This window comes from Tursiops truncatus, chromosome 2 (genome assembly GCF_011762595.2).
Source record: "Tursiops truncatus isolate mTurTru1 chromosome 2, mTurTru1.mat.Y, whole genome shotgun sequence".
Classification (NCBI taxonomy): domain Eukaryota; kingdom Metazoa; phylum Chordata; class Mammalia; order Artiodactyla; family Delphinidae; genus Tursiops; species Tursiops truncatus.
In genome coordinates, this window is record NC_047035.1 from 83,618,210 (window position 1) to 83,751,012 (window position 132,803).

Here is a 132,803-nt window from a genome sequence, read left to right on the forward strand (position 1 = left end):
CAAACTAAAACAAAGAAATATCGTATTCAATAAGCAATTTATTCAAAGGTTACCCCCAATGGAAAGGTGGGTCTGGCGAAATCTGTATACATTGATATCACTGGCTAAAATATAAATCAGCTGAGCCCTTTTACAAAACGTATGTCAATTCCTGCAGCCATAAAAATATTAATGTCTTTTGACCTGGTAATCCCGCTCCTCAGAATTTGTCCCGAGGAAGTTTTTCCAAGGAAGAGAAAAATCTCAGTGTAGAAAGATCTTCATTGCAGCTCTATTCATCAAAGTGAAAAAGTGATGGGCTAGAAAGAGCATTGGCTTGGGCATCAGGTGTCGGGTTTGAGGGCTTGATTTGGGGATGGGCCACTTGGTATCTGTGTGGTCTTGGATAAATGACCTGAGTCTGCATCTACCAGGGTGGAAGGAGGGAAATCAGGCTGTGAAAGTTGGGTGGAACCAGATTATGGAGCATCTTGACTGCTAAGCTAAGGTCTCCAGGCTCTACGCAGTCAGCAAGAGGAAACATTGCAAGTATTCGATCAGAGCTCTGCATCAGAAAAATTACCCCAGCAGTGGCATATAAGGTGAATGGAAAGAGCAAAAAGGTGGAGGTGGGGAGGCCACTTAGAAGTCTTCTGCAGTAGTCTCTATGAGAGGTAACGACTAATTAAATGAAACAGCCTAAATTGTGTGAGTACCTTGTGGGTGATGAGCCATTATCATAAACCTCCAGCCTCCCCGTAGAATCTGGTTAACAGTCTGCGCTGAGCAGAAATACTTCATAATAACACCTTATACTTCTAAAACCCTTTACAGTTAAAAAAAGTGCTTCCATGTGTATTATCTCATTCGATCTTCTAGGGTGTTTACAAGTGAATATTTGTAAAGTTTTCCCATGTATTGGACCCAGGTCTATGGGTTTATAACTTCCAGGGTCCACCCCTCCTCTCCTCCTTCCTTCAGCTTCCCTTTTTTGTTCAGTATTCAGGCACTCCATAGTTCTTTATTTCATTTTACTGCAAAAAAAAAGTGGCTGAACAATGCACCAGCCTCCTCACTTAAGTTCCTCCGAAGGCAGGTAAGTCATCAGTGGGCTGGATTTGAGTGCATTTGGTTTATTTAATCATTTGTTGTCTTTCTCTGATTGCATTGGCGTATCACATGTTCCACCATATGCTGTCCCCCGATGCTCTGCACACACAAGTGAGAGCCCACGAGGGGGCCTAACCTTCCCTCCTCTCCCTCCAGTTCCAACCCTTCCCCCATCCCAGCGAGGGGCATCTCCCACTGGAGGCCCCAAAAGGGAGCCTAAGTCAGACAGACCCAGTCCACGAGAAGTGGGTCTAGCGATCACCCAGGAAATCTGGGGCCCGGGACGGCACTGTGACAGAGACTTCCTAACTCCGGACTTCTCTGGCTTGCAGAGGCGCTAATGAGCAGGGCTGAGCGGTAATTAAGTCTGTGCTCAGCTCCACATCACGCAGCACAGCTGCAGCCAGCCAGGAGGAGGGAGAGGAAGACGGGAAGGAGGCCCCCAACCCTCTCTTCCCACTCCGAGCCCGCTCTCCAGGGCTCTATTTAGTGCAGCAAGAGGAATCCATAAAGCCACAGGATGAGGGAACACCTATAGGAGACAGCTGCTCAGGGCTGGGGGAAAGCACCCAGATGCCAGCCAGGTGTTGCTGCTCCAGCCCATGGGCCGCCAATGGGCCAAGCTGTAATTTTGTCAGAGGTGAAGATTACCCTGTCTTGCAACCAGCCTGGCACTACAGGACCTGCAGCAGGGTGGGGCTGAGGTCTGGCAGGAAAGGAGAGGCATGACACCTACTACCCACTACTCATTGCCATGCAGGTACGCCATTGTCTCTGGGGAGTCTGGGACCTTCTTCAGCTCACACCCCAGACCAAGGGTCTGCTCTGGATGAGGACCAACATCAATATGAATTATTCAGTGAGCAATCCTCTGGAAATCCACAAATCTATAGGACCCAGTCCATGCCCTCCAGTGGGAAGGCAGACGTGAAAACAGAGACGTGCCTTTTATTTTGAGTGTCTTTCTTTGAACTTTTGCATTTTCTATTTCTATTTTTGCAAGGATCATTTGGCATTTTTTAATGTTAGCATATTTTCCTTGGAGCAATAAAGGCGTTTGCAGTATGGAAAAAGTGACATTTGATCTGAAGGAGTCCGGAGGGGATCTTTGAGTGTGGGGAACTGACCTTTTGTAACCACCCACCCAGAGCACGGGCTGCAAAGTGTGAACTGAGCCTCCAGGAATGATGTCTGGTGCCCTCCACAGGTCAAGTCACAATAGGAGCCTTGGTGACAGCCGTGGGAGCATGTGTGTGCCTGTGCTCCCGTGCCTCTCTCCTGCGGTTTCTCTAGATGGCTGTGGCTACCCTTCTGTCCTTCCTCTCACTCTGTCATCAGCTGTCCCAGTTCTCCGTCTCTCTCTCTCTCCTTTCAGCCCAGCCCGGAAGCCCAAGGGCTGGGCCAGAGGGAAGCAGTTGTTGCTGTTTTTCCCCAGCTCCCGCTCAAACCTGACACCCACAGAAAGGTCAGGCCCACGTGGTTCAGCACATCCCGGCCTGGCCCGCCCTGGCTGTTACCATGACGACTGCTGGTCTGGAAATGTCCTTAGCCACCTCTACTCAGCATGTTGGGTAGCTGTCCCAGGCTCCATTCTCAGAAAAGCCATTCCTGCCTGGCATTCCAGAGTTATAGGGCTTCTGAGAACATGGACGGACAGACAGAGACACAGAAAAACAGACCAAGTCAGAGGCACACACACAGACTGAGACAAAGAGAAACAAGCAGACTTAGGGACCCAGAGGCTATGAAGATGCTAGAGAGATGGTGACAGAGACTTGGCAACGCAGGACAGAGGGATAAATAAAGCAAAACAGAGTCGGAGATGGAAATAAGAAAAAGAGACAAAGAGAGGCACAGAGGACCATGATGGCCTAAGGAGAGAGAACCCCAGACTAAAAGGATAAAGGAGGGGGCCCGAGGGAGGGAGGGAAGGGGAAGAAGGCAGAGGTGTGAGAGAAATTGGCTTTCACACCCCCTCGCTCCCATCCCAGTAAATTACCTTGTTAGGCGCAGGGCTTGGATCCAATATTTCTCTTTGTCTCGTCCTCTCTGAGGTCTCAGGTGGGGTCTGAGATGATTTGCTGGCCAGGCTTTTCCTCTGGCTGGATAACATTTGCCGCCTTAGAAGAGGGATCTTGTCCTAAGCTAATAATGGTAAACTTGAACTCCACTCCACTCCACCCCAGAGCACGCACACACACACACACACACACACACACACACACACACACACACACACACCCCTCTCCTTACCCTAGGGAGGCCCTTGGTTCCATCTCACCCCAAATTCATCATAAATACCTACTCTCAGCCTTACTTATCCCAAGTAGTAAAATGGGTATCAGAACAACTGAATAGGGATGATAAGAAATGAGGCAAAATTAGGGAGTAATGAATGTGAACATCAGAGATGATGAAGCCCCAGGAGGTAACTAATATGAAAGAGGAGAGAAGAGATGCGCTGGAAAGAGTGAGTACCAGACAGGAGTGTGGGGGTAAGAGGGTAAGAGGAACCAGGGGAGGAGGAGAGAGACAGGTTCAGAGCTCTGATCAAGGCAGCCCAGAGGAGTTACAGGAGTGGTGGGCCAGCTTGGATCGATCCTCCAGGTCTGGCCGGGTACCCTGCCTCCACCATTAGTGCTATGATCTCCCATCTTCGAAGTATCTCCGAGGCTTTGAGCGAGGTCTCTCGGGGTCTTTGGGTTCTCGGCCGTTCTTAGCCTTTTCCTTTTAAGAAATAGTGAGGAGGCTTCCCTGGTGGCGCAGTGGTTAAGAATCCGCCTGCCAGTGCAGGGGACACGGGTTCGAGACCTGGTCTGGGAAGATCCCACATGCCACAGGGCAACTAAGCCCGTGCGCCACAGCTACTGAGCTTGCGCTCTAGAGCCCACGAGCCACAACTAATGAGCTTGCGTGCTGCAGGTACTGAAGCCCGTGCGCCTAGAGCCCGTGCTCCGCAACGAAGAGTAGCCCCCGCTCGCCATAACTAGAGAAAGTCCACACAGCAACGATGACCCAACACAGCCAAAAAGATAAAAATAAAATAAATAATGAGACCATTAGCACCATTAGCAGAGAGGAAACCTGGAGCTTATCCATCCTTCGACCTGTCCTGACCTGGAGCACAGTGTAGAAGGGACAATGGAGCCAGTGTCCCTAATGTCACCAAGTTCCCAGCTCACTTGTGGATGGAGAACAGGTGCCAGCTTAGAGGGCCCAGCCCGGTGCCCTCTGCCCAGAGAGCCCAGTGAGGGAGCGGGGCCCAGAAGGGAGACCTGAGTCCAAGAGAGGTGTGTGTGGACATTCAGATAGGGCTGTGCTGAATTAGCCAACCTGGAGGGCACGCCACACCACAGTGGCTGGAATGTGCAAATCAAAGGTACCACACTGCCCTGGAAGGTGGGTCCGGGACTGGGCGTGAAAGGGGCTGTGGCCAATGTTGTTGGTGCCCCACATCCCTTCAGCCCCCTTTTGTGTCCAGCTGCAGCTGTGGTGGACGGTCCTGACACATCCTCTTCTCTGCCAGAGGCTCTTGTCAGTCCCTGCCGGGCAGCCTGGAAGTCCCAGGAGCTTAGCTCTCCCAAAGGGCAAACCGTAACCAATGAGGGATGGCACTGGTGGAATTACTTCATCACTCAGTGGGGAATTCTGATCTGCGATCTTTATGGCTCCTCAGAGTGATCCCAGGAAGACTGAGCTATAAGTACCCACAGGGGACCCCTCAATGCAGCTTCCCTGTCTCATTGCTCCCTTGCTCCTGTTCAGCCCCTAAAATGCCTGCATCCAAGTCCTTGTCTCATGATATGTATTCAGAGAGCATAAATAGCACAAGGGCTGTCTTTCTGTGACCTTCAGAGCCAGAGTGTGTCCCATAGGGCTGAGCTAAGATAAGCAGTATTGGAGGGCTCTGCCTCTGACTGCTTGTTGGTAGGGGATCAGGTGTTTGTTGGAAGGGGTCATTATCATCTAGGGAAGGAAAAGAGCTCACCAGCTCTACCTCCCAGATGTTGGGGAAGCCAGGGCTGACTTATTAGCAGCAAGCCTACATAGGTCTCCAACAGACAGCCGTGGACTGTCATAACTGGAGAGGACCTCAGGGGTTACCTGATCCAACTTTCTATGCAATTTGGGAATCTCCTTCACAACCTCTCTGACACCTGCTTAAACACCTCTAGTGACAGGGAACTCACTACCCTTTACAAGACAGTCCTGTCCATTCTTGGACAGCTATTAGAAAGTTCTCCTTATACTAGATGGTAATTGGTCTCCTTGAGACTTCCCTGCCCTAGACCTAGTTTGTCCTTTGTACTTCAATGTCTCATCTGTCTATCCAAGACTGCTCCAAATATTCTAAAGCCAACTGTGTCTACTACATCTTCTCTTCTCTAGGCCAAAAATCTTATTGCCTTGATGATTCTTCAAATGACTCAATCTTCTGAGTCTCCTCATCCTGGACCCCTCCTCCAGGGAGCACTATGGTTTATCAATGTTACCCTTTCAGTGTGGTGCCCAGATGATGCCTCAGAGTAGTATGACCAGTGCAGAATGTAGTTTTCACTACTATGGCCCTAAGTACATTTCCACTATTAATTTCTAGAATTATAACTTTTTTGGCAGGTTCACAACACTGAACTGTACTCAGCTGAACTGTGAAGACAATGTCTGTGCTTTTGGCTTCTCAGCATCCCTTTTGCTTTTTTTCAGCTAACAGTAACTCTCCCCCATTTCCCATTCTCAAATGGGTCTGGTGGGATTGCCAACCCCAAAGCCCTGTACCCCTTGGCATAGGTTTGGACCCATGACCTAGGCTCAGCCAATAACAGAGTATCCTTTCCCCGGTCACAGTAATTGTTTCAATGAGGAGCATGTGACCCAAGCCAGGCCAGTCAGATTCCTTCCCTGGGGTTTATTATATGGAGCTGGAAGGGAGACCTCTACCTTTGGACGTGCTTAGCTGGGATGATGTGCAGAACTCTCTGTGCTATACCAACACACCAATCAGAGTTAATAGTGAAAGAAAGATGAGACTGAAGATACTGTTTGAGTGCTTGGATCTAGCCGGCCTTGAGGCCGGCTCCACTTCTGTCCTTCCCAGTCAGTGTCCCTGTATGGCTTGATCTAGGCTGAGTCTACCTTCTGTCACTAGAACAAAGTAGCTAATTCGCAGTTCTTTGTCCTCTAATGTGTAGTTAATTTTTTTGATCCTAGATAAAGATCATCACATTTATTCCTAGTAGGTTTCATACTTTGTCTCATCATTCCAGTCTATAGAAAAATTTTTGAATTCTGATTCTGTGATTCAATCAATTACCTATCCCTCTCACTTTTGATTAGGATGCCTCCTACGCACTCATGCAAATCATTGATAAAAATGTTGAGCTAGGCAGAGTAAAAAAAAAAAAAAACCAACATCATGTCAATTTATCAAACAACTGAGTGTAATTTTCAGATGGTTGTTCAAACAACCATGAATCTACTCAACTGTACTCTTATCCAGCCCTGACCGTCCATCCTGTCTCTGAGATCTCGTTACTTGATCAGGCACCATGCCAACGACCGTGCTGCACCTCGGCATTCTGCCGAGCTACCACTTGATGATGTCATCCAAAAAGGACATAAGATTAAAAAACCAAAACTGGTCCTAGGCTTTAAAATGCTCAGAAACTCTCAGTAGCCCATCTCCCTTATGTGCACACATGCACACACATAGACACAATCCCTCCCCCGCCTCTGCCTCTGCCTCCTCCTGCCTTACTTGTCTGCAAAAGAACCAATTTTTTTTTTTAAGTGGATTAGGTCAGCATGAAGCGAAAAGAGAGTCCGTCCATTTGGGAAGAGGCAACCTTTACTTCAGAACGATCTGTGACAGGTAGCACTTGGGAAATGGAGGTGGGGGGAAGGGAAGCAGATGAGTATCTCTTAGCCACTCTTAACTCATGGAGGCAGCACAGGGACAACTTTAGTAAAGCCTGGAGCTGGAGGGTGGGGATATGAAGGAGCAGAGGCCCACTGTTGCTCCAAGTCTGGCCTGTTCGAGGCAGTACAGTGCAGCAACAGAGAGCACAGGCTCTGAAGAGAGCTAGGCCCCGGTTCTCAGTCCTGGGAGTATCACTTGCTAACCACCCACCACTACCTTGTGCCACACCCGGGTGCCATGCTTCACTCTTCCCACTCTCTCACGCTTCGTTCCACTCGGTTACCAAGTTCCCGCGGTTCTTCCCCCTAAAGGCTTCTCACATCCACTTCTCTCTAGCCTCACTGCCGCATCCTCGTTCACGTAACCGTCATCTCTTCAAATATTTCTTCTGCCACTTTCTCTCTCTCTTCTTCTTCTGGGACTCAACTTATATGTGTATTAGACTGTTTGATGTTGTCTCACAGCTCTTGGAAGCTTGGCTTTGCTTTTTCTTCCCCCACCCCACTCTATTCTCTCCTTGTGTTTCAGTTTGGATAATTCCTATTAACCTTCCTTAAGTTCACGGATTTTTTCCTCAGCTGTGCCTACCTACTGAAAAGCCCATTGAAGGAATTCATCTTTGATATCATGTGTTTTTTTATTTCTAGCATTTCCATTTGGCTTTCATACAGTTTCCATGTTTCTGCCAAAATCCCCCATTCGTTCACGCAAGTTGCCCACCTCTTTCCAATAGACCCTTTAACATACTAAGTCATTTTTATTTTAAAGTCCCTGTCTGATGGTTCCAACATCTGTGTCATCTGTGAGTCTGGTTGTGTTGATTTCTTTACCTTTTGACAATGGATTGGGTTTTTTTCTTTGTGGGCTTTTTGTGTGTTTTGTAAATTTTTATTGAGTGCCTATCATTTGTAGAACAGCAGAGACTGAGGTAAATGGTATTTATGCCTGGAAATGAGCATGCACCTTCTGTCAGCCTGTTGGTGTGGGGGGAGGGGGGAGGACGGGAGTCCATCTATTGATAATTAGGAGTCAGGCAGGGTTTGAATTTTGTTGTTGCTGTCATTATCTCAGTGCATCACAGATTTAAATTCATCTAGTTGTGGGCTGCTGAGAGAGGAGACTGGGTGTCAGAGGGTTTTTCTGTGTTCCTGCTCCACGCTCCCCTTTTCGGCCATCCCAGCACGGCTGCCCCTCCACCCAGAGGAGACTGCCTTCCCTTGCTATTAGGTGCTAGTTTGGGGGCGGGGTCTCTGACATCCTGGTTCAGCTTCAGTCTTAGGCAGGTCCTCTGTGAGTTTCAGGAATGGGGCTTTCTCGTATTTCTGCTTCTGCTCCCAATGACAGCCAAACTCTGTCTCCTACCTGTGGTTGGTTTTGGGTGGCCAAATCTTCTTGTCCTCTCCCCCAGCAGAGCAGACGTTTGCTTGAATTTTCAGCCCAAGACAGTTTCCCACTTCTCCCCTTGGGGTAGAGGGCTTTTGCTTGTTCTCCCTCCCAGAAGCAATGGGTTTTCAAGTGTTCAAGAAGGACAAGAAAGTTCTTACCCCTCACCCAGAAGCAGATGAGTCATGCTTTTATTCCTCCCCCTGAAGTAAGACTCTGTTGCCCCTCCCTCAGTGGCTTAAGGCTGTTGCTTATTGGAGAAAAGGACTGGAAGCAGCCGAGGCATTTTGCCTTCCCCCAGCAGCTGCCTTAATCAACTACTTGCTTGTACCACCAAGGAGGGACGCTCTCTCCCATTTCCTGCCCTGCTCCCACTTTTTCTCATGAACCTCAGGGGACCTGTGGAAGAAAGTTTGCCGGTGAGTAGAAACCCCCTGTGTCTGGAATGGTCTCCAGCTACTCTAAACTGACACGCTAGCTCATGTGTAGCCTTTAAACGTTTGTTAAAATTTTTGTCGGTTTTGTCTTACCTGCTTGTATGACAGCTCCCCCGTTTCCCGTGCTCTGCTAAACTTGAAACTGTTCATGTGTATCTCTCTCTCCTTGAAGAGGCTTTACTTGGTTACCTTGTGACCTCAGCTTTCTGAGGGCTCAAGAAAAGCTATGATTTTGTAGATTCTCTGGCTATTTCTCATGGTTAAGGTGGGAGTGATGTTTTCTTGCAGCGCTGTTCATCCTCAGTAGAAATACAAGTCCTCGAGTCACTGTCACCTCTTTCTTAGGCAACTGCAAACACCTCACAGCTGGTGCCTGCGCCCAACTTTGCTCCTCTCCGTACTGCAACCAGCATAAGTATTAAAAATTCTGTGACCATAAGAAACTATAAGGGACCGCAAATAAAATACTTCAAACTAGCTACATAAAAACTGAAACCTAGGTTATGGTGTACCAGTTTTCTATTGCTGAGTGACAAACCAACCCAAAACGTAGTGGCTTAAACCATGACATTTTTCCTGTTTGTGAATATACAGGGATTGCAGGGACAGCTTGTCTCTGTTCCACTTGGTGTCAGCTGGGGTGGTTTGAAGGCTAGGGCCTGAAATCATCTGAATCACTTATATGTCTGATGCCTGGGGTGGGAAAGACTCAAACAGCTGGGGACTAAACTGCGGGAGCCCCTCTAGCTCTCGGTGGGGTCTCTCTAGTATGGAGGCTTCAAGGTAGCCAGACTTCTTACATGTTGGCTCAGAACTACCAAGGAACATATTGAGAAAGAGAGAGATCCCAGGTGGAATGTTTTTATGACCTAGCCTCTGAAGTCATATTATTCATGCTGTACTCTATTAGCAAGGCAGTTACGTAGGTCTACCCAGGTTCCAGGGGAGGGAATATTGACCCAACATCTCAGTGGAAGAGTGTCCACGCCACACTGTAAGTTGAAAGTGTGGGATGTGATATATTGATATGGCCATCTTTGGAAAATACAATCTGCCATACATGATTCTATGTGTTCTGTAATAGTGAAAAAATAACTTCAAAGAAATCAAGCCAGAAAATAAAAACAAAGGAAAACCACGAGCCATCTGACTGCATTATTTCATGTAGACAGATCATTGCCAAGTGTGAATTTGTGCTCCCCTCATCAATTTAAACATGTCAAACCCATGGCAGCCATAACCATCTTTCTAGATGCAATTCTGGTCCTGTCACTGCCCCTCTTAAAGTGACACTTTAGCTCCCTGTTGCTCCCCAAATACATTCCAAGCTCCTTAACAGGGCTTATAAAGCCCTTCCCACCTGGCCTTGTTTATTAATTTCTAAGCTCACCTTCTGATGCTTCCTCCTTTGTCCTTTATGCTCCAGCTACACTGAACCATTTTCCAGTATCCAAACTTTATTTTGCCTTCAGGCCGTTGTACTTGCTATTTTCCTCTTCTGGGACTTTTCTCTGCCCCCATGCTCTTATCCCTCTATTCTCTCCAACTGCTACTCATTTTTCGGGACTCAGCTTCCCTAACTCGGTCTCTCTCCTACCTCCCACCCAGCTAGCCTAGGGCTCTCATATCTCCTTCCCATATGCTCTCAAAGCACTGTGTGCCTGTGCTAGGGCTCTACAGAATCAGAGACCACAGCACCAGTTAACTACGCCGTATCTGCCCCTCCATCAACCCACCCCACCCGTATGGGAACATACGGTTTTATTTTATTCACCACCATGCACAGTGCCTGAAGCATGGCAGGGGCTCAAAAAACATTGGTTAGATGAATGAACCTCTGCCTTAAATAGCCCACTGGGTTCAAGTAGACAGCCCTCCCACGAGCCTAAGATTGCGATGACAGTGTCCTGTCTTGAATCTTATAACTGAGGTAGGGCCAAAGCTGGCTGGGATAGTTTGGAAATTTCAGGAAAATATCAGCTGTTTTATGTGGCTGGAGCTGTTCCCAGCGTTGGGGGACTCATTCCAAGGCAGGGCCAGGGAGTGGCTCCAGGGCATCTTCCCTCCTCCAGCAATAGTCCTGGTGGGCAGGCCTGCCTGAGAGGGACACACCTCGGCAACGGCTGGTAGGACGTTTGTTTACTTGCTGTGCCTACATCCAGAGCCTATTTCTGGAGCAGGTACTGGATGCAAGCCTGTGCCATTCCAGCACTGATCTTGCCAAGCCCTGTGCCAGGAGAGAACAGCGGCGGTCACTTACCTTATCTCCCTGGCTCCAACCTGCCTTCTCTGGATATACCTAGTTATTATTGTTTTGCCCTGTTGGGAATTGCCCTTCTCTGGCTCTAAGGTTTAGCAGTAAATATTGCTCCATGTGCTCTAACTTTCTCTCTGTTTCATTAAGGACGTGAGGAAGGAAGAAAGTTAGGGGTGCTAAGAAAGACTCTCTCAGCTCATAAAGTTTACTGATTTGAGGAAGTCTTAACTGGAGCACCTTGGGAGTTTCCAGGATCAAAGGAAACAGATCAGCATTTTTGGCCAATACAATTTTTCCTACGGTTAGTCCAATTTCTGAAAGGGAACTGGAATACAAAGAGGTCATTTGACTTATTTATGATCCCACAGTAAGCCACAGCACAGATAAAGATAGCACCCAAGACTCTTGGTTTCAAATTTAGTACTACATCAATCGCCTAAGTTAAATTTATATTAAAAAGTTAGCTTTGGGAACTAATATCAAATTTGTTTTTGGTAAATAGAGTTTCACCTTTTTTTAGAGCCATCACTTAAGTTGTCACCTCTAAACCAATTAAGAAACCACAGTTCTTAAATTCCATATATATGTGTTAGCACACGGTATTTGTCTTTCTCCTTCTGACTTACTTCACTCTGTATGACAGACTCTAGGTCTATCCACCTCATTACATAGGGGTAAGACAGGAATAAAGATACAGACCTACTAGAGAACGGACTTCAGGATATGGGGAGGGGGAAGGGTGAGCTGTGACAAAGCAAGAGAGAGGCATGGACATATATACACTACCAAACGTAAGGCAGATAGCTAGTGGGAAGCAGCCGCATAGCACAGGGAGATCAGCTCCGTGCTTTGTGACCGCCTGGAGGGGTGGGATAGGGAGGGTGGGAGGGAGGGAGACGCAAGAGGGAAGAGATATGGGAACATATGTATATGTATAACTGATTCACTTTGTTATAAAGCAGAAACTAACACACCATTGTAAAGCAATTATACCCCAATAAAGATGTTAAAAAAAAAAAGAAACCATAGTTACAGCCCATTAGACTCCCTTCTGTGGAAGCCTGTCTCTGTAGAGGAGTGAAGTGAGAAGGCAGCAGAGATCTGGGGCCTTCCCCCCCACCCCCGCCCCACCCCGGGTTTTCACTCTGGGCTAAACATCTTTCAGTCCTACAATTCCTTTTCAGTTCCTCTGAATCAACTCCCCACCTTTTCATATTAAGATTTCTGTTTCTTAGGTCGAAAATGGGAGGTAGGGAAAAGGCAAAGTTGGAATCCTGCCTGAATGACAGAAACGCTGTTTTCTGGTACAGAAACATTCTCTAACCACCCATGATCAGCTGCTCTTTGGGAGAGTATTTTCAGACCTTACTGCTTTTTTTCTTAAATTGTTGTTACTGAGGAAGAATAATTTTGTTTATCATGCAGGGAGAAGGAAAATCTTAGGTGTTTTTTTTGTTTTTTTTTCCTTTCTAAGCCTATCCATCCATCTGAAAGCCATCAGATGGCTCTGTAGGAAGAGTGAGGTTTGGCACCTGAACCCCAGGCAGAATCCCTTGCAAGCTTAGTCCAGGGCTGGATGACTGTCAGTGTCTGGCTTGCTCAAAGTGTCTGGGGAACAGAGGGTCACTCTCTCTGTCAAAGGCATCCTACTAATAAAAAGCAGTAAGAATAAAGCTAACACCAGTAGTCAATGGCAAAACAAATAGGAAAACCCATCTGGAAATTAAGACAAAAATATTCATATAATTAAGCAAGTATATAGAATCACCTGGTTGGTTCCCATCCTTTTGGACAAGGCAAAATTTCTCAATCTACTTGATTTAGAAATGAGCAAATGTTCTCTGAAGGTTTTTATGGCCACCTGCTCATCATTAGGGATTTGGAACCTATTACCCAGAAAGAGGCTCCACTGGAGCCATGACCTCAGAATCCTACCCTCAGGGCACCGAGGTTTGGCTTGTCAGAGGGCACACGTTAAAAACAGGAATCTGGCAAAAGTTACCAGCTCTCCTGCGTTGACATGCATTTGTGTTTACCTCCTGACTGCCTAGGAGTGTCTCTCTGAGAGGAATCAGGTTAATAGCACCACACACAGCTAGTCTGATGAGAAAAGTTTTATGTGGACAATACCAACTGAACAAGAACACCATAAACAAGGTAGGAAGCATAGGCTTAGCCAGGAAAGCTGCCGCAAGGAGTAGGCGTGGAATTATTCAGGAGTGGTTTCAAATACCAATACCATAAACACAAGTCTAATTTGGAACCTGGCTCTTTTTAAGTGCCAGAGGAAGTCAGGGGAGAAACCATGCATGAAATAAAAAATATACATGTATACACAGAAACACCTATATTTTCACACTTCTTTCGTTCATTTTCCCCACAAGAAACAAATCAGATGAAGGAAAAGCCCAGCCTCTTTTTCCTAAAGTCCCTATATTTATTATGGACTTGTTAGAGAAGCCTCAGATGGGTCTTGGATTCAAGGAAGCAGACTTCACTCTCTTCGGTGCCACGCATCCCTGACCATTTACCAAGGGAACGCGTGGAACACAGGTGGGACCATCCAGAAGAGGCGAGAAAAAATATGGCTCACTTAACTTATCCATTATACACAAGGGTATCAGTTTCTCCAAATACTTTCACACTTGGTCCTTCACTAGGTTCTTAGCAGACTTCTCACCTGCAGCAACAGAGCTCAGACAAGCTGTGAGACAGAGAGGAAGGCGGTATTTTGATCCAGCACCCACTGGGTCAGTCACTTTACCCAAGACAGTCACACGTGCCAGCCCCCAGCAAGTCCTCAGGGGCCCGCAGCTGCTTGCTTGGTGGAGTGGAAGGCTGGGCTTTTTCTCTCCCTAGATTTCTCCTTGCTGCTGCCGCTGCCGAGCTCTCTGCTGTTCCCTCTGGAACCAAGACAGCTGCTGGGCGTGTGTGTGTGTGTGTGTGTAATTTATTGTTCCACTGCTGCTGGCTCGTCCCCGGGCGCTGGCTTCTCAACCTGCGACTCTGGAGGAATCAGATACTGGACCTCCTCCGTACTGATGGCTACTTTATCTGGCTGGAGCCACCTCTTGAAATGTTCCAAGGTGCTAGGAAAGAGCAGGAGAGAAGGGTGGCTGCATCAGACCTCACTGGTTAATTACTCAATGATTATCTCAGTTACTCAAAGACTGCCTTCCCGCCCACCACCAATTTCTTCCTATAATTGTTTTTCACTGCTAAGGTGGGGAGCACAGATACTCCTCTGACAGCTGTGCATCCTGGCAGCTCCGTGGCATAATTTACCCCCTAGTGGGCACTTGGGCGACAAGCAGCACCAGGCCGCCTTCAAATGAATGCAGAGTCTCTGAAGGCTTGATGAGAACAGCTAAAGAGCTTATGCCTCAGTCCTGTCTTTTTTTCCTCAAAACTGGAGAGAAGAGAAATCGTCAAGGGGAGGAAACATTCAAATAAATACCAAATTATTAGTGAGGCAGAAACCTGAGCATCTTGAAATCTCTTATACCTGAGGTAGTCTGAGGCTTAATTATACTTACAGCACTTAGTTGTACTAAACACGATTTTTCGTGTGTTTCTGTTTGTTTAGTTCTTTCTACAGCAAGATGCCAAGATGGAAACATCTGAGTAGCAATGTTCCCCACAAAGGAATGCCACTATGCCAGGGGGCTCTTTTTTGTTTGGCTCTGTGGGGAGGGGGAAGTGTCCCCCTCCCACCTTCCTTGAGTACCCAGGATATCTCCACCCTAAAGCTATTAGACATTCACGGTAAATTGCAAATGACTAGGAATAATATAAACCTCATTCTGTGCTCTTCAATAGCAAAAAATCGTAAGCCAAGAAATAAGGCCATAACCAGCAGATTTTAGACACCTAAAATGAGGGAATCATGTTGTGGACAGTAGGATTTCCCAGCCCATTGCTCCCTTGCCAAAAGCATGCCATAAGGAGGGTCACACATCTGGCCTTCACATATGTGAAGAACCACACAATTCCACTACAAAATGGACTGTGTTTAAAACATAAACTTTGAAGTTTGAAACCAAATGCACGTCTACTGTTTCCTGGCGCTTGTTCTGAACACTGATAGAAAGAAGCATTCCCACAGATGTGGGCTCAGGGCGACAGGTGCCCACAGCTCAACAGCTGCCCATAGCTCAGGGGACTAAGGTGCTATGTGGGCATTTAATCTTCATCTACCATACTTTTCAAAAATTGTTTCAATTATTTCTATAAGGAAGGGAAACCCACATTATTTTAGGTATTAATAAATACACAGAAACATAAGCTTGAGTCTTGGTGCTGATCTAATTTCTGAGAAGAATTACTATTTGAGAATTATGCAGGAGAAAGTTGTCTTTTCTTCTCAGAACTGGAGAGGAAGGAAATATTGAAGAGGAGAGAATATAATACCAAATTATTAGTGGCTCAGAAATCTATGCATCTTCAGCTTTTGTGTTTGGGGCAGTTTAAGGCTCAATTGGGAAAAGAAAAGAGTAAAATGTATATTATTTTCTGAACCCTCAGAGGGAAGCTGACCTGACCTTAGATGCCACACTCATTTCTGAAGGATCTGGGGGCACGCTGATGCAATATTTGAGATAATGTAAGTGAAAATACTTTGCAAATTAAAAAATAAAATGTAACCATGAAGTTCTATTCACATACTGTCCATGATTTCAGCAGCAGTATCTTCATCTGATACCATGGGACTCTCAAAATCACTGTTAATGCTATGATGTAAACTTAGGTTAAGTCATATTCCCCTAAGACCTTGTGTTAAAATTCAGGTTTTTATTTCCCTCACTGATTTTCATTTTGAATAATTTCTTACTGAAGTTTAAAATTCTGTTAGGAAGAATAATATTAAGAAGAGCTAACACACAGTACTGACCCTGTGCCAGGCACTGTTCTAAGTGCTTTATACATAGTAACTCATTTAATGCTCATAACAACCCTATAAGGTAAGAGGTACTACTCCTGCTTTACAGAGCAGGAAGCTGAGGCACACACAGGTTACTCACCCAGAAACATACAACCAGTAAGTGGCAGAGCTCCTATCCCCAGTGTCAAGCACCATCCTGCTCTTTGTGGCAGAATGCCCTCTCCTCCTTTCTGCATCCAGCCCATCTGCAGATACTGTTCTCCTTTGGTATAAAACCAGACCCCAGAGGGAGCTCAATGGTCTTTCAACTCCTAAAGCACGTTGTCACTTCCACTCATCTGGCTCTTTTCTTATGCTGCCTCGTTTTGTTAGGTATGTCTACATATATATTTGTCAGCTCTCCCCACCTAGTTCTGAGGACCAAAAAAAGGCTCTAAAACGTCTTTACATCTCCCCCCCTTGCCTATGACATCAAGCACAGTGCCTTCATAGTAGATGCTTAAGAAATTCATTCATTTGGTCTACACAAATTTGAGTGTCTACTCAAATTTGACAGAAATATGACAGAAACTCTGTAAGGCAGTGGAGATTGATAGGTAAGAAGACTTGGTTCCAGTTGTTGATTGATTACTACTTTCTCAAGCACAGTGTGTACTTAAAAATGAATACAATAGTTTATTCTCAACTCTGTTCAACCTGTGATCAAGATGTAGGTGGGGGGGGGGCTTCCCTGGTGGCACAGTGGTTAAGAATCCGCCTGCCAACGCAGGGTACACGGGTTCGAGCCCTGGTCTGGGGAGATCCCACATGCCGCGGAGCAACTAAGCCCATGAGCCACAACTACTGAGCCTGCGCTCTAGAGCATGCGAGCCACAACTACTGAGCCCGTGTGCCACAACTACTGAAGCCTGCGCACCTAGAGCCTGTGCTCTGCAACGAGAAGCCACCGCAATGAGAGTCCACGCACGGCAACAAGGAGTAGCCCCTGCTCGCCACAACTAGATAAAGCCTGCACGCAGCAATGAAGACCCAACGCAGCCAAAAAAAAAAAAAGATGTAGGTGCGGAATTTGCTTTTTGGCAAAAATACTCATTCCCCGGGCTTCCCTGGTGGCGCAGTGGTTGAGAGTCCGCCTGCCGATACAGGGGACACGGGTTCGTGCCCCGGTCTGGGAGGATCCCACATGCCGCGGAGCGGCTGGGCCCATGAGCCATGGCCACTGAGCCTGCGCATCCAGAGCCTATGCTCCGCAACGGGAGAGGCCACAACAGAGAGAGGCCTGCGTACCGCAAAAAAAAAAAAAAAAAACTCATTCCCAAAAATCTGCCACTGGACTAAGCAAATAAAGCAACCTTACAAAGGATGATTTTAGCTCAGAAAAGCTGATGTTGATATCAACTTATATCTGGACTCAGATGTCGCTCTCCCTGACTTCTTTAGAGGAAGAGAAATGCTTTCAGTGAAATAGACCGTCACCTGGAGCTGGACTGAGAATCAATTACCTCTCATCAGAATCAAGTCCATCCACAAAGAATTCTGATGCTAACTTCTCCTGGAGGAACCGATCCCAGCATTCCTTCTTTGCTTGGGCCAGGGTACGAAGCATGTCCTTGGAAGTCACTTCCTGATGTAAACCTTTGATTCTTCTCAGTTTCTTCTCTAAAGAGAGAGGAAGTTGAACTTAACAAGGAAAGTGAGTATGAAACAAAACTAATCTAAAATGCAAAATGCCAGACTTCCCTCGAGGTCCAGTGGTTAAGACTCTGCGCTTCCACTGCGGGGGGCACGGGTTCAATCCCTGGTTGGGGAACCAGGATTCCGCATGCCACACAGTGCGGCCAGACAAAACAAAACAAAGCAAAAATGCAAAATGTCAACTTAAAAATTCTCTCACTGATGAGTACAAGCACACTCCCTGAAAAAGAGCTCATTTTTTTAAGGAGGACAAACCTACATTTTTCTTTTTCCATCCCAATGCCTTCTCTCTGCATTGTACCAAATAACTGTTAAATTGTTTAACCCCAGAAAAGGAGTTTATAGGTTCTCATAAATAAATTGATGGCACGGTTTCTTTGAAATCACAGAAGCCCAGCAGGTATCTCTCTAAGAAATGCTTGTTTTCCCTGGCTTGACATGTGTATACTATTTTCTTTTTTCAACTCCTGAAAATAGTCTCTCGGAGGAGTAAATGGCTTTTTTTGTTACAGTGTCATAAAGTGGTTTCCAAACCTCATGAGAAAGAATTAGATAAAATGAAGAGAGATTCGTTGGTTCATTAGACACAAAAATTGACTTGATGAGAACTCAATAATAAGAGACCTTTAAGATCTCTATGTGTGATTAAGTTCTTGATTAAAGAAAAGGAATCTCCCAATGTTTTTTTTGAAGGTTGTTCTGCTTGTGGCCTGGATGTTGGAGCCTAACAAAAACAAACATCTTGTAATCCCTGTGAGAGTGATCCATTATGGCTTCCTGGTGATACATGTTTAGTTACTCTTCTTTGCATTTTAAGTATAACTGATGAACAGACAGCCCCTTTAAAAGAATACAAGTAAGGGTATCACCATTTGCCTTCTGCCTTAATTTAGTCTTGCCTCTAACTATAATAAATAGGTAAATGATGACTTTTTGGAGGGGAGGGGTGGACATCAAGCCCACCAATAGAAACTTTATGATTTGCAATCTTGTTTTCATTTCTAAACAAGCCGCATCAGCTGGAACCCACTGATCAAAACAAACACCTTTTGTTGCTACAAGTTACCACCAAAAGCTCACCCATGGAAAAAAAAAAAAAAAAACTACAGTTGATAAATGTTAAATATTTGAGAAGTTTTTTTCTCCTGGAGGATGGGTAAAGGATTATGTATATCTCAGGTTGAACTGGCTAAAAGTTTTTAATTGTTGCTCTTAGTGGATTCTCTGATATAAGTTTATTTGGCAATAAAAACAATCTTTATGTTGTCAGGCCTTGATTGTCAAGGTGGGAGGTAGTCTTTTGGGCTGGAAAAGGTCTTCCCCTTTCTGAGGGTGCTGAGTCCCTGATCAGATGTGATCAGGCAGAAATAGGTGCCTTGCATCCTCCAAACCCGCTTGCCATTATCTTCCAGACTCTGCCAAAGGCAACAGGAATCCCTCTTATTTTCTTCAGGGGAGGACATTTTAATCATCATCTTAACTGAGTTTAGAAAAGATCCGTGGAGTTTTAACTTTCTGAACCAGTCTTCACCAATCAAAAACATCACTGAATCCATGAAAGTTTCTTATATGCCCTGGGCACAGAGCACCAACAAGACGAAGGATCTGGTTCTTCAGCTTCCTAAGACTGTGGCTTCTTCTCCTATCATCATTAAACAGATATTCTGACTACAACAGAATTGGTAACCTCCTCGGCCACTGCTGCAAGTATTACTATACTATCTCTGGTGGCTTCCCAACAAATTTCATATTACACCCTCAGCTTTCTCATTAGCCATCATTCCACCTGTGTTTTTCTCATATTTTTTTCCTCCAGTACATCATTAACCAAATTCCTTCTATTTTTCCAAGAAATTTCTTAGCAATCATGTAAACCCTATTCTGACTCTTCTTTCTGTCCTTCCTCAAATGCTTCTTCTTCCTGAATTGCCTTTCCTTCCTCAAATAATTATTCTCAGGTTTGGTTTTGTGACATATTGATGCATCTCATGGATGTCTAATAATAAAGGTTAACTCAATTCTGAAGATTGGCGATCACTGCCCAAGACTGATATTTGTCTTTCCCCTAGCACGGGACAATCTGAATCTCTTTCCTGTGTTAGGAGTCTCTCTAAATACTTAAGGAAGGCCACAGGACAGGGCAGTGAAGATGTGTTCAGGAAATATTTAAAAACTAAAATGGCTAACAAGAGGCAGAATGAATTTTATGTCAATATACTCCCATCCCAACCATCAATCTATTAAATCTATTTCTCAAACTGTAGCATCATAAATCCACATGTAGCTCTGGGACCATGACCTTCTTCTTTTAGGATGCATAAGGTATGACACTTTGGGGTTATCTGAATACATGGGCCACCAAGAGTGAACAAGAGTGTCCTACAGAATGCCAATAAATAAAGCAGAATTGAGATGAAACAGTCAGAGGCAGGAGATGACAAAGACTGTTAAGGGATGTACAAGGAAAAGGGGGCTCCTTCCCAACAACCAACCTGAAACCCCCCCCCTAGAATTACATCTGACAGATACATGTGGTAAGGACAAAAAAACAAACAAAAAAAAAGAGAACAGAAAACCAGGTTTGATGTAACAGAACTTCAACATGCTTCCTTAAAACCACCAGCTTCTGATTAAAAAAAAAAAAAAAAAGCCATCTAACTTACCTAGAGATGCTAAATACACTTCTGAATCCTGTAGGGGAGCCCAAGGCTTTACAGTTGGCTGCACAGCAAAGTCTGGGGCCTCCCTCTGGCCTGTGCCTGCAGGGTAAGAATCCATAAAGGAGTCTGAGAAAGCATTGCTGGCACTATCCTCTTGGTCAGGATGTGGCAGACAGGAACAGATTTCAGCCCAAAGATCCGGGCCAGGTCTTGTAGTTGTAGAGTCAACGTTCTCAAACATTTTCATTTGGAATCTGAGCTGAAAAAACAGAAGCTCAAGTGAATAAGGACTGACTTAGGAAGGAAGGTAATAGCCTTTTATCAAGTTTCTCTTAACAAAATTTAAAATGTCTTCTATTACATTCCTATGTTATTGAGAAATAGATGACAAAAGGGTAATTAGGTTCCTCTTCTGGCTCTGCACTCAGGTTGTTTTCATAATGAAGTTTGTCTTTTAAAATGGAATTTCTTTTTTTATTAATTAATTAATTTTTGGCTGTGTTGGGTCTTCGTTGCTGCACGTGGGCTTTCTCTAGTTGCGGCAAGCGGGGGCTATGCTTCGTTGCAGTGCGCGGGCTTCTCATTGCAGTGGCTTCTCTTGTGGAGCACGGGCTCTGGGCACGTGGGCTTCAGTGGTTGTGACACGTGGGCTCAGTAGTTGTGGCTGGTGGGCTCTAGAGCACAGGCTCAGTATTTGTGGCACACAGGCTTAGTTGCTCCGCAGCATGTGGGATCTTCCTGGACCTGGGCTCGAACCTGTGTCCCCTGCATTGGCAGGCAGATTCTTAACCTCAGTGCCACGAGGGAAGTCCCTTAAAATGGAACTTCTATAAGCCAGACACAAAAGGACAAATATTGAATGATTCCACTTATATGAGGTCTATGCAGTCAAACTCATAGAGACAGAAAATAGAATGGTGGTTGGAGGCGGGGATGGTAATGGGAGTTACTGTTTAATGGGTACAGAGTTTCGGTTTGGGAAGTTCTAGAAATAGATGGTCGGAATGGTTGTACAATAATGTGAATGCCACTTAACAGTACATCTATAAATGGTTAAAATGGTAAAATTTATGTTATGGATGTTTTAACACATATACGCACACACACACAGAGGAATTTCTAGGACATTTCCAGTGAGGACAACCATTCTGCACTTTTCTCCAAATATCTCCAAAATGCAACCACTCTGTCCTCAGCCAATTAAATTCTGTTTTCAATAGGATACAGACTAAAGGCCCTGCACAGTTCCATATACAGTACACCAGGATAATAAAAATGCTGCTTGGTGAAAACTGTCGGAGAGTACTGTCATATGCAAGACTCATGTGCTCATTACATGGTGACGCTGGGCTATACGGCTCGTGTTCTTATTTTAATAGAAAAATGGAAAGACAGACATTGTCATCATTTTACAGATGAAAAAACTGAGGATCATGAGGGTAACTTGTCAAAGGCACATTACTGATACAGAGTGAATCCCTGATTGGAAACCAGACCTGTGACGCTCCAAAAGCCATGTTTTTACCCATTATCACTCTGCCTGTTTGGGACTCTATACTGAAAGTAGCCTGAGCAGAGGTAAATGGGAAGGGCTACCCACAAAGCCCGGGGGCTTTCGTAACTATCTAATCTAATAGGATGAATTGACACCTTCTTACAGGAGGGACCTTTGAGATTAGGAAGGCTGCCTGGGAAAAGGTCTGAATAATTCCAGGAGAGAGCGCCCAGCCAGCGCAATGGCCCGGAAGTAAAAGGGCCAGATATGTGACGGAGTCCCTGTATGAACTGATGCCAAGGGTCACAATGAGGCTCCACCCCTATACCGAAGTCGTTTGAACCCACCCACACCAAAACTTTGCTAGCATCAGAGCCCTGGTCCCCTGGTCCCCCGGTCCCCCGCAGGAAGTCCATACCAGCGCGGAAAACCCTGATGTCCAGATCTCGGGCCTCAGTCGCTCAGGCCTCAAGGACTGGCCAGGAGGGACGACTGAGGCCCCGAGGCACCTCTGTGGTATCTCGGAATGCGGCCGGAGCCGGGGATACAAAACGCTGGGCACCCCCGCGCCTCTCCACCTACCGCAACCGCCGGCCCCGCAGCCCGCAAACGCTCAGCTCAGTTCAGTCGCTGGCAGCCTGGGAGAAATAGGGAGGCGGAGTTTCTAGGTGACGGATCCCTGGAGTCCTCCAACCACCTCCCAAACTGGCGATGTTCTGTGCGTCAATTGGTCGAGTGGAGCTCAGCAGGGTAAGGAAGCGAGAAGCAGAGGGCTAGGAAACGATGGGCGGGACTGTTGTTGCCTGGAAACGGTGGAGAACACGCCCTGGGCCCCAGTCTTCCCAAGGGCCAGGTAGATTCGGCTCATATCAAGTGCGTTACAGCCGCGCGGACGGCGCTTTCCACGTGGTTCCCGCTCAGATAGGGAAGCCCAGTTTCCAAGGCCTTGACTTTTCTTGGTTACCTGAGCAAGTTAATCTCCTCGGCCGTTCTCTGGGCTGCTGTTTGTCCCCGAAAATTTCAGCCCTTCGATACGCAAATTAGAGGACTTCTGCTCCTCGAATGGGGTTGGAAGCGATTACTTTCCTTACTCTCACAGGAGATCCAGGTCCCGTTCACCAAGTTATGTAGCTTTCCCACATTCATTTAGTCAATAGACATCAGGCTCATGCTGTGTTCGAGGCATTGTGGTAAGCGGGAATTCAAGACAGGTAAGACTTGGTATGGGTCCCAGCCTTAAAGCTTAGGAGGAAGCGCCATGGAGAGAGACAAGTTGACAAATAACATCAAAGAGTTATAGAGGATATGACGGAAGTGTGGCCAGAGTACATAAAGGAGAGAGTGGTCATGGGAAATGTGTGTCAGAAACTTTTTTTTTTTTTTAAAGGAGATGACCTTTGATATCCTTCAGGGGTTATCCGTTCGTTGAGATGCAACCCTCCCAACCTGATCCCCAATTTCCAGGGCAGGTTACTGTCTCCCAAAAGACACATGTGAAGAAAGACATCAGCCAACCATCTGTAGAAGTAGCTTGGCTGAGGGTATAATCTCTAGATGTGTCCAAAGCCAATCAATGTGGCTATGGTGGTAATAACTACCACCATGTGAAAGGGAACTACAAGGTACTCTGTTACATTTATAACCATTCTTAGAATATGCAAACAGAAGGAAGTGGAAAGCAAGAAGGTTAGAAAACAAAGGAGCAAATAATAGGCAAGATTTTGGCAGTGCTTATTCACAGGGAATATATGAGGATGGGCGGATCCATAGAGTCCTCCAACTGCCACCGGACCTGGTGACACGAATCTGGTAGCATCTGATTCATAGAAAGGATCACTGCCATAGATTTATGGGTGCTTCATTGAGCTGCTCCATGGCCTTTCAACTCACTTATGAAGTTTTCTCTAATTTCCTGCTCACCAAAAAAACCTCTTGATTTCATATTTGGCCTCTTACATATCTTGATACCAGGATGAGGGTGCCTTTAACAGTAGGCACAAACAGTGGCTGCTATAAAATTGAATACACCTTTTAACTTAAAATTACAGTTGTAAATTTAAAAATGGTCACCCTTAGCGATTCATCTGTGTCCTTTGAGTTTAATTAGTGTGTGCACTGAATAAATCCAAACCAGATCCTGGACTTGCAAAGCTGAAACCATAAGCCCTGGTGATCTCCCCCTCCCCAAGGACTGTTCACACTGGGAAGCCACATGAGGGCAGTCAGCATCCCTCTATCTTAGTCTCTGCTTTAACCACAATGTGATTAGCACAAATATGTTTTATATTTGTTTCCTCAACCAGCCTAGGCCTTCACTGAGGTCAGGAACCATGTCTTTCTTACCTCTGTATCTCTAGAGCCAAGCGATGCTTGGCAAATGTTCAAAACTTGTTTGGTGTCTGAATGTTTAAATTAGAACCCTCATGGTCAAAGACCACACTGAATTGGAGCTAGACCTTGTGATTCACTCTTCAGTCCCTTCTCCAAGTTGCAACCAGGGTAATCTTTTTGAAATGGAGATTAGATCATGTCACACACACACACACACACACACACACCCCAGAAACTCTTTCCCATTGCTCTTAAATTAAAGACTTAAATCCTTATCACAGTAAGTTAGGTGGAGTTCTTAGTTCAAACTATAGAGCTCATTCTAGCCAGTTTAAGCAGTAAAAGGAATTAATTAAAGCTGCTCTGTACAATAAAATTTCTGTGATGATAGAAATGTTCTGTATTTGAGCTGTCCAATAAGGTATCCACTAGCTTCATGTGATTATTGAGCACTTGAGATGCAGTTTCTGTAACTGAAGAACTGAATTAAAATTTTTTTTTCATTTTAATTAATTTAAATAGCCACAGGTGGCTAATGGCTATTCTATTGTACACCACAGTATTAAAGGATATTAAATAGTTCACAGAATCTCAAGATGGACCAAAGAGTCAGACTTGGGGTCTATATCCACTGAGTAAACCTCAGTGTCCAAACCTCACTGAGGGATTTCTCAGGGAGCACCCCAATGCCATTGAACATAGACACTGCAGCTGGGCACTGGACACAAGAACTTCCCCCACTCTTAGTCCCCCAAATCAGATACCTCCAATGCTATCTTGTCAGACATGTATTCCACACTGTGCCTGCTTCCTCTGCTATATGCCTCTGAACCAAAGGTTCTGCCTGATCAAAGGAGCCCAGGTGATGGATGCCCAAGTTGCAAGGGAGGCTGGGAAGGCCAGTTTCTGAATTCCACCTCTTGGAGGCAGTACTTAATGTGGGAAATTCCCCACACAAGAGTGTTGAGAAGATGCTGGCTGTCCAAAGGGTACGACAAAAATCTACTTTGCGTGGTCTATAAAAGTCCTTTTCAAACTTTAATATGCAAACAGATGATCTGAGGATCTTGTTAAAATGCAGGTTCTCACTCAGCTGATCTGGAGGGAAGGAGGAAAAAGATTCTGCGGTTCCAGCAGTTGTTGCCCATGTTGCTAATCCACAGACCACATTTTGAGTATTTAAAAAAAAAACAACGTTATTGAAATATAATTCACATTCCATACAATTCACCCTTTTGTCATGTGGCTGGTTCTCAGAGGCCTTGGCTTCTCTTGATTTGGATGTTTCTGAGCCTGTTCTCCGGCTCTCTTGTGAATCCTATGAGGCACTAATATCCTTTCAATAATTCCGTCTCTTATGAAGTTAACAGAAGTTGGTTTCAGTACTTTGCATTTAAGAACTCTGACAAATACATCTTCTGATCTACTTGGAGTTTTAATCTCAGGACACGAGCATATGGGAGGCAAATGGGAGATCTCTAGTCCTTCTCATGCTGTTAGGGAGAAGGACAAGTGTAAAAACATTGCTTCTGAGATGTGTGTGCTTAATTACATATATAACAGCTTTATTGAGTTATATAAGTCACAAAATATACCCTTTAAAGTATACAACACAGTGCTTCTTGGATATTCAGAGTTTAGCAATCCTCATTTTGTTTTGTTTTGTTTTAAAATAACTTTCAAGAGTCTTTCCAGACTCAAGGGACGTCGAGCATATCTACATGGAATCTACACTTAATGAATCATTCTCACAGCCTCTCAACTCAACTCACTCTGCTCACTCCTTCACTCCTATTCTTAACGCAGTCCCGCCTCGGCACTAGGCGTCACTGATTGGTTGGTGCCGAGTGACGTCATCAGAGCGCGACATGGCCGCCGCGGTTGGGTGGTCATGTGGCTGGGCGGCCGCGTGTGGCTCCAGGTTTTTGGGCGAGTGTGCTTCAACCTCCGGCGTCTCACCTTTGACAGGACTTGGGGTGGCCGTAGGGGCCCCATGGCGGAAACACTTTCGACCAGGGCCGAGGCAGCTAGCGGGCTGGGGGCTCCGGCTCAGCAAAATGGAGATGCGGGTGGCTACGCGAGGGGTGAGCAGCCCCCAGGGCGCCCGGAGCCAGCGGGCCCAGGAGTGGAGCCGGCCCCGGGGCACGCGACGCAGGCCGCAGGGAGCGGGGAGCAGGCCGCGACTGTAGGCCCGGGCCCCGGCAAGCGGAAGAAGCGGCGGGGAGCAACCGGGGAGCGCGTCGTGCCGCCCCCGAAGAAGCGGCGGGCAGGCGTTAGCTTCGGCGATGAACACTTTGCCGAGACCAGCTACTACTTTGAGGGCGGCCTGCGCAAGGTGCGGCCCTATTACTTTGACTTCCAAACTTACTGCAAAGGCCGCTGGGTGGGCCACAGCTTGCTGCACGTCTTCAGCACCGAGTTCCGAGCCCAGCCTCTTGCCTACTACGAAGCCGCGGTCAGGGCAGGACGCCTGCACCTCAACGAGGAGCCAGTACAGGACCTCAGCGTTGTGCTCAAGGTGGAGTCCTCATGGGGCCTGCCCAAAAGGGGGCAGGGTTTTATTTCATAGTTACTAGGGCATAGGTACTGGAGTAAAATCGGGGTAATTCTGAAGCGTTCTCATTTTCACTTGGAACACTCTTTTAGCGCCCCATCTCCGCAGGTAGACAGCCTGTATGCTTAAGAACTCAGCCCACTTATCCCCTCCATCAAGGCGTCTTCGGTGTTTCCAAGGGACAGAAGTTGTAATTCTCATAGCTCCTTTTACGCACTGTCTTGTGGCACTGGTGCTTATGACTTTCTACCTTGCGTTGTAGATCTCTATACAAATAGTAATAACCGAGACTATCATTTATATCTCCTGACTGTGTGCTGGGCACAGAGTTAAGCATTAGGTACTTTAACATTTAATTCTAATGACAAACCTGTGGAGTAGATACTGCCACCTCATTTTACCTGTGAGGAAGCTGAGAAAACTAAGGTAAACCTCACAGAGGTAAGGTAACAGTGCCACTTCCAACGCCTGTGTCCTTATAACTTCTGCTTAAATTATTTATCACAGAGCCTGATAAGATAGAATTGTGAAATGACAGAGATTGAGACTAGAATTGTCTAGCCCAGTGCTTTGACTCTTTAAAATTCCATCACAGCTGAGGTACCAGACACCCTTGTTATTAACACTGCCTCACCATAGTTGTGAGGGGATGCAAGGCATTTGGAGAGTGAGTGGTTTGAATCCCCTCTCCCATCCCAGTTTTGAGAAGCAGAGGTCTGGACTGACCCTCACATTTTACAGATGAAGAAACTGAGGCCTGGAGAAGTTAAGTGACTTTCCTTAGAGCATACAGTAGGCCTATAGCAAATCCAGGTGTAGAGCCCAAATCTCTGGACTTAGAGCTTGGTGTTTGTTCAAGGTCACAATAAGTGATGATTTATGGAGGTTTTTTTCCTTTATTTTAGAAAAATTTACTTTTCGAATATAACTTTGTGGTAGAGAAAATACGAATAAGCAGAATAACAACAAAAATCCATACTCTTACCACCCAGGGATATCACCGTTAACATTTTGTGTATATCCTATGAGTTTTTCAATGTCTGCTATCTACCTGTATGTCTGTGTTTTTGCAAAGTGAGACTACACTATGCACACTGCTTTTTCTGTTTAAGGATGTACTGTGACCATTCTTCCATGTCAGTAAGGAAGAGGGGAGGAAGCTGTGTGTGCTGCTGACTGATTATAGGTGGCTGGACCCTGGGCTGACTGGTTGCCTATGTCATTGGCAGGACAATGACTTCTTACGGAACACAGTGCACAGGCATGAGCCACCAGTTACAGCAGAACCCGTCCGCCTGCTAGCAGAGAACGGAGATGTGGTGGTTGTAGACAAGCCTTCTTCCATTCCTGTCCACCCCTGTGGCCGCTTCCGACACAACACGGTCATCTTCATCCTGGGCAAGGAGCACCAACTCAAGGAGCTACACCCATTGCATCGGCTTGACCGCCTTACCTCTGGGGTCCTTATGTTTGCCAAGACAGCAGCCGTCTCGGAGAGAATTCATGAACAGGTTCGGGACCGGCAGGTGAGCCAAGCTTTTGCCTCCTGCAGGCCACCTTCTGACCTCATGAATGCTCTGTGTTGAAAGGGTGTCACTGAGTTCTAGATCTGAAGTGAGCCTTCGTGTTTATCTGGTCATGCCGCCTATCTTCAGGAAGGTCAACACCTAAAGTGCCAGAGACAGGTTATTATCTCTCATGTTTCAAAAGATCTTTAGAGATGGCATATACTGCCTCTCAGTAATATGCTGTTTTGAAGATTTAAAGTGCTGACAGGCTGAGCAGGGTTTTTAAGACTGTGGTGAGAATCTACTTGGTGGGAAGAATTCTGGATGGCGTTGGAAGATGCTTGGGTAGAAGAGTTAAATGGTGGTGATTGTGGTCTTGAGACTTGTAATTCTGGATCTGATTGTAATATATTTATTGTTTACTGTATACCAAGCTCCAGTACCAAGTACGTTAGAGCCCAGCTGACTGAATCCGTATAACAGCCTTGTTGGTGTAAATGCTTTTCTAATCAAACATTTTCCAGACAAGTTAATGGGATTTAAAGAGGCTAAGTAAGTAATGTGCCTAGGATTGCGCAACTGGCAAATGGTGGAGCTGGGGTTTGAATCCTTTTCTGTCTGACGCAGGTCCATTGTCCTCACTGCAGAGGGTTTGGGCTTCATGCGTTTAGGCTTTGTGCTGACTTTCTCCCTCTCCCCTCCTGTGTAGCTGGAGAAGGAGTACGTGTGCCGGGTGGAGGGGGAGTTCCCTGCCGAGGAAGTAACCTGCAAGGAACCCATCTTGGTGGTGTCCTACAAGGTAGGGGTATGCCGTGTAGATCCTCGGGGCAAGCCCTGTGAGACAGTGTTCCAGAGACTGAGCTACAATGGCCACTCCAGTGTGGTACGGTGCCGGCCACTCACAGGCCGCACCCACCAGATCCGAGTCCACCTCCAGTTCCTGGGTCACCCCATCCTCAATGACCCCATCTACAACTCAGTCGCCTGGGGCCCCTCCCGAGGCCGAGGCGGCCACATTCCAAAGACAGATGAGGAACTACTGCGGGACCTTGTGGCAGAGCACCAGGCCAAACAGAGTCTGGATGTGCTAGATCTCTGTGAGGGTGACCTGTCTCCAGGACTCCCAGACTCTACAGCCCCTTCCTCAGAGCTGGGCAAAGACTGCCTAGGAGAGTTGGCTGCATCTGCCCAGAAGATGGATGGAGCAGTTGAGGCAGGCCCTCAGGATCTGGACACAGTGCCCTTGGCATCAGGGAAGGCAACGGAAATCGATGTCGTGGATCAAGAGACAGACCCACTCTGTGCAGAGTGCCGGCTAGTGCGACAGGACCCCTTGCCGCAGGACCTTGTGATGTTCCTGCATGCCCTGTGCTATAAAGGACCAGACTTCGAGTACTTTTCACCCATGCCTGCCTGGGCACAGGATGACTGGCAAGAGGACTGAGGGCTGTGGCCAATGGAGGGATTACTTCTCAGACTGGAACGGGGATGGGCCATGAAGTAGGAGTTGACCACATGGGGTGGTACTCAGACTTTCTCAGGGGTGAGATTGGGCTCTTAAAGGACCTGCTCATACTTGCTACCTCCTTCCTTCTCCCTCCAGCTAGAGTTTGGGGACTTTTTGGTTTGTAAAATAGATCTCTTTTTCTAATACCTTGTGTGTCTGGTTTTCTTACTAGTCTTTTTGGTTTTTTAATTGAGGTAAAGTTCACATAACACAATTACCATTCTAAGATATACAGTTTAGTGGTGTTTCATACATTCACAGTGATGTGCAGCCATAACCTCTTAATTAGTTCCAAAACATTTTCATCACCCAAAAGGAAACCCGTACTCTTTAAATAGGTAATCCCCATTTCCTCTTCCTCCCAGCCCCTGATTCCATTCGTCAACTTTCTGTCTCTATGGATTTGCCTATTCTGGACATTTTTTACAAATGGAATCACATAATATGTGACCTTTTGTGTCTGTCATCTTTTGTTTAGCATCGTGTTTTCAGGGTTCATCCCATTTTGTTTTTTTGGCCACGCCATGTGACATGTGGGATCCTAGTTCCCTGACCAGGGATCAAACCTGCGCCCCCGGCATTTGAAGCACGGAGTCAGCCATTGGACCGCCAGGGAAGTTCCCTGAGTTCATCCAATTTATAGCACACATCAGTACTTCGTTCCTGTCTATGGCTGAATAATGTTCCATTGCATGGTTATAAACCACATTTTTATATCCATTCATCGGTTGACGGACATTGGGTTGTTTCCACCTTTTGGCGGTTGTGAATAGTGCTGCTATGAACATTTGTATACAAATTTTTGTTTGAATACATGTTTTCTGTTCTTTCAAGTACATACCAAGGAGTGGAATTGCTGGGTCATATGGTAATTCTCTGTTTAATTTTGGGGGAAATCACCAAACTTTCCCACAGCAGCTGAACCATTTTACATTCCCATGGGCAATGCACAACGGTTCCAGTTTCTCTGCATTCTCACCAACACTTGTTATTTTCCATTGTTTTGATTGTAGTCATTCTAGTGGGATTGAAGTATTATCTCATTGTGGTGTTTTTTTGTTTGTTTTTTTTTTTTGCGGTACGTGGGCCTCTCACTGTTGTGGCCTCTCCCGTTGCGGAGCACAGGCTCTGGACGCGCAGGCTCAGCGGCCATGGGTCACGGGCCCAGCCGCTCCGCGGCATGTGAGATCTTCCCAGACCGGGACACGAACCCGTGTCCCTTGCATTGGCAGGCGGACTCTCAACCACTGCACCACCAGGGAAGCCCTCTCATTGTGGTTTTGATTTGCATTTCCCTTGTAACTAATAATGTTAAACATCTTTTCATGTGCTTGTTGGACATTTGTGTATCTTCTTTGAAGAAATGTCTATTCAAATCTTTTGCCCATTTTTAATTCAGATTGGCTTGTTGTTTTTGAGTTATAAGAGTTTTTATGTATTCTGGATATAAGACCCTTAAAAGATACATGATTTGCAAATATTTTCTCCCATTCTGTAGGTTGTCTTTTCACTTTATTGGCAGTGTCCTGTGATTCACAAAACTTTTATTTGTTTATTATTTATTATGGTAAGAACACTTAACATGAGATCTACACCTTAACAAATTTCAATGTGTACAATACGATATTGTTAACTGTAGGCATGGTGTGGTACAGCATCTCTGGAACTTAAGTATCTTGCGTAACTGAAACTTTATACTTGTTGAATAGCAGTTCCCCATGTCCCCCTGCCCCCAATCCCTGGCATCATCATTCTACTCTCTGCTTCTATGTGTTTAACTATTTTAGATACCAGGAAAGAAAAACTCATTTTCCTTTACTCACAGAATACTCTACTTCAAATATGTGGTGGTTTCCCCACATCAAGCAATTCTCTGACACAAGCTGGGTGTCCTACACTGTAACTCATCTCTGACACCATCTACCTGGAGATAGGGTCAGATGCCACAAGTTAAGGACTTGGTCCCACAAGACTTTCCCCAACTTCAAATGCCAATGGCAAGTCCAGATTGTTACCTGTGCTTCTGACCCACTGTGAATCAAAGGTTCCCACAACCGCCTCCTCAGGTTCAACCATTTATTAGAATGGCTCACAAAACTCAGGAAAGCAGTTTCCTTACTCAATTACTGGTTTATTACAAGGGATTTTAAAGGACAGGAAAAACAAGCAAGATGAAGAGATACACAGGGCGAGGTCTGGAAGGGTTCTGAGCACAGGAGCTTCTGATACCGTAGAGCTCAGGTGTGCCACTCTCCAGCATGTGGATGCCTTCTTGCTCACCAACTCGGAAGCTCTCTGAACCTTGTCATTAGAGATTTTTAGGGAGGTTTCATTACCAAGGCATGACTGATTATATCATTGGCCGTTGGTTATTAAGTCAAACTCTAGCCTTTCTTTTCCAGAGGTTGGAGTTTGATGGTGGTGCTGGAAGTTCCAGGGTTGGTTCCTCTGGCAACCAGCTCCCATCCTTAAGGGTTTTCCAAAAGTCACTGCATTAACATAAACCTTTTTTTGGCCGTGTGACAGGGCATGCAGGATCTTAGTTCCCCGACTGGGGATCCAACCCGTGTCTCCTGCAGTGGGAGTGAGGAAGGGGCATATTTTGGGGTGACATTTTGGTTTCCCTCAGCTGGATCATATGGTATTTCTGCTTTCAATTTTTTGAGGGCCCTCCATAGCGGTTGCACCATTCTACAATTCTATCAATGCACAAGGGTTCCAATTCTCTACATCCTCTCCAACACTTGTTACTTTGGTTTTTTGATAGTAGCCATTTTCCTCACCCAAAAGGAAACCCATACTCCAAATAGGCCATACAAATGGCCAACAAGCATATGAAAAGATGCTCAACATCAGGACAATGCAAATCAAAACTATCAAAGATATCACCTCACACTCATTAGGATGGCACATACTGAACAGTAGTGTGGGTGGAGAAACACATTGAGTTTATATGCTTTTAGTGGTTCATACTGGTTGTTAACCACCTACTATATGCCAGACATCATTTAGTTCTGGGATACAGAAATGAATGACTAGGCTCTGCCCTGATAGAGCACATATGTTTAAGTGTGCAAAATACAAAGGGAACAGTGGACATATGGCATAATTCAGTCTGGAAGTGCCAGCACTGATTTCCCAGAGGAAGAGGCGTTTAACAATGAGTTAGAATTTGCCCAGTAGAGACATGAGAAGGATTCCAGGTAGAGGGGAAATGTAAGAGAAGGCAGGCGTATTCCAGAGCTAGAGAAGATGGAGGCAGCACCCAAGGAGAAATGTTTTGGGGACTTTTGGCCCTCTGGTCTCAGTGTATGATTCACTGTCACTGACTATGGAAGTCTTTGCATGGCTTGTATTTCAACAGGGCGCTCTGAACTACAAAGCATAGAAACAGCCTGGGTAAGACAAGATTCACATCGATCTGAGTATCTGCCCAGCTTTGTGAAAACTCTTATCTCTTTCATCTCTTATGAGCCAACCAATTCCTCTTATCATTGAGACCCTCCTTAACTCAGGAGCTCTGGTTTCCTAGGACTGGCAAAAATCAGATGCCTGGTAAAACTCATTCATTCAGCAGACATTTGAGTACCAACTGTGTATTAATTTTATACCAGACTCTGTTTATATAATGGTGAATAAGATAGATATGGTCCCTGCTCTTATGCAGTACACAGTCTGCAGTGTACAACATGATGTGGGGAAGACCAGTAAACAGTTAACATACAGGGAGGTCAATGTTCTGTGTGATGGGAGGAGGAAGGGGGCAGAGGCTATCTCCATACCTAGTCTGTTGTCTTCCAGGGTTCTGAATGGGAACATTAACCTTTGCCCATTTTCTTTCCCTCTCTAGTCCTGTTTGTCTTATTCGCATTCTTTTATTCAGCTTCAGAGGTTCTTGAAGTAAGGACACATGGATGGGCTTGATAGGGTCCCTGGATCTCTTGAAATTGTATGCAAAATTTTCTGTATGCATATTTTTTTCTGAGGAGTCTATGTATTTCAACAAATCCTTCAAATCTGCATTGTCTAATACTAGCCATGTGTGGTGATTTAAATTTAAATTAATTAAAATAAAATTTAATATGCAATTATTCACTTGCACTAGCCACATTTCCAATGTCCAATTCACTTGGTCTATTGCACAGCATATGTGGAGAGCACTTCTATCATCACACGAAGTTCTATTGAGCAGCATTACTTCAGTCTCTATTGAAAACAAAAATCCCTGACTACCATGACTCCACTAGTCTGCAGACACTTAAGAAACAGGGGTTTTGTGTGCGTGTGTGTGTGTGTGTACGTGCACATGCATGTGTACTTCCACCTTCCACATGCTAGTCAAGTAATTGGTCTCTGTGTCAGTCAGTTACTGTGCTAGGTGCTAGAACAGTTGTACAGAATCTGTGAAAAAGTTATTGCCCTTAAGGAGCTCAGGTTGAATCCAGTTGATCTTTCCTCTAGTTAACAGTTGGCTGGACTTGAATGTGTTTTTTTCCCCTTGTAAAATGTTACCCTTTTTATTTATTTATTTTTAATTTATTTGTTTTTGGCTGCATTGGGTCTTCATTGCTGCGCACGGGCTTTCTCTAGCTGTGGTGAGCAGGGACTACTCTCATTGCGGTGCGCGGGCTTCTCATGGCAGTGGCTTCTCTTGTTGCAGAGCACAGGCTCTAGGCACGCGGGCTTCAGTAGTTGTAGCACATGGTCTCAGTAGTTGTGGCTTGTGGGCTCTAGGGCCCAGGGCCAGTAGTTGTGGTGCATGGGCTTAGTTGCTCCGTGGCATGTGGGATCTTCTCGGACCAGGGCTCGAACCCATGTCCCCTGCATTGGCAGGTGGATTCTTAACCACTGCACCATCAGCAAAGCCCATGGTACCCTTTTTAAAAATTTAATTTTTATTATAGCCCCCTCTCCTTACCCCTACTCTGGAGGTAACTACTATTAATAATTAAATGGTCTTTTTATGGACTGTTTTCTCTTCATAGATACATAAATCTATCTGTATTTTAAAATAAAAATGGGATCATGCCTTACAAATTTTTCTGCAAGTTGCTTTTCTCTAGGACTTTTAAAAAATAATAGCTGCCTTGTGTTCCATTGTGTGACTACACCATACTTTAATCCATCCCCTATTGTTGAAATTTTAGGTATTTGCAGTTTTTCATTATTACAATCTATAGTGAACATCCTTATATCCTTTCACACTTGTACACGGTGCTTCTGTAGAGCAAATTTTTAGTATAATTGCGGAGTTGATAGCTTTAAATACTGATTGATAGGTAATACCATACTACCCTCCAAAAAGATTAAACCAATTTACATTCCCATCAGTAAGTAGTGTGAGAGGTAGAGGCAAAGGCAGCTGAATGTAGTGACTGAAACGGCTGGTTAGGCAACTGCATTTTCAAGTTTGGCTTTAGTTCCAGCTGTGTGTTGTAATCATGGGTTTCCCAGAAGGTCTGTATCTCTCAATGGATGACCTAGGTTTGCTTGGGTTAGTCTTGCTCCCAAAGGCTTAGTTTAGAGAAAATGGGCTCATTTCAAAGCCTCTTTAGGCTTTGAATCACTGGTCCTCAGGACTGAGGATTTTCTAGAACACAGAATTACTGAAAACATATTATTGAATTATTGAAAATGGAAGCAGAGCAGCTTAATGAATGTGACCAGGTTTGGGATGGATAAGTTTATTGGAGTCAGAGGTATCATCACCAAGGCACTCATTCTGCTTAGAACACTGCTTTGCACATGGCAAACAATATTGTTATGATTATGACTATTGCTTTCCTCCCCTCCAAACCCTCTGTGTACCCTCCTTTTCCTTTCATTTGAAGCTTGTCCATATTTTCAAAACTGTAACATTTTTATCAGCCATTAACCACATCAAAACAGTTAAGAATTGCCTACTAAAGTTGACCAGTGATTCCACTTGTACCTATATACCTAGAGGAAACACTTGTATATGTACCCCAGAAGGCATGTATAAGAACATCCACAGCAGCATTCTTTTTTTTTTAATACATTTTATTAATTTATTTGTTTTTCGCTGCCTTGGGTCTTCGTTGCTGCGTGCGGGCTTTCTCTAGTTGCGGCGAGCGGGGGCTACTCTTTGTTGTGGTGCGCGGGCTTCTCAGTGCGGTGGCTTCTCTTGTGGTGGAGCACGGGCTCTAGGCACGCAGGCTCAGTAGTTGTGGCGCACGGGCTTAGTTGCTCAGCGGCACGTGGGATCTTCCCGGGCCAAGGCTTGAGCCCGTGTGACCTGCATTGGCAGGCGGATTCTTAACCACTGCGCCACCAGGGAAGCCCCAGGTCAGCAGATATTTTGTTGCTCTTCTTACCTGTATTTTTGTTGAAATTCTTTCCCCTTTCTTTCCTCCCCTTCCCTTCCTTCCTTCTTTCCTTCTTCATCTTTATCACTTCCTCCCTCCCTCCCTTCCTTCCTTTGCCAGAAATTCTTTCTGTTAGCAAAGCAAAGAATGACTTGGTTGTGATATACTGTATGCAGTTTTACAGTCAGATATGATATTCTATGAATGGGACTTTAAAGGTCAGAAGTACCCTCCCCCCTTCACTATCACTTACTTTAGAAATAATATCCTTTGCAGCTCACTGCTGAGCAGCCTAGCACGTGAACAGGAGCACAAGCTCTGGGGCCAGGCTGCCTGTTCAAATCCTGGCCCTTCCACTTATCATAGCTTTGAGCAGGTTACCAATTTCTCTGTGGTTCACTTTCCTCAGGTTTAAAATGAGGGTTTTATATATATAAATGAGGGTTTTATATATATATTTATATATGTAGCAGCATTCTTATAATAGCAAAAAACTGGAGACAACTGAAGTATCTGTCCATAAGACAATAGATAATTATATATTCAGATAATTGTATAATAAGCAGCAGTAAAAATGAATGAATTATATGGATAAAACAGTGTTGAGTGAAAGAAGTCACAGAGGAATGATTCCATTTATATAAAATTCAAAAACAGACAAGACAAATATATATTCCTAAAATGTTATATATATGTATGTATGTATATGTATATATGTATATTTGGTAAAGAAAAGTAAAAGGATGAATAACACAATATTCAGTGAAGTAGTTTTCTCTTTGGTGGGAGGATGCGAGCAGGGAGGGGCACACAGGAAGCTTCAAAGGTCCTAGTAATATTCCATTTCTTTAGCTGGGTTGTATATAAATTGTACTGGTTTTATGCTTTTAAACTATACATACACAATATATTACATGTATGTATTATATCCTTGTATGTATAATACCTTTCAAGGTAAAAAAAATTTTTTTAATCGTTAAAAGATCTCTCTCTTTCTTTTTTTAACCTTTGGTTATCTCTGAAATAGTGATTCTCCTGGTCACCCACTGCACAACTCCCAAGGTCTATTTGACCTCCATGCAGCTGGTGGGTACCACTCCCAAGTGCCTCGGCCATGGGTCGCTTTCACCAGCGATGGAAAAAGAGCACCATATGTCTGGAATTTTGGAGACAGTAATGATAAGCAATATATAATAATTTGCAAAAGTGACTGACCACTTTAATATGCCTTAGCAGATTCAAATAATGCTTCTTTATCATAACAGAGCTGAGAGATCTAAAAGCAGTTTAGAGTTTTGATATTCTAGATTTGGCATACTTTCAGACACAAAGAGAGCCCTGTGCATTGCATTTCCTAACACTTTATTAATGTTACATCTAGACACAAAATTCTTGAAAATACTTCATTAATTCAAGTAAACAATAAATGATACAATTTTCTGGTTCCTTTTTCTTGTAAACTTTCCAACATTTGAAATGGAGTAAGAATAGCTTTATGTTTCATCCTAAATGCTAAATTGTCCAGAATCAGAATTGAGGCAAAATTATAAGGATTAAGAATTTTACAAGCAAAGGAATGTTAAAAATTGCCAGAAAATCACCAGAAGCTAGAAAAGAGATGTGGAACAGATTCACTCTCACAGCCCTCAGATGGAACCAACCCTATTGACACCTTGATCTCAGACTTCCAGTCCTCAGAGCTATGAGATAATTTCTGTTGTTTAAGCCAAAAGAAAAATAAAACTAAGTCCTACATCATGGGCTAAAATAAAGGTTGCCTCTGTTACTTGCTGGGTTATACCAAAAAAATGATTACTGACAGTCATTGAAAGGAGAGTTGATTTTAAGTGATCCTTGTAGTGAGTACATAGAAACTACTGTCAAGGAGCTATTTCAGTTTTCTGAAAGCAAAATTTTATTTTAGGTGTCAAGTTTCTATATTATTCAAGTATTTAAAAATCAGAATTTAAAAATCTATATCTGTATTAGCTATCAACAGAAAGTTGATCATTGAGATGACTTGGAATTGTTACTGGTCTGTTGTTATCACTTAGTACGCTGTCATAGTTCAGAACAAATATAGCCTTCATTTGTCCGTCGTAACTTTCTAAGCATTAACTGAAGGCATCTGATCTAGAATTGATAAATGTAAATTAAAAGATTCAGGTAAAAATACTTAAGAAAGTCAGAATCTTTGAGAAAGCCAGAGGGGAAAAAAGTGCTTAGAGTCAATGACCTTTTATTTAGCCCAAAGAGAAATATGAAAAACTTACTACTCCATAGTACCAAAATCAGAAAAGGAATTATTGCTTCTAACTCCATGGAATCATCAGTCATGTCCTCAGGTCCTTCATCCATTAATTTCACCTACTGAAGTTGGGCTTGACCCAGTTTTACTTCATTCTGGAGATTTCAAATGAATATTTGAAATTTGAAATCTGGGGCATTGCTCATCCTCACTGTGATGAGAAGGAAAGGTGTGTGTAACTGGTTCTTGCTTGCTATCTATCCATAGCTATCTTTGCAGAAGATACAAAGCATGGGATATAAGCAAGTGTTATTCCCCCTTTCCCCTAGTCTATTGGCATTTATTCACTTTGTCTTCCTGAAGAAGTTTACTATAAACTAGATTTCAATTTTTGCTCTATCGATCTTCAGTATGAAAATATTGTTTAGTTTTCAGCTTAGTAGGCATTCCCAGAAGTTGTTATGGCAACATGGATGTTTTCATATGATAGCATGCAGCTGAGGGAATAATTTGAGGAAAAAATAAGTTTTGAGTTGATGTTGCAGACTCAGAGAAGAATGCCTGGATTCATTCTTGAACTTCTCCAGGTCTTGTCACAACTGTCTTCCCAGAGATGATTCTCAGTGGGACCATACTTCCTAATGGTAAGGAACAGAATGAATTCACTTCTGATATGGCCTGCCTCTCAAAACCAATCTTTGTTAAGTCTTGCAGCCCTGGGTCTGAGTTTCTCTTGTAAGAATTAAGAAACAAACTGGAGGCACACCAAAAAAAAAAAAAAAAAAAATCCTGGATTTCACTTCTTCCTTCAGAGATTTGTCCATGAGGGCTGCTGACACATAAGGATCTGCCCAGGCAGCAGACCATCACCAAGTAAACGCTGGACAGTTCTTCCCAGAGCACCTCATTCTCCAGAGACAATGGGTCTTCTTGAAGCTGGACTCAGAGAATGAAGATCCATTCCCTGGCACCGAAGTAACAGGAGAGCTGGAATATCTTGGTAATGCATCTGGCTGTGCAATGGTTCTTTTTCTCCTGGTCTTCCAGAGGTGAGAGGTCCTGCAATAGTTCAGGATAGGACTTGTGAAGAACCCTGGTGTTGATGGAGAATGATTTCCTTGAGCTGTGGCTTGTTGACAAATTTGGGGGAGTAATGGGGATATTTCAAAACGTATGAGCCATTCAGGCAGAACTATCTTGTCCAAGTCTTCAGTTGCAGCTTCTCCAGTAGATGGCGCCTCTAACACTTTACTGCCTTCCTTCATTACATAGATAAATTTTTCTCCATTACTACTAATCCAAGTCCCCACACCCCTGGCCTCAGGCTTTTAAATAAACTGGCATGTTGTTAATCCTTTTTTTTCCCCAGCTGTGACTCCAGACAGGATTCAAGAAGAGTTTTACAATCTTTTCTCTGGGTTTTAAAGAGACTTACTTTACCCTTCTGTGTTAGCCTGAATCCTTTTGATTCTCTCAGAAACAGGTAAAATAAGCACAGTTCTTATACATGAAGAGATCAAAGAAATGCAAAAACTGGGACTGTCATAGCAAGACTTACTGTAAGCATGAGCTTTGTCCAGAGAGAGCAAGGCCTAGTTGAGAGGAAGGTTAAGATCAATGTCTTGAGGGCACTTCAGAAAAATCTCTCAGGGGCTCTTAACCTTTTTTGTGACATAGATCTTTGGTAGTCTGGTAAAGCCTATGGGTCCCTTCTCAGAATATTGTTTTTAAATGCATAAAATTAAGTTTGTTGTAATAGACAGTCAACCAGTTAAGTTGGAATACAGCTATCAAAATAGTTCAGAAATCTGTGATATAATACCAAGTGAAGCAGAAACAGAAAGACAAATACCATATGATATCACTTACATGTGGAATCTAATGTAACATATATGTGGAATCTATGACACGAATGAACTTATCTACGAAACAGAAACAGACTCACAGACATAGAGAATAGAGTTGTGGTTGCTAAGGGGGAAGAGGGGTGGGGAGGGATGGATTGGGAGGTTGGGATTAGCAGATGCAAACTATTATATATAGAATGGATAAACAACAAGGTCCTACTGTATAGCACAGGGAACTATATTCAATATCCTCTGATAAACCATGATGGAAAAGAATATGAAAAAGAATGTATATATACATATAACTGAATCACTTTACAGCAGAAATTAACACAACATTGTAAATCAACTATACTTTAATAAAATAAATTTTAAAATTAAAAAAATCTGTGATCTAATAGTATAATGCATGTACTTTCTTATGAATGCATAAATTTACAAGATCTAATGGCAGGTCCAACAACTACCATTATCTTGAAGTAGTAGTAATGAGCATAAAGCAGTAACAGTAATGTGATATAACATTATCTGTTATTTCTATTGGTGACAAAAATCACAGGTAAGGTTAATATTACTGTAGTTTGCTGCTTATCTTTATTGAAGGAAGTGCTTTCAATTAGAGATGAATGAAAATAAAGCTGCAGTTTTTTCCCCAACGAAGTAACCAATTGAATTCTATCCATGGACCCCTTGGGAGTGTGTAGAATCCGGGTAGAAACACCTCCTAGCAGCAGAGTGGTGAATGAATTACAGAGCAAGGCTGAAGGCAGGTACTGGGGTGACCCTCAGTCCTCAGCCCAGGCAGGTATCAACATTCCCAAGGGATTTGAATTGACAAGGAGGAGCCACTGGAGCCTGAATTCCACCCTGAGGGCTAAGAACTTTGCTGAAGACACCTGCCCGTTGCCAGGTTCTGGGATACCGTACACTGCAGAGAGAATGTGTAAACCATCACCGCAAGGGATTGATGAGCACTTTTTACTAATTTCCAGCACCACATAGGATGATGTTAAGAGCCACCAGAGTTCGACAGACTTGGGTTACAATGCCTTTTCTGCAATTACAGAAGCTGTATAACCTTGGGCAAGCTTATCTTTCAGTGTCCTCATTTATAAAATGGAGTAATAAAAATGTTTATCGTGATCACAGGGTTATGGTTAATTAAAGTGCTATAATTCATTGTGTTGCCTGCAGATAAATACTGGATAAATGAAGGTTGTTAAATGTGAGTTGAATGAATCTGCCCGATGACCTTTCAAGAGGGGAATCTATTCTTTTTCTACTCCCTGTTTTTCCCTCTTTGCTTAAATCCAAGAGAGGAATTAACACCTCCTTTGGGAAGGTAGACGTTCAGTCTCTGGCTTCTAGATACCACCAAGTTTCCACGCGTTGTCAACATCTTTTTAATGTCGAATACTTTTCTTGAACACCTGCAGCCTGCTGGGGGCTGGAAGAGAATCCTCAACACTGTCTCGCGGTAGCTTTTGAAGTGAAAACCCTGGGGTAAGAATCCACAGTAATTGAAGTTCCTCAATCAGGAGCTGGGTTAATTAATGTTGACCAGACCACAACTGGAACATATGGTAACAGTAATAATCGTGGAATTCTATGCACTATTGTTTACTTCATTAAAAAGACATTAAATCCATTTTATAATTAAACTCCGAATCCCAGGAAATGTCTCTTTCCCAACTTTTTCTTTATCTGCGAGGTCACAATGCTCCCGAGCCCTTCTTTCAAAGATTCAAACAGGAGGTTAATTGTGCTAGAGTAAATTGACTAGTAAATCATACCTGGAACAAATATTCAACTGTTTTCATTCCGCAAGCAAATTTACGTTTATCTGTTCAAATCAGAGGCAAAAACAATTCCTCGACGAGGATGGGATTCGAACCCACGCGTGCAGAGCACAATGGATTAGCAGTCCATCGCCTTAACCACTCGGCCACCTCGTCCCCGAAACCTTCTGTTTCCTGCTAGCTATAGGGAGTAAAACTAGGGGGATGTGACGCAATGTGATAGAAGCCGCCATTTTGTACGGAAGCAAAGCTCCTATCCTTTTGATAGCAAGAAATCAAAAGAAGATGGCCGCTCCCATACTGTGGGAGATCTGCAATGGGAATGGACAAAGGAAAATTCGGTAGAAAATGAGATAACCTTGAAAGAAATAAAATCGGCATACAGGTTGCAAAGGAAGTTTGATTAAAGGAGTCTTAGGAAGGCTCTGGAGCCTAAGGGGCGGGGCCGACGCGTTGAGCGGTTTTGCGCATGCGCTCCAACAGGGCGGTTAGATTTGAATGCTTCACTGAGGCCGTCTGGGTGTTGTGAGGTGACGTCGAGGGGTGGCGGTGAGGTGCCTCTCTGAGAAGCGTGCGGACGCCAAACAAGTCCGAGGAGAATTTCTCAAGCAGTTGGGCCGCGGCGGGTAACTTTCGGCCTGGGCTTCGCGCGGAGGGATTTAGGTTTTGTCTGAGCGGTCTGAAGGCCCCGCGGTGGGAGGTGGGGGACACTCCTACAGCCAAACTGCCTCGGAACTCGCTGGGCTCAGGTACTGACGCTTCTCCGCGGGTGCGGGTCTCTTTTTTTTCCTCACCTCGGCCTGCACATGTGCCGCCTTCCTCCTCCCTAGCAGTCTCCGTCCACACCTGGGCCCCACGGCGAGGGGGACCCGGCCCGCGGCGCCCCGCCCGCCATCTTCTGTCAGGGTTCCGGTACTCTTCCTCGCACCCCAGTTTCTTTTCCTTGGGGAACTCGCGTCCGTTCGCACTTCTTACTCAATCTTTTCTTAGCTATAAATGAAGTGACAGCGATAAGTGATTTTAAACTCTCGGCTTATGGTTTATTTACAATGTCTGATCGAGTGCTAGCAGCACTGAGCAGATTTTGGGTTTCCGGCGGATGTAATAACATAGACAAATAAAGCCAATATTACTACACCACAAATAAGTTTTTAAAAAGTCTTCCTCTGTCCATTATTAGGCCAGAGTTAAGGAGTCTTTTCTTGCTGTTTATCTCAATACTGGAGTTTAAGAAAAAGTTCTAAAAAAAATACATTGCCGATTGGAATTTTGAAGATAGGTTTATAGAGAGATGACAGAAAAGACCAAAGCAGAACTTACTCTAGGTATTAAGATTGAAGTTTTCGGTTGAATTGAATAAGTCGAATTCCTCAGATTTGTATTGGGTTCTTTGTTGTCTTGTGCCAGGGCTGGGAGCGGATGATTGAGTCCCTCATCTAGAGTTTACAGTCCAGAACGGGAAAGAATTAATATACACAGATAACTATAAAACAGGACAATGTAAAGGATTGTAGGACATTCTGAAGGCATATGGGAGCACAGAATAGCTTATCTGATGCTTTTTGGCAATGGAGACTAAAGGAGGCTTCTTGGAGAAAGTGGTATTTGAGGTGGAACTTGAAGGGAAGAATGATTTATAGAGATGAGTTAATGTAAGATTTTGGTATTTAAAGTTTGGGTTCAAAGCAGTATAATTCTTTTTGACTATGTGAATGGCTAGGAATGTTTACAAGATTGACAAATAGATGTAAACTGAGTAAAAATATTTGGAGTGGTAGTATTAATGATGTGTTTGATGCTAACTAAGAGATGGTAGAAGACACTCTAGATATTGTTAGTAGGACAGTGCTGTCCAATAAAACTTTCATTGTTAATGGTAATGTTTTATTTCTGCACTAACACGGTACTCATTAGTCCCATGTGATGAACACCTGCAATGTGTCTATTGTAACAAGAACTATATTGTAAATTTTATTTCATTTTAATTAATTTAAATTTAAATGATATAGACTCTAGACCTGTTCTGTATTGGACAGCACAGATCTAGAATCTATATCATTGGCCACTATGAAATATATTAATTCTAGATAGTGGTGAAGTAAATGAAGGAGTGGACAAATAGCTAGATAGTAGATTTTCAGGTTTTGCAGGCTCCATGGTCTACATGATCTCTGTCACATTTCTTCTTTCTATGCTTTTTTTTTGTTCTCTGTAACTGATTTAAAATGTAAAAAACTACTGTTAAAGGCCCATTTGGCCCAGCAGCTGTAGTTTGTGGACCTCTGGATTATTTAGACTAGTAGTTCCCAAATTTTCTTGGCTCATTATGCCCCTAGGACAAAAGAAATATCTAACAGTTCTATCAATATTTATTAAGTGCTTAGGTCCAAACAATTTTAGAAGTTGTTGTTAAGTGATTCTACCTGCTTAGTAGCCATTTGAAAAAAATAATATACATAAATTGAAGTAAAAGATAATATTTTAATTTTATTCATAAATACTTACAATTATTTACTAATTGGATATGTGTGTCTGTTGAATATTGCACACCTTTTAGATTTTGGAATCAGAGTGGATACTGCCACCCTCATTTCCAGTACCACATTGATCAAAAGTACTTGCGTTATATCACAGGAACTGCCAAAAATCCAGCTTTGCAATAATATGTTATCAAAACTAATGTAATGTGAATGGGTACTATATTGAGCTAGCAGTGATGTATAGATGTTGAGAATTGTTGTTTCTCTCAAAAGTTCAAAATATCCCAGAACACCTTTGTGAGTAAGCTGTAGCACCCCTACCTGTGTGCCAAGTGCACAGTTCTGGAACCAATCAGTAATCAATTAATGTGACAGTGATCAAAAGTTCAACCATAATAGCATTTTACACGTGAAGCTTAATGTGAGAACCTGGAGTCTCCTGTTTCTGTTGGAGGTGGAACTTACAGATATGTACTGAATAGAATATTTTTAAAAGAGGACATCAATAAGCTTTGAATCTTAGTACTTAATCAAATGTCAGCTGGTCTGCAGGCTAAACAAGAATGATGCACGATGACTGTTTCAAACAATGAAGATGTTTAGGTGATCCTGATTTGATAGTATTTACTTTTTTTTTTTTTTTTTGCGGTGCGCGGGCCTCTCACTGTTGTGGCCTCTCCCGTTGCGGAGCACAGGCTCCGGACGCGCAGGCTCAGCGGCCATGGCTTACGGGCCTAGCCGCTCCGCGGCATGTGGGATCTTCCCGGACCGGGGCACGAACCTGCATCCCCTGCATCGGCAGGCGGACTCTCAACTACTGCGCCACCAGGGAAGCCCGTATTTACTATTTTTAATCTGTGAATTTTTAATATATCACTGGATTTGAAAATATTTCCAAAAGAAGAAAAAAATGCAAGACATAGATCATGAAGCCCCCAAAATAATATTTTTAATTTAAAAATTTAAGCTATTACATACTGTCCTCTTTCCCAAAAGCAACCACCTTCACTACTTTAAGTTAGTTATTTTGTATCGAAAGAAAGCTCTCTTGGGACTTCCCTGGTGGCACAGTGGTTAAGAATCCACCTGCCAATGCAGTGGACATGGGTTCAAGCCCTGGTCCGGGAAGATCACATATGCTGCGGAGCAACTAAGCCCGTGTGCCACAAGTAATGAGCCTGCGCTCTAGAGCCCTCGAGCCACAACTACTGAGCCCGAGTACCACAACTACTAAAGCCCGTGCACCCTAGAGCCTGCATGCTGCAACTACTGAAGCCCGCACACCTAGAGCCCGTGCTCCGCAACAAGAGAAGCCACCGCAATGAGAAGTCCACACACTGCAACGAAGAGTAGCTCCTGTTCGCCACAACTAGAGAAAGCCCATGAGCAGCAGTGAAGACCCAAAGCAACCAAAAAAAAAAAACTCTCTTACCCGCAACCACCTCCACCTGCATCCGGAGCCTGTGCTCCGCAACGGGAGAGGCCACAGCAGTGAGAGGCCTGTGTACCGCAAAAAAATAAATTAATTAAATAAAAAATAAAAATATTATTTTAAGCAGATATAGGTGTTATCTGTGAACAGGAGGTAAGTGAAACCAGAAGAATGGATAAACAGACTGAGAAAGTGATGGAGGACAAAAGGAGAGGGTCAGAGATCAAATCCTAGAAGATACCCATCACCTTATATCTATATTAACAGCTAATTAAATAATACTGAAAAATAAGCAGACTTTTACTTCAGGTTCAAGTTCATTATGAAGTATTCTTTAATTTGACTTGTTATATATGATGAAAGCATGTAAAATAAGATATCTTTTAAGTACCTGTTTTTTTGTTGTTTTGGTTTTTTACTTATTGCTAAAAGTGTAAGAACATTGATTCTGACAGTTTGTGTATGTGGTATTTTATTTTTTTCTAAGTAAGTATTTTAGTCTTTTTATCTATCTATCCATCTATTTATTTATTTTTGGCTGCCTTGGGTCTTTGTTGCGGTGCGCCGGCTTCACATTGCAGTAGATTCTCTTGTTGCGGAGCACAGGCTCTAGGCGCATGGGCTCCAGTAGTTGTGGCACGTGGGCTCAGTAGTTGTGGCTCGCGGGCTCTAGAGTGCAGGCTCAGTAGTTGTGGCGCACACTTAGTTGCTCTGTGGCATGTGGGATCTTCCCAGACCAGGACTCAAACCCATGTCTCCTGCCTTGGCAGGCGGATTCTTAACCACTGTGTCACCAGGGAAGTCCATATGTATGTGGTATTAATTTAGTATTTAGTAGAAATGCTCATATTGTTGAGTCAGAATCTCTAGCTATTCTGTTTTTTGAAATCTGCAATGGAATTTTTTCTTACCCAGGGATAAAGTTCTAAGGTTAGAATGCATAAAGTGAAAATATAGGTATGGATAGGTAGGAGATAAGACCAGTTAAAGAAACTTCAGGTTATGCTTCTTATTGCACACTCTTTCCAAGACAGATACTCATTGAGTGAGATTGTAAACATAATCAACTACACTGTTTAAAATGTTTTTTCCCCCAATTATTTATTTATTTATTTATTTATTTTGGCTGGCCCGGGTCTTTGTTGCAGCATGCAGACTTAGTTGCAGAAGGATAAGGGATCTAGTTCCCCAACCAGAGATCAAACCTGGGCCCCCTGCATTGGGAGTGCAGAGTCTTACCCACTGGACCACCAGGGAAGCCCCTAAAATGTTATTTTTATGCCTTAAATTTTTTTTTGCTCGAGTACTTAAAGTTAAATTTTCATAAGATAAATATGCATTTATGCAAATCTACTTTATGCAAATATAAGTATTTTGATAGCTGATTGACTATATTTTGAGATTGAATTATTATATAATCCATAAACTCATATAAACTAGGACAAATTTTTATTTGAACCGTTAAAGTCCATATCATTCCAATCAGAGTTAGTCACTGATTTCCTCTTGAATATGAGAATTTTCTAGGATTGGTCACTATTAGAGAATAGTTTAAAATCCTCAAAATTTCTCATGTTTCATAGCCCCATAGTGAAGTTTTTTACTTTTTTTGGCTCTCCCACAGAAAGTAATCCTGAAATTACAACTCTGCTCTGCTCTTAACCTCTTCACAGATTACAACTTCTCTTCCTTTTTTCTCACCTTTTCTCATATTGTGTATTTGTTACAGAAACAGTTTTTCTTCGAAAATGGATGGGATGTCTTCAGAGGCTAATGAAGAAAAGTAAGTTTGGGAAATGCAGCTAAAAATGTTCAACTCTTTATCAGGGAAAGATACTTTTCCAATTAGTAAGACATGTTTATAACTTCTGAAATGTTTTCCCAGTCTGTTCCAGGGAAAAGAAGTAAATGTTACAAAGTCACAGCACTCCCTGCCATATCTTTATATAAACTCATCTGGAGTCAAAACTGAGAGGGACTTTAGAGACCACTTCCTATCTCTTCAATTTAAGGATGAGAAAATTGAGGCCTGAAGAAATGAAATGATTTGTCTAAAGTTGGCATCACAAACTAGTGGCAGTTTACAGCCTACAGGCATATATATATATGACAAAGAAAAAATTGTCTAAACAATAAACAGTGTTTTTTAATTTTTGAATTAATTGCCAAAATTTCAAGATTTCATACAATAATTAGATTTTCAGCTTTTCCTGAAAAATCAAGTGGTGGAACACTGGGCTCATATTCTTGCTTGGCAACAACTAACCTGAGCAGAGTACCTAATAGCTGTGATGATCAAACCAGGCAGGAAGGAAACCAGACTAAGTTGTCTGTTTGGCTACCATAGCCAGTTGAATATTCAAAACCTGCTCTAAAAATCACACTGTAGTAAAACCAGAACTAGAGTCTCTTGATTTATGGTCCATTTATCTCTTTTTTTTTTTTTGGCTGCACTGCGGCTTGCAGGATCTTAGTTCCCTGACCAGGGATTGAACCACAGCTATAGCAGTGAAAGCACTGAGTCCTAACCACTGGACTGCCAGAGAATTCCCTTTCTTTCTTTTTTTTTTTTTTCTTTTGGTCCATTTATCTTATAATTATGCTTATATAAATCAATATGGTAAATTATGTTTTAAATTATGTTATCTCTTGTTTTTCAAGAGATAGTCCTATGGTATACCATATGTATTTTAAAACACTGACTTTCTAAATACTGAATTTAAGTCTCGTAATATAAATTTTATTAAGTGAAAGTGACGCCAACTGTTAAGTGATGACCAATTTAAAAGCACGTAAGGGATGTTGTAATGATGGGTTTTAGAAATTCAGTTTTTTACTGCTATGTATGTAAATTTTTTTTCCTCTTTCAGTGACAATGTAGAGAGACCTGTTAGAAGACGACATTCCTCAGTAAGAAACACCTATTTGAGCTAATAATTGTTACCTTTTATTGAATAATGACTACATACCACAGTAATTTTGAATGACATCACCATCCCAACCCCCCTGGCTTCTATTGCTCTCTGGATAAAGACTCAAATATTTAACCTGGGCTTCCCCGGTGGCACAGTGGTTGCAAGTCCACCTGCCGAGGCAGGGGCACAGGTTCGTGCCCTGGTCTGGGAAGATCCCACATGCCGCGGAGCGGCTGGGCCCGTGAGCCATGGCCGCTGAGCCTGCGCGTCCGGAGCCTGTGCTCCGCAACAGGAGAGGCCACAACAGTGAGAGGCCCGCATACCACAAAAAAAAAAAAAAAAAAAAATTTAACCTGATTACACAATTCTGTAAATATACTAAAATTCCTATTTTATGGGTTTCATGGTAATTTAATACATTCTATGCTGTGTAAATTATACTTTAATAAAGCTGTTTAAAAAATATATTTAAATGTGTACAAAGCTGTAGCAAGACACACAATAATCCAACTCAAACCGATTTAAGCACAAAATTTATTGGGTTATGAAATTGAAAAAATCCAAAGATAGGGATGATGTTAGGCACAATTTAACCAATCAGGTGTTCCAACAGTAGCACCAGAGGTTGTAGGGTACTTTCACTGTAAGCATCTTTGCCACAAACACTTTTGCCACATAATTAATTGGCAGCAGTGCAATTTAGCTGTAAAGGTTAAATAACTAATTGATAGTTTGATTTCATTTCTTCATTGATGCAGTACTCTCATTTTTATATTACATAAATCTGAGATATGCCAAGGTCTCCAAGGCAGAGTTGAACCCATTTCTCCCACAGAATTTTGGAACATCTCTCAACAGACATATGGCATTATGCCAAGAACAAACAACAGTGTGGAAGGGTTTTATAATGCAATACAAAGCTCAGTTACAAATATGTATCCTAGTATTTGGAAACTGATAATTTGTCTTAATGAAGAAAGAAATTTTAATGAAAATGAAAAAGCGTGATGCCAAATGAAGGGAATGAATCAATAAACTAAAAAATGTATAAAATACTATGAGCAAAAGACAGAAGGCAAGAGCTTAGGTACAACCCACAAAATAAAATCAGTTATTTGCTCAGTATTGCCATGAATCTACACACATTTTAAATGTATTCAAGTATTTCATATCTTGCAATAAAGTCTTTAACTTTCTTATTCATTTTTCATGTTTCATTATGTCCTCTTTAATGTCCCTCTTTTATCTTTTATAGCAGAAATGCCTTACGGCCAGTTAGTTATGCAGCAAAAATGTTTGCAGCAAAGATGTCTGTGGCAAATATGCTTATGGTGAAAGTACTGGACATGATCACCAGTACTAAGATTTCATTTTTTATACTCTGATCCCTTTCTCTGGGTAATCTCCATTATCAGAACGGGCTCTCCCTCTGTGATTACTACAGTACATCTAGCTCTCCCAACTTCCAGGTTCAAGTCCTACATGAAAAATAGTGTCTATTTCCTCAGGATAAAACACGAAGGAAACAGAATACTCAGGATTGAATCATCTTGGCTTGATTGTCTTGACCATATCTTGATATGGGTCAAGTCCTCATTACCAAACCAGTCACTATTGACAAAAGAATACCATGTGCAGATTGTTCTCAGCCAGGGCTACCTGTTGAACCCTAGAGTTGGAGTAGAGCTTTACTGAGACCACATGGGATGAGAGTAGGCAAAATAATTGGGGAATGTGGGCAAGGAGAAGGGAATAGATGCCGAATATTTAAAGCAGCCACAAAGTATACCACTGAGCAATATGAGTTTGAGGAGTTTTAGAGGTTTTTACAGGAATTTTAGCATCTCTACCTTTCTGCTCATGGTATAACTTGAAATGAAGTGATTATTAATAGACATTGCAGATTTTCTTGAATAATTCTGTTCTAGATTTTGAAATGCAGATTTTCTTGAATAATTCTGTTCTAGATTTTGAAACCCCCAAGGAGTCCTCTTCAGGACCTCAGAGGTGGGAATGGGAATGAAACTGTTCAGGTAAGTCTCTGGTACAAATGCTTTATAGATGACTATTTTCAGTGATTTTTTTTTTTTCTTTTGCGGCACGCGGGCCTCTCACTGTTGTGGCCTCTCCCGTTGTGGAGCACGGGCTCCGGATGCGCAGGCTCAGCGGCCATGGCTCACGGGGCCAGCCACTCCGCGGCATGTGGGATCTTCCCAGACCGGGGCACGAACCCATGTCCCCTGCATTGGTAGGCAGACTCTCAACCACTGCACCACCACGGAAGCCCTCAGTGATATATATATATATATATATATATATTTTTTGTCAGTGATATTTTTAATAGTTAGAAACTTTATTAGCTATATGAAGGGAGAATGTCATAAATGATTCTCAACTGAATATGTACAAGTAAGCATCCCATGGTCTTAAGGTTAAAATCCAAACACTTGAGCAAGCTGGCACTCTTGATTTTTAACCCCTATTTGCTTTTCCAGACTTTTCTTGCCACTCTCATACATGTATCTCACCATTCAGAACTGTTTACCATTCCCCAAACAGACAAGAACTGTCAAGCCTGCAGGTATTTACATGTGATGTTACCTCTGTCTAGATGGCTAGTCCCTCATTCTTCGTTTATCTGCCAATATTTTATTAAAAATTTTTTTTCAAACACACTGAAAAGTAGAAAGAATTTTAGGGTGAATGTTCATATAGTCATTACATAGATTCTATAATTAATATTTTATCATACTTGGTTTATCATATATTTGTAGTCCTCTATTTTTAAAATTTATTAATTAATTTTGGCTGTGTTGGGTCTTCGTTGCTGCACACGGGCTTTCTCTAGTTACGGCGAGCGGGGGCTACTCTTCGTTGCAGTGTGCAGACTTCTCATTGCGGTGGCTTCTTTTGTTGTGGAGCATGGGCTCTAGGCACATGGGCTTCAGTAGTTGTGGCTCACGGGCTTAGTTGTTCCGTGGCATGTGGAATCTTTCTGGACCAGGGCTCGAACCTGTGTCCTCTGCATTGGCAGGCGGATTCTTAACCACTGCGCCACCAGGGAAGCCCTGTAGTCCTGTTTCTCTGGTAATTCCAATTTGTTTGCAAGACTCAGTTTTGGTATCATTTCTCTCAGAAAATCATCCCTTAACATCTTCTATTGTAATTGTTTACTAATGTCCATTCTAAATTGAGAACTCTCTGAGGTCAGGACTTCGTTATGTGTTTTTTAATATATTATGCCTGGTATATAGTTCACTTTCAGTACATTTTGTTGATGGATGAAATGCATATAGTTTTGGAGACCATATAATTCTGAGTGCTTACACTACTTCTGCCTCTCTTATCTTTCTATTTCTCAAATACATCAAGCCTTTCCCTGCCTCAGGGCCTTTGCACATGCTCTGCCTAGAATGTTTTCCCTCTGCCCAACTGTTCATCTGACTACTAACTAATCCTTCAGGTCTCAACTTAAACGTACTTCCTCAAAGAAATCTTCCATGATTATCAGGCTAAATTATTTTTTTATATACAGTTTTTATTCACACCACTCATTACACTTTGAATTTTATATTTTTGTGGATTTTTTGTTTTAATCTGTTTCACCATTAATCCGCATTAGAGTAAGGACTGTATTGTTTCCTTTACCGGTCTTTTTCCATCACTGAGCATGGGATTTGGTATGTGTGGTTTTTTTTAATTTAATGAATGTTTGAAAGAGTAAATGACAGATTCATAGACTCATAGAGCTTTAAAAACAACAGGACCTCAATACTAATCTTGAATCTAGTTCCTTCATTATATAGATGAGAAATATGAGGTCCAGAGAGGTTAAATGTTTTGTCTAAGCCCACACAGTTAGTGGCAAACTTCAAATTGGAGCTCTAATCTCCTAATTTCTAACTCAGTGCTCTTTCCAATATACCACACAAATTTCAGGGGTTTTTAGTAAGAAATATAGTAGTATTTACTATGTCCATAATATTGTCATTATTAAGCTCAAAGCTGCCTGTGGTGTCTGCCAAAGATCTTAACAGAGCGGATGATTCTTTGTTATAACAAAACTTGTCCTCAGTTATCCAGAATTAGCACAGTTAAAATTCTCTATGTATTTCATTTGTTTTTGTCTTTTGCTTTTTGTGTTCGGTATCTACGTGAGTAAAAATGTTTGCCGTTGTTAAGGAAGATGAGGGAAAATAAAAGTAGTATATTATAATGAAAAGATGCTCAGCATCACTAATCATTAGGGAAATGCAAATCAAAACCACAGTAAGATATCAACTCATACCCATTAGGATGACTACTATTAAAAACAGAAAACAAACAGAAAATAGAAAGTGTTGGCTAGGATGTGGAGTAATTGGAACCCTTGTGCACTGTTGGTGGGAATGTAAATGGTGCAGCTGCTGTAAAAAACAGTGGTTCCTCCAAAAATTAAAATAGAATTACCATATGATCCAGCAATTCCACTTCTGGGTGTAAAGAATTGAAAGCAGGGTCTTGAGGATATGTATACCACTGTTCATAGCAGTGATATTCACAGTAGCCAAAAGGTGGAAGCAACCCAGAGTCCTTTGATAGATGAATGGATAAACAAAATGTGGTGTCTATGGAATATTATTCAGCCTTAAAAAAAGAAGGAAGATGCAAGAGGGAGGAGATATGGGGATATATATGTATGTATAGCTGATTCACTTTGTTGTAAAGCAGAAACTAACACTCCATTATAAAGCAATTATACTCCAATAAAGATGTTAAAAAAAAAAAGAAGGAAATTCTGATATATACTACAACATGGATGAACCTTGAGGACATTATGTTAAGTGAAATAAACCAGTCACAAAAAGACAAATACTTTATAAATTACACTCATGAAGTACCTACAATAGTCATATTCATAGAGACAGAACGTAAAATTGTGGTTGTGGGGAGGTTGGCGGGGAAAAGGAGGAGTTGTTTAATGGATATACAATTTCAGTTTTGCAAGATGAAAAGATTTCTGGAGATTGGTTGCACGACCATATAGAGGTACTTAACACTACTGAAGTGTACACTTAAAAACAGTTAAGGACTTCCCTGGTGGCGCAGTGGTTGGGAATCCGCCTGCCAATGCAGGGGACGCCAGTTCGAGCGCTGGTCCAGGAAGATCTCACATGCCGCAGAGCAGCTAAGGCCGTGAGCCACAACTACTGAAGCCCGCACGTCTAGAGCCCATGTTCCGCAACAAGAGAAGCCACCGCAATGAGAAGCCCATGCACCGCAATGAAATAAATAAATTAATTTAAAAAAACAGTTAAGATGCTTCAGTATGTTATGCTAAGTAAAATAGTCACAGAAGGAAAAATACTACATGATTCCACTTATATGAGGTGTCTAAAATAGTCAAACTCATGGAAGCAGAAAAGAGAACAGTGGTTGCCAGGGACAGAGAGGAGGGGGAAATGGGGAGTTGCTAATCAACGGTATAAAGTTTCAGTTATGCAAAATGAATGAATTCTAGAGATCCGCTGTACAACATTGTTGCTATAGTTAACAGTATTGTATTGTACACTTAAAAATCTGTTAAGAGGGTAGATTAAGTGTTCTTACCACAATAAAATTAAAAAAATTTTTTTTTAATTTTCTTTTTTTGTACAGCAGGTTCTTATTAGTTATCCATTTTATACATATTAATGTATATATGTCAATCCTAATCTCCCAATTCATCACACCACCACCCCCCAAAATTAAAATTCTTAAAAGTGGTTAAGATGGTAAATTTTATGTGAATTGTATTTTACTGCAATTAAAAAAAAATTTTAATCTTGAAAATAGTATAGTAAGGTTACCATAATAGACAACATATCACTTGTTTTGTTCCCAGTCTTTCTTCTACTTAATTGCAAAATAACCATTCATTTAAAGGAGAGAGAAAAGGTAAGGGATAGTAATCACCTTCCTTAAATATGTTGTTTTTGTCACTGTGCTTATTTTCACATTGAAAATCATATTCATGTTAAGCGCTTCTATATTGGAATTTTTTGGAGAATCAGATTAATTATGAAAATTAATGATATCACATTAATTCAGAATAAGAACTGGTCTCTGTCTATCATAATCTTGGAGACCTAATTCACAGTGGTTTCATTAAAAATCATACCATATAAAAAAAAATCATACCATATATTCTCTGTCCTTAGGAATCCAATGCTTTGAGAAATAAGAAAAACTCTCGTCGAGTCAGCTTTGCAGATACTATAAAGTAAGTTGAAAAGAAAAATAATTAAAATGTTACAGGTAATACTTTTTGTGTGTCACACCAAATGTGTTGGTACTAACTGATTCGGATAATTTGTGTTTCAATTAGGGAAGCTTTAGAAAATTGTTATTTAAAAGGCTGTTATGCTTAAAAGAGAAACATTGAAAGCATCCCCTTTACAGTCCAGAACAAAACAACTATGTCTTACGGCTGCTATTTAACATTGTATTGGAGGTGCTAACCAACAAAAAAAAACTAGAGAAAGAAAATGGAGTTACAAAAATTGGAAAGCTGGGGATAAATCTGTCGCCTTTGCAGATTAAATAATTGAATATTAGGAAAATCCAAGAATATCAATTGAAATACCTCTGTAAACAGGAAGTAGCAGGATACAAAATTAATATTTAGAAATTAATGTATTTCCTATATAAAAATAATAACCAGATAGAATGTAAATGTCCTTTTTCCATTATATTATAATTAGTTGCTGTAAATTTAATAATAAAAGAATATAAACTGTACAGGGATTTCCCTGGTTGTCCAGTGGTTAGGACTCTGCACTTCCACTGCAGGGGACACAAGTTTGATCCCTGGTCGGGGAACTAAGATCCCAGATGCCCTGTGGCATGGCCAAAAAAAGGAAAAAAAAAAAAGAATTGTGCAAATGAAGACAAGTTCCTGAATAAAAAGATTTAACATCATAAAGATATCACTTCTCCCTAAGTTATTAATTTAATGTAATTCTTATGCGTAATGTTTTTATGATTATTTTCTTGATGCTGAGCAGTATATTTGTATTTCCTCATTGATTGAAGAGTTGTTTAATTGAGAATTTTAACATTCATATCTAGGTGGTAAAGACATCTTGTGGTCATTAATTTTCAGTTATATTGTAGTGAGAGAATGCTAATTTGTGTTATTTTGATTTTTATTGAAATTTTCTGTGTGGTCTTGTATATGATCAATTTCTGTGAATGATCCATCCACTTGAACAGAAGACACATTTTGTATTTTAGGGTGTAGAATTTGATATATATCAAATATATCCATTTTATGCATGTTATTTGGGTCTTCTGTAATTTTATATAATTTTAGTCACTTTAATCTGCATGAATTATGAGAGAGGTAAATTAGTCTGTAACTGACAGTGCATCCTACTCTTTCCAGTAGTTCTTCTTTATGAATGTTTATTCTATGTTTATTGGTGCATAGTCATCAATGTTATATCTTCATTCGGGATTGCACTTTCTAGCATTATGAAATATTCATCCTTGCTTTGTTTATTGCTTTTTGACCCAAATTCTACCTAGACTGATGTTAAAATTTCTGTCTTTGTTATATTTTTGTTTTCATTTTTGTGGTATATCTTTGTGTAATGTTTGACCATGTATGAGCAATGGTAAAGTTAGTCTATTTCCTCTCTCCCAACCCAGTTTTACTTAATAATATACTTTTGTACTATTAAATGTGCTTAAATTTCAAATAAAACTTCATTGTATTATATGATATCCTTTGGCATTTATAATGGATGAAGTTATTGGCCTACTTCTTCCTCTCGTTTTCTCCCCCCATTCCCTACCCATCTTTTTTTAAAATTTTATTTATTTATTTATTTTGGCCACGCTGGGTCTTCGTTGCAGCGTGTGGGCTTCTCTTGTTGTGGTGTGCAGGCTCTAGAGTGCGTGGGCTCAGTAGTTGCGACGTGTGGCTCTCGGGGCATGCGGGCTTAGTTGCAGTATGTGGAATCTTAGTTCCCTGACCAGGAATCAAACGTGGTCCCCCTGCATTGGGAGCACGGAGTCTTAACCACTGGACTACCAGGGAAGTTCTTCCCTCACCCCACCTTTTTTTTAAGTTGTATTATATCTCTTTCTCCCTTTCTCTTACTCTCTTATCTCTCTCTCTGGGTATTTGACATTAGGTCATCTGTCACATTTGTGTCTTAGTTGTATTCTATATATTTAAATGTTCACATCAGTTCTATTACTATAGTTGCCCTAATTATCTCTTGGTTGGCCAAAGCTTTTCTCTTATGTTTTCCCAAGAAAGGCTCATTGAAGCAATACTCCCTGAGTTCTTGGGCGCTCAGACTGTTAGTCATAGCCTTTATACTTGAAGATTTAGCTGGATATAAAATCTTCAGTTCACATTTTCTTTTTTTCACTTTGAATATGTTTTGTTTTGTTTTTGTTTTTGTTTTTTATCAAACACCAAAGTCACTGAGGGTTTTTTTTTGTTTTTTGTTTTTGTTTGTTATACAGCAGGTTCTTATTAGTTATCTATTTTATACATATTAGTGTATGTATGTCAATCCCAGTCTCACAATTCATCCCACCACCACCCCACATTTTCTTTAAGGAACTTGTTAATGTGATTCTGTTATCTTCTGGCGTTGAATGTTTCTATGAACAAGTCAGAGGAGAGCATGATTTTTCCCCCTCATAAACAACTAGATCTTTTTGACAGGCTACCTAACAGATTTTTTTTTTTCCTTTATCTTTGAAGTTTATTGACTTTACTTGGATACATCTTTATTTTGACTGTTTTGGGTCTTGAATCTTGAATTAACCTTTAAGTATCTTTTTCTATTTCATTATTTAAATTTCGTTAGGGACTCCATAATTTAGAAACACAAATTATGTTTAGATTCTTTGGTTTTCTTCTGTATTATATTCTCTCTTAAGTCCTTTTATTTTCTTTTACTTTGTTCAGTTAAAATTTTTTTCTATGTCCTTTACCATATTTTCCAAGATACTTACTTACCCTTATGTCTCTTCCAGTTTTGCCTTCATTCTGTGATGATTATATTTTTTCTTCTGCTTCTTTCATGAGTTTCATCTATTTGTGTGTCATTTCCTGTTTTCTTACCATCTTTTCCTTGAGTTCTTGTATTTCTTTCATTTCTGTCTTTGATAGAGATGATTGATTTGTTATGTTTTTTAAGTCCATAAAAAACTGTATGCATACAATTTTCATTTTCTCTGGGACAACATTTTTCTGAGTGTTTTTCTTATGTTATGTTATACTTTGCTTTCTTTTAATCTTATGGTGTCCTTATAGATTGTATACTTTTTACTCATCATTGAATGGGTTGGGTTTTCCTGAACCACCTATTTTCAAGACATTTCTGTGGAGGGAGAGGGGATGTAATGGTGTTCCAGGGTACCTGTCTTTTTGTAAACAGGCTCTCCTTTTAGTTATCATAAAGATAGCTTGTCTACTTAATATCACCTTCTTCAAATTTTATTTTCTGTATAATTCAGATTTCTTTAACTTGGCCTATTGTGAGGTGAGCTCCTAGATCAATTTAACCTTGAATTTAAACATTTTAGGATGAGGCTTGATTGTTTCTTGTCCAGAAATCTTCCTAGGAAAGTCCTGGGCTTTGATCTGCATTGTTTCCCGTTCCTCATTTGTTCCTCTCTCTCCTCCGAATTCTTTATCTTAACAAACCTTTAGGATCAGACAGATTAAAGAAATTCAATTCTGTATTTGCCATATAAAACATGATTTTGCATTAGGATAAGTTTATAGTTGCCCAGGATTTCAGTTGTGGGGCTATTGGGAACATGTTTTCTTCTTTTCCTTAGAGGAGTAGTAAGTAAATGTTGGTAAGGGGTGAAGAAGGGGGTTCCCACTTAGCTGCAGACTATGTGACATCTTTCTGTTACTGAGTAGTTCCAAACAGTAGGTACCTTCTGAAATATAAATTCATTGTTGTCGATTGATAGTAATTTTAATTGTTTTATACTTCTTTTCTATCCATCTTTTATCCACAAATCAATTAACGTCTTCCTGGATAAACATGAGTTGTCAATATTTCATATGTATTGAATTCTGGGAGTGGGGGGTGGGAAAGACATAGTAAGATTTGGTATTATCAGGGAAGATTAGCTATTGCCTGCCAGTAGACTTCCCTAGGTGGTATATTCCTTGGTGACGTTGCTACTGTCTTCCTAGATCTTGCCCTTGGCTTTGCAGACTCCATATTGGTTTCTTCTGTACCAAAAATGGGCCTATCTCTTCGAGATGGACTTCTACTAAACAGATTCACTAGAGATTTGTGTATAAATAAGAATGCTACTACTAAATATATCATGAGAACCAAATCAAATGAATCAGAACCCTTATTTGAGTAGATCAATACATTCCTTATAGGCATTCTACCTAAGAAAGTAAATTATAATGTAAATATGGCTTGCTGATCATGGAATCTGAACTGTTAGTTATTTGAATGGTTCAGAATGTTTAATGGCACCAGGCTAATGAATCCATGTCCACAGTAGGTACATACACACCTGTTGCAAGCCTTGAATGATTCTGTCTGTATACTCCCAGTATACTCCTTGAATAGGTGTGGCCAAGGTTTGATTTAATAACTCATTTTCTCCCCTTTGTTTCAGACTGACTTTTCCTTCATGTGCTGTTTTTTTGTTTTTTTGATTTTTTTGGCTGTGCCACTTGGCTTGTGGATCTTAGCTCCCTGACCAGGGATTGAACCCAGGCTACTTGGTGAAAGCACTGAGTCCTAACCACTGGACTGTTAGGGAATTTCCTTACATGTTTTCTTTAGGAATATTAATGTAAAAATAACTATTTTAAATTTTCTGTTAAGCATTTGATTGTTCCTTGTGCTGTGTTAGATATTTTTGTGTAAATTACCTTTTTTCTTTTGAGTTACTTCCTTGGGATTATAGTCCCCAAAGTAGAATTGCCGGACTTAAAAGAAGCAATGGTTACATAGTCATTATTACATTTTTGTTATTGGTTTTAGTACCTCTAGTAATGTACCTTTTTTTCCCTAAGGCACTGTAAAGATTAGATTTTAACACTTAATTTTAGCTGATTTTATTGTTATCTTAGTTATTTTAATTTGTACTTTATTTTTCATTACTATTTTTTCTATATTTTGTTCATTTATGCTTTTTTTTCCCTTCTCATTTTGAAACATTTCATTTTTTATTCCCTTGTCTACCCAGACAATATTGAAGAAAATATTTTAAAGTTTTTGTTTGGTTAAACCCTTTAAATTTTGTGTTATTAAAGCATGTGTCTTTCTTGGTTCATAAATAATTTTTGCAGCAGATTGTACCTTTGAAAGCTTTCCTGTGTCACAGACACTATATAGGTTGAAAAAAAAATGAGAGAGCAAGGAACAACCATAATTAAGATAAATATCCAGAAAGATAAATATGGAGGAAAGAATTATTTTGCCCTTTCAGTTAGGTGTCTCCATATGTTTGCTAAATATGTTTTATTAATTATATACATTTACAACTTACTCTTTGTCTACCTAATATGTGGTGTTCTAAAATTTGGATCTTAAGGCATCTAAATATATTTCTGCATATTCTTCTTTGTATTTCTTTCATTTTTTTCCTCTGACTTCTTTTTTTTACATGTAATTTGGTTTATTCATTGTTAGTTTTCATTGATAACTTTCCTCCTACTGTATGATAGCAACCTTGTTTAGTTCTAATACTTTATTGCTATGAAACTTAGTTGATGTGTTGGATGACTTCATAATTATCTTTTCTGTTGTTTGTCCACAGATAATTTTTAGCTGTGAAAAATTTTAATTTGTAACTTACAGGTTGTAGATTGAGTTTAAAATTTTTAAAAATTTAGTCAATAGCCATTTTTTAATAGGGTAGCTCAGCCAATTTACATTTGTTAAAATCAGTACACCTATTCTCCCTGTATTGTTGGTTAAATTTAACTTTATTGTTGCAGATTTTTGTTTTGCATTTAAACAAGAATGGATATTGGATTTTATAAATGTTTTTGACCACCTATTAAAATAACTAGAGTTTTTCCCAGTTTAATCTTTAATATGATAAAACAAATTTTGGGGTGTTGAGTAATCTTAGCATTCCTGGGATAAATCCAGTTCAGTCATAAAATATTCTTTTATTGGGTGGGCCAAAAGGTTCATTCCGTTTTTTCTGTAAGATGGCTCTAGTAGCACTTAGTATCTTTAACTTCATTCGAAACAATTTTGTTAGATTGTATGTGACAGCTGTTATATCAGCATGCATTTTAAAAAAGACTTACCAAAATTGGTGAATTTTTGTATAACCATTTTAATATTGAAGTTGGAAGAAAAAAAGCAACATTTTCGTCATATTATGCTTTATTTCAAGAAGGTAGAAAAGCAAGTGAAACGCAAGAAAAGATTTGTGCAATGTATGGAGAAGGTGCTGTGATCGATCAAACGTGTCAAAAGTGGTTTGCAAAGTTTCATGCTAGAGATTTCTCACTGGATGATGCTCCATGGTCAGGTAGACCAGTTGAAGTTGATAGCAATCAAATCGAAACAATAATTGAGAGCAGTCAGCGTTATACCATGAGGGAGATAGCCGACATACTCAAAATATCCAAATCAAGCGTTGAGAATCATTTGCACCAGCTTGGTTATGTGAATAGCTTTGATGTTTGGGTTCCACATAAGTTAAGCAAAAAAACCTTTCTTGACCATATTTCTGCATGCGATTCTCTACTGAAACATAATGAAAATGTTCCATTTTTAAAACAAATTGTGATGGGCAATGAAAAGTGGATACTGTACAATAATGTGGAACGGAAGAGATCTTGGGCAAGTGAAATGAACCACCACCAACCACACCAAAGATGTTGATGTTCTGTATATGGTGGGATTGGAAAGGAGTCCTCTACTATGAGCTTCTTCCAGAAAACCAAACGATTCATTCCAACAAGTACTGCTCCCAATTAGACCAACTGAAGGCAGCACTCGACGAAAAGAGTCCAGAATTAGTCAACAGAAAACGCATAATCTTCCATCAGGATAACACAAGACTGCATGTTTCTTTCATGACCGGGCAAAAACTGTCAAAACTTGTATGGGAAGTTCTGATTCATCCGCCATATTCACCAGACATTGCACCTTTGGATTTCCATTCATTTTGGTCTTTACAACATTCTCTTAATGGAAAAAATTTCAATCCCCTGGAAGACTGTAAAAGGCACCTGGAACAGTACTTTGCTCAAAAAGATCCATCTTTTGGGAAGATGGAATTATGAAGTTGCCTGAAAAATGGCAGAAGGTAGTGGAACAAAAAAGGGTAAATATGTTGTTCAATAAAGTCCTTGGTGAAAATGAAAAATGTATCTTTTATTTTTACTTAAAAAACCAAAGGCACTTTTTGGCCTACCCAATAAAACATTGCCAGGGAATTCCGTGGCAGTCCAGTGGTTAGGACTCTGTGCTTCCACTGGAGGGGGCACAGGTTCTATCCTTGGTCAGGGAACTAAGATCCTACAAGCCACACTATTTTAAAAAAAAAAAAAAAAAACCTTGTAGATTTTCAGTAATCTTTATTTTGCTTTCTAGAGTATTCCAGACAGACCCTCATATGAAAATAGTGGAAAAGTCAGAAATTTCAGGTAAATTTGTTACTGCAATCCCTGCTAAATCTGTTGTCTATATAATTATGCTGTGGTTATCTAACCAGATAATTGGTATAACTTAGTATCCATCTTATTGCTCAAAAAGTGTAACTTGTAGAGTCATGTACCAAAATGTTCATTGCAGCTCTATTTACAATAGCCCGGAGATGGAAACAACCTAAGTGTCCATCATCGGATGAATGGATAAAGAAGATGTGGCACATATACACAATGGAATATTACTCAGCCATAAAAAGAAATGAAATTGAGCTATTTGTAATGAGGTGGATAGACCTAGAGTCTGTCATACAGAGTGAAGTAAGTCAGAAAGAGAAAGACAAATACCATATGCTAACACATATATATGGAATTTAAGGAAAAAAATGTCATGAAGAACCTAGGAGTTAGACAGGAATAAAGACACAGACCTACTAGAGAATGGACTTGAGGATATGGGAAGGGGGAAGGGTAAGCTGTGACAAAGCGAGAGAGAGGCATGGACATATATACACTACCAAATGTAAGGTAGATAGCTAGTGGGAAGCAGCCGCATAGCCAGGGAGATCAGCTCGGTACTTTGTGACCGCCTGGAGGGGTGGGATAGGGAAGGTGGGAGGGAGGGAGATGAAAGAGGGAAGAGATATGGGAACATATGTATATGTATAACTGATTCACTTTGTTATAAAGCAGAAACTAACACACCATTGTGAAGCAATTATACTCCAATAAAGATGTCAAAAAAAAAAAAAGTGTAACTTGAGCCATGGGGGGCAGAATGAAAGGTACATGGTTAGTATTTTTTTTTATTGTTAATGTCCTTATGCAATTTTTCTAATGCTTAATCAGTGTATTATTGAAAAACTTTAATCTTTTCTCTATTTATAGAAACAGAAGCAGGAGGAAATGTCCTATTTATGCAGTAAGTAAAAAAATGTGATGTAAATTATACTTTAAAACTTGTTTATTCCTATTAAATGAAGTGTTTTTAAAGTTAAAATTCTTTTTGTTTTTTATTTCCATTCCCTTTTGTGGAATACTTAGGATTAATTCAGAAAACAAATTCTTTGCATAATTTAATATACTGCTATAGTTGATAAGTATGTGCATTGTACACCTTATCCTATTAAGAGGGATGAAACATTCCACTTTCATATATAAATCCTCAAATACATGAGCTAGTACAAAACAATAAATACCAAGTCCTTAGATTTTTTTCATTAAACTAGTTTTTCTTATTATAACATTAATACAAAAATTAAATAGCAGTAGGCTTGAACAAATGAAAACATACTTATCTTAATCATAAGAGAAATACAAACTTAGACTATATTGAGACATAATTTTTCATCTAATCAGTTAAGAATATAGGTAAAAAGTCTCATTGCTAGTGGGTATATATTGTAGAAGGCAATTGGCAATATCATTCAAAATTTTAAATGCACATGCTCTTTGGCTCAGAGATTTCATCTCTGAATTTATCTTACCAATACACTTGTAAATGTGTGAAATGATGATATAAAGTTATTCACTGTAACATTTATTTTAATAGTAAAAGATGTAAAAGATCCTAAAGGTCCATCAGTAAGGGACTGGTTAAATAAATTACAGTTTTTCCATGTAATTGACTAGTGTTGAGCTGGAAAAAAAAAAGATTCTCTTTATATATTGACAGAAAAATCTCTAGGCCATATTACTTAGGCTCCTCACAGATAACCACTGTTGATAATTTTGGATGTCCTTGCAGAAATTTTATATGTATATCCAAGTGCATGGTTTATCTTTAGCTTTTTTTTTTTTTAGACAAGACAAAACTGGGATCACTCAAAGTCTTTGGCACTTTCCATGTTGTTACATGTAGATCTACCTCAGTCTATTATAATCTGTTGTATGTCTGCACCAACATTTAGTCAGCTCCCCATTGATGGACATTTGGGTTAACTTTTTTTTGGCTGCGCCCTGGGATCTTAGTTCCCCAGCCAGGGATTGAACCTGGGTCCCCTGCAGTGGAAACGCGGAGTCCTAACCACTGGACTGCCAGGGAATTCCCTGGGTTGTTTCCTTTGACTTACCTTTTTTTTTTAAAGCTAAATTTCTAGAAAATGAGTTGCTTTACAGGTCATTCGTTTTTTCGTTGTTTTTTTTTTTTTAATTTATTTTAATTTTGGCTGCGTTGGGTCTCCGTTGCTACGCTCAGGCTTTCTCTGTTTGCGGGGAGCCGGGGCTACTCTTCATTGCAGTGCGGGCTTCTCACTGCAGTGGCTTCTCTTGTGGCAGAGCACTGGCTCTAGGCGTGTGGGCTTCAGTAGTTGTGGCACATGGTCTCAGTAGTTGTGGCTCCGGGGCTCTAAAGCGCAGGCTCAGCAGTTGTGGCTCATAGGCTTAGCTGCTGTGAGGAATGTGGGATCTTCCTGGACCAGGGCTCAAACCCGTGTCCCCTGCATTGGGCAGGTGGATTCTTAACCACTGCACCACCAGGGAAGCCCCTACAGGTCATTCTTTAAAAAAAAAAATAGGTAATTCCCTGGCTGTCCAGCTGTTAGGACTCCATGCTTCTACTGCAGGGGACCCGGGTTCGATCCCTGGTCGGGGAATTAAGATCCCGCAAGCCTCGTGGCACGGCCAAAAAATATATATATTCTTTTAATAAAAAATTAAAAAGAAAAAGCAAGCAGCATGTATTAAACATATTTTTATAGTGTTCTTGAAATTTAGATATCTGAAAAAAATTAATGGTAAGGTCCTTTAGTTGCCTTGTAATTTTTTCTGCCAGCATTAGATGTCTTTTTTTTTTTTCTTTTAATTTATTTTTTGCGGTACGCGGTCCTCTCACTGTTGTGGCCTCTCTCGCTGCGGAGCACAGGCTCCGGACGCGCAGGCCCAGCGGCCATGGCTCACGGGCCCAGCCGCTCTGCGGCATGTGGGATCTTCCCGGACCGGGGCACGAACCCGTGTCCCCTGCATCGGCAGGCGGACACTCAACCACTGTGCCACCAGGGAAGCCCAGATGAGTCTTTTTTTAAAGATGTCTTTGGAGTTTTCTGCCAGTCACCGTGCGAAAACCTATTGCCTACCCTACTCTTTCAACTGTTGTGATTCTTGGTAATTGTCCAGAGTATAGATTTTTAAATTACTTTATAATTTTTAGGAATAAGAATCCAGAAGATAACTACTGTGAGATAACTGGTGAGTATGATCAGAGTACTTTTCTTATCATACGTTTTTCTCTTTATCTAGATTCCTTGAAAAGTAATATGTAAGAGAACCATGAACAAAAAATGTAGAGAAAGTGTTCTTCTTTACACAAAATCTTTAATTTAAAATTTCACAAACTTACTAATATTTCTCTCAAACCTGCTGTCCCTGTTGTTCTCTGTCTTGAACTCCCACTCACTGTCATTCACTCAAGTCAGGAATTGAGTCATGTTTTACCTTTTCCTCCTTTCCCCATATCCATTTGGCCCGATTCTCTTTGATTTTTTTTTTCTTTTTTTCTGGCTGTGTGGCTTGCAGGATCCTAGTTCCCAGACCAGGGATCGAACCTGGGCCCCCTGCAGTGGTAGCGAGGAGTCCTAACCACTGGACCACCAGGGAATTCCTCAGGCCCTATTCTCCTTCAATTCTGTCTCCAAAATATCTGGCCCATCTGTTAGTTATTCTCTGTTCCTTCTGCCCATATTTGAATTCAAGTCCTCGCTGTTCTTTCTTGAGCTATTGTATTTAGTTTCTTATCCTTCTAGTCCATTCTACATATTTCTAAATCTTATCATATTACCTCCCAGCTTACAGTTGTTCAGTGACACTATTTTGCTTACAGGATAAAACCCACACTCTTTAGCATAAACTTGGAAAACCTTTTATAATTTGGCTTGTTTTTTTCTCCAAGTTTATCTCCAGCCCTTTATAGGCTTCCTGTGCTCTAGCCCATGAATAACTACTTGCAGTTTCCCATGTGGACTTTTTTCCTGCCTGTATCCATTTGTAAATGCTATTTCCTCTGCCTAAAGTGATCTTCCTAATACAGTTTGTCTAACAGTCTTCTCATCTTTCACTTAACTTAGCTTTTCACTTAGCTTAAGTTTAGTGCTTTCAAAGTAACCAGTCCACAAACTGTTATAGTCCTTGACAGAAAAGGAACTTGCAATAGAATGTAAACCAACTACGGCAGTAAGCTACTGTTTAGCGGCATTTTTTTCTTAGCAAAGCTCTACTGATGAAAGGAATTTTACATCAGCTGCAAGCTCCTTATCTCAAAATAAATTAATTAATTGATAATAAGCAGTTCACCATCTGGCAACATACGTTAAGTAATACTGGCTTAAATCAAGCCTTCACTGACAAAACCAAGGAGTTAGTCACTCTGTTTTGTGCTCTTACAACACCCCTTTTATTTCTTAGTCTATTGTAGATTTTTTTAAATATAAATTTATTTATTTATTTTTATTTTTGGCTGCGTTGGGCCTTTGTTGCTGCGCACAGGCTTTCTCTAGTTGCCGCAAGTGGGGGTTACTCTTCGTTTTGGTGCACGGGCTTCTCATTGCGCTGGCTTCTCTTGTTTCGGAGCATGGGCTCTAGGGCACGTGGGCTCAGTAGTTGTGACTCGCGGGCTCTAGAGTGCAGGCTCAGTAGTTGTGGCACACGGGCTTAGTTGCTCCACGGCCTGTGGGATCTTCCCAGACCAGGGCTCGAACCCCTGTCCCCTGCATTGGCAGGCAGATTCTTAACCACTGTGCCACCAGGGAAGTCCCTATTGTAGAATTTATCATGCTGTATTTTAGGTATTTACTTTTGGCTCTCTTATTAAACTAGGAACTCTTTTGAGTCCAGAAATTTTGTCTTGTTCTTTGTGCTTTAGTATATGGTTGAGTTCTGGGGCACATAATAGGTTCTGAAACAATATTTGTTAAGTAAATGACAAGAATGGAAGCTGGATATGTAAATAAAACTTTAATTAAAAAGCCCATAATTACTTCATCATATTGAGTCGAGGTTGCCATAAACCCTTTGAAATATTCTAAATATTTACCTTTTAACTTAAGAATTTTTAAATGTATTTCCTGTTTCATTATAGCATCTTCAGTCCCTTCCTTATTTCCAACATCCACTTTGTTACCTAAACCTTTATATTTCAGTTCTAGAATGTCTTTTTTTCTTTTTCTTTTCTCAACTTCCACTCTTTTTATTTATTTTTTTATACAGCAGTTCTTATTAGTCATCCATTATATACATATTAGTGTATATATATCAATCCCATTCTCCCAATTTATCACACCCCCACCACCACCACCACTTTCTCCCCTTGGTGTCCATACGTTTGTTCTCTACATCTGTGTCTCTATTTCTGCCCTGCAAACCGGTTCATCTGTACCATTTTTATAGGTTCCACATGGATGCGTTAATACACGATATTTGTTTTTCTCTTTCTGACTTACTTCACTCTGTATGACAGTCTCTAGATCCATCCACGTCTCTACAAATGACCCAATTTCGTTCCTTTTTATGGCTGAGTAATATTCAATTGTATATGTGTACCACATCTTCTTGAGGTGGGCTTGTATTGCTATAAACTTCCCTCTTAGAACAGGTTTTGCTGCATCCCATAGGTTTTGGATCATCATGTTTTCATTGTCATTTGTCTCTAGGTATTTTCTGATTTCCTCTTTGATTTCTTCAGTGATCTCTTGGTTATTTAGTAACATATTGTTTAATCTCCATGTGCTTATGTTTTTTACATTTTTTTTCCCTGTAATCGATTTCTAATCTCATAGCATTGTGGTCAGAAAAGATGCTTGATATGATTTCAATTTTCTTAAATTTACTGAGGCTTGATTTGTGACCCAAGATGTGATCTATCCTGGAGAATGTTCCGTGTGCACTTGAAAAGAAAGTGTAATCTGCTGTTTTGGGATGGAATGTCCTAAAGATATCAATTAAATCTATCTGGTCTATTGTGGCATTTAAAGCTTGTGTTTCCTTATTAATTTTCATTTTGGATGATCTGCCCATTGGTGTAAGTGAGGTGTTAAAGTCCCCCACTATTATTGTGTTACTGTCGATTTCCTCTTTTATAGCTGTTAGCAGTTGCCTTATGTATTGAGGTGCTCCTCTGTTGGGTGCATATATATTTATAATTGTTATATCTTCTTCTTGGATTGATCCCTTGATCATTATGTAGTGTCCTTCCTTGTCTCTTGTAACATTCTTTATTTTAAAGTCTATTTTATCTGATATGAGTATTTCTACTCCAGCTTTCTTTTGATTTCCATTTGCATGGAATATCTTTTTCCATCCCCTCACTTGCAGTCTGTATGTGTCCCTAGGTCTGAAGTGGGTCACTTGTAGACAGCATATATATGGGTGTTGTTTTTGTATCCATTCAGCAAGGCTGTGTCTTTCGGTTGTAGCATTTAATCCATTCACGTTTAAGTTAATTATCAATGTGTATGTTCCTGTTACCATTTTCTTAATTGTTATGAGTTTGTTTTTGTAGGTCCTTTTCTTCTCTTGTGTTTCCCACTTAGAGAAGTTCCTTTAGCATTTGCTGTAATGCTGGTTTGGTGGTGCTGAATTCTCTTAGCTTTTGCTTGTCTGTAAAACTTTTGATTTCTCTATCGAATCTGAATGAGATCCTTGCCAGGTAGAGTAATCTTGCTTGTAGGTTCTTCCCTTTCATCACTTTAAATATATCATGCCACTCCCTTCTGGCTTGTAGAGTTTCTTCTGAGAAATCAGCTGTTAACCTTATGGGAGTTCCCTTTTATGTTATTTGTTGTTTTTCCCTTGCTGCTTTCAATAATTTTTCTTTGTCTTTAATTTTTGCCAACTTGATTACTCTGTGTCTCAGCATGTTTCTCCTTGGGTTTATCCTGTATGGGACTCGCTGCGCTTCCTGGACTTGGGTGGCTATTTCCTTTCCCACGTTAGGGAAGTTTTCGACTATAATCTCTTCAAATATTTTCTTGCATCCTTCCTCTCTCTCTTCTCCTTCTGGGAGCCCTATAATGTGAATGTTGTTGCATTTAATGTTGTCCCAGAGGTCTCTTAGGCTGTCTTCATTTCGTTTCATTCTTTTTTCTTTATTCTGTTCTGCAGCAGTGAATTAATTCTACCATTCTGTCTTCCAGGTCACTTATCTGTTTTTCTGCCTCAGTTATTCTGCTATTGATTCCTTCTAGTGTAGTTTTCATTTCAGTTATTGTATTGTTCGTCTCTGTTTGTTTGTTCTTTAATTCTTCTACATCTTTGTTAAACATTTCTTGCATCTTCTCGATCTTTGCCTCCATTCTGTTTCCGAGGTCCTGGATCATCTTCGCTATCATTTTTCTGAATTCTTTTTCTGGAAGGTTGCCTATCTCCACTTCATTTAGTTGTTTTTCTGGGGTTTTATCTTGTTCCTTCATCTAGTACATAGCCCTCTGCCTTTTCATCTTGTCTATCTTTCTGTGAATGTGGTTTTGTCCCACAGGCTGCAGGATTGTAGTTCTCCTTGCTTCTGCTGTCTGCCCTCTGGTGGATGAGGCTATCTAAGAGGCTTGTGGAAGTTTCCTGATGGGAGGGACTGGTGGTGGGTAGAGCTGGCTGTTGCTCTGGTGGGCAGAGCCCAGTAAAACTTTAATCTGCTTGTCTGCTGATGGGTGGGGCTGGGTTCCCTCCCTGTTGGTTGTTTGGCCTGAAGCGACCCAACGCTGGAGCCTACCCAGCTCTTTGGTGGGGCTAATAGTGCACTCTGGGAGGCATCACACCAAGGAGTACTTCCCAGAACTTCTGCTGCAAGTGTCCTTGTCCTCATGGTGAGCCACGGCCACCCCCTGCCTCTGCAGGAGACCCTCCGACACTAGCAGGTAGGTCTGGTTCAGTCTCCTATGGGGTCACTGCTCCTTCCCCTGGGTCCCGATGCTATACTACTTTGTGTGTGCCCTCCAAGAGTGGAGTCTCTGTTTCCCCCAGTCCTGTCGAAGACCTGCAATCAAATCCCGCTATCCTTCAAAGCCTGATTCTCTAGGAATTCCTCCTCCCATTTGCCAGAGCCCCAGGTTGGGAAGCCTGACATGGGGCTCAGAACCTTCACTCCAGTGGGTGAACTTCTGTGGTATAAGTGTTCTCCAGTTCGTGAGTCACCCACCCAGAAGTTACGGGATTTGATTGTATTGTGATTGCAGCCCTCCTACCATCTCATTGTGGCTTCTCCTTTTTCTTTGGATGTGGGGTATCTTTTTTGGTGAGTTCCACTGTCTTCCTGTCAATGACTGTTCAGCAGTTAGTTGTGATTCTGGTGCTCTCGCAAGAGGGAGTGAGCGCACGTTCTTCTACTCCGCCATCTTGAACCAATCTCTAGTTCTAGAATGTCTTGAGTCTAATCCCTTATTTCCATTCTTATTGTCTCTTGCCCTAAGACAAACTCTCAACGTGTTGTATCTGAACTTTTAGAGTAGCTTCCTCATTGGTTTATCTTCTCTTGAATCTTCTTTCTTCTCCTTCTCTTGAATTATTTTTATAAAATGCACGTCTCATCCTGGAAACATTTAGACTCCTTAACATAGAATAAAAGATGCCTCAGAATCTTACCCTAATATCTTGGTCTTTTTTTTTTTTTTTTTATTGGAGTATAGTTGTTTTACAATATTGTCTTAGTTTCTGCTGTACAGCAAAGTGAATCAGCCACACGTATGTATATATCCCCTCTTCCTTGGATTTCCTTCCCATTTAGGTCACCACAGAGCATTGAGTAGAGTTCCCTGTGCTATACAGTCTATTCTCATTAGTTATCTGTTTTATACATAGTAGTGTTTGTATGTCAATCCCCATCTCCCAATCCACCCCACCCTTCCTTCCCCCCTTGGTATCCATACATTTGTTTTCTATGTCTATGTCTGTCTGCTTTGCAAATAAGTTCATCTATGCTATTAACATTTTGGTCTTATCAGTTGGTACTCTTTACTATGTAACTTCTACTATCCAGGAAATAAAAATAGAGAAGTGAAGGAGGAAAAAAAGTAGTCCACACTTTCCACTTTTAGAATCCCACCTTCTCTACCACATTCGAAAAATATTTTAATCACACAGAGAATACAGTAATCACTGAACTCTCTGTCTCTAAAATGGGAAAATTTTAAAGTCTCAGTGAAATTTAGGAAGGACTTAGTAACTGAAAAAACTTTAGTAAATACTTGTAGCTGATGAAATTCCTAAGAAAAGGGAAGTCAGGCTCTTGGTGATATATATTTTTGTCATTGACTATAGTTTTTCTTTTTACTTAATAGGGATGAATACATTGCTTTGTGCTCCCATTCAGACCCAGATGCCCCAGAGAGAGGTATGAGTTCATGCAAGTGCCTTCATATTTTAATCTTCTTTGATAGTTAAAACTTTTAAAACACAAAAAATTTCATGTTAGTGACATGATTTAGGGATTACTTACCAAAATGGACCAACATAGACTGGAAAAACTACGTACCTTTCCAGTTAACTAAGTATAGTTAAATGACTGCCAGTTTAAATAATAGGGAAATATGTTAATTATATAAGGACTTCTCAACTTTAATGGGCATGTGAATCATCTCAGGATTTTATTAAAATATAGATTCTTATCCAGCAGATCTGCAGTAGGTCCTGAAATTCTATACTTCTAACAGTCCCCTAGGTGATACTAATGCACTGGTCCACAGACCATACTTTGAGCAATAAAGAGTTAGACCATGTCCTCACAAGTAAAACCACTGCATTCAAGGACAACTCAACCACCCAAGAGTATAGAGTGTACTATAAATTAGCCATCATGCACTTATTCCTTCCAAGTCTTTTTTACTTAGAATGAGAATGACCTATCTAATATAACAATTAGAATTTACATTATAGTTACATTTGGTATTGTCAGTCTTTTCATTTTTTAGTCAGTCTAGTGGGTGAATAATTAACTTTTAATTTGTTCAGAAACACTAAAAGTATTCACAGACTTCAGAAAAAAATTTAAATACGAAATTCTGTGCTGCACACCACACCATTGATTCAAACAAACCAATGTAACATGAAACCGTCATCTAGGATTGTTTATATAATACTCTTTCTATATAGTACATGTTATAAAATACCTTTTTAGAAGTTTGCATTTGATTTGATCTCTTATATTTTCCTTTCTTTGTAGGTTTCAGTTACAGAATACAACCATGAAAGGAAACATGCAAATGACCAGACAGTCATCTTTTCAGATGAAAACCAGATGGACCTGACAGCAAGTCATACTGTGATGATTACCAAAGGCCTTTTGGATTGTACCAAAAGTGAAAAATCCACCAAGATAGATACCACATCATTTCTGGCTAACTTAAAGCTCCACATTGAGGATTCAAGAATGAAGAAAGAATTAAATTTTTCTGGGGATCAAAGCACTTTCTCAGAAAAGAAAATAAATTTCAATGACTTCATAAAAAGATTGAAAACAGGAAAATCAAATGCTTCTCCTTTTACAGGACCTGATAAAGAAAATTCTGAGATGCCTATTCATTACAAAGAATCAAATAGAGCCTCTTCTATGCATCAAATGCATGTATCTCTTAGTGTAGATGCAAATAGCAGTAATATGACTAGACTCTTTAGAGAACAAGACGATGGGATGAATTTTACCCAATGTCATACAGCCAATATTCAGACTTTGGTTCCCACATCCAGTGAGCCCAGCTTAAGGGAATTTAAAGGTGATGATATTACAATTTATGGCAATGACTTTATGGACCTGACAATTAACCACACTATACAGAAGTTACCTTCAGCAGATAATCTGTCTGAAATAGAAAATCAAACTCAGAATGTCATGATGGATGTTTCAACAGGTCGTGGAGCTAAAGCACTAGGACAGAAGACAGTCTTTAAGGATAAACCAAACGATGCTTTTCAAGACCCTTCCTTAAACCCTGAAGGTGACATACATATTACCAGCAGTCATATTACAGGGACAGAAATTCAGACAGTCACACAGACTTCCTACCAGGACGTCAGAACATTGGCCATGATCCCAGAATCTAAACGTTCCAGTCCAGCTATTCAAGATTATAAGACATTTTTCTATTCTAGTTGTAATGATGCCATGGAACTGACCAAGTGTTTCTCAAGTATGAGAGAGGAGAAGAATTTGCTAAAGCATGACAGGAGTTATTCTAAAATGTATCCCAATCCAGATGCCATCTCTCTTCTCAGAGAGAATACGATTTATTCGGGAGAAGAAAGCATGGACATTACCAAGAGTCACACAGTTGCAATACATAATCAAATTTTTAAACAAGTTCAGACAAATGTACAGATAGCAGCTGCACCAGTATCTGAAAAAGAAATGATGATCCAAAATCACATAATCGTGTCAGAGGATGGGGAAATGAATATAAATTATAGCTCAGTTCCTCACGTATCTAAGGAAAGATTACAGCAGAGCCTGGAAAATCCTTTATTTACTTCATTGACTGACAAAAGGACTGAAATCTTCACAGGTGAAAATATGGATTTGACTAAAAGTCACATAGCTAATGTAGGAAGTCAGTTTCCTCTTGCATCTTACAGTCTGGCATCTGAGAATACCAGTAAATCTCACTCTCACAGCATAAGCCCTTCAGATGAATGGGAAGAAATGACCAAAGGTCGTATTGAACCATCCCGACAACCAAACATAATATCTAAAAACATCCCAACTGACACATGGGACAAAGGAAAAGATCAAGTTTTGAATATTTCACCCTATCTTGATAAAGATTCTCCTCATTCACCTGATATTAACCAGAACATAGCAACAAGCCATAATATAGTATACTCTGGTGGAGATCTTGATAAACAAGTAACACTGAGAAATAATAGAAATACAGTTTCTTGTGAGCAATCTTTGTTTCCTACTACAAAGCCATTGTTTTCATCAGAAGGACAGTCTGCCATGAGAAATCATAATACTGCTGTTAATAGTCAAACAGTGAAACCTGTACCAGACCAGAATTCTAAACTGCCTGAGCCACTGAGGAAAAGTTTAGGCAGTCCCACGCCTGACTGTTTTCATGACAAGATAATTATTTGTTCAGAGAAGGAGCAAAATATGGACCTAACCAAGAGTCACACTGTTGTCATTGGATTTGGTCCTTCTGAAGTACTAGAACTAGGTAAGACTAATTTAGAAAACACTAACAACCAGCTAACAACAGTAAACAGACAGAAAGCTGTAAAAGTTGAAAAATGTAATGAAAGTCCGATAGAAAAAACTGGAGTATTTATTTCTAATGATATCATGGGTGTGTTGAAGGACAAAACTGGAATTCTGAATGAAAAGCAAGATGTCAAAATTTGTGAAAGGAAAAGTCTTGGCAGACTAAAAATTGATAAGACTGTTGTATTTTCAGAGGGAGATGAGAATGATATGGATATCACCAAGAGTTACACAGTGGAAATAAATCATAGACCTTTACTAGATGAACATGATTCCCGTTTGGTGCCTTTGGCAGGAACTTCTAAAACTGTTTTGTATACATGTGGGCAGGATGACATGGAGGTCACCAGAAGTCACACAACTGCTATAGAATGTAAAACTATCTCACCAGATAAAATAACTACTAGGCCTGTGGACAAAACTGTAATGTTTATAGATAATCACGATGAACTAGAGATGACAAAGTCCCATACTGTTTTCATTGACTACCAAGCAAAGGAGAAACCTATGCTTCCAGACAGCTCTAACTTTGAACTATCCAAAAGAAAAAGCCTAGAAAAATCAAAAGTGACACCTAATCCTGCTAAGGAGGGTGTTTTCTTTCCGGACAATGGTGAAAGTGATCGCTCAGTAGCAAAAGTCAGCCAGCTAACATTACCGGGGGAATGGTCTAATAGTGATCCTTTAGAGAAAGCTGAAGCATTTTTAGCTGCTGGTAACATGGAAGTGTCTAAATCAACCATTTGGAAAAATGACAAAAATGTACAAAAGCCTGGATTTCTGAATGAATCTCTATCAGGCAAAAGTCAGAGAAGGAAGAGCCTTAGACTCAAAAATGACAAGACCATTGCATTTTCAAAGAATGACAGAAATGGTGTGGATGTCATCCAGAGTTGTACAGTGGAAATAAATAACAAAGGTGTCCTGGAAGATAGAGAGGACTCTCATTGGGTGCCTTTGGAAGGAACTTCTAATACTGTTTTATATACATGTGGGCAGGATGATATGGAGATTACCAGAAGTCATACAACTGCCTTAGAATATAAACCTCTCTCACCAGATAAAAGAACCGCTGGGCCTATGGACAAAACTGTTATGTTTGTAGATAATCACAGTGATCTGGAAGTTACTAAGTCCCACACTGTTTTCATTGATTGTCAAGCCATGGAGAAAATACTTCAAGAGTACCCTAAATTTGGAATAGCAAAAGGAAAAACCTTGGGTGTTTCTTTTCGTAAGGATGGTAGCTCTGTTCAAGAAATCACTAAAGAACAAGCACTGGCTGTAGAAAACAAAACTGTTCTTCACACTGAGCAAAAGCATCATGTGATACCCTTTGTTCCTACTAATACATTGTCTGGGGGTCAAGGTGAGACAGAAGTCAAATTCCATAGCACTGCTGTGGATGAAGAGGCCATGAAAGTTGTACTCCAGGCCTATGTATTGGAAAAAGCCAAAATTGAAAGCTGTCACTTAAATAGTACAGATAGAAGAAATGTGGGTTTTACAGGCAGTTCTGTAGCTGCTGTTTGTGGATCCAGTGATAATTATTCCTGTTTACCTAATGTTTCCTTTTTTGATAATTTGGAGGAGAATGGCATGCCCTTATGTGATAAAGATGATGTAAAAGCCAGTCATTGCCCAGTGCAAAATGAGCTTCCTTATGCAAACAATTTAGCTAGTGAATATTATTTGAAATCTGAGGGACTGCCTCTTTCTGCTCCTTGTTCTTTGTTAGAGAAGGAAAAAGTTGTTCAAACCAGTACCCAAGGACAGTTAGACTGTGTCCTAACAGTACTCAAAGATCAAGATCTGATTAAGGAGCCCCCAAATCTATTAGCTAATGAAACTTTAGTATATGGTGAAGATTTGGGGGAGATGACTAAACTTAACTCAAAGCGAGTATCTTGTAAGCTTCCAAAGGATCAAACGGAGGCCTTTGTTGATAATGCAGAGCATAGTTTAAAGAAGACCTTTGTTGATGATGTTTGTGTTGCTCCTCAGCATCATCTGTCAGCCCAGCAACATCCATTACCTCAACAAGGACAGAGTATTGTCAGTAAAGATGAAACAATATTGTCTAAAGTGGGAAATAAGAATTTAAATATTGTTAGAGGAAATGCCTCTGAACCCATATGTGAAGATGATTCCACAATGCTCAATAATGAGAAACAGTTTACTATGGCCTGTAAAAAAGAACTAAAGAAAAATATTCAAACAGCTAAATGTAATACAGCTATAGATTTCCACAATAACTCAGACTTGACTAAGCAAGTTATTCAAACTCATATCAATCCTAGAGAAGCATCAGATCCTGTAATTGCATCTAATGCTGCAACTTTTAGTAGTATCAAACCACATCTGAATAATTTGAATGAAAAAACTGAAGAATTTTTAGATTTCCAACCAGTTCATATACCACCTTCTCCAGAACAATTACTTGAATTAGTAAATAAGGCACACAGTAATATGAGTATAGTGCAAGCTACAGAAATACATAATGTTAACATAGTGTCCAGCAGTGTTAAAGATGATAGGGATGAAGAAAATAAAATTTCTCATAATGGAGCTGAAACCATCTCTGTACCATTAATGACGACTATAAAAGATAAAGTGAGGAGATGTTCTTTGGGAATATTTTTGCCCAGATTGCCAAACAGGAGAAATTGTAGTGTCACTGGTATTGATGACCTGAAGCCGATTCCAGGAGACACAACTGATTTAAATAACTTAGAAACTCAGCCAGTCTCCAGTAAGCATTCAGACACTGGATTTGTTGCAGCTAAACTGAACTTAAGTCCATCTCAATATATAAATGAGGAAAATCTTCCTATATATCCGGGTGAGATTAATTCCTCAGACTCTATTAGCATAGATACTGAGGAAAAGGCTTTGACTGAGACATACCAAAAAGAGATTTCACCATCTGAAAATAAACTGGAAGAAACCTGCAATAGCCAAAAAAGAACCTGGGTACAAGAAGAAGAAGATGATATTCAGGATGAGAAAAAAATCAGAAAAAGTGAAATTAGGTTTAGTGATACCGCACAAGATCAGGAGGTGAGCTCTGTCTTGAATTAAGAAATGTTCTTGATTTTTTATGAGTATTCTTGAATTTTAATTTTAGTCTCGGGTAACTAGGAATTGATTATTTCCAATTTTATATATACATATATATATATATATACCTGGAGAAATATTCCTATGTAGAATCTTAAGAAATTAATTGACTAGCAGTTAGACTTAAACACAATTTGAAGTGACAAATGGTCACAAAAAATGAAATGGAAAGTAGTACAAAAATTAATATCAAAATTGTGTAATTCTAAATATTCTGTCACTTCTAGTGTTTTGTCATTTTGGCTTTGCATATTAGAATCTCTAGCCAGGGTATATGTGGTTTGACAAGTCATCTTCAGTGTGAAAATATTTGGAGGATAAAAAGCTTTTTTATTATGCAAACTGCTTAAAGAAAAGCTGGACTGAATTTTCTTGGCTAGTGAGGATATATAGAAGCTGAAAGTCCATTTCTTTTGAGGATGGGAGAATGCCTAGATCAAGCCCAGTATCTCAAAGTGAAGTGAGTGAGATTTTGTGTTTATTTAAAAGTCATAGAAGGTTCTTTATTTTGCAACATCTAGGCATTTTGGAAGTCCTGAGGTGACAATGTATGATAAAAAGTAGAGCTAGTGAATTAACCCATTTGTAAATATCTTTGTTATAATTGATAAAAAAGCAACATTTTGGACATGGAATTGTTAAACCCTCAGCTGAGAAATGTACGTCAGGACTTGTTCATTAGGTTGGCAGCAGAGGGGCAGAAGGAAGTATAAAGGTAGGGCTAAATGTGGATGTGTTCATATTTAAATTTTGATGATAACCATTGATGTATGTGTGTACCTCTTGGCTATACTATAGGAATACATTAAGTAATTCAGTGGAAACATACCTCCTTGCTAATACTTGAATAGTTTAGATCAGGTAATGAATCCTCTTAGAAGCATTATACTTTACGTACTCTGTTGCATTATGTCTCATTTTTAATTGAACATTAAGGGAATGTAGTATTTTAATCATAACTCTGCCAATATCTTTATCTAGAGGCCTGTTGCCATTTTTGTCTTTTATGAAATTTTTGTTGCCAAGAAAGGCAGGATTACATTTTTTCCTTCCAGATTGAGTTGGTTTAGTGTATTCTTGGTTATCAAAATACTCATAGCTTTGGGACTTTGAAATGTTAAATATTCATGATGTGTGAAAAAGCATGATACATAACTGTATGATCTTAATTACATAAAAATGGATGCTAAGTTTTGTAGGTACACAAACGAGACCTAGGACGACACATCAAACAGTAAACTGCTTGTGATTGTGGATGACTTTGTTTTCTCTTCTTGTGTTTTTTGGTTTCCTATTTTACATGTGTTAACTTTTAAGAAATAAGTGTTATTTTAAAAACCTTTAAAAAAAAAGGCATAGATTTTAAAAGTTGAGGGAACACTGATTTGGATAACTTGTCACTGAAACTGAGTTTTACAGGTGGAGAAATAAAGATTAGAAAGTATAATAGGTTCATAGGGGGCTTCCTTGGTGGTGCAGTGGTTAAGAATCCACCTGCCAATGCAGGAGACATGGGTTCAATCCCTGGCCCAGGAAGATCCCACATGCCACGGAGCAGCTAAGCCTGTGTGCCACAACTACTGAGCCTGCACTCTAGAGCCTGTGTGCCACAACTACTGAAGCCCGTGTGCCTAGAGCCCATGCTCCGCAACAAGAGAAGCCACGACAATGAGAAGCCCGCGCACCACAACGAAGAGTAGCCCCAGCTCGCTGCAACTAGAGAAAGCCCGTGCACAGCAAAGAAGACCCAACACAGCCAAAAATAAAAAAACAAATAAATTTATGAAAAAAAAGAAAGAATCATAGGTTCATAGAAACAAAGTTTAAACTCTGTTAAGAAATACGTAAGTAAGCTTAGAAGATGATTTCATTGGTTCTTTAAGGTGAGGTCCTGAGGAAATTGTTCATCTATGAAGCTTTGAGAAAGTTGTAACAGTAATATAAAATGTATAACTGAATAGATTCTATGAAAATTAGTATTATTTTATTTAATAAATATTTATTGGGTATCTGCTATGTCCTAGGTCCTGTTTAAGTCCTGGGAATGCTTCAGTGGGATTTACGGACAAAAATCTGTTCTCATAGAGGTCACATCCTAGCACTTAGACAAGGAATATATTGCCCTTAAAAACATAAGTAGGGCTTCCCTGGTGGCGCAGTGGTTGAGAATCCGCCTGCCAATGCAGGGGACGCGGGTTCAATCCCTGGTCCAGGAAGATCCCACATGCTGCGGAGCAGCTAAACCCGTGTGCCACAACTAGTGGGCCTGCATGCTGCAACTACTGAAGCCCACATGCCTAGAGCCCGTGCTCCGCAACGAGAAGCCACTGCAGTGAGAAGCCTGCACACCGCAACAAAGAGTAGCCCCCGCTCACCGCAACTAGAGAAAGCCCGCGCGCAGCAATGAAGACCCAACTCAGCCAAAAATCAATAAATAAAATAAATAAATTTTATTTTTTAAAAAAATATAAGCAAGTAGGTAGATGAAAATGGCATTTAAGGGCTGTAAAGTCAAATGGTTAAAATGGTAAAAGCAGGACCATATGACTTATTTGACTTCAATCAAAGGAGTCTTGGTCACCTGGGGAAGGAAGTACTAAAGCCTGGAAATAAATGCCTTCTCTGTACTCCAGACAGAGCCATTGTGTACAGCCGGTATTCTCTTCTGGTTTTCTGCAGTGTGGTAGCCCTGACCATGGTGACTAGTAGTTGAAAAATCAGATAGGTCAACGTTTGGTAGCTCATATGATATGGCTGTAACCTAGATACCTCTGGGAAACATTTGCTTATATAGTATAATGCACAAAGTTATTTCTATATATTTTTAAATAAAATTACTTTGAACTCTAAAAGCCTTATTCTAATTCTTTATTAAGGTATTTTATATGATTATAGATAAATTTTATAGAAGTATTTCTCTTAACATTGAACACTTAGTCATTATAAGTATACACTGTCATAACATTATTCTTATGATGTTTCTTTACTGATCATTTCAGATTTTTGATCACCGTGCTGAAGGAGCTATAGAAAAAAATGCTAACAGTGTGTTGATAAAAAGCCTGAGCAGGACCCCATCTACTTGCAGCAGTTCTCTGGATTCAGTCAAGGCTGATGGGACCTCTCTGGACTTCAGCAGTAAGACCTTCATGAAGGCTAAATAATAGAAGTCATCTGCTTACTTGACTAATAATATATTTCAGTTCAGGAGATATTTGAAAGTTGTATAAGCTTTTTGGGAGTTGATAAGTAAAGTCATACTTAGTTTATTTTTAATTCTTAGTTATTTTAATAAATTGAGAAGTGTATATTATGAAAGTGATTTTCGTAAGAGGCTTATAATTAGTAGAGAAACCTATATGGAGCCTTAAAACTGTAATACACTTTGCCCTACAAACGACTGTCTTCCCAGAAAAATCCTAGCAGATAGCTTCAAGAGCTTGAACCACACATAAACCTGAATAATAACTAAAATTAAGTTTACAATTTAATTTTGACTTATTCATCACTTGAATTTGCTTTACTTGTAGCACACCCCAGTAGTCAAATAGAATCACAGTTCCTCAGAGATACCGTTTGTGAAGAGAGCTTGAAGGAGGTATGTTAAAGTAGTTCTCATTTCTAATGCAACTAATTTCCTTATTTTGTTTTCTCTTGTTTAATTTTTTTTAATTATGAAATGTTTCAAATATACAGGAGACTAGTTTTCTTTTTTTCTTTTTTTTTTGTTAAGGATCCAACATGGCAATTAATTATGTGGAGTAGAATCACAATTGGAAGACCTACGTTTTGTTTTGTTGGGTTTTTTCCCAATTTTACTGTTACTGAATAAACTTAAGAAATAATATTAGATAAAATCTGCTTATGTATAGCTTACAAATATCTGGATAGCGTTTCCACAAATATATGCAAAGTACTTTAAGCCATTTAGAAACAAAGGTGGTGGTTATAGTCAAAATGACTCACCTTGAATGGTCATGCAAACTTTTTTTTTCCCTCAGAAACTCAGAGATGGGAGAATAACAATAAAGGAGTTCTTTATACTTCTTCAGGTCCACATTCTGATACAAAAACCTCGACAGAGCAATCTCCCAACCAAAGTAAGTTCAGTTTCTTGGTAAAATAGTTATCTCAGTTAAAATATATTGTACTTGTTTACTAAACCGCATCAAAGCAAGCATTTATTAAAAAACAAAAAAAGAATCTAAGGAAGCAAATTTTCCTATAGAAGGTTTTCCTGTAGAAGGTACATTTGGGGTTAGCATAAAAATTGATTTTTTTTTTAAATTGACTTTTTAAAAAATAATCATGAATTTTGAAAATGTGAAAAATTTTTTTTTCATTTCTTGCCATCTATTTTGTTTTTTATACTTTTTCCTGAACATACGGTTTTTAAAAAACCAAAGTACAGCAGAAGTTTGTTTTTTGGGGTTTTTTTTTTTTTGGTTTTTTTGTCTGCATTGGGTCTTCACTGCCACGCACAGGCCTTCTCTAGTTGCGGCAAGTGGGGGTTACTCTTCGTTGCAGTGTGCGGGCTTCTCATTGTGGTGACTTCTCTTGTTGCAGAGCACAGGCTCTAGGTGCGCAGGCTTCAGTAGTGTGGCGCACAGGCTTAGTTGCTCTCCGGTATGTGGGATCTTCCCAGACCAGGGATCGAACCCGTGTCCCCTGCATTGGCAGGCGGATTCTTAACCACTGCACCACCAGGGAAGTCCCCAGCAGAAGTTTTTTTGTTTGTTTGTTTGTTTGTTTTGTGGTACGAAGGCCTCTCATAGAATACTTAAATAATACAGTCAACAAACTGAGTTTAAAAGATTAATAGACAAACATATCACTTAAATACAAAATTACACAATATTTTTTTCACTTAAGTCTGTCAAACATTTACAAAAGTTAATTATGCCCTTGGCCACAAAGAAAATGGAAAAAAAAAATGGAGATTTCGTGGACATCATCTGATCTTAATCCAATAAAATTAGAACTAATAAAAGGACAAATATCTTAGTTTCTTGGAAATTAAGAAACACATTTCTAGTTAACTCATATCAAAGAAGAAATCAAAACTATTTAGAAAGCAAAGTCAGGAGAACATTTAATGCCAAATATATGGGATATACAGCAGAAATTATACTTACCAGGGAATTAAAAGCCTGAGATATCATTGTTATAGAAAAGACTCTAAAAATAAAGGATTTTTTAACACTCACTTTAAGAAATTGGAAAATGGGGCTTCCCTCGTGGTGCAGTGGTTGAGAGTCCGCCTGCCAATGCAGGGGATACGGGTTCGTGCCCCAGTACGGGAAGATCCCACATGCCGTGGAGCGGCTGGGCCCGTGAGCCGTGGCCGCTGAGCCTGCGCATCCGGAGCCTGTGCTCCACAACGGGAGAGGCCACAGCAGTGAGAGGCCTGCGTACCACAAAAAAAAAAAAAAAAAAAAGAAAGAAATTGGAAAATGAACAATAAAATAACGTCCATAAAAAGGCAGGAAGACAGATTTAATGCAGGTAAATAGTAAAGTTATTGAAATAGAAAAAAAATAAGTAGAAAATATAACAAATCTAAAAACTGGTACTTTGAAAAGACAATAAAATAAGAAAACTCTTAAAGAGCCTAATTAAGAAAAAGGAGAAAGCTAAAATATATATGGTTGAGAAAGAAGACATGTCCACAGATTAAAGGAGAGATTAAAAGAATTTTTTTTTAATCCACCAACTGTGACGACAAATTTTAAGACCTAGATGGTTTTTCAGAAAAACATAAATTACCAAAATTAACCCAGGAACTGGAAAACTCTAATTAACTACCATTGAAATTTTTTTTTTTACAATTTACCATTAAAATTGTCACTAGGACCAGATGAGTTCTAACTTTTAAAGAATAGATCCACACATACATGAATATTTGGTTTATGACAAAGATGCCCCTGCAGAACAGTGGCCTTTTCTATAAATGGTGTTGCATCAGTTGGATATCCATAGGGAAAAAAATGAACCTTGATTCAAACTTCACCCTATACATAAAAATCAGTTCTATACAACACCAAAAGTACAAGTGACAAAATTAAAATTTGGAGCTCATCAAAATTTAAAACTTGTGTGCTACAAATAATACCATCAAGAAAGGGAGGGCTTCCCTGGTGGCGCAGCGGTTGAGAGTCCGCCTGCCGATGCAGGGGACACGGTTCACGCCCCGGTCCAGGAAGATCCCACATGCCGCAGAGTGGCTGGGCCCGTGAGCCATGGCCGCTGAGCCTGCGCGTCCAGAGCCTGTGCTCCGCAACGGGAGAGGCCACAAAAGTGAGAGGCCCGCATACTGCAAAAAAAAAAAAAAAAAAAAGGAAAAGACAACCCACAGAATAGGAGAAAACATTTGCAAATCATACATCTTATAAGAGACTTGTGTCCAGAGTATATAAAGAACTCTTGAAACTCAAAAAGACAACCAAATTAAAAAATCGTCTGGGACTTCCCTGGCAGTCCAGTGGTCAGGACTTCACACTTCCAGTGCAGGGGGCATATCCGATCCCTGGCTGGGGAACTAAGATCCCACATGCCCCGTGGTGTGGCCAAAAAAAAAAAAAAAAAAAAAAAAGCCAAGAAGCTATGCAAATGGCCAATAAACAAAATTATGATTAAAGAAATACAAATTAAAATGAGTTACTATCACACCCACTAGGGTGGCTGTAGTCAAAAAGACAAAATAATAAGTATTGGCAAGAATGTGGAGAAATTGGAATTTTCATACATTGCTGATAGGCATGTAAAATGGTGTAGCCACTTTGGAAAACAGTTGGGTATTTCCTCAAAAAGTTAAACATAGAACTATTATATGATCCAGCAATTCCACTTCTAGGTATTTACCTAAGAGAATTGAATACATACATCTAAACAAAAACTTGTACATGAGAATTATTCATAATAGCCAAAAAGTGAACTGATTATGAGTTACTTGAAGCTGGGATGGGGTGGAGGAGAATGGGGAATGACAGCTAATGGGTACAGGGTTTCTTTTAGGGGAATGAAAATGCTGTAAAATTAGCTGGGGCTTGATGTTGTACAACCCTGTGAATATATTTTTAAAATAATTTAATTGTATACTTAAATGGGTGAATTATATGGTGTGCAAATTAAATCTCAATAAAGCTGTTTAGAAAGAAATCAATTATAGGAGGATTGTCTATCTAACGTGAAAAGTAAATCAAAGATGGAAACTGGGAAGATACTCATGCATCTTTTGGGTTGCCAACCTCATTATTCTTATCACCATAGTGCCCCTTCCTAGTAGAATCTCCTTGCCTCAGCTGAAGATGGGGAGTAGAAAGGTACCTAGGTATGCAGCCAGAGTCTTAGGAAAAGCAGAAAGAGTACCAGGGGACCAGAGAAAGCAGAGGCTTCCCCTTCCGGTAGGAACAGAGAGGATGCTGGCAGGGTGGAAGAGGGAGAGGATATGTAGGAAGCTAATATTTGAGGGTATGAATGCTCCCCTTTCCTCTCAGGCCTTACAGAGGTCAGGAGGGGCAGTGTTAGGGAAATAAATCTGGGAACAAACCCATCAAGATAGTAAGAGAAATCAACTATACTTCAATAAAATAAATTTTTAAAAAAAGATGGTAAGAGAGTTCAAGCTATATCAGGAAAGAAATTTAAAAATCCCAAAGTAGAGGAAGGCCGAAGAAATGGAGTATGTATGGGCTGTGGAAAATGAGGTTCACAGCTATGGGCATCTGTTCCAGGACTTAGATGACTATGAGTCTCCTTTAGGGTAGAACTGGGGAGAGCATTTTTGAGGCAGGTGGGGAGATGTGTGGCAGCCCTCATAGACAGATGTACAGCATCCATATGTGTGTGTGCAGTTGTAGGAGCTCAGCTGGCAGCACCGGCAAAAGGTACTATGTAGAAATATCAAATCACTATATTGTGTAACGAGAACTAATAACATAGTGTTGTAGGTCAGTTATATTTCACAAACAAAAACTTATTAAAAATGAGATCAAATTTGTGGTTACTAGAGGCAGGCAGTGAGAGGTGGGGAAATAGGATCAAGGCAGCCAAAAGGTACAAACGTCCAATTATAAGATAAATAAGTGCTAGGGATGTAAGGTACAACATGATAAATATAATTAACACTGCTGTATGTTATCTATGAAAGTTGTTAAGAGAGCAAATCCTGAGTTCTCATCACAAGGAAAATTTTTTTCTATTTCTTTAATTTTGTATCTGTATGAGACGATGGATGGTTTTTTTTTGTTTGTTTTTTTGAGATGATGGATGTTTATTAAACTTGTGATAGTCATTTCATGATATATGTAAGTCAGATCATTAGCTGTAAACCTTAAACTTATTCAGTGCTATATGTCAATTATATCTCAATAAAACTGAAAGAAAAAAAAAGGTGCTATGGTAGTGCCGCAAGACCTCCTGCATGCCCAAGGAGTGGCTCAGGCCAAAACACTATAACTTACACCCTTTCAGTGCAGTTGAGGAACTACTGAAAGTACCCCTGCCAGGCCTGAAATACCCAAGAGCTGACTGTGCATAAATTGGGCACTTAATCAAAATAAATAAGTCAAGTGAGGAGGGTGACCTGTGCATATAGTCCTGGACTCAAGGTACAGCAAATTACCCATGTATTGCATACAGCATGGGCAGTTGCATCCAGTATGTACCCATAGTGCATGAGCCTAATGGCACTTGGCATTCCTGGTGAATTTCTGAGAATGTGGTCCCATGTTTCACTTTGTGGTTATGAAGCTTCAAGAGGAAACCTACTCTTTTTTAAAAAAAAACTTTACTATTATAGGAATTTTCAAACATATACAAAAATAGATAATAGTTTAATGAAATCCCCATGTATCCATCACCAAACTTCAAAAATTATCAACTCTTTATTCTCTACATTTTCCTACCTCCCCACCCCTGTTATTTTGAAGCAAATCCCAGGCATCATCAATTTATCTGTATTTCAGTATGTATCCCTAAAAAGATGGGAACTCTTATTTTTAAAATATCCAAATACCATAATCATATCTTAAAATGATTAATTATTAAGTCAGTATTTATATTTCCCTGATTGTCTGCATTATTTTCCAATTTGTTAAGTTGCAACCCGGGTGAGGTCCAAACATTATAAACACTTGATATCTCTCTCTCAATTATCTTTTGAAGTATAAGGTCCCCTTCCATAACCCCCCCTTCCCCCCGCTTCTCTTTCTCTTCCTCTCTCCCCCTCTCTCCCCTAACCCCCCCTTTTTATGAGGAAGCCAGATTTTTCCATACTCTGTTAAGTATGGATTTTGCCCATTGTGTATACCCAAACTTTCATTTTAACGTGTTCCTCTGCCCTTTGTATTTTCTGTAAATTGGCAGAGGCCTTTTCAGATGAAGGGTTTTTTTTTCAAGTTTACTTTATAGTTGTACTTTCATCAGGAGATAGTATCTGGTGATGATGTGATGATCAACCATTATTTAATGATCAACCATTATTACTAGATTATCTAGATCTAGTAATTCATTAGGAGTTGTAAAGTAGTGATATCCTAATTTTCTTCTTTTTTTTTATTTATTGTCTAAATGCTTCTATAAAAAGAAATATTCCTTTATCAAGTATTTGGCTCCTATATGAAAGGCAGTCAGCCATTTTCCCAAGGAGGCCTGATTTCTTTGAGAAGAAGTATAGAGCTTTGATTTTTCTTTATAAATTTAGCCTTAAAAATATTTTTTAAGAAAGAGTCAACATCAGTTATAATTGCTTTTAGCACATTTTTACACTTTCTGAGTACATCTGTTAGAAAACTTGTTACAGATAGAGAAATGAGAGTAAAATCTCATTCGTTATTTCCTTTTAATCTGTCAACTGAAAGGGGAGAATGAGAGGAAACTAACATTTGTTAGATTACTTCAGCAGGCCCTGAGCTTTGGTACCTTTTTTTTTTTTTTAATATTTATTTATTTTTAGTTTTGGATGTGTTGGGTCTTCGTTGCTGCATGCGGGCTTTCTCTAGTTGCAGCAAGCAGGGGCTACTCTTCGTTGCAGTGCGCGGGCTTCTCATTGCGGTGGCTTGTTGCGGAGCACGGGCTCTAGGCGCACAGGCTTCAGTAGTTGTGGCTCGAGGGCTCTAGAGCACAGGCACAGTAGTTGTGGCACATGGGCTTAGTTTCTCCGTGGCATGTGGGATCTTCCCGGACCAGGGCTCGAACCCACGTCCCTTGCATTGGAAGGTGGATTCTTAACCACTGGACCACTAGGGAAGTCCCACTTTGGTACCTTTTTAAAAGACTTTTACTTTAATCTTAAGAGGTTGGTCAATATTGTGCCCATTTTATAGATGAGGAGACCAAAGCTTAGAGTGGTAAAATGACTTATTCCGTGCCACACTGCCTATAAATAATGTACAGTTGTGGCGTTTTGTTTGGTTTGGTTTTTATATGTAATGAGCCAACTTGGTTTTTCCAATACTGCATTAAGGACATCAGAAAGTCATTGGATTAGAGCTGTAAGACATTTAAAAAATGTCCAAAAGACACTTAAGACATTTTAAAAATAACTAAATTTTTACTGATTTATTTTATGTATATCAGAAAAGTTTGAGTTCAACCTGGGATACAAGTAAGGAACAGGGTTAGAGAATAAAAATAGAAAAGCATAATCTTGGAAACTGGCATCTTTTTTCTTTCTTTTAAGGGAGAGGTTTTTGGTAAGTTTGAATTTTCAGGTATTGATAGTTTTTAAAACAATGCATAGCCATTTTCCTTTCTCCTCAATTTTATTGAGGTATAATTGACAAATAATGCATAGTCATTTTCAAATCACTTTCAATCCTATGAGTGGAACATCCACAGTCCCTCTAAACATCTGTGAGAAATTGACTTTGAGATTAGAGACTTTTATTTCAGATTCCAAGTAGTAGCTTACTAGGTATATGAATTTAACAGAGTTTTCAAATTTTTCTTTGTAGAACTTTTTAAAATAGGCACTCTGAGACTTGAAACAGTTCTTGAACATGGTTTGGTTCTCAAAATACCAGTTTTGAGGGACTGATTTTTTTTTTTCCAGTTTACTATAAACACATCACCTACTCCAGAAGACCTGATGTTAAGTCAATATGTTTACCGACCCAAGATACAGATTTATAAAGAAGATTGTGAAGCTCTTCGCCAGAAGATTGAAGAGTATGAAAGTTTTCATTTTTTTGTGTGTTTTGTTGGATGGGTAAATAATCTGTGTGGCAAGGTTTTGATTAGAATAAAACCGGCATAGGAAAAGTTGATAGCATTAATTGGCAGTGTGATATAGTATATGGGAAAGAGTTTCAGCTTTGTAGTCAGACAGATGGAAGTTCAATCCTGGCTACAACAGTAGCTGTGTAACCTTAGGTAAGTCATTTAACCTTCATTTCCACATCCATCAACTGAGGATAATAATAGTAGGTAGAAATGAGCAGTAGAAATAGTGTATATAAAAAGGTTGCATGCCATTCTTAGCAAAGAGTAGGTCCTTAATAAGCAATCATTATTAGATTATGATATCATAAATTGCAAAAGAACATCTTTAAAAGAAGATAATACCCTTTAGAGATTTACATATAGTGCCTAAAATCAAGATTGACTTTGGGTTTATAATTCTATCACATTTGCCCTTGATTTGCATTATAAAAGAACAAAGTTTTACTCAGACTATTGTCAGTGGTTTGGTATAAGTAGATGCTGCACACTAATTTACAAATTAGGTATATCTAGATTTTCGCAGGTAAATCAAGACTTGCGACTCAAGACAATGTTTATATCATGCTTACCTAGAACTGTCAAACTAAATTTGAGCCAATCTAACAAATAGAAAAGAAATGAAATAATCTTTTAAGAATCGTGTAGTTTTAAAACTTTTGGTGGTGAGCACACTGTAGTGTACATAGATGTCAAAATATAATTTACACATAAAATTTATATAATGTTATAAACCAGTTACCTCAATAAATAAAAATAATTAAAGGGAATTATGTAGTTTTAAAACTAGAAGTTTAAGATGCTGTTAAATTACAGTACTGCAGATTTGCCTGATTTCTGGCTTGTTCATTCAAGAAATATGTATCGAGCACCTACTATGTGCCAGGCACTGTACTAAGTCCTGGGGTTCATCACTGAACAAGACAAGTTTCTTATCTTAATGTTGTTTAAAAGAGTTGGGTGTCTCAGGATTTGTCTGAGAATGTTTTGTTTTGAATGAAATAGGTAGATCTTGTATACAATGAAAAGTCTGTTTAGATGTGCTCTACTGTTTGATTTTGCACCTATGTGCCTGTATATATTATCTTCTAACTCTGATAAAAATGTATTTCCTCTACTTATTAACAAGAAACTAATATATAACTTTGCTGCTTTTATTAATGGTATTCTAGAAAGGTGAGATAAGACCAAAGTGAATTGGAAACCTTTACTTAAAACAATAGCTACGGGGCTTCCCTGGTGTCGCAGTGGTTAAGAATCTGCCTGCCAATGCAAAGGACACGGGTTCGAGCCCAGGCCCGGGAAGATCCCACATGCTGCGGAGCAACTAAGCCCGTGCGGCACAACTGTGGAAGCCCACGTGCCACAACTACTGAAGCCTGTGTGCTTAGAGCCCGTGCTCTGCAACAAGAGAAGCCATGACAATAAGAAGCCTGCGCACCGCAATGAAGAGTAACCCCTGCTCACCACAACTAGAGAAAGCCCGTGCACAGCAACGAAGACCCAACACAGCCAAAAATAAATAAATAAATAAATTTATTACCAAAAAAAAAAATAGCTACAACTTCACAACAGTAATGCATTCACACGCTTAAGGATTCTCTATAAGCAACGTATTTTCATTTTGGAACAAGTTGATGCATTGAGATGAGAATTCTATTTATTTGGGAGGGAAGTTTTTTTGAATCATAACATTCTTGAACTGTTCCCAAGTGTTGAAATAATCAGGCCGGCCGCTGTTCCTGAGTGAATTCCCCTCTTTATGTAGAAAAGAACTAGGAAAATTAAGTATGCCTGTAGATCTGAGCTGATTCATTCTAGCTGACTTCTGAACTCCGTGCTAATTAACTTTTCTATATTTTAGATTAAAGCTTTCTGCACTGAACCAAGATAAACTGTTCACTGATGTAAATAGGAACCTATGGGAAAAAGTGAGACACTACTCTGATGAGGAGGTACTTTTTTCTCATTTTCTGAATGGGAATCAGTATAGACATTTTGAAAAATGTTTATTGTGAAATTAGTAACTGTTACTTGATAATTAGTGATGAGTTCTTTAAAATTTACTTCTCATATAATATGTAAACAAGATTTTATTATACATGAATGATTATTAATATATAATCTTTTCAAACCTTAAGTGATCAATTTAATATATGAAATATATTTGAAATTTATTGAGTTCCCTCCTTGTTTGCTTTTCACTTAGATTAAGATGGGGAAGAGATTTACTTTAATTGATTAAATAATAAGCAACTCATTTTATATTTGCCCTAATTAAAGAATTTTATTAACTAAGAGCCAGTCATTTTCTAATTTGTAATATAAGTGAATTAAAAGTAGGAATCAAAATTGAAATCTTTGGTTCTGGACTTAAACTATTAAATGGTATTAAATTTGCAAATGAGAAGCCTTAGGAATCAGAGTCTAGGATGGGCAAAGCTTAGCAGGTACCAGCTGAACCAGCCTTCCCAGACCGTTTGCCTTCTCTAACTCATTTGTTTGAGTGCAGTGTAATCTTTGACTTTCCCTTACAGCTGAAGGCCTTTGGAATTTACCTGAACAAAATAAAATCGCGTTTTACCAAGATGACTAAAGTCTTCACTCACCAAGGAAAAGTGTCCCTGTACAGCAAGCTGGTACAGTCGGCTCAGGTAATTTGAGACAGTTAAGAGCTTAGAAAGATCTATTAAAATTACTTTATAATTGGGGCTTCCCTGGTGGTGCAGTGGTTGAGAGTCCGCCTGCCGATGCAGGGGATGCGGGTTCGTGCCCAGGTCCGGGAAGATCCCACATGCCGCGGAACGGCTGGGCCCGTGAACCATGGCCACTGAGCCTGCGCGTCTGGAGCCTGTGCTCCGCAATGGGAGAGGCCACAACAGTGAGAGGCCTGCGTACCGCAAAAAAAAAAAAAAAAAAATTACTTTATAGTGGTTATGGAATATGAAGCATGTTCCTTAGGAGACATGTGAATGAGAGCTGGGCAAAAACTTAAAATTGTTCATAAGAGGTGGGATTCAATTTATTGAAAGTAGTAAATCCTGGCATCTTGAGTAATTCTAGAATATATTTACTAATATGTGCCTATATGTCATCTCAAATTTGTTATTCATTATACATACTGAAATAAAACAATACAGGATTCTGATCTTCCATTGCTAAGGACTGTGCTGTAGTATGATCTTCCTCATAGTCCATACTCAGCTGTGTTTGTGTGTGCATGTGTTTAAAGTAGCATTCCAAAATGATCATCCTTTAAGAAAGGTCTTGCATGAAAAAACTTTCCATTGAAAATGTCTGGGAAATGTTACATGCAGTGTCCCCCTTTTGGAGAAATATAATAACTAGCATATTAAAGTCTAAGATCAGAAATATACATATATATATTTTTTTTAGTCTAAAAAGAAAAAAATGCTATAATTCTATTTGACCAGTGTTTCCCAAATTTATTTGACCATAGAACATTTTTCATGAACTCTTTTTAAGTAATATATATTAACATCTTATATTACATGGAAATGCTAAAATAAAGCACAAAATATGAACTTATATTAATCTGTTTTGTATGCTTTAAAAAATTCTTTTAAGACCAGACTTGAAGTTTTGATCTTTGTTTTAAGATTTGCCTGTTCATGAATTAGACACAGCAGTTTGAACCACTTATAATGTTATAATGTTTTGTTTGGAGTTTTAACTTGACAGTCTATGATATTGTGTGTTTAGAACGAGAGGGAGAAGCTTCAGAAAAGGATAGATGAGATGGACAGCATACTTCAGAAGATTGATAACTGTCTCACTGAGGTGGAAATAGGTAAAGTATCCTGAATACTTTTCCAAAAGAAAATTTAATTGTATCTAAATGCTTCCCTACAGTACACATTGCTGGTAGCACTATGCTGAAGCCTTGTATTAGTAGCTTGAGCCATTAAATTAGAGCAAATTAAAACTCCTTTACTGTCATTCATAATGCAATCAACAAGAAATGCCCAAGATAATAAGTCTCTTTGGGAAGCTCTTCATAACCTAGACCATGATGTTGTGTTGTTGTGGTTGTTTTAATAAATGAACTTACCTCTGTTTGAAAATTATCTATCCTTTCAGTTGGATCTCTCATGATCCCGACTTGTTAGTATTAACTTGAAACTACTTTCTCAAAGATCACAAAATTTCCCATCATCATCAGATTTGGTAGCTCTCAGTCCTTAGCCATCTAGATGTCTTTCATCATTTGACACTGCTGATTATTCTTTTCTTCCTGAAACTTTCTTCTCCCTAAACTCTTATGATACTGCACTACCCTGACCCTATTCTTTTCTCCTAGCTGTTCCTTTTAGCTCCTCTGTTGTCCCTTCTCTAACCCCTTGTGTAAGCATTTAGGTTTTATCATCTACTCATTTCTATATTCTTTCCCCTAATGCTTTCATCTGCCTTAACAATTATGTTATATGAATAATTCCCAAATTCAGTGAAATTCATCAAGCATTTGTTGAGCACCTGCTACTTGCCAGATACTGTGCTTAGCATCAGAAAAAAGATATACACAGATTTTTGCCTTTAAGTGGCTTATAATCATTTTGGGTGAGGGCATCTTTAGCCTCCTTCTCTTGAGTTCCAGACTTAATGTTCCCAGCTTCTTGCTGAACCTCTTGGCAAAAGTGTCCTTAAGCACCTTAAACATTATGTGAAAAAATGGAATTTATTGTCTTCCTTTTCCAAAATAAAATCTGAAAACTTCTTATCTCTATAAACAAGTTTTCTTTGTCATCTCTTAACGGCATCACCATTCTTATAAATTGTAAAAGGCTCGAAATTTCATTGTCTTGTAGTCTCTCTTATCAAGTCCTGTCATATCTGCTTCTTCAGTATCCCGTGTTCTTTCCCATTCACATTAAGGCTGTCATTAATTCTGACGTGCTATTTCCAGTCTTCTAACTAATCTTTCTACACTTTTAATTTTATTCTATTACACTCTTAATTTCATTCTGTCTCTTTCCTGTCCAACCTGCACATTGCTGCCAGATTAATGATTATGAAAGACAGTTTTCATTATGTTACTTCTCTGAAAACTTTTCTGCCTTTCCATTTATTACAAAATAAAATCCAGACTCCTGAGCTTGACATTTAACAATCTCTACAATCATTTTCAGATATTCCTTTCTTATATGATTTTACTATTATTCCCTTACACATCCTAAATTCCAACCAAATTTTGTCATTTCTGTGCAGTCCTGCCACTTTGTCTTTGCCTAATGTATTCTCCCTCTATTTTTACCAAAGGACATGTTCTCTATCTTCCTTGAGCTACCATGGCTACTTTGTTAGTACCTCTTATATTACCTGTCATATCTACTTGTAATTATGGTTACTTTTCATAGTTTATTTTCCTAAGTAAATTGGAAGTTCCATAGGGGCAAAGATCAGCTTTTATTTTTCTTCATATCCTTCAAAGTTCTCAGCACTATGCTTTGCACAGAATAAGTGCCTAGTACATGTTTTCTACATTGAATTGATAAGTATATGAATTTCATAATCTTAAACTGTACCACCCCTTTGTTCATTATCTTGCTTTTTTACTTCATGAAAAAAAATAGAAGCCATTAGGGCCAGAACTTCTAAACTTTCTGCTACCAAACAAACCAAACTTTTATATCTCTATATCAATTCTTTCATCCTTCCTTTTCCCTAAGATCAGTGTTTCCACCTAAACTTTGAATTGCAGCCCCTCTTGTCTTCTCAGGAATCTTATAGCACTGATTTTCCCTTATCTATTGTATATTCAACCTCTCTGCCTCCTCCACTGGATATGTTCACCTCTCTCTTATCTTTAAAAATACCAACAACCACACTCTTTCTAGGTACCACTGGATGGCTCCCTATTTCTTTCTTCATTATTCCTTGAGCAAATTACTGAGTACCTGTTATGTGCCTTGTATAGTGCTCGGTGCTAAGAGTACTATGGTGATTAAAAAGAAAACTTTATGCCCTCGTGGAGCATTTTTTTTTTCATTTATCAATACTTCAATTACTTTCTTTTTTTAAAATATTTATTTATTTATTTGGCTGTGTTGGGTCTTAGTTGTGGCACACAGGATCTTCGTTGCAGCATGCAGGGTCTTTCGTTGCGGCGTGTGAGCTTCTCTCTAGTTGTGGCGTGCAAACTTAGTTGCCCCGCGGCATGTGGGATCTTAGTTCCCTGACCAGGGATCAAACCCATGTCCTCTGCGTTGGAAGGCAGATTCTTAACCACTGGACCACTGGGGAGGTCCCCCATTACCTTCTTTTAATTCAAACATTTATACACAAAGAAAGGTTTCCATGCTTTAATTTTTAAACATAATATACAGAACCACAATACTATTTCAATTGCAAATCATGGGAGATCACATTCAAATATGCTTGGATTTGACAAGTTGCTATTACAATACTGAGAAAAGATTATAAGAATTAAATAGTTTTATGGTAACTGCTATGGAAGAGTGGTTCCATGGTGCTATAAGTTCCTGAAACAGAAATCTGACCTAGTCAGGTCAGGAGAGGCTTCCCTCTGAGGAAGTGGCATTTAAGTCAAGATCTGAAGAATAAGTAGGAGTTAAAGTGAGAAGGGAGGGGAGAGCCGACTATTCAATATGAATAGCACAGGTAGAAGCCCTTCTATGGGAAAGAATATACCAAGTACAAGGGTCTGAAATAAGGCCAATGTGGCTAGAATAGAAAGAGCAAAAGGGAACACAGTCTGAGATGAAAGTGGAGATGTCACTTTTAGGGGCCAGGCCAAGGAGGGCCTCTTAAGGAGTTTTGAGTTTTTCTAAGAAAAGTGAATAGCCATTTGAAGGTTGTTAAGCACTGGCTGCAGTGTAGATACTGGATTTGAATAGATCAAGAGTAATTATAAGAAGTTAAGTGTAGTTATTGGACTGATATGGTTAAGAAAGGACAATAGCTTATATTAAGGGAACCTGGTGGTGGCAAAGGATAAAAGTGGATTCAGAAAATATTTTTGAGGTAAAAATCTAAACTTGGGTTTGGATGTGGGGAGAGAGAAGGCTTTTAAGGATGTGTCCAAGGTTTCAGAAACAAATTAAATTTAAAAATGTAAATTTGTGTATGTGCATCTGTATATGTGTATCTGTTCCTGCTTAGTCCATGGGGTTTCCTAACAATAACTTTAATATATGCAAATTATATATAAACAGTTTCCATCTCAGAGTGTCCCCTAAGAAGCTGCTATTGGAGATCATTGCCATATGGCTCAAAGTTCACTTGTCTGCCACTAGAAGCAAGTCTTAGTATGAAATTATTATTATAGCTCAGTGCTTTTTTGGCAAGGAAAGGTAGGGAAAGATGAATGTGAAATATTCTTAACACTTCATTTGGGGACCATCTATTCTTTTCATTTCTGGTTGTTTATTTTTGACTGAGTTATTCTAATGCATGTTGTCTACTTTAGAAACTAAGTATTTGGAGGATGAACAGAAAGACAATCCTGTGGAAGAGTGGGATTCTGAAATGAAGTCTGCAGAGAAAGGTAACTGAATTAATTAAGGAGATAAATGGGGGGAAAAATCCCCTGTTCTGAGTTTATTTATTTATTTAGGTAAGATTAGTGAGATAGACTTTTCAATAAAACAGATGATTTTTGTACCAATATTTTAATGTGTACATTCTGATAGTTTTATTTTTCTTTTCAAAGAACTGGAACAGCTGAAAACTGAAGAAGAAAAGCTTCAAAGGTTAGTCTTCTGTTTGAGTGTTAGAAAATACGCTAAACTTCACATGGCTAAGTGACTTCCTACCTCCAGAAACTGACAAGATTGAGGGCATGAGTATTGACTAAGGCTGAGTCAGAGCTTCTACTGTACTTTGAACTTGACCTTGGAGGCCATCTTAGTCAGTAGTATTTTCTAAGCATTTATTGTTTACAGAGCATTAATCCAAGGCAGTAGTTCTCAAGCTTGTAAAATATCAGGATCCTGGGCTTCCCTGGTGGTGCAGTGGTTGAGAGTCGCCTGCCGATGCAGGGGACACGGGTTTGTGACCCGGTCCGGGAGGATCCCACATGCCGCGGAGCGGCTGGGCCCATGAGCTGTGGCCGCTGAGCCTGTGCGTCCGGAGCCTGTGCTCCGCAAGGGGAGAGGCCACAACAGTGAGAGGCCCGCGTACTGCAAAAAAACAAAACAAAACAAAAAAAATATCAGGATCCTATTAAAGAAAATCTAGCATTAAACTGCTTTTATATGGCACTTAAGTATAAATAAATATAAAATGAGGTATGTGTTTCTTTTTTTTTTTTTTTTGCCGTACACAGGCCTCTCATTGTTGTGGCCTCTCCCGTTGCGGAGCACAGGCTCTGGACGCGCAGGCTCAGCGGCCATGGCCCACGGGCCCAGCCACTCCGTGGTATGTTGGATCCTCCTGGACCGGGGCACGAACCCGTGTCCCCTGCATCGGCAGGCGGACTCTCAACCACTGCGCCACCAGGGAAGCCCGTGTGTGTCTTATACTCTGGATCTTATTTAACTATAAGACTAAAAGAAATCAAATACAAATAATGGCAAAACCAAAAAAATTCCAATTGAAAATGTAAATTTGACAGGTGATAATATCAATATTTGGCTAAAAATAAATTGATGCTAGCAAAATGACTAACAAATTATAAGTTCTATTTAGCTCTAATAAACTAAACAAAACCAAATGCAGGCACTGAAATTATGTCATGTCTCAGTTTTATGTTGGGCATTCTTACGGTCTACATTATGCTTACATTTTTAACATCAAAATGAAAATGTAAATTTTAATAATAATCCTAAAGAACATGTGAACCCCTAAGAATATCTTCATGGATCCCAATTTGAGCGCCATTGATTTAGGCCTTTCCTAATTAGACCCAAACTTCTAGTTTAATGCTTATTAAAAAAAAAAAAAAAACTAAGAATGCAAAATGGATGTCATACACCTCACTGGGGAGCCATTTAGCACATGACTTTTTGTCATAAACTTTTAATGAAGTCTGAATTCTCTAACAGTGGCCTTATCTTTCTCTAAATACCTGGTTTGATTTGCAGAAATCTCTTAGAGCTGGAGGTACAGAAAAAGCAGACCCTTGCTCAAATAGACTTTGTGCAAAAACAAACAAATAGAACTGAAGAGCTACTGGATCATTTGAGGTAAGGAAAAGTAGGTGACATTAACTTGTGTTTTATCCTGTACCTTCACGGTTGTCTAAATCCACTAGTGCAGTTGACATATGTTTGTAATGTGTATCACTGTTTTTAACCTATAATACAATGCATTCTCAAAAAAAAGTTAATATACTCAACACTAAGCTGAAAGTATACAAGGTGGGAGAGCTATGGAATTATAATTTTTAAATATTTAATATTTTATATTGCCTAGACTTGGTTTTTCTCTGATATACAACTCAAGATTGAGTCCATTCTTATTTCTTTCAAAAGCATAAGTTTGTATATTCACAATATTGGAATTAAAATAATGATTGTCTCCCAAGACAGTAGAAAACTCCAGCAGCTGCTGATGGTACTATTCAGGTGGTATAAGAAGTTAACTCTCTTCTTCTATCTCAAAAAGTGTTTTTTTTGTCTTGTTTATTCTCTCTTCAGCTTGTCTGAATGGGATGTCATTGAGTGGAGTGATGATCAAGCTATATTCACCTTTCTTTATGACACAGTAGAACTCACCATCACCTTTGGAGAGCCAGTAGGTGAGTAGCAAGAATAAGATAATTCCCCTGCACATAAATGTACGGCTAAACTTACTAAAGATTCATATCTCTATTTTAATACAATAATAACTATTGACATAATAAAAGCACTGCTGAAAATCTTAATTAAAAGAGGCAATCACTTTAATTAGTGATAATAGAATTTTATTTTATTAAATAAAAAATAAAATAAAAATTCAGCTAGTGAAAGTTACCCTTTGTCGAATTACATTAGATAGAAATTTTGCCTATCCAAAATAATGGATCAACATGCTATTCATATCTGTTTACTCTGAGTTCCTTTTTTCCATCTGTCTTTTGTGATAGAGAATTTACTCTAATGGCTGATGATTCTTGACTGGTTGTTTTTTTGTATATAAGTTAACCTAAAAAGCTAATTGGAAATTCTGTGTGTATTGGTAGGTTTATCAAAGTAGGTAGACATCACTATATGGTAACTTGACCGAGTCCTAGCTATTTTGTTAAAATCTCCTGTCAGTATCTTTAGGTCTTTTCTCTTGAAACAGATAGCTTCAGCATGGCCAACCCTGGGTGATCATGGCCAAATTGAAACTTAGGATCTTTATAATCTCCCAGCCTCCAAGCCCAATTCTCCTTAAAAGTTCCTGGGAATTCCCTGGCAGTCCAGTGGTTAGGACTTGGAGCTTTCACTACTATGGCCCCAGGTTTAATCCCAGGTTGAGGAACTAAGATCCCGCAAGCCGCATGGTGCGGCACCCCCAAAAAAGTTCTTTTTCTAATGAATACCATCAACTTCTGTTCAGGTTCAAAATTAAAACTTAGGAATCACTCTATACCTCTTCCTTTATTTTTATTTATTTATTTTTGGCTGCGTTGGGTCTTCATTGCTGCACGCAGGCTCTCTCCAGTTGCGGCGAGTGGGGGCTGCTCTTCATTGTGGTGCACGGGCTTCTTATTGCATGCGGTGGCTTCTCTTGTTGCAGAGCATGGGCTCTAGGCACGTGGGCTTCAGTAGTTGTGGCACACAGGCTCAGTAGCTGTGGCTTGCGGGCTCTAGAGTGCAGGCTCAGTAGTTGTGGCGCATGGGCTTAGTTGCTCCGCGGCGTGTGGGATCTTCCCGGACCAGGGCTCGAACCCTTGTCCCCTGCATTGGCAGGAGGATTCTTAACCACTGCACCACCAGGGAAGTCCCGATACCTCTTTCTTCCTCACCAGGCATATCTAAATCATGAATAAGACTTATTGATTTTAATTTAATATTCATCTACTTTTTTGTGTCTCTCTATCAATAGTCATCTCTAATCTAAATGATTACAATAACACTATAGCTGGTCTTTCTTGATCTTTTCCTTTTCCTCTCCAATTCTTTCTCCTTCCTGTAGCAATAGTGATTGTTTAAAAGTTTATCATGCACCCCCTATTCTTAGACTAATGATCAAAATACTAATATAGCCTGTAAGGCCCTGCATGAATTGAATTTTTCCTCCTTTTCCTGCCTCATTTTACACTGTTCTCTGCACGTCGGCCACAATGGATTTCTTTCATTTCCTTAAAAGGTCATGGTCTTTCATGCTCAGTCATATTTCCTCCTACCTCAGGACATTCATACTGATGTTTCTTATGCCTAGAAGCTCTTTCCCCTGTCTTAGTCCTTCTGGGCTGCCATTTTAAAAATACCATAAACTGAGTAGCTTATAAACAACTACTGGAGGCTGGAAGTTCAGTTCTGGAGGCTGGAAGTCCAAGATAAGGATGCCAGCAGAGTCAGGCAAGGGCCCTTTTCCAGGTTGCAGACTTTTCATTGTATCCTCACATGACTGAAGGCCTAGTTAGCTCTCCAGGGTCTCTGTCGTGAGAGCACTAATCCCATTCCTGAGGGCTCCACCCTCGTGATCTAAGCAACTCCCAAAGGTCCCATCTCCTAATACTATCACACTGGGTATTAGGATTTCAGCCTATGAATTTCAGACCATAGCACCTCCTCTTCACTAAATAAATGTCTACTAATAGTCTTTAAGAGCTCAGCTAAATTATCACTTTCTCAGGAAAGTTTTCCCTGACTCTCCTTTACTCATTCCCTCCACTACTTGCCCTCCTGGTATGTGTTCTCATTGCTTCCTGCAGTTTTCTTAATTGAGCTTATTATAGTTTGTAGTTCTTGGTATGTTTATTAGTACAATTATCTGTGTGTTCCCCTGAGTTGTAAGCTTCTTTAGAGCATAGATTGATCATGTCTGTTTGTCTCACTGTCATATCCACGGTGCCTAATACATAGAAAATAATCAACAAAGTGAAAAGAATCAGAATTTGAGATACAGGAGATAACTGGTGTCTGGAAGAGCAATCAGCTCTCCTGGCTACCTAAAATTCATTACTATAATGCTGAAAGCATACATGATTTTCACTGTATTAGTACAAAGATAGTAGGTCTGGGGAGGTCATAGTCATTTTCTTTATATGGTTCCTGAAAATAATATTATCTTCACACAGAAGTTAGGGATCAAAGGAGGAGGCCCTGATAAATTACAAAAATGTTCCACACCTTAAATGTCATTTAAAGGCCTGCCCAGTTAATATAGTTCAGCATTCTCAGGGGAAACTTTGCATACACAGAGAATAATATGATTCAAGGATAAACCTTCAGCTGCCTATGAAAAAAACCTTGCTACCCAGAAAGAGGAGGATTCTAAAGTACTGAGTTATATGTGGCTTTGAATCAGATAATAAAAAGAAATACTATCCTTCTGTTGGTTTTTCCTAGTTGGTCTCCGTTTCCTGGACAAGGCTTGTAGGAAGATTGTTGACCTGAATTTTCAATCTCTGTTAGATGGTAAGTTCAAAACATTTAAACCAACAAGACTTTGTTGGAAATTTACAAGTGTATATTGCTCCTTGAGAACTCTTTTACATACTAAATTAAATATAAACAACAACAATAATAATAATTTGTTCTTAGAAATGTGTATTAGACCTAAAACTGCTTGGGTATTGTTCCAAATATTGGGTGGGTTTTAAAAGAAATTTTTTTAAAAAGTTATTACTAGATCTTGAACAATGGTTAATAATAGCTATTTCCATAATTTACAAATTACCATTGTGAGTACTTACTCTGTATCAGGCATGTGTACTACTTACATCAACACTACTCCCCATTTTACAGTTAGGGAACTATAGCTCAAAAGAAGTAAGTATTGTGTTTAGGATCACGCAGCTAGTAAGGAAAGCCAGAATTTAAACTCAGGGTTATGTTACATTTAAGCCTATACTTTTAACTAAGTTCTATTCTATATGTGATAAAGGCTTGAGTTTATATCAGAATGTCTTATGTTCACTATATATGTTGATTTATGTGTTTGAAAATAAAATGGGGACGATACTTAGACACCTAGTAGTTTGAAGGTATTTTTAGTTAATATTTCTAGCTTGTATTTATATATATATATAAAATATATGAATAATAAGTAATACTCTGCTTTTGATTTTTTTTTCCCCTTCCTCAGAGGATAAAGCTCCTCCTTCCTCCCTTTTAGTTCATAACCTTATTTTCCAGTACATTGAGCAAAGGCAATCCTGGAAGAAGAAATGTACAACACAGCATCAGGTACCCAAGGTAAATTCCCATTGAAGTATTTAAAGGAAAATTATGTTAACTGTCCCAAACAGCACAACTGAAATTTTATATATGTAATAGTGTATCCTGAAATGATAAATATATTAAATTGTTTAACTTTGGGGGGTTCTTTATAAAAGAGCCACTAAACACTGAAATGTTTTCATACTCTCATTTTTTTTTTTTTCCTATTTTTCCCAGATGCTTCAAGAAATCTCACTGGTAGTGAGCCATTGCAAACTTCTTGGAGAGGAGATTGAGTTTTTAAAGCGATGGGGACCAAATTATAACCTAATGAACATAGCTGTGAATAATACTGAGTAAGTGTGTTAGTTCCCTAGGGCTGCCATAACAAAGTACTACAAACTGGGTGGCTTAAACAACAGAAATTTATTGTCTCACAGCTCTGGAGGCTGAAAGTCTAAGATTGAGGTGTCAGCAGGGTCAGTTCCTTCTGATGGCTGTGAAAGAGAATCTTTTCCATGCCTCCCTCCTGACTTCTGGTGATTTGCTGGCAGTCTTTTGGCATTCCTTAGTTGTAAATATATAATCCCAATAGCTCCTTTCATTTTCACATGACATTCTTCCTGTGTGCATGTCTGTGTCCAAATGTTCCCTCTTGATTAGGACACCAGTCATTTTGGATTAGGGGCCCCCACCCTACTCCAGGAGGACCTCATCTTAATTCATTAAATCTGCAATGACTCTGTTTACAAATTAGTTCATATTCTGATGTACTGGGGATTAGGGCTTCAACACATGAATTTTTAGGGGACACAGCTCAATCTATAACAGTAAGTAATTAGTTGAAAACTTATTAAGATAATTTATTTTATTGAGTTTCATGACTAATGAAAATACAATCATAATCATACTTTGTTGCAGTTGTTTTACTCTCTGTTTGTTTGATAAGGACAAGAAATGATGTATACCAAAGTTTCTCATGCCAGTATAAAAGCAAAATGTATTTGTGTTTCATTCTATTTTTGTTTTGTATTTTTAACTGAGGATCTTGTCTTTTACAGATTGAGGCTTTTATTCTGCAGCTCAGCAGCATTTGCAAAGTTTGAGATAACTTTGTCTCTCTCAGCCCATTACCCATCTGTCCCATTACCTTTCTCTATTCAAAATCACCTTGGAAACATTGGGTGAGTAAAAGGCCAGCAGGAAAGGGCCCCCAACTACTTTTTTACCTTTGTTATATCTTTTGAAAGATCTCTCAAAGTGATCAGAAAATGGATAGACCATAGTGAAAGCCAAATGTCACCTCTATCTGAGTTCATTTTGAAGAATTTGTTCTTTTAAAGTCAGTGACCTTCATTGCTATCTCCAGTGGATGCTGGAGACAGCTGGTCTATTTTTTTACACTTGCTCCACTTTTTGAACACCCCTACCTAAACAGGAATCAAGAAGGATAAAAATCCTGCATAAGCTTAGTCCAGATCATATTTGAACAACTTTTATGGTGCAGTCATAGTGCTTTTCTCAATTAGTCTGCGGAAACAGACCTAAAAATATTTCATTTCTACTGTATATTTTGTGACTTTTTGGACACACTGCTGACAGATTGTAAAGTGACAGAGTTTAGAATATGCCCACCTCAAATCCATCAGCAAACACCAACAGATATTTATAGCTAGAGAAAGCAGCTAAGTCAAGATACCTCACAATTATATACAGAATTGGTTCTTAGGCCTTATTTTTGGAATCTCAGTTTAAACTGGACAATCTAGCTATTTCCAGAAATACCTATTTGTGCTTCCTAGCAGACTCAGAAACTGTACTCAAACTGTACTCTGATATGAATTGCACTGAAATTAAGACAAGTTTCCAGAAAAATTAAGTAACCTTTTGTTCTTTACAGCCAAGATAAAATCGCTGCCATTCTGTCTAAAGCGCCACTGGAAGACAACTACCTAAAGAATGTAGTCAAGCAAATTTACCAAGATCTGCTTCAGGACTGACTGCCATTTCTACCAGTAGACCCACGGACTACAGTTGTAACAAATCAAGCACAGTACACTAAGTAACAATATTATGTCGGAGTCTCCATTGCTGTTTAATCATCTTTAGGTCATAGAAGCCTAAAATTTCTTCTGATGATGTTACAGTTAATTTGTATGGTTTTTAAATTTCTACAGTCAGGAGTAATGAAAGGCCTCAAATAGCCTGCTGTCCACTTACTCACCTTTCTACCAAAAGTTTAAGTAGTAGAACACTTAGGGAAAATTTCTCCTAACTAAAGTTGTGCTCTCCGCTTCAGTACAAGCCCTAAGGAGTAACTTTTAAGTATAAGAAAAGGTGTCACCACCGACAAAAACATTAGCCATTTTCCATATATAGGGCTGTGATTTTTAGTTGCTGGCTTCTGCCTACCAGGTATTTCTGGGGTAGTCATGTCTATCTACCAACCACTCATCCTCCTTTTGCTCCATTCCAGAGATGTTATTAAGAGAAAGCAATAGCACTCAGCTATTGGAATGGTTGCCATCTTTTCTCGAAGACCTTGCCTTCTTTTAAATAGTGTCTATTAGTATTTTCCTAATAAATATAATTTTGTAGGGAAAGTTAATTCATCTTTGGTCCAATACATATATGTAAATATATTAATTTGTTCTTGTGTTTGTGAGGTAGTAAGGAGATGTATATAGAAATGCAGAAAGATGTATAGACACCCTTCTGCCTGGGCAGTTTCTGTCTTTCTGAAGGATGCTTTCCAGCAAGATTCTCAGTCTCCTTTTATTTAATAACCAGCTTCAAACAATATCACACCCAAAATACAGGTTTGTCAAGTTTTGGCAATAGTAATGAACTTAATATAAGTATTGGTTTCTGAAGCCATACGTTTCTCATACACAAAAATAAGCACGTCATTGATATTGAATGATCAGTATTATCTGTAAGATAGACAAATATGAAAAAACTTCACCCAATCTTTAGTCAAATCCTAATCATGATAATTTTTGTTTCTCTTATATTGAAGCCTAAACTAAAATATATTTGCATTTTTAAACTAGTTCGTCTTAATATTTTGCATTATACTTTAGGATGGGGTTTAAAGACCTATGGGTCCCACGGATGTTATCTGCCCTTTTGATTGGCTTTTACTTCGGAGCTACTTTGTCAAAAGAGCAACTGGTCTTTTAAGCTTCAAAAGTCAACATAAAACTCATTTGCCATAAAAATCAAGATGTAGATGTTCCCTATTTCTGTGAACTCCTTGAAAAACTTTTAAAGTCACCAATATGGTCTATTTCTCATGAAACTTAAATTAGTTTTCTTACTGGAGTTATTTCTTTTCTGTAAAGCTAAAAAATAGAAGTTTTGTTTTATGCATTTTGGTAACCTGGAATGACCAGTTCCCAGAATGATTTGGCTTGTAATGATGGTCTCTGCTTTCTTGGGCTTGGAGTACATAATTGTAATATTTACCTAGTTATTTGCTTTTGTATTTGTTCAAAGTATTGGTTATTTTTATAAAATTCTTTGGAAGTTTTTCCTCTACTGATTGGAAGCAGATTAGTTTTTGTGCTATTAAAATAAGCTTATTATATGAAATATTTTAAAAGCAGTGTCTCTTTATGAAGTTTTTTTTTTTTTAACCATGTATCCAATACATCTTTGAAGATATGCCAAAGAAAGCTCCATTTAGGAACACCCACCTATTTGAAAACTCAGATAAGATTAAAGTCTGTCAGGACCTTAATCAAAGAACCAGGTACAAACCATAGTTATCCTTATGTCTCTAAAGGACAGTAAAAGAAAGCTATTTTGAAGTTCCTTAGGAAACTATCACTTCTTATGAGTTAACGGAGTGGTTCTCAAAGTATAGTCCCTAGACCAGTAGCAGCAGCCTCACCGCAAAGCTGCTGAATTAGAAACGCTGAGGGAGGGGACCAGCAATCTGGGTTGTTGGGGTTTTTTTACTTCCTTTTTTTCAAAACAACTTTATTGAAATATAATTTACATATGATTCATCATTTTTTAAATTTTTTTTTTTTTGGCTACGTTGAGTCTTCGTTGCTGTGTGCGGGCTTTCTCTAGTGGCAGCGAGCAGGAGTTACTCTTCGTTGCACTGTGCAGGCTTCTCATTGCTGCGACTTCTCTTGTTGCGGAGCACAGGCTCTAGGCACGCCGGCTTCAGTAGTTGTGGCACGCAGGTTCTAGAGCGCAGGCTCAGTAGTTGTGGTGCACAGGCTTAGTTGCTCTACAACATGTGGGATCTTCCCAGACCAGGGCTCGAACCCATGTTCCCTGTATTGGCAGATGGACTCTTAACCACTGCGCCACTGGTGAAGTCCCTGACTCATCATTTAAAGTGCCCAAATGGATGGTTTTTAGTATATTCACAGATACGTGCAACCATCACAATTTTAGAACATTTTCATCACCTCAAAAAAAAAACCCCACTTTTCAACAAATGGTGCTGGGAAAATTGGATGTCTACATACAAAAGAATGAAGTTGGACTCTTACACCATATGCAAAAATTAACTCATAATGGATCAAAGATATAAATGTAAGAGCTAAAACTCTAAAACTTAGAAGAAAACGGGAAAAGCTTCAAAACATTGGATTCAGTAATGATTTCTTAGATACGACACCAAAAGCACAGGCAACAAAAGTAAAAATAGTTAAATAGAACTATCAAAATTTAAAACTTGTGCATCAAGGGACATAATCAACAGAGTGGAAAGGTAATGTATAGAATGGGAGAAAATATTTGCAAATAATGTATCTGATAAGGGCTTAATATCCAGAATACTCAAAGAACTTCAATAACAAAAACAAGAAAAACCGTATCACCCAATTTAAAAATAGGCAAAGGACTTAAATAGACATTTCTCCAAAGATGATACACAAATGGCCAACAAGCACATGAAAAGATGTGCATTATTTGTATTAGGGAAATGCAAATTGAAACCAAAATGAGACACCACTCACACCCACTACAATGACTGTAATCAAAAAGAAGATGGGGACTTCCCTGGTGGTCCAGTGGTTAAGACTCAGGCCCCACTGCAAGGGGCACCGGTTCGATCCCTGGTCAGGGAACTAAGATCCCGCACACCCACGCAGTGCGGCCCCCAAAAAAGAGGGAAAAAGACAAGATAATAGGTGTTGGCAAGGATGCAGAAAAATCGGAACCCTTGTGCACTGTTGAATTGATGGAAATAAAATGATGCAGCTGCTATGGAAAACAGCACAGTAGTTACTCAAAAATTAAAAGAATTAACCATGTGATGTAGCAATTCTACTGGGTATATACCCAAAAGATGTGAAAGCAGGAACTCTTAACATATTTGTACACTCAACGTTCATAGCATATTCACTGATAGGCAATTTCAGTGTCTGTCAGTTGATGAATGGATAAATAAAATGTTATATACATAAAATGGAATATTATTCAGCCTTAAGAAGGGGAAAAAATTCTGACACATGCTACAACATATATGAATCTTGAGGATATTATGCAAAGTGAAATGAGCCAGTCACAAAAAGATAAATACTGCATGATTCCACTTACATGAGATGCTGAGTGTGGTCAAATTCATAGACACAAAGTGGAAGGGGGCGGGGAATGAGGAATTCTTGTTTAATATGTATCGAGTTTCACTTTTGTAGGATGAAAAAGAATTCTAAAGATTGCACAACAATGTGGATGTACTTAACACTACTGAAATGTACACTTAAAATTGGTTAAGATGTCAATTTTTGTGCCTTTTACCACAATTTTTTAAAAACATCCATAGGTGTTGCTATGGAAACAGACAGGACCTAGGAACCAGGCTTCATGGTTATTATATTCTGCCAGGAGTGTAACATGTTTTACCCAAGGGGGACAAAGACAACCGCATTCTTCTCTACGCATGCTAGAATTGTGATTACCAGCCGGAGAAGAAAAACAGGGCATCATCTACGTCAGCAAAATAACACAACTGACCCAGAACATCACTGACGTGTCCCAGGACCAGATGCTGCCTGGAACCGAGCACTACCGCTGCCAAAAGTGCGGCCACAAGGAGGCAGTGTTCTTCCAGTCACACAGAACCAGGGCTGAGGACGCCATGAACCGGCACTACCTGTGCAGGGCCCCACACTTTGGCCACCACTGGAGTGAGTGAACCCCTTCAGCCCCACATGTATAAATGCTGGGTTCCTGCGTGCAAAACAAACAAAAAGCAAAACCCATAGCCTTTAGGTATTGTCCCCTATTTTCACATCACCCCAACCCACCTTACCCCTAAAAGCAACTAGTAATCTACTTTTTTTTTTTTTAAATAGCTCTTTATTGGAGTATAATTGCTTCACAATACTGTGTTAGTTTCTGTTGTACAACAAAGTGAATCAGCCATATGCATACACATGTCTTCATATCCCCTCCCTCTTAAGCCTCCCTTCCATCCTCCCTATACCACCCCTCTAGGTCATCATAAAGCACCATATAATCTACTTTTTATTACTATGACTTTGCCTATTCTAGACCTTTCATATTAATGGAAGCATATAATATGTGATATTTTATGACTGGTTTCTTTAGCATAATGTTGGAAGGTTCAGTCAAGTTATGTATCAGCTTCATTCATTCCTTTTTATGACCAAATAATATTTCATTGCATGAATATACCACATCTTATTTATATGTATTAGGGTAATGGGATTTTAGAGATTACACAAGCAACAAATAAGACTTCATCAAAATAAAAAGGTTTTGTGCATTAAAGAATATCAAAGTGAAAAGACAATCTAAAGAATGAGAAAAGCTAATTATGAATCATATATCTGAGAAGGATCAAGTATCCAGAATATGTAAAGAATTCTTACAACCTAACAATAAATAGACAACTCTATTTTTTAAATGGACAAAGGATTTGAATAGACATTTCTCTAAAGATCTACAAATGGCCAAAAAGTACATGAAAAAGATGCTTGACATCATTAGTCATTAGGGAAATGAAAATTCAAACCACATTGAGATACCACCTTAAACTTACTAGGATGGGTTATATAAGTTTTTAAAAATTGAAAGTAAGTGTTGGATAGGATGTGGAGAATTTGGAACATTGTGATTGTTGTAAAATAATGCAGCCACTATGAATGAAAAATGATGCAGCCACTATGGAAAACAATTTATCAGTTTCTGAAAAGGTTAAACATAGAACTACCAAATGACTGAGCAATTCCAATCCTAGGTATATATCCGAAGGAACCGAAAGCAGGAACTCGGAAATATATTTGTACATTAATGTTCATAGCAGCATAATTCACATTAGCCAAAAGGTGGAAACAATTCAAGTGTATATCGACAGATGAATGGGTAAACAAAATGTGGTATATACATACAATGGAATATTATTCAGCCATAAAAAGGAATAAAATTTTGATACAATAAGAATGGACCTTGAAAATACTATGCTTAGTGAAATAAGCTAGACACAAAAGGACAAATATTGTATGATTCCACTTATATGAGGTAAATACAGACCTTATTCAGTTCCACTAGTTTTTATATGCAACTCATTTGTGTGTGTGTGTGTGTAGTTTTATGCAATTTTATCCCATGTATATATAGATTTGTGTAACAACCACCACAATCAAGATACAGAACTGATTCATCACCACAGAGTTAGGACTCCCTTTTGCTTCCAATTTATAGTCACAGCCACACCTGCATCCTTATCCTCTGGCAACCACTAACCTGTTTTCCATCTCTATAATTTTATCAATTTTAGAATGTTATATAAATGGAATTATAAGGTATGTGACTTTTTTTTTTTTTTTTTTTTTTTTGCGGTACGCGGGCTTCTCACTGTTGTGGCCTCTCCCGTTGCAGAGCACAGGCTCCGGATGCACAGGCTCAGCGGCCATGGCTCACGGGCCCAGCCGCTCTGCAGCATGTGGGATCTTCCCGGACCGGGGCACGAACCCATGTTCCCTGCATCGGCAGGCGGACTCCCAACCACTGCGCCACCAGGGAAGCCCGGTATGTGACCTTTTGATACTGGCTTTTTTTCACTCAGCATAATGCCCTTGAGATCCACCCAAGTTGCCATGTGTATAAATAGTCTGTTCCTTGCTATTGTAGAGGGTTATTACCACTGTAAGGATGTATCATAGTTTGTTTAATCATTCCCCCATTGAAAAATACTGGGCTGTTTCCAGTTTTCAGCTATACTAAATGAAGCTGCTATGAATATTCATGAACATATTTTGTATGATCATACATTTTTATTGCCTTGGGATAAATGCCCAAGAGCTTGCCGGGTCATAAGACAAGTGTATATTTAGTTTTATAAGAAAGTATCATACTGTTTTTCAGAGTGGGTACACCATTTTACATTCCCACCAGCAGTGCATGAGAGATCCAGTTTCTCTATATCCTCATCAGCATTTAGTATTATTAGCACAATTTTTACATTCGCCATTCCAACAGAGGTATAATAATATGATTGTGGTTTAAATTTGCATTTCCCTAATGGCTAACATCTTTTTGTGTGTTTATTTGACATCTGTATGTCTTCTTTTTTTTTTTTTTTTTTTCGTTACACTGGCCTCTCCCGTTGCGGAGCACAGGCTCCAGATGTGCAGGCTCAGCGGCTATGGCTCACGGGCCCAGCCGCTCCACGGCATGTGGGATCTTCCTGGACCGGGGCACGAACCCGTGTCCCCTGCATCGGCAGGCGGACTCTCAACCACTGCGCCACCAGGGAAGCCCCTGTATGTCTTCTTGATGAAATGTCTGTTCATGTCTTCCACCCGTTTTCTGACAATCTAAACAAACTGGATTGTTTTTTTTATTTGTTTTTTTTTTTAATGCTGAGTTTTGAAGTTCTTTATGTATTATAGATACAACTCCTTTGTCAGATATGTGGGTTGCAAATGTTTTTTTCCCAGTCTAGAGCTTGTCTTTTCATCCTCTTAACAGGGTCTTTTGCAGAACAAACTTAAAATTTTGGTGAAATCCAACTAACAATTTTTATTTTATGGATTGTGTTTTTGGTGGCATATCTAAGAACTCTTCACTTAGTCCTAGTTCCTGAAGATTTTCTCCTCCATGTACTTCTAAAAATTTTATAGCTTTATGCTTTACATTTAAATCTTTTATCCATTTTGAATTAATTTTTGTAAAAGGTTTAGATTGAGGTTCATTTTTTTTCCTATGCCCATAGAATTGCTTCAGCACATTTTTAAAAAGCCTATCTTTCAGGCTTCCCTGGTGGCGCAGTGGTTAACGGGCTTAGCAACTAAGCCTGTGCACCACAACTACTGGGCCTGTGCTCTAGAGCCCGCGTGCCACAACTACTGAAGCCTGGGCACCCTAGAGCCCGTGCTCCGCAACAAGAGAAGCCACTGCAATGAGAAGCCCGTGCACCGCAACGAAAGTAGACCCCACTCGCCACAACTAGAGAAAGCCGCGCACTGCAGCGAAGAACAAAAGCAGCCAAAAATAAATTAATTAATTAAAATTTTTTTAAAAGCCTATCCTTCTATTGAATTACTTTTTTTTTGTTTTTTTTTGCGGTACGCGGGCCTCTCACTGTTGTGGCCTCTCCCGTTGCGGAGCACAGGCTCCAGACGCACAGGCTCAGCGGCCATGGCTCACGGGCCCAGCCACTCCCCAGCATGTGGGATCTTCCCGGACCGGGGCATGAACCCGTGTCCCCTGCATCAGCAGGCGGACTCTCAACCAGTGCACCACCAGGGAAGCCCTGAATTACTTTTTTCAATTAACCTTTTTGGTGTGCAATAGTTTTTATTGTGGTAAAATACATAATATTGATCATTTTAACCATAAGCGTACAATTCAGTGATAAACATTCTAGTTGTTTCTGATGCAAATGTTTCTCTAGGCCCTAGAGTGTAGGGCACATTCTAGAGAGAGAAGTTTCTAAGTCAAAAGATATATGAATCTTAAGCTTTACTAGATAAAGCCAAATTGTTTTCACAAGTATATCAATCTTTCCCAAACCCAGTCATGAAGATAGTCCTTTATTTTATCTTCTAAAACTTCATAATTTTTCTATTCACAGTCATATCTTTAATAAACCTGAAGCTGGTTTTACATATGATGTGAGGTAGAAGTTTATTTGTTTTTTTTTCCCATAAGTGCGTACCCAATTGTCTGAGCATCATTTATTGAAAAGACCATTCTTTCCCTACTGAGAAATGACATGTGATACCTCTGTCATAAATGAAGAATCCATATATGTATGGGTTCTTTATTTTGTTCCACTGACCTATTTGTTTATAGCCAAGCCAATAAAACACTGTCTTAATTACTATAGCTTCAAGATAAATTTTAATATCTGGAGAGGAAAGTCCTGTCATTTTATTTTTCTTCAGTATCACCTTGGCTAGTCTTAGCCTTTTGCATTTCCACATAAAATTTAGAATCAGATTGTAAAGATTCACAGGGGAAAGGGAGACTTGTTGGGATTTTTATTGATAACATTGAATCAATAGACCAATTTGAGAGAAATTGGCATATTTACAATTTTGAGTCTCCAATCCATAAATGTCTCTTCATTTATGTAGTCTTCAAGTCAAAGCCTTTTGATAAAGTTTTATAAGTTTCCCAATAGAGATTGTGTATATATTTTGTTTCTTGTTACTTTTTGATGTTATTATAAAAGATATCTTTTTCAAATGTCATTATTTTTGCTATTATATAAAATAAAATTTTTGTATGTTGATTTTTGTAATGCCACCTTTCTAAAACTCTTAATAATCCTAATAGCTTATGAAATTTCTTTTCAATTTTTTTATATACATAATCATATCATCTGTGAAACTGAGTTTTATTTCTGCCTTTACAATAATTATTCTTTTTCTTTCTTTTTCGTGCCTTAATGCACAAGATTAAACCTCCAGTACAGTGTTTATTAGAGATGGTGATAGGCAGGCACCTTTGTCTTGTGATCTCAAAGTAAAGCTTTAAAGTTTCCGATTAAGTGTGATGTTTACTTAAGGTTTTGTGATGTCACTGTTGCTGTTGATATACCCTTTATCCAGTTAAGAAAAATTCCCTTTTACTCTTAGTTTCTAAGAAATTTAACATGAGTGGATACTAAAGTTTTATCACAGTTTATTTTATTTATTGTGATGATTCTGTGATTTACACTTTTATCCGTTAGTGTGGTGAATTCTAGGAATTCATCCATTTAATCTAGGTTTTAAAATGTATTGGCATAAAATAGTTCATAATACTATTATATATGCTTATTATTTTTTCTACAATGTGAGGCTATGTTCCTTTTATTGATCCTGACTTTGGCCATTTGAACTTATTCTTTTTTTTCCTTGATAAGTTTAGTCAGGAGATTATTAGCATTTTAAAATAAAAGATCAAATTTTGGCTTTGCAGTTTTCCAGTTTACTAATCCTTGATTATATCTTTATTTTGTCTGTCCTACTATTTTTAAGTTTATTTTGCTGTTCTTTTTCCAACTTCTTGCGATGGTAGATATCTAGCTCAATTCTTAGTCTTCTTTTCTACTATGTACTTAAGGCTACATATTTCCTTTTTTTAATTATTTATTTGTTTGTTTGTTTGTTTGGCTGTACCGGGTCTTAGTTGCGGCACACGGGATCTTCGTTGCTGCTTGCGGGATCTTTGTTGTGGCATGCCGGATCTTTTAATTGCGGCATGCAAACTCTTAGTTGTGGCATGTGGAATCTAGTTCCCTGACCAGGGATCAAATCCAGGCCTCCTGCATTAGGAGCACGGAGTCTTAGCCACTGGACCGCCAGGGAAGTCCATATATATTTATTTCTAAGTAATATTTTTGTTATCACTTAGTTCTTCTACATGATGTTTTAAGTATATATTATGTTTCTATATCGTATTAATATATACCATATATTTGTCTTTTTTCTTTTGTGGTCAATAAGAAAATGAGATCATTATTGTACTTCATAACAGCACTCAGTCCCAAGGTTACAGATTGGACTTGGAAAACAGATGAAATTTTGAAGGTGGGTGTTTCCACAAATGAAGAATACCTGAGGGGCAAGAGATTGATTTGCACTACCGATATATTTGCTCTTAAAATGTTCATATCTTCAGTTTCAAAGTTTATGAAAATGAACAATGAATAACATATCAGACTGAGCCCAGGTAGGACCTATATAGCTGAGAGTAATTACACTCACAGCTGAAGAAAGTCAAGATGTTTAGACTGAAAATGGTATAAATCCCAAGTGGCATAATTATATATATATATATATATATATATATATATATATATTTATATATTTATTTATATGTGTGTGTGTGTATATATATATATATATATATATATATATATATATTCCAACCCTTTTAAAATATTTCACTAGGGGGAATTCCCTGGAGGTCCAGTGGTTAAGACTCTGCACTTCCAGTGCAGGGGCATGAGTTGGATCCCTGGTCAGGGAACTGAGATGCCACATGCCGTGGTGCAGCCACAAAAAAAAAAAAAAAAAAAAAATTCACTAGAAATATTTAACAAGGGCAAAAAAGTAATGAGGTAGAAAATTTTAATCACCATGGTATCATTTCCTTGGAAAGAACATCAAAATCCAGTCTGATGCTCAGATTTGCAAGTACACAAATTACCTTTACTGGAACTCAGCAAGATATTTAGACTCACACTAACCAAATTCACAAGAGATTTTTTTCATAGCAGCTATTATCCAGTGTAATATATACCATCCCAGAAGATCTTAATGGTTATTAACAAAATGTTAAGTTTATGTATCCATATACTTCAGTGTAAACTGCTGAGGAGGAAAATTTTTTTCTCTACCCTGCTAGATTTGTTAGCAAGACAGTAATAAGGAAGGGCTGGGGTTAAACTAGAGTATGTCATACCTTGCCGAAGTAGAGCACCATACCAGGCAATAAGAGAAATTGTAACATGTGCTGGACAAGCTTAAGTTAAGAACCAGAGTGTGAATTTCAGAAACCTCTTTGTGTTCTCTTTACTGATGATTGGGAGGAAGGAGAACTATGGCCTCCTAGGTCTTCATGTGAAACAAAGAACAGGTTTCACTAAGTAATGATTTTAAAAGATCAAAGAGGGCTTCCATGGTGGTGCAGTGGTTAAGAAACCCACAGGGGACACGGGTTTGAGCCCTGGTCCCGGAAGATCCCACATGCCATGGAGCAACTAGGCCTGTGCGCCACAACTACTGAGCCTGCGCTCCAGAGCCCACGAGCCACAACTACTGAGCCCACATGCCACAACTACTAAAGCCCATGCACCTAGAGCCCATGCTCCGCAACAAGAGAAGCCACCGCAATGAGAAGCCTGCGCACTGCAATGAGGAGTAGCCCCGGCTCGCCGCAATTAGAGAAAGCCCGCGCAGAGCAACAAAGACCCAATGGGGCCAAAAATAAATGATAAAATAAAATAAATAAATTTATTTTTAAAAAATCAAAGAATGCAGGAATTATTATTGGGCAAGAGAAGTAATCATAGCAGATACAATAAATCAGTCACAAAATCTCCCAGTTCCATATCAAAGGTAAAGACCAGGGCTTCCCTGGTGGTGCAGTGGTTGAGAGTCCACCTGCCGATGCAGGGGACACGAGTTCGTGCCCTGGTCTGGGAAGATCCCACATGCCGCGGAGCAGCTGGGCCCGTGAGCCATGGCCGCTGAGCCTGCGCGTCCAGAGCCTGTGCTCTGCAACGGGAGAGGCCACAACAGTGAGAGGCCCGCGTACCGCAAAAAAAAAAAAAAAGGTAAAGACCAGCCATAAGCACATCCTTGAGCTGTTTTTGCAGAATCTAAACCCCCTTGAACACTCAAACACTAAACTAACTGGAGCTTAAGGATTGATTACGCTGAACTTTGCTGACTCTCTTGACTTCACTCAACTAGGTGCCTGGATTTTGTTAACCTAGAGTAAACTTTGCCTCATTTTAAGACTAAAATGTCCACCCCAAGGGCAGGGATTGCTACCATTTTTTAACAGGCAAGTATGTTTGAACATGTTGTGCTGCTCAACTAGAACTCCACCTCCACGTGAAAGATCACACTCACCCTTTCATGAATATGCATGCACCCTTAGCTTAACACTTCCCTGATCTTGCTGTGCTGGGAGACAGTGTTTTGAGAGCTATCTCCCTGTCTCCTTACTTGTCACAAGTGAAAAATACCTCTGCTTTGATCAAAAGTACTTGGCGTGTTCATTGGCTATGCACCCCAAGCCACGGACCCATTGAGTCTGGTAACAATTTCTGGCGACGCTGGTGGGTCCTGATCAGGGACTAGGATGGCCAGCCACACTGGGGTGAAGCAGTTGGTGGGGGCAACTCCTCCAGGGCTTACCTCCGCTACTGATCAGGCCGCTTGGGGTGTCTTGGTCGGTCAGAGGTCTGCTTGGTATCTACCAGCTCAGAGACTGCTCACAGGCTGATCTCTGTGGGTGGAGTGCCCACCTGAACAACTTTGTTCAGTGCCAGCAGACTTCAGAGGGTGAGTAGAGTTCAGAACCAGTGCTATATTTAAGTGCAAGTGTTGGGATAATTTCACTTTTGATTAAAGCAGAATTTCAGGAACGTGCAATTGGGGTTTCAGGTGGGACAAATTAAACCTTGGGTTTCTGTAACTCTGGGAGGTTGTGTTCTTCCTGGTAAGGAGCCAGAAACCTCTGTGAGTGGGAACTTCGTTCCGACTGCTCTGGGGTGTTGCATTCCTCCTGTGGGAGACTAGAGACCTCTGGGTTTAGAAGCCATGTTTTCTGTAACTTGAGGAGGTTAAGTTCATTTTTTAATAAGAAACAAGCGACCTCTGGGTTCAGGGAATGCAGACCTGGATAGGGCCCCTATCAAGTTTCTGGGACACTGGAGACTGGGCAACTTGTTGTCACAGCTTTTTGGGGATCAACAGAAAACTTGCCACGACTTAGGAGTTCCCACTTGAGATCAGTTGGGCCGGATACTCAACCACATCAGTTTTTTTGTTTGTTTTTTTTTTAATTTATTTATTTTTGGCTGTGTTGTGTCTTCGTTGCTGAGTGCGGACTTTCTCTAGTTGCGGGGAGCGGGGGCTACTCTTCGTTGCGATGCGCAGGCTTCTTATTGCGGTGGCTTCTCTTGTTGGGGAGCACGGGCTCTAGGGCGCACAGGCTTCGGTAGTTGTGGCACACAGGCTCAGTAGTTGTGGCTCGCGGGCTCTAGAGCGCAGGCTCAGTAGTTGTGGCACACGGGCTTAGTTGCTCTGCGGCATGTGGGATCTTCCTGGACCAGGGCTCGAACCTGTGTCCCCCACATTGGAAGGCGGATTCTTAACCACTGCACCACCAGGGAAGTCCCCCACATCAGGTTTTTCCTTTCTTTTTTTGTTTTGGTTGCGTTGGGTCTTTCTCTAGTTGATGCGTGCGGGCTTTCTTTAGTTGCGGTGAGCAGGGGCTACTCTTCATTGCGGTGCCCGGGCTTCTTATTGCGGTGGCTTCTCTTGTTGTGGAGCATGGGCTCTAGGCGTGCGGGCTTCTGTAGTTGTGGGGCATAGGCTCAGTAGCTGTGGCTCGTAGTCTCTAGAGCGCAGGCTCAGTAGTTGTGGCACACAGGCTTAGTTGCTCCGTGGCATGTAGGATCTTCCCTGACCAGGGATCGAACCCGTGTCCCCTGCCTTGGCAGGCGGATTCTTAACCACTGCGCCACCAGGGAAGTCCCAGTTTTTCAATCAGGAGGATGAGAGGTGGGAAACTATTTTCAGACTCAGGAGGAGCAGACTCTGATGTCTGTAAATTGTATCAGTCAGCCCCTGAGAATGGCTGCTTCCCTGTGGTACATCAGAATGGGAAACATTTCTGTTCCTGATTGTAGTCCGTTGAGATGTATTATAAGTAATTGTAAATCTTTTGGGTAACAATCCATGACAAAGAAACAGATAGTGATCTTCTGTAACGTTGTCTGGCCCCAATGCTCACTAGGAAGCCAAGACAAATGACCAGAGAATGGATCTCCAAATCACAATATCATCCTGTAGTTAGTTCTTTACTGCAGAAGGTTAGAAAAATGGCTCGAGATGCCACATGTACAGTGCTTTATGGCCCTTTGTAAAGTGACAGCAAGCCAAAAACCAGTAAGCATTGGGAAACCGATTCTGCCAACCATAGAGGGCCTATATATCAGAGGGCCCTGTAGATTCAGGACTTCCCATGGGAAGGGCCCAACCTCTTGTGCCACCCCCTTACCCAGCACCTCTTTTTTTTTTTTCTTTTGGCCACGCCACCATGCGGCTTGTGGGATCCTATTTCCCTGAGCAGGGATCGAACCCGTGCCCCCTGCAGTGGAAGCGCCAAGTCCTAACCACTGGACTGCCATGGAATTCCCTACCGGGTACCTCTTACCGGGTACCAACACCTGACCCTGTTCCGCCTTCCCTGTCAGAAGGGAAGAGAGGTGTACCACCTCCTGCAGAAGTGAAGAAGGGCCTGACCGTTCCCTCTCAAGATTTTTGCCCGCCCCTTCCTCCTGGGCCCTCTGTTTCAGGGGGAACCACCTGAAGTGGGGCTAATTATCAACCTGAGGTTTCTGTTTGCCGCCTCAGGCAGGTCCCTAATGGTGAGAGGGGCTTACAACCATCTATGTCCCCTTCTCTACCTCAGACCTCTATAATTGGAAAGAACATACTAGAAGCCTGAGAGAGGATCCAGAGAGATTCATAGATTTAATGAGTGGAATATTTATGACTCATGACTCTAATTGGGCAGATCTTCAGTCCCTCTCAACCTCCTTAGAGCTGAGGAAGACCAGCGTCCTGTCGAAGGCTGGGGAAGAGGCAGATAAGCAGCACTTAACTCAGCCAACCACCAGATCTGGAGACCAGCAGCGGAAGCAGTCCCTGCCATTGACCCTGTGTTTCAGTGAATAGGGCCTGGCTTGAGAATTACCAGTCTTCCACTTAAGGGGATAAAGCCTTCTTGCCGGAGACCCATTAATTGGGGAAAAGTCAAATATTCAGCAAGAGGCTGAAAACCCATCAGCATTCCTAGAGAGGACTAGAAAATGTCTCCAACAGTATACAACTCTTGATCTACACACCCCTGAGAGTAACCCAGTGGTCAGTACTTATTATATCTCAGAGTGCCCCCAACATACAAAGGAAGCTGCAGAAAGTAGCAATGGGCCCAAACACCCCAAACTCCCATCTGGTAGATATTGCTTTTGGGGTGTTCAACAACCGAGATATGGCTGAGGAAGAAAAGGGGGACAAGAAGCTGAAAAGGCCAGGCACCCTCCTGGCTGTTGCTCTCCAGTTCACCTCAGGTAAGCCACGGGCATCAGATAGACCAATGTGGGTGAGTAACCCCGGCCCCCACCGAGGGACCAAAGTGGGGCCACCAGTGAAGTTGGGGCCCAATCAATGTGCTTTCTATAAGAAGGAAGGGCATTTGAAAAGGGAATGTCCTGACCATCCTCAGAGCAGGAGGGCCACAGAAATCCCAAAGCTCATGATACCCCAAGTAGAGGAAGACTGACAGGGCCTTATAAACCTGATAATATATAATCCCAACCTCCCCAAAGGAGCACCAGGTTGTCTTAGAACTAGAGGGGGAGAAAGTAGAATTTTTCATAGATACTGGAGTCACTTATTCAGTCTGGACCACCCTGAGAGGAAGACTGTCCACACTGGAGTGCACTATTAAAGAGGCATTAGGCAACTTTACTAGGAGGTTATTTTTAGAACAATTAACATGAAAATAGGACCCTCCACACTACTGGACTCCTTCATGTCCCAGAGTGTCCCATCCCTCTGTTGGGATGGGACCTGCTCTCAAAGTTAAAAACCTCTGTAAGTGTTGACCTAATGGAAAGGCATATCTCTCGGTGGGGAAAAACAGCTTTTACTAGCCCTAGGAGAGGATATAAGAAAGTCTGAGAACGTACCTGCCCATATCTTAGAGAAGGTGAACCCAGATGTATGGTCTCAGGGTTGAGTCGGAAGAGCTAAAAACATACAGCTGATTAGGATCACCTTAAGGAATTCTGATCAATATCCTCAAGAAAAGCAGTATCCCCTTAAGCCTGAGGCAATCAAGGATGAGTTACATAGGACTGAGTGAACTGGTGAATATGGTTGTAATATTTATGTTTTTCGTCTGAAATATTACTGGCTTTTAATCTGTGTTTTCCAGATATAAGGAAACATCTCCACTTAAGCTAATTGTGATTGACAGCAACTTGGTAAATTATACCTATGTAAGCAGAATTGAAACACTTTTCTTTCTACCTAATCCCTCCAGAAACTGAAACCCTTAGGTTCCCAGCAGCCTGTCAGGTGAACAAGGAAGGTCACCTCCCAACAGGTGCAGAAATCTCAAGTATTTTGTGACTTCAGGAAGAGCGGAATTCATCCAAATCTGTAGATATCATAGGCAGAATCTGTGGCAAGCTCTTGACGTGGCTTTTCTGGCCTTGAGAGGCCTTTTAAAGATTCAATCTGAGATTCCTTATGAAAAGTTCCAGCACAGCTAATTGAAAAGACCCTTTATGATCAGTTAGACTTATGTAAATAATCAGGCCAAGTTTATTGAAATTAGACTTACATAGCAAACAAATTAGTCTTAATTTGGCTATACTGTTTTCCATAGTGGCTGTACCAATTTACATTCCCATTGAATGTAGGAGGGTTCCCAACTGTAAAGTTTAATTAAATTATTAAAAATACACTCTAAGTTTGTTTCTAAAGCTTATCACAGCAATCTATCTTTAGATGAAGATCAGATGCCCTATGACCTGCAACCAGGAGATTAGGCATCTGTCTCCAATCTAGATAAAAGGATCCTTACCAGGTACCCTTAACTAGCTCATGTGCAGTGAAACTGAAGGGAACTGACTCTTGAGTTCATATTTCCCACTTAAGAAAGGCCTCTGCACTGGACTGGTCTATAGAAAGAACTGCTGACTCCAAACAACATCCACACCAGGATGACAAGAAGACAGCAACAATGGTAGGCAGCTGACCCAAGAATCTGGACTAGGCCTGTAAGACCCATCCTACTAATTTAATCGAACTCTTTAACAAATGTTTGTAACTGCCTATTAATATTGAAAGTTATTGTTTTATTTCTAACCATACTGGTGACCCCAATGTATAGAATGGAAAGAAAATTCTCTAGTGAAGTTGTCACAGAGCCTAAGTACTCATGACATGTATCATTGCTTGCTTTAAGTCTACTGTTAAAAGCACATGTACAGTGTTTGTGTAACAATTCGGTATAATTGATAAATGTATAGCCTATAAAAAGTTTTCCCATTAGCATACCTCTGAGCTTGTTCTCTGTGGTCTGATTAGTTTTCCCCCAAAGTAGATAACTAGGCAAATATCTGTATAAACAAAAAGGAGACCTAGCACTGAGTGACATGATGGACCAGGGTGAGGCAGCAACCTTACTGGCACTGAAGGACAAATATTTTGATCTAGACAAAGATTTGCAAACAAAAGGGGAAATGATAGAAGAAATCTTCACACTGAAGTATGGGTAAGTCATTCTGGCTAATACATAATTAACCTGAACTTTATGCTGACCAGAACCGCCTGCTTTGTGACCTATCAAACATGTATCGTATAACTGCTTTGACCACTAAGGAGGGGAATCATTTGAAAATCCAAATGGAGTGGCTGTAGTTCAGGCATCCAAGGTGGAGCTGGATGGCCATTGTGAATGTGATTTTTATTCTTTTTTTTTTGCCTTGCCACATGGCATGTGGGATCTTAGTTCCCCAACCAGGGATTGAACCTGTGCCCCCTGCAGATGGGAGTCTTAACCCATCAGGGAAGTCACCCATTTTTATTCATTTTTGTTTGTTTGTTTTTGTTTTTTGGATGTGATTTTTAGACACATTCCTGTATTGCTGTATTTTCTGAACTGTGTCAAGGACACTCACTGGTTCTCAAGGCAGTGTCTGCTGGCCGTTGCCAGCTGGAGACCATCCTTGTGGTCTCCTCTTGTAACTATTCAATTTTTTCTTATTTTGGAAATAGTAACAAATGAGACAGTTCAAGCCATAGCCTCCCAGCAGAAGACACTAGATTCTTTAGCCAGAGTAGTACTGGACAATAAAATTGCTTTAGATTAGATTTTAATAGAAAAAGGAGACATATGTGTAGTGGCCAATAGCTCCTGTTTTGTGTATGTTAATAACACATCAGAAGTTAAAACCTCCTTAAATAACATTAGGCAACTGGTTACCTGGCTACAACAAGTCTCCCCAGAAGTAACAGGTACAGACTGGTTTTCAGGCTTATTCTCCTGAATTCCTCAGAGAATGAGATCTACTTTTCAAGGTTTATTAAAGTTCAGGTCGTCACTCTTCCTCCTACTTCTAACTGGGACTATTACACTAAAATGGTGGACCAAGGAACTAATATCTTCATCATGCAAGACTAGGTTCCAAGACCTGGAACTTGGGAATATTTCCATCTTGGTGTCCATTCCCCAGCTGAGGCAGGACTACACCCCATTTTAGTAGGAAGTATCCAGAGTGGTTACTGCCCCATTCCCTCAAAGATTTGGGGAAAGTTAAAACAGGAGTGGAGATTGAAACTGAGTCCCCCTAAAACTGACTTCCACTGCCAAGTTTATGATTAACCTCTCTATCCAAAACTGTTCCCTTTTTTGTCGTGCCCCGGTTACGCTCAGGATTGAGGAGTATCAAAGAAATGGGGGGATTAAAACTGAGCAGGTTATGACATAGTATGAGTGTGTTTCATGTTTGGTAATTGCAATCATTGTTGCTTTTGTTGTGGTCATCCATTTACAATGCTTGGTGTCAGTCTATTTATCTCTTGTAAAAATAAAATACAGTGTGTGTGTGTGAAAAAAAATCCATATATATATATATATATATATATATATATATATATATATATATACACTTCTCTCCTACCTCTTCTGAGCAGTTTACTCAGAGGTACTGAGTGGCTGTCTCTCAAGCTATAGTCTGCAATAAGACCCTGAATAAAACTTAAATTCAGAACTCTCAAAAACAAAACAAAAAAAACTGAGCAGGACCCTGTGAGGCCCTCCTAGGTACAAAAGCCCCTTGAGTCCCCCATTTCTTATATGTAGAAAAAGACTAGACCTTCTCTGAATCCCAAACAGCAGACTCAAGCAGTTACTAATTAGGGGAATGCAGAAGCACAGGAAAAGCAGACAAGAAACAATAGTTCAGTGATAAAACAGAGTCCTAGTTCCTCCTCAAGGGATAACAATATGTTGAATATATTTGAGTTATTATGCAGAAACTAAGGCCCCCTGCCCAGGCGGAAAATGGTGACTATGTGCTGACCACAAGTGTGTAGACCCCAGACTGACTAGAACCAGGTTGATGATTGAGATTTCTGAAACACCACCTTGTTACCTTACCACCAACCAGTCAGAAGAAAGTCTATGACCTGATCATGCATGCTGCAACCATTACCCCAAGTGTTGCCTTTAGAAACACTTTCCTGAGGGACTTACCTGGTGGTCCAGTGGTTAAGACTCTGCCCTTCCAGTGCAGGGGGTGTGAGTTCGATCCCTAGTTGGGGAACTAAGATCCCACATGCCAAAAAACAAAAAAACCCACACTTCCCTCTTTGGGTCTTTTGAGCATGAGTTACCTGTTCTCCTTCCTTGGTGCCTTGCAATAAACACTGTTCCTTCCTTCACCACACCCCAGTGTCAGTAAATTGACTTTGCTGCACAGCAGGCAAGTGGACCCTAGTTTGGTTTGGTAACAATAGTACCTCATATAAACGGATACATACATTTTAAATTCATAGGTGTGTTAACCAAGGTTCAGCTGGGCTGTTTTCATGGGAAAACTGGATGCCTATGAGTTTAATGGCTGTGACATTGATTGAAATTCACATCTGACTGAATCTTAAGGAATCATAGCAAAACTGTATTCAGCTGAATCTTGGGGAAATATACTTGTAGAAAGGTGTTTTTTATTTACAACGCATGTCTGCTGCCCAAGGACTCTTTCCATTTTGTCAGAGTACTAGGAAATTGAATTAGTAAGGAACAAATGAGATTGCTTGATACACATCACCTATATAGTATTCTGATTTTTAAAAAATGCTTAACCTGAATCTAATCATGAGGAAGTAAATAGCCAAATCCGGATTCTCTGGACAACTGGCTTTAATTCTTTAAAAGTGTCAATGTTGTTGACCTAAAACACACTGCCAGATATTTTTCCAGCAAAAGTGGGTTTATTCTGGAACAGCAGAGAATTGCAGTTCAAGATTTGCAACCATCGTGGGCCACATGCAAGTCCCCACACTATAAGGGAAGGAGAACACATTTATAGAGAGGAAAAAGCAGCTGGGAGGGCTGCAGTAAACAAGGAGTTCATGGCTTTTTGTTGGCTGAGTCCTTGCCAGGAAAGAAGAGGAGTCTTCTGCTTTTTGCTGGGCTCTGCTATCAATGCAAGGTTTGAGAGCACCCCCTTCTGGTCTCCTGACTCTACTTAACTGAGTTTTCTAATTTATTAATTTATTTATTTTAATTAATATTAATAATTTACAATATTAATATTAATAATTTATTAGTTTATTATTTTTTAAAATGTCATGAAATCAAAACAAAACAAAAAGGCAGGGGAATTCTCCTAGAACACAGGAGACTAAAGAGCCTTTGGAAAGGTAATGCCTGATCCCTGATTGAATTCTATAGTTTAAAAAAAAAATTCATAAAGTATATTTTGAGGACACTTGGAAATTTGATTATTAACTATATATTAGATAATATTCTTTTATCAATGTTAAATTTCTTGACTGTGATAATAGTATTATGTAGGAGAATGTCCTTATTAGGAAATACATGTCTGCAACTTACTTTCAAATGGCTTTTTTAAAGTATATATGTGGGCAGGACTTCCCTGGCAGTCAAGCGGTTAATACTCCCTGCTTCCACTGTAGGAGGCGCAGGTTCCATCCCTGGTCTTCGAAATAAGATCCTGCATGCCGTGCGGTGCGGCCAAAAATTTTTTAAATATATGTATATGTGGGTATGTGTATATATGCATGTGAGAGGAAACAGAGAAAACAAATACAGCAACATGTGCATAGGTGTTTAAATGCACCGTTGTTTCAACATTTCTGTAGGCTTTTTTTTTTTTTGGCCGCCAAGTGGCATGCGAGATCTTAATTCCCCAACCAGGGATCCAAGCCTGCCCCTGCAGTGGAAATGCAGGAGTCTTAACCACTGGACCGCCAGGGAATTCCCAGGCTTTAATTTATTTTTATTTTTATTTCTTTTTTGAAGTATGGTTGATTTACATAGCCACTGTGTTATTCATTTATTTATTTATTTATTTATTTTTTGGCCACACCGTGCTGCATGCAGGATCCTAGTTCTCCAGCCAGGGATTGAACCCATGCCCCCTGTATTGGGAGCTCAGAGTCTTAAACACTGGACCACCAGGGAAATCCCTTCCCAGGCTTTAATTTTTTCAAAATGAAAAATTGCAAATGAAAAGAGGTTTGCTTGGTGGCCAAGTAACTAGAGGTAGTATAGTCCTGAGAGAGGTTTCATCCAGGCTTTAGGGAAGCCTGATGAATCGTTTTTGTTCCATAAGGAAGTATATCTTCCTGCAACTGTTTCTGATGCCAAATTTTGTTTCTTTCCTCCCTAGACTATGCCAAATTCTTGCTGGTGATGTATCCCCATCCTTTAAAATTTTTCCAAAATGAAAAATTGTATTGTGTTCATTTTTAAAAATCAGACTTAAATCTGTATTATTTTTAGTTTTTGAGTGGGTAATACATTCATATGGCCCCAAATTCAAAAAGTACTGAAAGGAAAGTAAACATGTCTCTTTTAGTCTTCCCCCAGACACCCAGTTTCCCTTCTTGGAGAAACTAATGTTACCAGATTCTTGTCCATCATTTCAAAGCTATCTTGAATACAAAAGCAAACACGTATGCAAGTAGGAATGAGTGTGTAAATATATATTTCTTCTCTCCTTCTTTCTACACAAATAGTACAGCAATACACACTGTCCTTCATTTTGCCTTTTTCACTTAACGACATATCTTGATAGGTTCAGATCAATACATAAAGAGGTTCCAACCCATATTTTTCCTTTTTATTAAATCATAATCCACTGGATGGATGTATGATATCTCTATTGATAAACATGTAGGTTGTTTATCACCTTTTGCTACTGCAAACTATGCTGAACCTTTGCGTATGTGTAAGTTTATCTGCAGGATATTTTCCTAGAAATGGAGCTGTTGGGTCAAAGTCTAGTTGCATTTGTAACCTTAATAGATGTCACCAAATTGCCCTTTAAAATAGTCAAGTCAATCCTACTAGCAATGAGTGCCACAAACTTGCTAATACAGTACATTCCAAACTTTTTGGTGGTATATCAGTATGGTTTTAATTTATATTTCTCTCATTATGTATGAGGTTGAGCTTCTTTATATATGCTTTAGAGAAATTTTTATGTCCTTTTCTGGGTATTGTTGATAATCTTTGCCCACTTTTCTGAGTTATCTTTCTCATTGACTTGTAGAATGTCTTCAAATATAAAAGAACTCTTTGTGATATAGGTTGCCAAATTTCCCCCGTTTGTTGGTTTATATGACTTTATTTATGATGGGTTTTGCCATTTAGAAATTTAAAGATATATAGTGATGAAATAAAATTCATATTTTAAGGCAAGACAAAAATTTAAACAAAAAATTTTTCTCTGCCCTTTCGGGCCTCCTCCTTCCCCTCCAGTGTGCATTGTGCATCTGTATTATGTATTAACCAGACCTCCCCAACAGCAGAAATACCTGCTTAACCATAAAGATCAATTTTTCTTTTTCTGGAACCAGCCATATAATCCTTAGAAGAAATCATTCCTTTCTCAATCCTGTAAGGGATCATGATGAACCACTACCCACACTGTATGTGTAGATGTCTTTGGTGAACTTAATGAATAGAGATTGGTCCAGAACAGACTGGGTCAGATGACCTGGGAAGATACTGGGAGATACTAATGGAAATTCTTAGCTTAAATATTTACTTACTTTATTAATATTACTAGCTATATTACTTGTATTCTGCCTATTTTACAAGATTATTGTTTTTTGCACTACCAAATGTGTGACTAAGCCTTCAGTAAAATAATAACGATTAGGAAACTTGAAATGACTGACAAAATATATAGGTCTATAAGAGCAATGATTGTAATAGTGTTAATTCTAGATATGGGAAGAAGCCATTTCCTGGACCATAACAGACTAGTAACACAGGCGGTCCAGAGGATTTGGGCTGAGTCCAGTAATAGCACAATGAGTGGCCTATCAATGAAATCCTCGCCTGACCTGAGAATGAGTATTCCTAGCTCTGTGGGACGAATTGGTCATGAAATGCCTCCCATCCTTGGTCAAAATTAAGACACAAAGGGAGGGTTTTGTAAGATAAAGAATGGTGGCCAGGGACTTCCCTGGTGGTCCAATGGTTAAGAATCTGTCTTGCAATGCAGGGTATGCTGGTTGGAGCCCTGGTCGGGGAGCTAAGATCCCACATGCTACAGGGCAACAAAGCCTACGCACCACAACTAGAGAGCCCAAGTGCTGCAACTACAGAGCCCACACGCTCTCTGGAGCCCACAGGCCACAACTAGAGAGAAGCCTGTGCACCACAGTGAAGAGCCCACGCTCCACAATGAAAGATCTTGTGTGCCACAACTAAGAACCAATGCAGCCAAAAATAAATAAATATTTAAAAAAAAAAAAGGAATGTTGGCCACCATCCAGTTCTATAAGATTCCAGTCGTTAGCAGTGCAGTCACTGACCTACAGTACACCCAAGAAAGGAATTCAGGGCGAAGAGCAGGACAAGGCATTTCCTGCTCTGGGAAAACTGGCAGAACTGGCCCTCAGATACATATTTTCTGGAGAAAATTTTATGAACCCAGTTTCTTGCATCTTCCCATACTGAGAAAAGCACTAACACCATTAACTAAGATATCCATTCCTTTCAAATAGCAGTAACCTTCTACCAAGATGTGTGCTTGTTTGCACATACCCCTTTGTTAAAATCACATACATACTGGCCTCCCCCTTTACTTCTTTGGAACAGTCCTCAGAGCTTCTGAAAGACTGTCTCCTGGGTTATAATCTTCAGCTTAGCTCAAATAAAATTTTCTGTTTCTTTCTTAGACTGAATATTGATTAATTTTCCATCAACAATAGTCAAATGTTTCAATATTTTCCTTTATAGCTTTTGTAAGGCCCATGGTTTCTCTTAGAACTTTTATGGTTTGACACTTTATATCTTTGATCCATTTAGAAATTTATCCTAACATAAAGTATGAGATAAGGATCAAAATTAATTTTTTCAGATGGCTATGTGGTTATCCCAACACCATTTAATAAACCCTCTATATTTTTTCCCTCTGATTCAAAATTCCTCTTTTATCATATATTAAATTTCTCTGTATATTCGTATCTATAACTGATTATGGTAGGCAGAACAATAGCCCCCCCAAAGATGTCCACATCCTTTTTTTAAAAAAAAATATTTATTTATTTGGCTGCACCAGGTCTTCGTTGTGGCATGTGGAATCTTTTAGTTGTGGCATGCGGGATCTAGTTCCCTGTCCAGGGATTGAATCCGGGCCCACTGCATTGGGAGCATGGAATCGTAACAACTGGACCACCAGGGAAGTCCCAAGATGTCCACATCCTAATTCCTGAAACCTGTGAATGTTACCTTACATGGCAGTAGGGACTTTGCAGATGTTTTGAAGGATCTTGACATGGGGAGAGTATCCTGGATTAGCTGGGTGGACCAGTGTAATCACAGGATCCTTATAACAGGGAGTCAGGATGTCAGAGTCAGAGAAGGAGATGTGATGAGGGAAGCCAAGGTCAAAGTGATTGTTGGCTTTGAAGATGGAGGAAGGGGCCTCAAGGCAAAGAATGCACGTGCCTCTAAAACCTGGAAAAAGCAAGGAAATAGACTCTCTCCTAGGACCTCCAGAAGGAACACAATTCTGCCAACACCTTGATTTTAGCCCAGTGAAACTCAGAATTTAGGATTTCTGACTTCCAGAATTGTAAGATAATACATCTTTCTTGTTTTAAGCCACTAAATTTGTGGTAATTTGTTACTAGCAGTGATAGGAAACTATGACACTGGGAGAACTAGTCTGTGCCATTGACCTATCTTTTTAGCACAAGTACATTTTAATTATTGTAGTTTTATAATTTGTTTTAATAGCTGGTCAGTTCAGGCCCTTTTATTTCAGGATTTTCATGGCTCTTCTTGCTTTTTATTTTACCATATAAATGTGAGAACTAGCTTGTTCAGTTCCAAAATAAAAACCTTGTTGGTATTTTTACTGAGATCATGTTGTATTAAAATTAAAGATCAACTAATGGAGGACTGCTGTCTTTAAGATGTTGAGTCTTGGACTTCCCTGGTGTTCAGTGGTTAAGAATCCCCCTGCCAATGCAGGGGACACAGGTTCAAGCCCTGCTCCTGGATGATCCCACATGCAGTGGAACAACTAAGCCTGTGTGCCACAACTACTGAGCCTGTGCTCTAGAGTCCACGAGCCACAACTACTGAGCCTGTGTGCCACAACTACTGAAGCCTGCGTGCCTAGAGCCTGTACTCCGCAACGAGAAGCCACCGCAATGAGAAGCCCATGCACTGCAACCAAGAGTAGCCCCCACTGGCCACAACTAGAGAAAGCCCGCGCACAGCAACGAAGACCCAGTGCAGCCAAATAATTAATTAATTAATTAATTAAAAAAGAAAGATGTTGAGTCTTCCATTACAAGTAGATAGTATGCTTTTCTGTTTTGTGTCCTTCTTTAATATCTTTTTTTTTTATTTATTTTTTTAATTTTTTTATTTTTGGCTGCGTTGGGTCTTTGTTGCTGTGCACAGGCTTTCTCTGGTTGAGGCGAGCAGGGGCTACTCTTCGTTGCGGTGTGCAGCCTTCTCGTTGCAGCAGCTTCTCTTGTTGCGGAGCACAGGCTCTAGGTGCGCAGGCTTCAGTAGTTGTGGCACGTGGGCTCTAGTTGTGGCACACGAGCTCTAGAGTACAGGGTCAGTAGTTGTGGCGCATGGGCTTAGTTTCTCCGCGGCATGTGGGATCTTCCCTGGCCAGGGCTTGAACCTGTGTCCCCTGCATTAGCAGGCAGATTCTTAACCACTGCGCCACCAAGGAAGGCCTTTCTTTAATATCTTAAAGTTTCCTTTGATGTACACTTTTCTCATTAAGTTTATTCCAAGATATTTTATATTTTTGTTACAATTTAAAACTATCATCATAAAGTCAAAACAAATTTGTACAAAAAGTTCAAACCATACACAAAAGAATGCAGGTGAAGACAAAGTCATCCAAAAATCTTACTAGAGAGCATCCTTCCACATACTAGTTTCTCTTAGCCATAAAGAAGAGCAGTGTCTGTTGGGTAGGCAACCCACAGTGATTGCCACAAATCCCATTGGGATTTCTATTAGGAATTCACTGATTTGGGAGAATTTTCAACTTTATAACATTGAGCTCTTCTGCGAACATAGTTTTAGAGATCTCTCCATGCAGGTCCTGAACATTTCTTAAAGTTTATTCCTAGACATTTATGGGTTTTGTTGCTACTTTGAATGGGATCTTTTTTTCCATTACATTATCTAGTTATTGTTAGCACTTAATAAAGCTCTGATCTTTTTATACGTAATTAGCTACACTAATGTACTCTCTTATTGTCCCTTAAACTATCCAGGCATATAATCATATCTGTAAATCTTTTCCAAGATATGCATCTTTTATTATTTGTTTTTTATCTTTTATTATTTCATTCTTTTGTTATTACACTTAGTAGCACTTTTTGCACAATAGTAAATAATAGTGGCAATAGATAATTTTGTTCTTGATTTTAATGAAAGTGTTTCTAACATTTCATTAGCAAAGAGATGATGGCAGCTTGTCTGGGATATCTGTATCTATATATTACTGATCATGTTAAGCAAATATCTAATTCCTTTTTACCGTTTTTTCCCCTTAATCAGGAATTTATGTTGAATTTTATTGGATATGTAGGGGAGAAAAACTTGGCACACCAAAATGTCTCTTTGGTTTGTGGGTTATTTCGAGTTGAAAACAATCAAGGCCCAATCAAGGTCAGGAAATAACTTTGACCTTCCCCCTAATTGCCTAAAACAAGTCCACTCTGTGTTCCATTGTCTCTGCATGGCCAAATAAACATTTATTTGCCAAACGTTTGCTTTTCCATCTGCTTGTGAACTGCCTTCCTCTCTTTTGAAGTCCTAAACCACTACCCTCAACATCCTCTTTTGTCCTTACTAAAGACAGTATTTAAGGTGAGGGTTTCTGCTGTTTTGAGGAGTAACTCAGGTTTCCTGGGTCACTCCCAGCTATACATGTTATTAAAATTTTGTTTGATTTTCTTGTCTTACATCAATTTAATTCTTAGATCAGCCAGAAGAACTTAGGAGGGTAGAGGAAAATTTCTTCCTCCCTGACAGATGCTTTTCCAATATGATGAAATTAACCATTTGGTTTTTCTCCTTGACCTATTAATATAGCCAATTATAACTGACTTCCTAATATTGAATCGTCCTTGCACTACTCAAATAGATCACTTGGATGTGACATGGGGTTTCCCTTTCTGGATTTCCCTTTCTGTACTCCAGGGTGACTACACTGATGAGATCACTTTTTCTTGAGATGAATTATCAAATTTCTGCTGATTAAGTTTTGGTCTTATTAGAAGTTGCCTCCTTGAGATTTCAGATAGGTCACTTACATTGTAACTTAGGATATATTCAAAAGTTTTCAATTACATATTTATAAATATTCTCATGGATTGCTAATTTAACTGTTATCAAGAAATCTATTTTGTCTCATTTCCGACTTCTTAGTGGGTTGTCTTGGACGAAAAGACATATTTGTTTAAGCAGAAAAAAATGGGAGATCACTGGAACATAGGGGTATCTCACGGACCTCAAGAGCATTAAGTGCTGCTGGGCCCCTGAGAAACTGGAAAGATCTGGAAAGCAGTCAGAATTCAAAACTGTTTTTTTCTGTATGACTCTCTCCCACTTTCTTAGTCTCTAAACTTCTTAATCTTTCTGCAGATGGGGTTTCTCTGGTTTGACATCCACACAGCCAAAGGAATTCCATTTTAATGAAAGGTCGAAGTCATGTATCTTCACTCAGCCAAGAGGGGCTGTGGGTTTGCAGGTGCTCTCAGGAGGAAAGTACGTGAAGAATAGGAGGTGAAGGTGCGTATCTCTGGTATGGAAGGCAGTTCACTATTATCCCCAGGTATCATCTATAACCACTAAGGTTGATTCTACCGCCAGAATGCTTCCTGAATCTGTTCTCTCTGTCACTGCTCTAGCTCAGGCCTTCCTCTCTTGCCTGAAATATTGCAAGAGCTTCCTAACAGTTTTTGTAGTCTTTACTCTCACTCTCCTGAAATCTATCCTTCAATGCCACAAGGTAACAGTGTGAGGATTAAATAAAAACTTTATGAATTTTAAAGCACTCCACAAATATAAAGTGGTGGGGAACAAAAAACAGGTCTAAGCACATGACTCATCAGGTTAAGAA

At 39.9% G+C, this 132,803-nt stretch overlaps 3 protein-coding genes, 3 non-coding genes and 1 pseudogene across 8 annotated transcripts; 3 read left to right on the top strand and 4 right to left on the bottom strand.

The window, feature by feature from the left end:
• Nucleotides 1-13,182: 13,182 nt before the first annotated feature.
• Nucleotides 13,183-22,548, bottom strand: CCDC32 (coiled-coil domain containing 32). Of its 3 annotated transcripts, none has more exons than XM_019935292.3 (4): nt 22,398-22,548; nt 20,324-20,579; nt 17,468-17,624; nt 13,183-14,172 (listed from the first exon to the last, which is right to left on the bottom strand). In XM_019935292.3, the coding sequence occupies exons 2-4, from the start codon at nt 20,565-20,567 to the stop codon at nt 14,034-14,036; spliced, it is 540 nt and encodes a 179-aa protein (XP_019790851.1). In that variant the 5' UTR covers nt 20,568-20,579; nt 22,398-22,548; the 3' UTR covers nt 13,183-14,033. The 3 variants fall into 3 exon arrangements, with proteins under 3 accessions (XP_019790851.1, XP_019790853.1, XP_019790852.1); XM_019935294.3 differs by having other exon boundaries at nt 20,324-20,574; nt 22,398-22,516; XM_019935293.3 differs by lacking the exon at nt 22,398-22,548 and adding an exon at nt 22,234-22,385.
• A 3,440-nt stretch (nt 22,549-25,988) lies between these two features.
• Nucleotides 25,989-29,861, top strand: RPUSD2 (RNA pseudouridine synthase domain containing 2). The gene is made up of 3 exons (XM_019935295.3): nt 25,989-26,664; nt 27,930-28,226; nt 28,918-29,861. The coding sequence occupies exons 1-3, from the start codon at nt 26,038-26,040 to the stop codon at nt 29,650-29,652; spliced, it is 1,659 nt and encodes a 552-aa protein (XP_019790854.2). The 5' UTR covers nt 25,989-26,037; the 3' UTR covers nt 29,653-29,861.
• Nucleotides 29,862-39,656: 9,795 nt separating this feature from the next.
• LOC117311480 (small nucleolar RNA SNORA26) lies at nt 39,657-39,776 on the bottom strand. The gene has a single exon (XR_004525676.1). It is a non-coding gene; the product is annotated as a small nucleolar RNA SNORA26 (small nucleolar RNA).
• A 2,233-nt stretch (nt 39,777-42,009) lies between these two features.
• On the bottom strand, nt 42,010-42,091 carry TRNAS-GCU (transfer RNA serine (anticodon GCU)). Its single transcript has one exon. It is a non-coding gene; the product is annotated as a tRNA-Ser (tRNA).
• A 118-nt stretch (nt 42,092-42,209) lies between these two features.
• On the top strand, nt 42,210-105,787 carry KNL1 (kinetochore scaffold 1). The gene is given in 27 exon segments (XM_073800747.1): nt 42,210-42,276; nt 47,577-47,630; nt 48,718-48,757; nt 50,730-50,795; nt 54,942-55,003; nt 62,352-62,404; nt 63,293-63,326; nt 65,553-65,590; nt 71,665-71,717; nt 72,546-77,639; nt 80,699-80,837; nt 81,230-81,297; nt 81,701-81,799; nt 88,753-88,868; nt 90,784-90,874; nt 91,457-91,573; nt 92,643-92,730; nt 96,367-96,444; nt 96,610-96,649; nt 97,982-98,083; nt 98,537-98,637; nt 101,381-101,449; nt 102,120-102,229; nt 102,431-102,549; nt 103,255-103,377; nt 104,094-104,187; nt 104,189-105,787. Coding segments are annotated over 27 exon segments (7,128 nt in total). The 5' UTR covers nt 42,210-42,220; the 3' UTR covers nt 104,213-105,787.
• On the bottom strand, nt 65,926-65,998 carry TRNAG-ACC (transfer RNA glycine (anticodon ACC)). The gene has a single exon. It is a non-coding gene; the product is annotated as a tRNA-Gly (tRNA).
• Nucleotides 105,788-107,989: 2,202 nt separating the features above from the next.
• LOC101333274 (DNA-directed RNA polymerase II subunit RPB9 pseudogene) lies at nt 107,990-108,386 on the top strand (annotated as a pseudogene).
• Nucleotides 108,387-132,803: the final 24,417 nt, after the last annotated feature.

Bases quoted from the DNA above. Each gene is read 5' to 3' on its own strand.
- CCDC32 (XM_019935292.3), bottom strand. From the start codon at position 20,567: ATGAAAATGTTTGAGAACGTTGACTCTACAACTACAAGACCTGGCCCG. The intron at 17,625-20,323 runs GTAAGTTAGATG...CTCTCTCTTTAG, and splicing joins AGTGTATTTAGCATCTCTAG to AGAAGAAACTGAGAAGAATC. The intron at 14,173-17,467 runs GTAATTGATTCT...GCTCTTTCCTAG, and splicing joins GGACTTGATTCTGATGAGAG to CACCTTGGAACATTTCAAGA.
- RPUSD2 (XM_019935295.3), top strand. From the start codon at position 26,038: ATGTGGCTGGGCGGCCGCGTGTGGCTCCAGGTTTTTGGGCGAGTGTGC. The intron at 26,665-27,929 runs GTGGAGTCCTCA...TGTCATTGGCAG, and splicing joins ACCTCAGCGTTGTGCTCAAG to GACAATGACTTCTTACGGAA. The intron at 28,227-28,917 runs GTGAGCCAAGCT...CCTCCTGTGTAG, and splicing joins AACAGGTTCGGGACCGGCAG to CTGGAGAAGGAGTACGTGTG.